Here is a 144,179-nt window from a genome sequence, read left to right as displayed (position 1 = left end):
ACAAGTTAGAAACATTGAATAACTTGAAGAAATGGAAGTTTGAACTAACCTGTGGAAATCGGGTGTTTCAGAAGAGGGCGCGGGTCACGCTCAGGTCCAGCTCGAGGTCCAGTGAATTAGGCGAGGGTGGCACTCCAATTTAGCCTACCAAGGGCATGGTCGCACTCCGTACATCACTGATGTTCAGTGATTTGGGCGCGGGTGGCACTCCAAGTTTGCCTACGAAGGGCGTGGTCGCACTCCGTACTTCACTGATGTCCAGTGATTTGGGTGCGGGTGGAGCTCCAATTTAGCCTACCAAGGGCGCGGTTGCGCTCCGTGTAATCCTGCGAGTAAAATTTCAGTTCTGAAATGGACAACCACAGTTAGAATCAAACAAGAGTGGGTGGGTTTAATGGGACTTTGGAAAAACTAATTATACTAACGAAAACAATTCTAAAGGGAACTAAGATGGCAGCGGTGCCATTTGATAAAAGTAAAATGATAGTTTTACCTACGAATAAGTAACGAGACTCTCACGCAAGTAAAACTAAAGCTATTTTCTGTGCTAATTTATCAAAGTTTTCTACTCTTGAATTCTATCGCAATAGAGTTGGAGTAGAAGATTCGTTCCACTCCTAGTTCTTTAGTATTCAATGTTTCCTAAGGTTATCAGTCTATCTAAAGTCAATGAAAGTATGATGGGAATTATACTACGATGCAAATTATGCTAACAAGATACGAATAACTCAACTACGAAGTGCTAAATTGACTATATGATAAGGAATTAGGGGGGATTGCTTCCACCTTAACTCGACTTAATTAACTAGCGAAGATTCGTCGCAATCCAAATTGCAATGTTTTCGCATAGCAATTGGGTGTTCCTAATCTCTAATTGTTCATGGTAATCTCTACCAACTAACAACTAGCATGTGAAGCAATCAAACTCATTCTCATGGTGAACTAATTACTTTCTAGATTGGAATAGAAAATGACGACTATTCTACGCTAACAACAATCAAGCTTTCATCAAGACTTCCTCAAACCCCTCTAATGGAGGTTTAGCCTAGAGTCATTAAACTATCATTTCCAATTGAATTTAAACAAGACATGATATAAAGATTCTAAATTTGCTTATTTGAATTCAAATGGAAATCTAATCATGCAAGAATTAGTTGAAACTAGTAATGACAAATAACTAAATCTATGAATTGAACTAAAATGATTAATGGAAAATGAACTAGTTTATGAAGAACTAATTAACTTTATTGATCTAATGAAACTAAATTGAATAGAAAGACTAATACTTTATTGTAAACTAAATTTGATTCTAAAATAACAATCAACTTGTTCTAACTATTCTGTTGGAATTGAAAAACTAAATTAACTGAATGAAATAAATCTAGATCTAAACAAGCTATTGAACTAATTAATGGAGTCTAAATCTAGATCTAAAACTATTCACCAATGGCTACCTAATTTTCTTCTTGCTTAAGATTTAAGTCTTGTGTGTTGAAATGGAGGAGACCAGATCCACATTTTCGTGCATGGGCTGAGGAGCCATGTTTTGGGCTGGAAAATCGAGCCCAAAGCCTAATTTCTTCAGTCCACAGAGCCCTTTTCAACTAGATTTGACTTTAGTAGACTTTTTGTCCACTTTTGCTCCTTTGATTGGGTCAAGACTTGGACCATTGGAAATCTCTTTTCGATCCGGTCGTTTTGACATAAGGTAGGCCCAATTTCGAGGTTTGAGTCCAAAGATACAGCCTTCGGAAGTTATGCTGACTTTTGTGCGCTGTTTCTGCCCGTGTTGACTTTGACTTTTCAGGTTTGACTAGGCTTTTTCTCCTTGAATCTTGGCCTTTAATCACAGAACTTCTTAGCAACCAACACTTGCTCCTTTATCTCTCAAAAGTGACACATTTCTGCACATAATCGACTCCAATGCCTGAAATACATAAAAATACGTAATCAGCATTAACTCTTATTTATTACTCGCATAATTGGTCTAAAAGTATTATTGTTAAGGGGTTAAAACTACAGTTTTGGGCTCTTATCAGTTGTCCTTTGGTCTCCACAAGGATCATCTACTGGATAATCTTTGCAATGTAACTACACTTATTCATCAAGTGCTTTAGTTGCATTGATATAGTTGCGGCAACGGTAGACCACCGTCTAATATTTTATGAGGATGGTTACACATTTAACATATCCAACTTATTGACTGAGTTTTTATCTATCCCAATTTCAAACAAGCTACTTCATGCAAACATACATGAAAACCAAATCTAAACTACGATAGGAATAGTTCAAGCACTGTTACGGTAGCAGGATAACTCCCCCTTCAACGCATCAAGCTCTGCATCTCGCGCTGCAATATCTCTGGCTAAGCGAGCATTCTCCTCCTTATGGCTCTCATAGCGTCATGTGGCTAACACCCGTAGCTGCATTCAATATAAATATTAACATATTAACTCGTTTCTTTACTAATAAATTTACAGGTTTAGGTGCATTTGTTTACCCGGTCTAAATCCCGTTGTAGCGTGTCAATCGCTTCGATAATCTCCTCAGATGGCGGCATAGGTGACTGCTTTCAGGGAGCATGATCAGGATTTGGAAATTGCCTATAGGCAGATCGGCGACCACGGGATCCAGATGACGTGGAATTTAGTAGTTCCGTTCCTATATCAGATACATTAGTTCGCTTTCTATGTGACACCGAACGACCATCAGATCCATGCGACCTATCTGCAGCAAAGGTCGGTATCATAATACTTATAGGCACTATATCTAAGGGTACTCTCGAAGGCCCACCACTCCTAACACGAAACCTAGAATCACTGGAACTAGTGGCAGCTGACCCAAAAGCCGGAACAGTATGGGGTGTTTTCTCCCAATTGCACACCCTTCCCTCGATTATTTCTGGGGGCATCTGGTTCCTCCTCGTCCTCTGAGCTACTGACAATAAGATTCCTCCTGTGCAACGGACTAGGCATTGTTCCTGACAAGCAGAATTAAAGTCAGCTTTTATTTCCGAGTGGCAAAGTAAGCTGTTCTAAAGAAATGCACTACTCGCACACCTATGAGTTACCTATGGTAAAGTTATTTCCAAGTGGAGTTCCAACATTATTTTCATAATTCAAATGGTTACTGGATGCAACCCTGGAACTCACACTTTCGGTGTGCTCCCACAAGTAAATCGGTGGCACATACGATACGTGACGGGTAGCCAGTCTCTGGCTGGGCCTTCCAAGCACCTCTAGCGTTGCCTCCCTTGCCACGTTAGGTACTCGTGTGCCACGGGGAGGGTTACTGCTAAAGGTTGCGCTTCCTAGCGCTCTCGGCACCCCACCAACAGCATGACCGGTACCCACCGGGATTGGCATTATATCACGTATCCACCACAACACCTCATCTGGGTATGACAAATCATATGCCATTGGCGGTAGGCTACACAGTACATTCAGATTACTCCATATCTCTTCAGTCAATTCCCCTTCATGAGCACGGATCTCATCTACACCTGATCAGGAACGGTAAATTCGGTTATTTGACAAACATACATGATTAATTTGAATTCATTTAGAGGATCATTTTACCTTTAAATGTACACGGGATAAATTCCTCGTACTCGAGTTGCCTCCAGTTGCTGATTATGTAACACGGTGTGTCCCACCCTTTATGGCTACGGAGAAATCCAGTAAATTCCAACCCCTCCACTTGAGATGTCACCTGCAGGCAAATACGGCCTCTGGACGACACAGGTTCCAGAACTAAGAGGTAGTAGATGGACTCCCAGTTCAGATGCAAGTTGTACGCTTGGCGAATCGCTTCCAGCCGGGAGATGATAATGTAAAACGTTACGTACATTTGACCTGGTGAAGCCTCCCACATGGATAGTAAATAGACCAATAGCTCGTTTAATGGGAAACGCAGACCGAAGAGAAGTTGATAGTAGCTAACAATAACTTCACCCGGTCTCATTGCATCCGTTAACGTTTTTCCCCTCTTATGCGGTTTACGAATCCCAATGTAGTTTGGTATGTTGAGTCTATTTCGGATGTCTTCAACTATTAATTTCGTCACCGTACGATCCATTATTATCAAGTTATCTCCTGGCACCCATCGTTGAATTGGTAGCACATGCGACCATGCGTTGTCCTGCATTCACACGGCCAGTTAAGTACACAAGCTGTTTCGATTCCAGTAATTGGGGATGGAGATAATGAATATGGAAATGCAATGAATGTTAAGATAACTATCACAGGGTATATTCATGCAGGGTTCGCAGGCATTATACTCGAAGACCAGGTACATATTTCGATTGATTCTCTTTAGCATTATTCGAGCTTTATAATAATGTATACAAGCTTAGTCACGAACTGTTAGATTGTTTAAGCTTTGCTAGATATTTTAGACAACCACCCCTTGACATATTATTGAATTGAGACCGGGTCGGATTTCTCTTACAGCTAAGCCCAATATTGATTAGCCCCTTCCAAAGCCCAGTATATTATTTCCGCAAACCCAATTACAAAAAGCCCAATATTTCAATATCCAAAATATCCAACAGCCCAAAATCCACAAGCCCATTATGCTGACCGGCACCGCTCCCCAGCCGGTTCAGGCGTTTTACCACCTGTTCAGCAGTTTTCAAGCCGGTTCGGGCATTTTTACCACCGGTTCAAGCATTTTTACCACCGGTTCAAGCGTTTTCTAGCTTTTCCAGGCATTTTTCTTACCGACTCCAGTTTTTCCCAGCTGGTTCAAGCGGTTTCCTACCGGATCTGGCGATATACAAGCCGGTTCAGGCCTCCTTAATTCTGGGCCTGACGAGTTTCCTCCATTTATAGGCCGGGTCAGCCTATTTTCTTGCCGGGTTAGTAGTTTTCAGGCCGGGTCATCATGCTTTCTTATCGGGTCAGCAGTTTTCAGGCCGGGACAACATGTTTTTTTGCCGGGTCAACACTTTACTAGCTTGGTCAGGTTTATTTCAGCTTATTTTGTTCATTTTTAGGCTGGGTTAGCCTCTTCTATGGCCATATCATTAACTTGGTCACTCATTTTACCCACTAAAGTTCCCAAGTTATGTGTTTTAAAAGAGATCCCCTAAAGATCATAAGGTAAAAGTGAAATGTTTTACCTAATTAACATCTAGTTAGCACTACACAAAAAAATTAAGTGAAAAAATGGAAGCACACTTACATGGTAAGGCTTAGTTCTTCACTTGTCATCTTTTTCTTCTTTCTCTTCTTATCTCTTTCTTTCACTCCCCACCCACACAATTGTTATCTCATTCTTTTAAACTATCCACCCACCCATTTATTACCAACATCTTTTCTTTACCCCACCAACCCTTTTTACTTTTTAATTTCCACCTTTTCACTTTAGCCCCTCTTCTAATCCACATAATTTATTGCTTCACAACCACTTCTCTCATTTTTAACACTTAGTTTTACACTTACCTCCCTACCATTTCTTTATCATTATTTACCTGTAAAAATCATTTCCATTTATACCCTTCAATTTTTTCACTTTTGTTTATTTCGATTATTTTCACACTTTTTCGCCCGTCTCCATTACATATTCCATCTTATTTCACGTTACACCTTACACATTCTCTATAATGTCATTTTGGTTTTTCCCAACACTTTAATTCTTCAATAGATCATCTTCAACTTCGTTTGCTCATCTGGGGCAATGTGAGTACCCTACATCATATTTTCAGTCCAGAACGTACTCGGACCATGGACCGAGAGTGAGACCAGCGGTGGATTAGTCCAATGGTTGTCAAATAAACACTTTTGGATCATCCGGTCCTCTAATCTGTCAAAGTTCACAATAGGTCCAGGGCCCATCCGAGTGGCCCAAGTTCATGGATCCAATCCGTCCGGATGATTCTGATCCAGTAACCTAATCTGTAGAGGCAAGAAATCCTAGTGCAATCCGATAAGATCTTGCACAAGGATAGAATGAAATATTGGGGAATGATCCTATTTTAGATAAGATCATACTAGGATTCATCAAGGAAGGCAATCTCCGAGAATTACTTTCTTGGCCGCCAAGGCAAGAGATGACTATATATACGAAGGCTTCTGTAGCCTCCAAAACTACGTTTTAAGATACTTGATCCCAGATTCCTCACTGGGTACGTAGGCAACCAGAACATTGGTGCAGTCTCTCTTCTTCAAAAACCATAATCCCTATCTCTTTCGAGCTTTCGGAAGAACCAATACATCGGGAGTGTCGGGTTAACTTTTTGCCCCGACAGCTGTTACAAAAGCTACATCTATTTTTGAGGTAAAACCCGATCCCAAATTAAAAAATTTGATCGAATCCCTGACTAAAAAAGTATATGCCATCGTAGTTTAAGTAAACGATCAACTCCCAAAATAGGTCATGAACGTTAACACCTCCCCATGTATTCTTTATCTCAGTCTTGACCATGTTGATGCTTATTGTCCCTTGTTATTTACCCCCTTCCCAACCATCAAAAGAGGCATGTGCATTCAACATTCCTAATGCACCTTGGAAACAACATCTGAATTTCCCTTGGCGCCCAAACACCCAACAGATGGCTCCTCCAGGTTTCGACAATCCACCTGTTCGACCATCCCCCAACTATATTCCATACCATCAAGGAAATAATCAGTAGTATCAACAAAGTCAAAATCAGTTTCCAAGTAATTCCAATTCTAACTATAAAAACAACCACAGCCTTGTTCTAGCCAATCCCAGTTCCGGCTATAATCCACAACTTCTCAGCAATAATCGTGAACTAGTCCTTGTTGCACAACCTATGCCACTCGCTATTGATAGGACAAGCGAGACTTTCTTAGCTTATATGAACCAGAAATCTCAAATACTGACGTCTATCCAGCAATCACTTTAATAATTAGCGCAAGAAAAGAGTCAGAAAAGCGTGTTTCCTGGACAAGCAGTTTCGAACCCTAAACCAGTAAACACTGCCTTTGAACTCACCAATGCACCTGATACAAAGGCTCTAAACTAGGGTGAGGTGAATGCAATCACTACTCTTTGATCTGGCAAAACTGTAGACAATCAAATACATATGCCAGATGATCAACCAAAGGTAACCGGAGGTTCCAATGAATCTATTTCCGGAAATGAACCTACGACAGAAGCACCAAGTCCAACAAAGTCACCAACTAAAAAATTGTGAAACGAGCAAACGGATCCCTATGCCAAATTCCACCCTAAGGCACTGTTTCCTGCCCATTTGGCAAAGAATAAACCTGACAAAATTTTTGATGAAATTCGAGAAACTTTTAAGAATTTGACAATCAACTTGCATTTTCTCGATGCCCTCAAACAATTGCCAAAACATGCAAAGTTTCTGGAAGATATGTGCACCACAAAAAGGAGAACCAATGTTCCTCAATAAGCATTCCTCACCGAACAGTTTCCATCCATCACTAAATATAATGGTATAGTCAAATACAAGGACCCTGGTAGACCAACAGTTGCATGCACATTAGATGACAAATATACGGCTACTGCGCTACTAGACCTAGAAGCTAGTGTGAACTTACTTCCATATTACTTATTCAAACAACTAGGTCTTCATGAGCTTAAACCTACCGCCATGACTTTGCAGTTAGCCGATCGTTTCATTAAGTATCCAAAAGGCATTGTGGAAAACATTCTCATAAAAGTCCAAGACTTTTACTATCTCGTTGATTTTGTCATTCTGGATACAGAAGTTGCTTGTGACTCCATTCCTATCATCTTAGGGCGTCCATTTCTAGCAATTGCTAATGCTCTCATAAACTGTAGGGATGGTTCCATGACCATGTCCTTCGGAAATCTTTCAGTCGAGGTCAATGTGTTCAAGTTGATGAAACAAATTCCAGAGGCTGACAATGATGGTGAGGTTAACATGGTTGACAACCTTGTGCAAGACTATTTAACAAACTCTTTTCCTAACGATGAAGTACACCAATTTCTTTCCTTTGGTGTTTCTGAATTTGATGTTGATGCTTACACACAGGAAGTAAACGTTATTAGAGTCAATACCACTATTTGACCTACTGCTGTGCTGTCAAGCGATTTGGACGAACATCAATATGTTTTTTCTATAGAAGACGACTTTCCTCAAGAATCTTTGATACCCACTCCTCCCACCCCTGACTTAAAGCCTATTCTTTCTAATTTAAAATACGTACATTTTGATCCAGATGGTAGTCACCCAATTATCATATCATCACAATTGACTGACGATCAGGAATCTCGTTTAATTAATGTCATTCAAAAACACCGTTCTGCTATTGGATGGTCTCTCGATGACATTAAGGGCCCTAGTGTGTGCACCCATTGCATACATCTTGACAAAAATACAAAGACGTCGCATGAACCGCAATGTCGTCTAAACCCCGCCATGAAGGATGTGGTAAGGGAGGAAGTTTTAAGGTCACTCGATATAGGTATTATTTACCCTATCTCTGATAGTGTTTGGGTAAGTCTAGTACACGGTGTTCCCAAGAAGTCTGGCATTACAGTTGTGCGAAATGATAAAGATGAATGCATCTCCACTCGTGATAAAGAAGTCTGGCATTACAGTTGTGTGAAATGAACAATATGCATTGACTATCACAAACTTAATATGGTCACTTGTAAGGATCACTTCCCATTTCCCTTCATCGACCAGATGCTTGAACGTTTAGTGGGTCATGCAAGTTACTGTTTTCTTGATCCATTCAGGATATTTTCAAATAGTCATAGATCATGCTGATCAAGAAAAAACAACGTTCACCTGTCCGTTTGGTACATTTGCATATAAACGAATGCCTTTCGGCCTTTGTAAAGCCCCTGGTACATTCTAACGCTGTATGCTTCACATTTTCAGTGATATGGTTAAACGTTTTATTGAAGTCATGGACGATTTCTCAATATATAGTAATTTTTTTGATAGATGTCTATCAAATCTTGAAAAGGTTTTTGCATGTTGTGAAGAGAAAAATCTCGTTCTTAATTGGGAAAAATGTCATTTTATGGTTACAAAAGGAATAGTTCTAAGACATATTGTTTCAAAGGAAGGAATCGAAGTCAATAAAGCTAAGATTGAAAAAATTGCTTCCCTTTGATATGCACCCAAAACTGTAATACTAAACCCCGTAGAGACATAATGTTTTGGTTAATTATGTGTTTAATAATTATGAAATAATTATATTTTCGTATTTTTGCAGATTTTTGCCGTTAATGTGAATATGATGATAAAACATGCATCGAAGTACGAGAATACTGGAATACTTGAAGTTTTCCCACTCAGCCCCATTGAAGCCCAAAAAAGCCTGACTAGAGCGGAAGTTTCCAAAGGGACAAAACCAGTGCAAAACGAGTCCACATGTAAAGAAGCAGCAAGCTTCCGTAGCTCACATCTTTCAAACCTGGATGCCGACTTCGGCTAGTGAACTGCCAGAGCAACCAAGGCGACAAACTCTACACAAAGACGAAGTTGTAAAAATGCCAAAATCGGCGCCGCCACTAGAGTCACCACATGGACCCACTCTGCGGGCCCAAAAAGCATGACGAGTCAGCATAGGCAGGTGGCAAGTGATGGTCACAATTTTGTGCCACCTTGCAAAAGGAAAGGACGGATCAATTCAATGTTTGAATTGATTTGGCTAAAGGAAAAAATTAATACCTAATAGGACAAAACTTTGTATTACAATACATTTTTTTACAAAGTTTTGAGGTTAGCAAATTGAATGAAAACAAAACATTTTAATGAGGGGGCTTCACGTGAAGGGTCTGGAGGCTATATATATGAGAAGGGGTCTTCAGCTTATTAGTTTTCAGTTTTTAGTTTTAGTTTAGACTATAGTCTTTAGCTTTCATATTCTGGCATTTAGTTCCAGTACGTTATTTTCTCTTTCCAGTAGCTTTCATACTAGCTTCAGTACTGTAAGTCTTTTTATTTAATAAAAGTAATTTCTTTTCAAGTTTAATTCATGTTCTGCATTTACTTATTTATTGTATACAACAAGTTTAATTAATAATCCAATGACCATGAGCTAAACCCCCCCCGGGGAGGGTAATGATGCTCGTGTGAGGATCCGGATTGACACTTTAATGTTCCAGAATCACTACTTAGAAATTAGGTGTAGATTATACATCCGGTTCCAAAATGATTGAGACTGTCCAAGTTTGGAGTGCTGATGCTCCAGAACAGTCTCGCGAGAGACCCAAAATGTCTCGCGCGCAACTCTATGTTGTCAGACAGCTCTTTGATTTGTCCAGCTGATGTGGAATCGAACCAGGAGCTGAAATAATATTCTAGAGATGAAATATTAGTTTAACTCCTTATGCTAGTGAGATAAGCTTAGATATGCGTGCATCTCTCTAGGGATCGATACTCGACGTCGTCTCGGGTTTGTCTATGAACTCGAGACGGATTAGAGCTGTAGTGATGTGGTAGTATAACTGTTGAAATTGATTCTTGCATGAGTATAATTAACCCTTTCCCTGTTTTTCTTTCCCTGTTTATTTACGTAGAAACCAATCATTATTATTTTACGTTACTTGCATTACTGTTAATTTACTTAAACCAACTAAATAACCTAAAATCCTACTCACTAAAAGTTATAAATCCAGTTGTAAGCCTTGCCGAGCCCTAAGGTAAGGACGATCCCTTACTCGACATATCCTACAAACCCACGTGAGTAAGGTAACTTGACTAAACGGACGACTAACAGACTTTGGACTTTGGACTGACGAAAGCGGACTTCGGACTGTACAAACTTAAGTAAACCAAACCAGAAAATTATCGTTTATCACCCTTCCTATACCAAAAACATTTCGCAATATACATGCATTTTTAGGACACGCAGGGTTCTATAGGAGATTTATTCAAGATTTCTCTAAGGTTGCTCGACCTTTAACAAATCTCCTGCTTAAAGATGCAATCTTTGACTTTAATTTCAATTGCAAACAAGCTTTTGAAACCTTAAAATCCACCATGACTACAACTCCTATATTTCAACCACCTGATTGGTCTAAATCTTTTGAATTAATATGTGACGCGAGCGACTATGCTATTAGAGTTGTTCTAGGGCAACATCGAGATGACAAGCCAATTGTCATTTGCTACGCTTGTAAAACTCTTAATGAAGCTCAACGTAACTATACTACCACTGAGAAAGAGTTTCTCGCTGTTGTCTATGCCTTGGATAAGTTTCGTCCTTACCTAGTTGGTTCTTCCATAATAGTCAACACTGACCATGTGGCGCTTCGTTACCTATTAGCGAAAATGGATGCAAAATAGAGGTTGATCCGATGGATCCTCTACTTGCAAGAGTTTACTCTAGAAATTAGAGATAAAAAAGATTGCGAGAATGTGGTTGCGAACCATTTATCACGACTTTTCAGTGATGTCAATAATGATACCGAACCCATCTGTGATTCTTTTCCCGATGAACACTTGTATTCTGTCTTTTCGTCTCCTTGGTACGTTGATATAGTAAATTATCTAGTTACCGAGGAAGTCCCTTCATCTTGGTCTCGTACTGACCGAAAAAAGTTCTTATCCACTGTGAAATTTATTTCTGGGATGATCATTACCTCTTCAAATATTGTTCAGACCAACTAATCAACGGTTGCATTCCCTACTGGGAACACAATGACGTGTTATATTTTTGCTATGAACAATCTTGTGGTGGTCATTTCAGTGGTAAGAAAACTGCGCGCGGCCAAGGTTCTACAATGTGGGTTTTATTGGCCAACACTATTTAGAGATGCACATGAGCATTACAAAGCATGCACCCGCTGCCAACAGCTAGGACGCATTACTCAGCACAATATGATGCCTTTAAATCCAATTTTAATTGTGGAAATTTTTTATATGTGGGGCATCGACTTCATGGGTCTCTTTCCAAATTCTCATGCCTTTCTCTACATACTGGTAGCTGTTGACTACGTGGCAAAATGGATTGAGGCAATGGCATGTCGTGCGAATGATCATAAGACTGTCATTTTGTTTGTAAAAGAAAATATTTTCTCTCGCTTTGGTGTTCCCAAAGCTATCATTAGTGATGGGAGAAAACATTTTTGTAATAAATTTTTTGAGTTGTTAGTAAATAAATATGAAGTCACTCACAAGGTGGCAACTCCGTATCATCCTCAGACCAGTAGCCAAGTAGAAGTCTCTAATAGAGAGATTAAGTCCATTTTAGAAAAAAAAAAATAGTTAATCCATCTAGGAAAGACTGGTCTCCCCGATTATCTGAGGCCTTGTGGGCATATAGAACGACTTTTAAGACACTTATAGGCGTGTCTCCTTACCGCCTCGTTTTTAGAAAACTTTGTCATCTGCCAGTTGAACTTGAGCATCGTGCTCTATGGGCCATCAAAAGCATAAATTATAATACCAATGCGGTAGGCGAGAAACGAAATGAGCTTGAGGAAATTCAGAGTGATGCCTATGATCTCTCAAAGTCCTATAAAGCCAACATGAAAAGAGTGCATGACAAGCACATATTGAGAAAAGATTTTAAAATTGGTCAAAAAGTTTTGTTGTACAACTCAAGATTACACATTTTTCCAAGAAAATTGAAAACACGATGGTCTGGTCCTTTCACTGTCTCTGCTGTCACCCCTTATAGGGCTATTTCTTTGAAAAATTTAAACGATAACAACGAATTTCAAGTAAATGGCCAACGCCTTAAATATTATCATGAGTTACGTTCTTCAAATGTCGAAAAGACTCTTCTCAAAGATCCAGTCTACAAAGACTAATATATTCACTAGTGTACTTCCCTCCATGCGCCTACAAAAAGGGGAAGTACACCATTTTGGTAGATAGGCCCTCTCTTCTTTTCTTCTCTTATATTGCTCAAAAGTGTGTGGTTGCAAGCACCGGAACCGTAGTCCACAAAAACTCTATTTCAGAACTAATTAAGTATAAATGATTTCTGATAATCGAGCAAACGTGCCTTCTGGTAAACAATGGGTACCAAAAATTTCCCCTCCTTTCTTCTCTTCCCTTTTCTATTCTCTTCCTCATGAACTTCAGCTCATTATTTGGTGTAAGTTTCACCCATCTCGAATAGGTAATGGTCATAGTAATTTTGCTCGTAAGCGACGTGAGCGAAGGATGGGGTGGTACGGTGTATGCATTGTCAAACACCTTTCTATGCAGGTCTTAAATTACTATCCGATATTGGCTAGTATAAGGTATACTTTGGTCTGACACCAGCTGAGTAAGATAAACTTCGTCGTCGCCCCGTTGCTCCCACAGGTTGGGATTTGTCTTGAGGATCTGACGTTAAAAGACTCACAATCGTCTTGAGGATTTGACGTTAAAATACTCACATTCGTCTTGGGGATCTGACGTTAAAAGACACATTCGTCTTGAGGATCTGACATTAAAAGACTCAACATGTATATACTCGTGTCTTTTATTTTTCCATTTGCACTAAGCATTGTGCACAAAGAGATTCGTGTTCAGCATCGGATGTCGCCTACTCGGGACGATCAAAGGATTTCACCAGGCCAGCCCCTAGCTGTTTGCTATTTGATTTCATTTCGGGGCAGTTTGAGGCTATACCATATGTACTAAGGGTAATATTATTATTCGACCATTGCACAACGATCAGGGATGGTACCGTCCTGCACCCTAGGCCCCTAAAACATAAAGGTTAAGCCACAGTCTGGCTGGATTGGGTTCGCTCCAAAGCCGACATGACAGTTGCCTGATATTGTATGTAGTGAGTCTTATGGTCATCCGATGTTGTTAACACGTTAATCTCCCCTTGTACATTTGTACATAAAATAATAATAATAATAATAATACTAATAAAGTTGAGTTCTGTTTCCACGGGACTCAACCCCCTAAAAAAAAAAAAAAGGTTGAGTTCTGTTTCCACGGGACTCAACCCCCTAAAAAGAATGGATGTTTGAATGTTCACTTTCCATATCCCATTGGATGACATTTTTAATGTCGATCATTTTGGCAACTCATTTGTTCCATTTGGAGTTGAAACGAATCGAGATTTCACGTTTGAAGTTTTCGGACCAATTCGGGACATAATGACAAATTATTTATGTTATAAGATTATTGTCTTCCTACTATAAATATATTAGTTTGTTTCTTTATGCATTGGGCCTAATCTTTAAGTCCAACGGACTGATTCAAATAGTAAGTCCATCGGACTTATCCAAAATATGCTCAATGGTCAGATATCCCACTAGGCCCAACGGCTTGATTAGGCACGCTAATCCACAAATGGTCAGATTTTCGCCTATAAAATCTGACACTCCTCATCAAACTTCACTCATCCCATTCTCTCACTCTTCACAACTTAATCTTCATAAACTCTCATCTTCTTCAACATAATGGATCCGATAGAGAAATTCAAAAAGAAGCAACGTGATGTTGCTTCCAGGTCTTCCTAATAGCAGTATTTATCGTTGTGATACTGTTAATCATGCATAACATCCTCCAAAATATCTAGATCTATATAACCTACATCTCTCTTTTCCTTTGTCGCTTTGTATATTAGTGTGGTGTGTTAAATAATTCTCAAACATTTGTGCATTTTATGTATTGAATGGAGAAGTCCCCTATTTAATATTTGTGTGTATTAGTTGTATTTTTACCTTATCATAAACATTAAAAAAATCATAAAAACCATAACAAATAAACAAAATCAATAACTCACAAAATTAAATAAATCTCGACTCATTGTGTTCATAGCAAGTCACACACACTACACAGTAGGCCTAACACATGTCGCGACGCAGCTCTATCATTCTATCCATCTTCCATTATTGAGGCTTGCTACATCAATTCAGAAATTACTTGTAGGTCTAACTATACTGTGGCTACTTCACCTCCGTACGTTATATCTCTTTGCATACCTCAGTAACAGTCTTAGGGACGTTATTTTTAATACACTATTTGACAACTCAAGATAGAAAATATGTGTTGGTCTAACTGCCATGTGAAGCCTTCCTCCGTATTTTCTAATATTGTGAACACCTCATTAATTGTTTTGGGAATCTGACATGAAAAGACCTACTATGGATACCCATAGTTGTTATTACATAAGTATGTGTAACAACAACACATGTTTCACTTGTGTTTTCCACATATTAATTCGGGATCTAACTACACTTGCCATCCTGATTCGTAAATGCTCATATATTGGCTATAAATCTCTTCTTTTCAGCCATCTTCATTTCATGCATTCTTTACTATCCTTCCCTCACATATACTTTCAAATTGATTAACCAAGAAAGATAGTGCCCAAGAAAAATTATTTGATTTTTTTTTTATGAAGGCCTATTTTCTCCATATTTTAACACAGAAATTGTACGTCGAGGATGGATGCCTCTTCTATATCATTCAGAAGCTGCGTATTCCAGAGAATTAGTTTTGATATTCTACCAATTTAGCGGACCTGACCATGGTAAATTCTATTTCCATGCCCATGGACAACGATTTGAATTAACTAGGGAAATTATCTCCGACATACTTCAAATTCCAATGAATAACCCGGAGTTCCATATTCAAGAGTCACCATTTGATATCGTCAAACAAATACTATAGGCCACTGTATCTAGTGGAGAAATCGGAAATAGACATCACGTTGTTCTTCAATGCTCTTTGATACATAATCAACGAGCTGTGCTCCACTGGTTAGGACATAATGTGCCAAGTACATCACAATCATCTAAAGTGACAAAACCTCAACTCCACCTACTTTAGATTATGCAAAATCAAAGGGATGACTTTTGCATAATCCAATATCTCTGGAACTCGATCACCAGGCCTAAAAAACGGTTAGCACCTCTACCTACTCTAGTCACAAAAATTATGTTGCTTTGGAGTTATCTAGCTGTTTATCCAGAAATACCTCTTCAAATAGCTGGCCTTACTGTAATTCACACAAAATGCGCTGCTGGTTTTTGGACTCCAGATACTCTGACAGATGAACAAGAAGACCAAAGCTCATACTCTGAACATTTCTTTAATGAAAATACAATGCATACCATTTTTAATCCTATGGAAGGCATTCATTTTCTTCACCAAGGCATGCGGGAACTGCACGCACGCCAGGAAATTATCATCAAAAGTCTTCTGAAATTCCAAGAATGTCAAGCAATGCACGACATTGAATAGGAGGAAATCTTAGAAAATCACTCTCAGTCCTTGGAAAATCACGCTCTCCTAATGGAGAATCAAACTACGCTCTCTGCCAATCAGGGGGCATTCAGCTTTAGCTCAGCCAACAAATTGATGAACTAAACAGTCTTGTGCACGATATGCGTCCCCATAACCATCATCATTGTCATTCTGGTCCATGATCTTCTTCTTAAAATAAATAAATAATAATAAAATAATAATAATAATAAATAAATTATTAATTAAGTTTTTCGTCATGTGCTCTAACAATCAAAAATTTGTTGTTATCTTTGTGTCTTCTGTAAGCAATGTTTAACGAGTATGCCTACTAGGATTGTTGATAAGAGCCCAAAACTGTAGTTTTAACCCCTTAACCATCATACTTTTAGACCAATTATGTGAGTAATAATTAAGAGTTAATACTGATTACGTGTTTTTATGCATTTCAGGCTTCAAAGTCCATTATGTGCAGAAATGTGCCACTTTAGCCAGATAAAGGAGCAAAGGTCGGTTGCTAAGGAGTTCTGTGAATAAAGGCCAAGATTCAAGGAGACAAAGCCTTTGTAAAGCCCGGTCAAAAGCTGAAAAGTCAACACGGGCAGAAACAATGCACAAGTCAGCAGAACTTCCGAAGGCCGTATCTTTGGACTCAGACCTCGGAATTGGGAGTATCTTATGTCAAAACGACCGGCTCGGAAAGAGATTTCCAATGGTCCAAGCCTTGACCCAATCAAAGAAGCAAAAGTGGACGAAATATCTGTCGAAGCCAACTGCAGCTGAAGAGCCCATTTTGGACTAAAGAAATTGGGTTTTGGGCCCGATTTTCCGGCCCAAAACATGGCTCCAAGCCCATGCACGATTTTTGGATCTGAAAGTATAAAAACAAAAGTTTGACTCTTTGTTAAAAAAGGAGGTTAGGTAGTTAAATTAGGTTAGGTAGAAAGTAGCCATTAGAGATTAGTTTTTAGATCCAGATCTAGTTTTACATTAATTGATTAGTTTATTTCTTGAGTATTGAATCATTGTTTTTTATTGTTCATTAGATTAATAAGTAGTTGTTATTCATTCAATCATATCTTGTTCTTATTGTTCTATTAGATTTATAAAGTTAATTACTTATTCCATAATGACATGTTCTTATTATTGTTCTTGTGTTGGAAATGGTAGTATAGAAATTTCACATCAAATCATTACTCTCACCATTGTTACTTTTGGGTTTGATTAGTTGAATTCAATTTAAGTCTAGACAGTTAAGAGTGGAACGAATCCTTACTCATTATATTTCATGATTATGTTTTGAGAGTAAAACTAATTGATTTAAACGTAAGAACGGTAGGATTACGTATTAGTGTTGTTAACATTAATATTTAGGATTCTAGTATTTTTACGGTTATCAAATGGCGCCGCTGCCGTCTTAATCTCGTTCAAGACAAGAATTCAATTGCTTGAATCCAAGGGGCAATCCCCCATTCTCTACCCACCCACCCTTTTAATTTTTCATTCTTATTTCTTGAATTTTCGGAACTGTTCACTGTTTTAGGCGTAGGGGCTGCGGATTCACAGAGAAAAACACTGCGGTGAAGCAAGTGAAAGTTCCTAAAAAATACACGGAGCGCACCTGCGCCCCAAAAGAGCGCGACCTGCGCCAATACGCCTGGAAGTTAAGCGCGACCCGCGCCCTAAGCAAGCGCACCTGCGCTCAAAACACTGGAAGTTGAGTGCGACCTGCGCCCATACCGAGAGCGACCCGCGCTCAAAACTTGGAACTTCGAATTTGACCCTTTGGCCTTTGGTCGTTCAAGTGAAGCGCTCGCCCTCACTGATTTTGCCGGATTTCCACAGGTTTGTTTGAGCGTCGATTTTTCAAGTTTTTCAGTGTTCTAACTTGTTATATACTGCTGAACACGCGTAAACAAGACGCTATTCATAAGCGAAAGCAAGGGCCGAATCAGGTATTCCTTTCTTCCACACCTCGCGTCTCCGGTTAGAGGTTTCTACTAGTATATCAGAATTGTTTGGAGTGTTGCATGTTTAGTTAAGTTCGACTTAGTCTTGCATGAGATTAAGGTCTGGTCGAAGAAAAACAACTAACGTAATTACATGGCAACGTCGACAAACACGTCTATCTAGTATACCATCCATTACACCTCTAGCTACTATTCCACACACACCACCTGATATAATGGATGAAGAAAGAGAGACTCCTCTCTCTGACTTCTACAAAGCCTTGAGCGATAGCCCCAAATCTTGCATCGTTCTAGCGGACCGGTGGGGATTTCGAATCCCCAAATATTTTTAATTTGTTACCCGTTTTTCATGGTTTAGACCATGAAAAACCTTATCAGCACATGCGTAGGATTGAACAAGTCCTAACAACATTCCACCATCCCACGGTTGGTGCGGAACAAATTAATTTGAGGGTATTCCCTTTCACCTTAGCCGATAAGGCGGTGTCTTGGTTAACTGCCCAAACGCCAAGCTCTGTGGACTCATGGGCTCAACTTGTTCAATTGTTCATGGAACAGTTTTACCCACCATCGAAGCGGATGAAATGCTTCACAAGATTCATTTCTTCAGCCAGAATCCTCATGAATCCTTTTCAAAGGCCTGGAATCGTTTCACTGATCTTCTCATTGAATGCCCGCATCATAATCTTGCGAAAGACACGCTTGTTCATGCTTTCTTCAAGGGGCTTTCACATTATCATAAGGAGGTTCTATGCACAAACACCACCACAACCATCACATTTCAACCAGTTAACTCAACATCAAGGACAAGGGAACTTAGGTGACCAGAATAGAGGTTTAGTACCCATAACCCAGAACTATCAACATCAAGACATGAACGCTCAACAAGCTTTAATTCCAATACAACCATCTATAGACAAAGTAGTAGTGATCTTGTTGGAGAAACAAAATCAAATTATGCAACAAAACTCCAACTTGATGAAAGATCAGCATGATCAAAACTCTAATATGATGAAACAAACGATACAAATGATGCAGTCTTTGTGCTAAAAGGTTATTGACATGTCTTCTAACCAAAATAATAACCAAACCGGGTGTTTTCAAGTCAAGCGATTGCCTAATCCTAAGTCAACAAACACCGCCTTTGAAATAAACAATATTTCTTGTAATGGTAATATAAACCAAAGGGGACCTACAGCAGTCACTACCCTTCGCTCGTTCGAGGCGAGTAGTTGATAACCAAGTGACTATGCCTAAAGATTACCCGCAAACTAAAAATGATACCATACCAAATACTATAATAGAAACTGAAGACCCTACAATTTGTAGAAGTACCCGGTTAAACCACAAGCAAAAGGGAAAACAATAATAGAAAGTGAAGACCCTACACTGTAGAGGTTCAATATGGACACCTAGATGGAAAACGACTAGAGATAAAGCAAAGACTAATAATACTTTTTATCCCTACGCTAAAAATAGCGATAAAGCACCATATCCCCAAAGACTAGTTGTGTTTAAAAGGACGAGAATTTTGATGAGATTAGGGAAGTGTTTAAAAATTTGACTATAAACCTACCTTTTCTAGAAGCTATAAAAAGTCTACGGACACGCTTAAGTTTCTAAAAGAGTTGTGCACCAAGAAGAGGAAAACCAACATACCCCATGAAGCATTCTTAACTGAACAATATCCCTCTTTATCCGAACATAACGGAATTGTTAAGTACAAGGACCACTGGTCGATCCCTCTTGCAGACAATGCACCTTAGGTGATACCTTCATAACAACTGCTTTAATAGACACGGGGCGAAAGTGTTAACTTACCCCCTTTTTATTTATATAAACAACTAGGTCTAACAAAACTTCAACCAACCAAAATGACTTTGCAGTTAGCCGATCGTTTTATTAAGTATCCCAAGGGTGTAGTTGAAAATATTCTCGTTAAAGTTCAGGATTTTTACTATCCAGCCGACTTTGTTATTCTTGACACAGAAGTTGCTCATGATTCCATTCCCATCATCTTAGGGCGTCCTTTCTTGGCAACCACCAATGCCCAAATCAATTGTCGGGATGGCTCAAGGACTCTTTCTTTTGGAAATCTTTATGAAGAAGTTAACATGTTTAGACAAAAACAGGGATAACTAGGTTTGCCTGTAGAAAGGGAAGTGAAGTCCATTGAGAGTTTTGTACCTCACATTAGTGCGGCTGACACTTTAGTCCCCACACTAGTAGATACCCCTCTTATGGAAGAAGACAAGGATCACAATTTCTACTCCCTAGACGTAGATAACATCAAGGAGGATTTCCTTCGACTCTTTTGCAACCCTTCTTTGCCGCCTCGGAGTTCTCTCTTATTGACATCCAATTCATCTTTGGACGCCATGACGGAAGAAGAATTTTTAAGCCCTCTATCCCCGGTGATTCTTCTTACCCACCTATTGAGGAATGTCTTGCATATCTCAAGGCCTCTCGATGATATAGACCTAAGAACACTAGTTGAACACCATTCACCCACCTCACATCCTCATGTCACTCATTCACCTTCCATCACGAATGTTCCTCGCCCTCTACCTTTTCAAAGAACCATTGAGTTTGTACTTGACCTTGGCGTTTCTCCTATGCTTCATAACTATCTAAAACCAACTGGTGAAGAAGTAACACCCAAGGACAAGCCACCTGACACTTTTTCATTTTTTTCCATTTTTTCCCTTCTCAACATTATCCACATCCTACGTATCTTCCACAACCATCAATTTTCTCACGTTCATTTACTTGGCATCCCCTTCGTAGGAGGACAAAAAAGAAACTGTATGCTCGATTAGGTTTTAGATCTATAAGGCTTTGCTCTCATTCCACTAAGCTACGTCATAGGAAATCTTGGTCCTTAATTCTGTTTGATGGTGCATTCCATGTTAATTATTTGTGGAAAGACCCACAACTTTTTCGATTATTGATATATGGTAAATTGCATTTTAATACATATATATTAGATAAAGTCTCGAGTATCTGACTATAAAAGACTCATTTTATTCTTCGGTGTACTCCATTCCAATCTTATGTTATGGGAGTGCACCATTAAGGCAACTGGACCCTCCTTTTGGAGTGAGTGGTTGTAAGTGTCGGATTCTTAGTCTACGTTTCATGTGACTCATGCATTTATCTTTTGCACTTTTTCTCGTGGATTGAGTAGTGCTTCTCTATGGAGTGAGTTTCATTTTTTTTCTTTATCGTAATTTTGTTTTGTTTTTCTAAAAATCGAACATATAAAAACTAAATAAAATAAAAACATAAACATATATTAGTAAGTCTAGGGAATCTGACTTTAAAAGACCCAAGTTTTCGTACAATACCAACTTTCTGGAGTATATGCCAAACAAAATTTTCAAACTTAAAAAGAGTTTTCCAATTTTTTTTGGGGGTGGCGTATTTTGGTATTCATTTCAAATCATGTTGCCACCCTAAGCCTGTCATGTTTACTCCAGTAGAGTTTGTGTTAGTTAGTACGTACCAATTTAATTGTGCTTCATATTATCATATCATCTTTACAATGTTTACATTCACAGTAACGCCAATTTTTTGCCACGTTTCTATGGTAAATTCTTTCCTTATCTCTTTACACTTTGAGGACAAAGCGTTCGATTGTTTGGGGGTGGGATAGAAACATTTGCAAAAATTAGACACTTTTAGGATGTAAATTACGCACTTTTATTTATAAAATATTAAAAATTATAAAAATTAGTTAGTTACATAATTTAATTTTGCTATTGAATTGTTTCATGAACCCCCTTCTCCCAAATTGTTTGGGGGTGGTATAGAAACACGATGTAAATGTTAAGCACATATTAGGTTGTATATTACGTATTATTTGTCTTAAAAATAATAAAAATAAAAATAAAAAGTTTATGCTATACACTTAGGAATATTGGTATTGTTTCTTTCTCTATGCTCTTAATAATCTAGAAGTCTCGCGTAGCTTTTGCATTAGAATAGTTTTTAGAAACTTAGTGATAACCCGCAAAAACAATAGAATCCTAAATATTAATGCTACAAGAACACTAATACGTAATCCTACCGTTCTTACGTTTAAATCAATATTTCTTAGTCTCAAAACATAATCATGCAATACAACGAGTAAGGATTTCGTTCCACTCTTAAACCCTCAAGACTTAAATAGAATTCAATTATTCAAACACAAGGAACAGTGAGAGTGATGTGTTTGGTGTTTAAACTAAAACTAATTGTAAATTTAAGACAACTAAATCTAAAGATTCTAACTTTATGAAATTTAACAAACAATAATTAAAATCTAACATCAATAACTACGAAATGACTAACAACCAAGAAATGAAATTAGATCTAAGCAATAGATAAATGACAAAATCGAATTTGATCAATAATAAACTACTTTATTTATCTAATGAAGCAATAACAATATTTTAATACTTTAAATTAAAACAAGGGAAATGAAAACTAATTAAAATAGAGATTTAATTCTAGATCTAAAAATTATTCTAACCCTAAACTCCATTAACATTAGCTTCCTAACCTAACTGCCATTAACAAAGAGTCAAGCTTTTGTTTTTATACTTCCAGATCCAAAAATCGTGCATGGGCTTGGAGCCATGTTTTGGGCCGGAAAATCGGGCCCAAAACCCAATTTCTTTAGTCCAAAAAGGCCTCTTCAGCTGCAGTTGGCTTCCACAGAATTTTCCTCCACTTCTGCTCCTCTGATTGGGTCAAGGTTTAGACCATTGCGAAGCTCTTTCCGAGCCGGTCGTTTTGACATAAGGTAGGCCTCAATCCGAGGTCTGAGTCCAAAGATATGGCATTCGGAAGTTCTGCTGACGTTTGCTCCTTTATCTCGCTAAAGTGGCACATTTCTGCACATAATGGACTTTGAAGCCTGAAATGCATAAAAACACGTAATCAGTATTAACTCTTACTTATTATTCACATAATTGGTCTAACAGTATGATTATTAAGGGGTTAAAACTACAGTTTTGGGCTCTTATCAAACCACCCCAAACAGCATTTTGCTTGTCCTCAAGCAAAGATGAGAAATTAGAATAAGTGACCAAAAATGGAGTTCTATCTACTCTCGTTTCGCTGAGTGCGATTGCATTGACCATATGCAACAAGGCCTTAAACCACTAGGAATTCCCTAGTGGACGAGTTATAGCCTCGTGAGAGTTTTCCAGTGAAGGTACTCACAAACTTCATCTATACTACAACGACTAAGAAAATAAAACTATTGTTTCCTTATTCATGCTCCAAATTATCTATACGTCTCACTAGCTATGAACAAGAATAACCAAGTCAAAAACCTAAGCTAATATATGCATAATAATCTATCATCTACAATAAACATATACACAATGAGTAGTACTATAAAATGTTTAGCGAGGTTTGTTTTCGAGAACTTCGAATAAGCGTCCTTAAGTAGGTTCTCACAATAATAGTCAAGAAACAACACTCTGATTTTTTTCCACTCAGTTTTCGCTACTCCGATTAATACGATGGAGCACACTTTACCTTACAATCTCAATGACACACAGGAAGCGGAGTCGATCAAACACATCGCCACTTACTATATCACACTAACCTATTCCTAATTGAGCTAGAGGTCTTTATTAGGTGTTACGGGGATTAGGAGATGGTTTAAGAAGGAAGGAAATGGATATTCTAAAGGACAAGTCCGAGATAATAGAGTCTTCATATTATGTAACTAGAGAAAACCTTGTTATTTTCTTTTTGCTTCTATACTTTGTTTCCATCATTAGCGTATATTTTTCTTTTTTTCTTTTCTTTGGCTTTTGACTCCCTTTTATTCTATTTTTGGAGTTTTTTTATTTATTTCTATTTTTTTTTTTCTTTTCTTTTCTTTGGATGGAAACTTCTTTTCTTTTTCGGAAGCAACTAACTAATTTTTGTTTTTACACGTGTTTTTCTCTTCTTCTTTCTTCACTCATTCTATTCTCATACTTATTCTAGATTGGGTAAGTTGAATTTTTTATTTTGTTTTGTTTTTTGCGGGGGTAAAGGAATTGTGGTTTATGGAAGGCTAAAGAAAGGCTCGAGGGGCTTAATTAGCGGAAAATAATTCATAGGTTTGAATTTTTGGCTATATCGATCCAAAGAGGGCCTAAATTTCGCTTAGGATATGGCATAGTGATCAAGCAAGTGGACGTGTGATTTCTCTATCCGGTTTTTACTTCTCCCTTGTGTCATTTCTCAAATATTTCGGCTCATATAAGGCTTTAGGCTATATTCTCACGGGATTTGTAGAATAAGTACTCTAGCTTAGATTTCAGAAACTTACTACTAACAATCATAGATACTCATGTAATATATTTATAGATAGATGCAAAGATTATTACCTACATATTAACCTAAGTTTCTAACAATTATTCCGATGCAAAAGCTACATGGAGACTTCTAGATTGTTAAGAGCATAGAGAAAGAAAACAACACCAATATTCCTAAGTGTATAGCATAAACTTATTTATTTATATTTTTGAAATTTTTAACTTGAAAACAAATGCATATTATACATATCTATATCCTAACAGATGCCTTAATTACACGTGTTTCTATGCCCCCCCCAAACAAGAAACATGCTTTGTCCTCAAAGTATTTAAATAGAGAGGGTAGGAAAAATACCATGGAAACGCGTGAAATTCTGGAACATCTGCAAAACAAGGTTATAACATACTAATATAGAAAAGTAAACTGACGCAACTCTATAAGAGTTCCACCCATTATGGGGTTAACAGAATTAAATTGCTTGGGACATAAGCAGACACTAACTGAAACTAAAAACTTACCTCCACTCCAGCGTTTACTCGTCATCCTCCTCTTCTATCAAGAAGTGAGGTTCTTCAAGCGATCTGCCATGCCATTATAATTTGCCAAGCTTGCCGCCATTTATCATCTACGGATCCTAACCACGTTAAAAAGCCACTTGGGTGGGATGGGGTGTAAGGTGCAACCCGATGAGGTTGTATCCTCCACCCTTGCCAAGTCATTGCGCGGAAAGATCGAATAATAGAATTGGTGGATCTCACAATGTCGACCCTAACCCGGTCCGGTCGGAAAGCGCACAAAAAAATAGGGAAGAAACATAGTATAATACGACAAACTAATATAGGCATAAGAAGATACTTATGCCTCATGCTATGGGTCGTGCTAAACTAGACATCAAAGTTTTGGGAAGGTCATGGCACATACGCCCCATGGCTAAAGCAAGGAAGACGCCGCAAGTGGCATCATTCACGTAAGAAAAATGTCATTTCCCCTAAAATGTTTAGCATGATCCAAAACATAACAGTTCCTATGTTCATGGACGGGGCTACCAAGAGGACGTTATATTCCCCTTGGTCCTCGATCACGGAAAATACCTGCCCCATACGACTCATGCAAAACTCATAAGTGTAGACATACATATTATTATCCCAATAGCACCATGGGTCTTGTATTTCAGCGGGCATGGCAAGTCCAAGAACAAATGCTAGCAAGAACCATAAGCGGTTCCCCCCTACGTGTGTGATCACCTCATGAAAACCAAGCACCATAAGTAGTGCTTTGAAACAAATCTTTGAAAGACTGTTCGGTATTATTATAGGAGATGTCATCTCGAACTACGCTCTAGAACATTTTGCGAATGAACGGGAACAACCCGCTGAAAACCGGAATTTTTCTGGTCGGTCGAAGGAAGTCGGCATGAAGGCCAACTTAACTAAGGCGAAGTCGCTACCGCGGTATTTGGAATTCCAGTGTTTGAGCGAAGTCGATCTGACCTGACCTTGCTGAACGCACGCCTCGAACAAAATTTTCGACAAAAGTGTAGGAGTGGCGGCGCTACTCTGCGAAGCTGGGCGCTCGAGGTGTTGATTCGTGAAAAATGAATTTAAACGTGGGAAACGTGGGAGTGAAAGGTGAGAAATGGAAGTTAGATGTAGTGTGGGTTGTGAGTGTAGAATGAATGAAGTTTTTATAGGTTTTGAATTGTTAAAACGAATCGGTAAGTTGCCAAAAGCTTTAAGGCAATTAGGAAACAATAAAATTTCGAACCAAAACGGAAACAACTCATATTCTTGATTCTATAACAACCCTAATATCTTTTATCTTTGGATTTAAACTAGTAACTTCTAAACTCTCTTAGATTTCATCATACCACCACATCTAATCATAGGTATGCCAATTATGACAATATTCTCAACCTTCACTCCAAAACAAACTCTAAAATGGAGGATCTTCTACAAATCATGATAGAATAAATAATACCACCCCAAACAATTCGGGAAGGTGGGATTAACAATAAAAACCATGCACAATTTGAAAAAGAACAACATTATATTAAAATTGAAATTCAAACAACATTTAACTACCAAATTCAAAGTTAACTACGAATTTAACAACGTAACATCCTATCTACTAAAAATAATAAAAAAGACAACATCAAAACAACAAACAAAGAGAAATCTAGCTACTCTTTAAAGGGGCGAGGGGGGAATAAGAATAGGAAGTTTAGTGATCAAGCATGGAAAAACCAAACACCCCACCCCCAAACAAATTTTTGAAAACAGGTTTGTAAAAATTTGTTTTAAAACGTGGGTCTTTTAAAGTAAGATTTCCTAGACTTAAAGTGATATATATGTATTTACATGCAGTTTCCCATATATCAATAATCTAAACAATTGTGGATCTTTCCATAAATAGTTAACATGGAATGCACCACCAAACAGAATCAAGCACCAAGATTTTCTATGACGTAGCTTAGTGGAATGAGAGCAAAGCCTTATAGATCTAAAACCTAATTGAGCATACAGTTTCTTCTTTGTCCTCCTACGAAGGGGATGCCAAGTAAATGAACGTGAGAAAATTGATGGTTGTGGAAGATACGTAGGATGCGGATAAATTTGAGAAGGAAACAATGGAAAAAATGAAAAAGTGTCAGGTGGCTTGTCCTTGGGTGTTACTTCTTCACCAGTTGGTTTTAGATAGTTATGAAGCATAGGAGAAACACCAAGGTCAAGTACAAACTCAATGGTTCTTTGAAAAGGTAGAGGGCGAGGAACATTCGTGATGGAAGGTGAATGAGTGACATGAGGATGTGAGGTGGGTGAATGGTGTTCAACTAGTGTTCTTAGGTCTATATCATCAGAGGCCTTGAAATATGCAAGACATTCCTCAATAGGTGGGTAAGAAGAATCACTAGGATAAAAGGGCAAAAAAATTCTTCTTCCGTCCATGCGTCAAGAGATGAATGGATGTCAATAGGGAGAGAACTTCGCGAGGCGTGCAAAGAAGGGTTGCAAAAGAGTCGAAGGAAATCCTCCTTGGTGTTATCTACGCCTAGGGAGTAGAAATTGTGATCCTTGTCTTCTTCCATAAGAGGGGTATCTACTAGTGTGGGGACTAAAGTGTCACCGCGACTAATGTGAGGTACAAAACTCTCAATGGACTTCACTTCTCCTTCTATAGGCAAACCTAGTTGTCCCTGTTTTTGTCTAAACATGTTAACTTCTACGAAAGATTTCCAAAAGAAAGAGTCATTGAGCCATCCCGACAATTGATTTGGGCATTGGCGGTTGCCAAGAAAGGGCCCTAAGATGATGGGAATGGAATCATGAGCAACTTCGTGTCAAGAATAACAAAGTCAATTTGGATAGTAAAAATCCCTGAACTTTAACGAGAATATTTTCAACTACACCCTTGGGATACTTAATAGAACGATCTAATTTAACCGCAAAGTCATTTTGGTTGGTTGAAGTTTTGTTAGACCTAATTGTTTATATAAATAAAAGGGAGTAAGTTAACACTGCCCCGTGTCTAATAAATCAGTTGTTATGAAGGTATCACCTAAGGTGCATTGTCTGACAAGGACGACCGGGGTCCTTGTACTTAACAATTCCGTTATGTTAGGATAAAAGGGATATTGTTCGGGAGTTAAGAATGCTTCGTGGGGTTTGTTGGTTTTCCTCTTCTTGGTGCACAACTCTTTTAGAAACTTAGCGTGTCCGGGTAGACTTTTTATAGCTTCTAGAAAAGGTAGGTTTATAGTCAAATTTTTAAACACTTCCCTAATCTCATCAAAATTCTCGTCATTTTAAACACAACTAGTCTTTGGGGATATGGTGCTTTATCGCTATTTTTAACGAAGGGATAAAAGTATTATTAGGCTTTGCTTTATCTCTATCCGCTTTCCATCTAGGTATCCATATTGGAACCTCTAGGTGTAGGGTCTTCACTTTCTATTATTGGATCTTGTAATGTTTTCCCTTTTGTTTGTGGTTTAACTGGTACTTCTATAGTTGTAGGGTCTTGGTTTTCTATTATAGTATGTGGTATGGTATCATTTTTAGTTTGTGGGTAATCTTTAGGCATAGTCACTTGGTTATCAACTACTCGCCCGAACGAGCGAAGGGTAGTGACTGCACCTGTAGGTCCCCCTTGGTTTATATTACCATTACTTTGAATACTTTTTATTTCGGGCGCGGTGTTTGTTGACTTAGGATTAGGCATTGCTTCACTTGGAAACACGCCGGTTTGGTTATTATTTTGGTTAGAAGACATGTCAATAACCTTTTGGCACAAAGACTGCATCATTTGCATTGTTTGTTTCATCATATTAAAGTTTTGATCATGCTGATCTTTCATTAAGTTGGAGTTTTGTTGCATAATTTGATTTTGTTTCTCCAACAAGGTCACTACTACTTTGTCTGTAGATGGTTGTATTGGAATTAAAGCTTGTTGAGCGTTCATGTCTTGATGTTGATAGTTCTGGGTTATGGGTACAAAAGCTCTATTCTGGTCACCTAAGTTCCTTTGTCCTTGATGTTGAGTTAACTGGTTGAAGTGTGATGGTTGTGGTGGTGTTTGTGCATAGACAAGAGGACAATAGAAGTCGGAATGCTCAAGACTACAACAGACATTACAATGAGTAGAGTTAATGTTCATGACTGGAGTGGGTTGTTGTTGAACAGAGATGGCATCTACCTTTTTAGTGAGGGCATCGATAAGAGTTTTAAGCTTCGGGATCATGTTTAACCTCACGAGAAGAAGGAAAGGGCCGGGAGGAATCGTTACCTCCCAATTGTTGTTCCTCTTGGATTGATCTTCTAAGAATGTATAAGCCTCTAAGTCTCCCCTTACTAAGAAAACTACCCCAGTCATGATATCTAGAACCTCCTTATGACGATGTAAAAGCCCCTTGAAGAAGGCACGAACAAAGCGTGTCTTCGCCAAAGATTATGATGTGGGCATTCATGAGAAGATCGATTGAAGCGATTCCAGCCTCCGAAAAGGATTCATGAGGATTCCGGGCGGAAGAAATGAATCTTTTGAAGCATTTCATCTGTCTTTAGTGGTGGGTAAAATTGTTCCATGAACAATTGAACAAGTTGAGCCCATGAGTCCACAGAGTTTGGCGTTTGGGCAGTTAACCAAGACGCCGCTTTGTCGGCTAGGGTGAAAGGAAACACCCTAAGTTTAACTTGATCCGGACTTACGCTAGGATGATGGAATGTAGTGAGAACTTGGTCTATCCACATGTGCTGGTAAGGCTTCTCGTGGTCTAAACCATGAAAACCGGTAACAAGTTAAATATATTAGGGGGATTCGAAAATCCCCCACTAGGTCTGCAAAGAACGATGCGACTTAGGGCCATCGTTTAGGGCTTTATAAAAATCGAGAGAGGAGTCTCTTGTTCTTTAGCCATTGATGCAAGTGTAGTGTGTGAAATTCTAGATAGGCATGTTGTATTTATTTCTACGAAAAACAAGCCTGATTATACTAGAATTAAAACTCCTCTGACAGAAGAGGCGAGGAGTGGAAGAAGGAGTACCTGAATGCCTCCTTGCTACGCGTTTGAATAGCGTCTTGTATACGTGATTTCAGTGTATTTAACAAGTTAGAAACACTGAATAACTTGAAGGAATAAAAATTGGCATTTACCTATGAAAATTGGGCTGTTTACACTGAATTTTCCCTTGAGGGCGCTAGTGGGCGCGAGTTGGGCGCGAGTGCCCTCTGTTTTGTCGAATGTCCAGTGTTTTGGGCGCGGGTCGCGCTCCAGGGTTTTCAAGTTTTAGGCCTTTTATCGTACTCCAAAAAATCTGAAATTTTTACGGTAATTTGGTAAGACGTCTATCAAGTATCCTGTAAAATTTTAGATCAATCGGAGCTGTGAAAGTCCCTCTACAGCCCTTCAAAGTTTGCGAAACGGTTTTCGGACACAATACAAACAACCGAATGGTTAACCCATCAAAAAAAATCCAAAAATTGCCAAATTTTTACTGGAGACTCCTGACAGATCCTAATTGTTCCTGTAAAAAATTTAGAGCAATTGGAGTCCTACAACCTCTCCTTATTGGCTGGTGTTCCAGATATTAAGTGTTTGCAACACTGCAGAAACACACTGGAAACACTCTACTATTTAGGAGGTCAAAACAAATAAAAAACTCATCAAATTTTTACTACAAACTCCTGGATTAGGATAGATACTCCTGTAAAAATTATAGAATTTTTAGAACTCCTTAAGTAACCTTACTTGTCTGTTTTTCAAGAACATACGGTGTGAAAACTGAAATGCAGTACTGTAAAGATCGTATTTGTTTTACAAGGTAAACCAACTCTGAAAAATCTGAAAATATTCTAGTAAATCAACAACACATTAAATATTATGTATGAATATTTTCAGAATTTTCGAAAATTTAGAAATAAATTCACCGCAGTGTTTTTCTCTGTGAATCCGCAGCCCCTATGCCTGAAACAGTGAACAGTTCCGAAAATTCAAGAAATAAGAATGAAAAATTAAAAGGGTGGGTGGGTAGAGAATGGGGGATTGCCCCTTGGATTCAAGCAATTGAATTCTTGTCTTGAACGAGATTAAGATGGCAGCGGCGCCATTTGATAACCGTAAAAATAATAGAATCCTAAATATTAATGCTACAAGAACACTAATACGTAATCCTACCGTTCTTACGTTTAAATCAATATTTCTTACTCTCAAAACATAATCATGCAATACAACGAGTAAGGATTTTGTTCCACTCTTAAACCCTCAAGACTTAAATAGAATTCAATTATTCAAGCACAAGGAACAGTGAGAGTGATGTGTTTGGTGTTTAAACTAAAACTAATTGTAAATTTAAGACAACTAAATCTAAAGATTCTAACTTTATGAAATTTAACAAACAATAATTAAAATCTAACATCAATAACTACGAAATGACTAACAACCAAGAAATGAAATTAGATCTAAGCAATAGATAAATGACAAAATCGAATTTGATCAATAATAAACTACTTTATTTATCTAATGAAGCAATAACAATATTTTAATACTTTAAATTAAAACAAGGGAAATGAAAACTAATTAAAATAGAGATTTAATTCTAGATCTAAAAATTATTCTAACCCTAAACTCCATTAACATTAGCTTCCTAACCTAACTGCCATTAACAAAGAGTCAAGCTTTTGTTTTTATACTTCCAGATCCAAAAATCGTGCATGGGCTTGGAGCCATATTTTGGGCCGGAAAATCGGGCCCAAAACCCAATTTCTTTAGTCCAAAAAGGCCTCTTCAGCTGCAGTTGACTTCCACAGACTTTTCGTCCATTTCTGCTCCTCTGATTGGGTCAAGGCTTGGACCATTGCGAAGCTCTTTCCGAGATGGTCGTTTTGACATAAGGTAGGCCTCAATCCGAGGTCTGAGTCCAAAGATATGGCATTCGGAAGTTCTGCTGACTTTTGCTCCTTTATCTCGCTAAAGTGGCACATTTCTGCACATAATGGACTTTGAAGCCTGAAATGCATAAAAACACGTAATCAGTATTAACTCTTACTTATTATTCACATAATTGGTCTAACAGTATGATTATTAAGGGGTTAAAACTACAGTTTTGGGCTCTTATCACTTAGGTTAATGTGTAGGTAATAATCTTTGCATCTATCTATAAATATATTACATGAGTATCTATGATTGTTTGGCAGTTAGTTTCTGAAATCTAGGCTAGAGTACTTATTCTACAAATCCTGTGAGAATATAGCCTAAAGCCTTATATGAGTGAAACATTTGAGAAATGACACAAGGGAGAAGTATATTCCGAATAGAAAAATCACACGTCCACTTGCTTGACCACTATACTATGTCCTAAGAGAGAATTTAGGCCCTTTTTGGATCGATATAGCTAGAAATTCTGACCTAAATATATTTTCCGCTAGTCGCCCCACTGAGCCTTTCATTAGCCCTTCCATAAACCACAATTCCTTTACCCTGTTACAAAAACAAAACAAAATAAAATCAAAATCAAAATCAAAATCAAAATCAAAATCAACCTACCCATTTTAGAATAAGTCTGAGAATAGGATGAGTGAAGAAAAGAGAAGAGAAAAACCTGTGTAAGCAGAAATTAGTTAGTTGCTTCAGAAAGGAAAAAAGAAAAGAAGTTTCCATCCAAAGAAAAGAAAAGAAAAAGAAAAATAGAAATAAAATAAAAACTCCAAAAATAGAATAAAAGGAGTCGAAAAGCCAAAAGAAAAAGGCTAAGGATGGAAACAAAGTGTAGAAGCAAAAGAACAAGGTTTTCTCTAGTTACGTAATATGAAGACCCTATTATCTCGGACTTGTCTTTTGAATATCCGTTTCCTTAATTTTAAACCATCTCCTAATCCCCTTGAACACCTAATAAAGACCTCTAGCTCAATTAGGAATAGGTTAGTGGGATAGTAAGTGGCAGATGTGTTTGATCAACTTCGGCTTCCTTGTGTGTCATTGAGATTGTAAGGTAAAGTATGCCCACCGCATTAATTGGAGTAGCAAAACTTGAGTGGAAAAATCGAGTGATTTTTGTCTTAACTTTTATGTGAGAACCTAGTTAAGGAATTATTTATTCCAAAGTTTGAAACGGACACATTCTTGCATTTCATAGCATTACTCATTGTATATATGTTTATTAAGTAGATGATTGATTATTATGCATATATTAGCTTAGGTTTCGACATGATTATTTACGTATTCATTGCTAGTGAGATGTATAGATAATTGAGACATAAATAAAGAAACAATAGTTTTATTTCTTAGTCGATTTGTAGTATAGATGAAGTTTGTGAGTACCTTCATTGGAAAACTCTCACGAGGTTATAACTCGTCCACTAGGGAATTCCTAGTGGTTTAAGGCTTTGTTGCATATGGTCAATGCAATCGCGACTCAAGTAAACGAGTAGATAGAACTTCATTTTTGGTCACTTATTCTAATTTCTCATCTTTGCTTGAGGACAAGCAAAATGCTGTTTGGGGGTGGTTTGATAAGAGCCCAAAATTGTAGTTTTAACCCCTTAACCATCATACTTTTAGACCAATTATGTGAGTAATAATTAAGAGTTAATACTGATTACGTGTTTTTATGCATTTCAGGCTTCAAAGTCCATTATGTGCATAAATGTGCCACTTTATCGAGATAAAGGAGCAAAGGTCGGTTGCTAAGGAGTTCTGTGAATAAAGGCCAAGATTCAAGGAGATAAAGCCTTTGTAAATCCCGGTCAAAAGCTGAAAAGTTAACACGGGCAGAAACAGTGCACAAGTCAGCAGAACTTCCAAAGGCCGTCTCTTTGGACTCAGACCTCGGAATTGGGAGTATCTTATGTCAAAACGACCGGCTCGGAAAGAGATTTCCAATGGTCTAAGCCTTGACCCAATCAGAGAAGAAAAAGTGGACGAAATATCTGTCGAAGCCAACTGTAGCTGAAGAGCCCATTTTGGACTAAAGAAATTGGGTTTTGGGCCCGATTTTCCGGCCCAAAACATGGCTCCAAGCCCATGCACGATTTTTGGATCTGAAAGTATAAAAACAAAAGTTTGACTCTTTGTTAAAAAAGGAGGTTAGGTAGTTAAATTAGGTTAGGTAGAAAGTAGCCATTAGAGATTAGTTTTTAGATCCAGATATAGTTTTACATTAATTGATTAGTTTATTTCTTGAGTATTGAATCATTGTTTTTTATTGTTCATTAGATTAATGAGTAGTTGTTATTCATTCAATCATATCTTGTTCTTATTGTTCTATTAGATTTATAAAGTTAATTACTTATTCCATAATGACATGTTCTTATTATTGTTCTTGTGTTGGAAATGGTAGTGTAGAAATTTCACATCAAATCATTACTCTCACCATTGTTCCTTTTGGGTTTGATTAGTTGAATTCAATTTAAGTATAGATAGTTAAGAGTGGAATGAATCCTTACTCATTATATTGCATGATTATGTTTTGAGAGTAAGAAGAATTGATTTAAACGGAAGAACGGTAGGATTACGTATTAGTGTTGTTAACATTAATATTTAGGATTCTACTATTTTTACGGTTATCAATTGTCATAATTCAAGTTGTTATTAATAGCCAATAATCAAATTTTAACCTGTTATTTTAAATTTGATTACAGAAGGGGTCTATCTTCTTCCATACTCTTTCATCCATCCAGTCAGATTTTATTGGACACTTCTCTTCATATATATCCTTATCCATCAGGCGTGGGAGACATACTTGATTTCCTTCCGGTAGGACCCTCACGTTGCTTTATGCAACGTGACTACTTCATTTTAGACATTTTATCACACTGATTGATAGTCTGCCAGGACTCTCTGCCTTACCTCTCTCTCTGCTCCTACTAAATTTTCTTCATCAAGTATAGATGCACTTAAAATCATTCCTGAGCACTTCTAGGCTATGCTGGATTCCAATGCTTATGGCCTTCATTTATGTGATTACATCACTAGCATTGGGTGGTCTTCCCTTGTTCTCCAACCTGACCAAACTTATTCTCCAAGTTTAGTTGCATACTTTTATGCCAATATGGGAGACACACTAGCATTCAACCATGCACACGACTTCTTCTTAGACAGGTTCACAATCCAAGTTGTTGGCACACAACATATCTTTTTTGAGCCAATGCTTGCCCTAATTTTGGATCTTCCCTATCACGAGCTAGCAACAACATGACCATACATCAGCCATAACTCTACCCGTTCCTTTTCATGGCCTGCTTTTCTTGCAACATACGGTGATGGTCTTGCAATTAAAGAAGAAGGAGTTGCACCTAGCAGATGGCCAGACATCACCATTCCCTTAGCAAGCATGACCATAAATGTGGGGAATGCGATGTTGTTTATCCTTCTAAACATCATGGGAGATTGACATTTTTCTACTGCCAATGATGCTGCTTGTGTAGTATTCAATGCGCTTGCTCAAGGTCATACATTCTTTGATATTTTAAACTGTGTTATCTCCAATCTGAAAAGAACTGTTCGACACCAGTATCTACTTTTACCTGTAACCGCTTGTCGAATTATGTGGACACATTTCCCACAGTTCTCGACTACTTTTCACAACTGGGTTAAAGTCAATTCTATGTGCCCGACAATGGCAATGGCGTGCACATTCATTAAGGTTTTGGCAATGGCGTGCACGTTCTTCACGGTACCTGAGGAAAGTTCATTGCTACCGGGACGACGATGATATGTTGGCACATTGGAATGAGTCAGGTGAACAACAATGGAACACCATTTGGAAAGCCATTATCTATTGGCGCAATGCAAAGGAAATGTATTTCACGTGGGATGACGCAAGAACATCAAGACCTACTGGCTGGTAAATATGATGATGGCTAATGTGTATATATATATAATTGTCTATATTGGTCTTTCTTATGTTATTGTTGTACTTTGTTATTTATGTATAATATATTATGTTATAATAACTTTCTGTTACAGCGATCCAACCCTAATTTTGCTCACAGTTCTCAGGTAATTTCTTTCTTTATCTATTGATACTTCAAGGACTAAGCATCATTCAGTTTGGGGGTGCTTTAAATATGTAGCAAAAATTAGGCAACTTGTAGGCTGTATATAGTTTCCAGTTTCTTGTTAGTGAATGTATTTAGTGACAAAGTCTTGTTTCCTTTTCGATGATGAAAATCGCCTAAAAATTTCACATTAGCATTCGAATTAGGATTTGTTTTTAAGAAACTTAAGATAATGCGTACGCAATAGTTTTTATATCTTTTAATCAGTAGTCATGCACTGGATATCATCGATTGTACATAGCAGTAAGTATTTATAACCCACGGTTAGTCTACTTAAATTATCAATTGTCACCCCCCGAATTTCAACAGAATTCAGAAAAACAATATTTGTTCCCGACACTTCGATTTTCGAGGTGTGACGCACTATCAACTTCCAAAAACCCATAAACAGTTTAAATATGCGGATAATTAAAACCAATAAAATTTTTCAATTAAACAAAAGTCATCTTCATTACAAAAATTCACAAATAAGATTAGGTTACAAATCTCTTTTCAATAACTCTTTATTTAAAATTACAAATGAAAATACAAATAACATTGTCTCAACTGAACATCTATATCACCTCAAGGGAAAACAAAACCTATCTTGAAATGCGACGCTAACGCAAACCACAAGTAGCAACCAACCTTCTTCAACATTAAACCTGTCAAGACTTATCGACTATGTTCATTTAATGAACACACCCGATAAGCAAACATGCAAATCGGGTCAGCATTATAAACAATGCTGGTGTGAGTTGCCCTAAAATACAAATTATACTTATACAAATATATACACAATCCATAAGGTAGTTCGTTCCTCCATCGAGGCGCCTTAACTTCCAACGACTAATACAACATTCTTAAGTACCATAATTAGGGCAGGTAGTTCCTCCACTGAGGCGCCTTAACTTCCCACTAACCACACAACGAACCATACGCATAATAAAAAGCATTTAGTTCCTCCCCCGAGGCGCCTTAGGTTCTAACTAATCTAATAACCAACCAAGCATATTCTATACGTACCGCATTTCATGCTCAATTATAGAGAGGGTCGTCTCTGCCCAAGTAATTAATTTGACCCACCCTTCTGCAAAGCCATATACAATCATATATTTAAAGATATATCATTAACCAACATATTACCATAATTATATTATTTAAGGCTTTCTTTGCGTGTCCCTAAAATCACATCGTATCTATGTCTTACCTAGTTTCCCTGGCTACCGCAATCGCTTCCCAACGCCGAACATGTACATCCACATGCCTCCCCTAACGTAATGAACCACTCCGTGCGTAGCTACCCTGAGCGGGATGCCGCACACCAAGTAACCCTCACACGAAAGCCATTATGTGAGTACTATCACTATTCGGCATAAAATATCGCGCGTCTTGTTCAAATTTTACGAACGGAATAATCAAGCCACTATTCGGCTACGCCAGAAGGGCCATTCAGATTCACTGAAACGCCAGAAGGGCCAATCACATTACTTACGCCGAAGGGCCATTCAGATTCACTGAAACGCCAGAAGGGCCAATCATATCACATACGCTCATTACTAGGGCCAAATCACATGAGTTGTGGTAGCTAGGTTCTAGGATTTTCGTTACGTAATTTATTCAAGTGTCATACATTTATATCTTAGAATAATTCTTATTTTATCTCATGCCAGTATACTTAATTGTACTGAAGCTCAATGTTTCTCATTATAAAACAATTCACATTATCACGTGCCAATACTATTCATTGCACGATATCCAAGTATCTCTATAACAAATCTCGAAACTTATTATTTCACGTGCCAATCATATATTGCACTACACCATATGGAATATCTCAAGCCTTCATAAATACTATCATTCATTTAAGTAGCAACTCATAATAGTAATCAATCATGTAATGTATTCGTTCAATATATTTATGTGAACTCAAATCACCATCAAAGGCAAGCATAATTATTCGAGTCCAAATCACAAGTCAGGTCAAACTGATCAACCATCAAAAAGCCCAAAACTAAAGTCCATGAATCTAAGTCCGTATGTAGTTTAATTCTCATAAAAACGTATATATCTAAGTCTTATAAGAATTCCCCTCTTGTTACGTGCCAAGATTTATATGTTTTACACACTACTCACGTCAATCTTAATTAGACAATGACAAACAAAGTTATACAATTTTCGACAATATTTTATTACTACATTTGTCCATATTCTTAAATATGTGAAAATCTTGAAAAAGTCAACATTCCACAGTCAACAGTCAATAGTCAACGGTCAATGTCAAAGTCAACCTATCATTGTCAAAGTCAAACTATCGTTTCCATATTCAACAGGTTCAGGGTTATAGCCATGGTTCATGGCTAAGGGCAAAGGTGCATGGCTCATGGGCTCATAACTAAGGTAAATGGTTCGGACCCAACTAGTCAAGCCCAAACCCAAACCTTAGAACCCGACCCCAAAAGTCAAACTATTTAAAGGCTCACCTTGACCCATTCTAATTTATATGGACCGGCCCCAAATAGCAATAGAACTGGCCCAAACAACTAATGAAACTGGCCCATAGAAACAAATGAAATGTTGGCCCAAACAAAAATATTAGAAACTTAGTTTCGGCCCAAAGAACTAAACTAACTAAGCCCAAGCCCAAGAGAAACCACAGGTCGTCTTATTCAGCTGCTGCAGCTCTACCACCGCACCTGCTCGCGCGCCGGCCACCCCCATCTCTCCTTTCCATCCCATTTCAACCCAGCGGTTGGACTCTCTGCGAAAACCCCTAAAACCTTAATACCTACAACAATCGAGTTTGTTAACTTCCGAAAACACTCCCTAACCGATCTCAACCGCCATTAATAGCCATTACCAACCCTTCAAAGCTCCGAACAACACCCAATCTATAGCACGCCATCACCCCAATACCAATCATCCATCAACCAACCCATAACACCATACAACAGTTAAATTACTATACCACCACCACAGCAGTATCCCAGTAACACACTCGCGCCCCCATTATCGCACCTTCAAGCTTCAACAGCCTCATCCAATCAACCAACAACCCACATTAAATACTTAAACCCCAACATCAATCAACAAATTCAAAACCACAGCAAAGAAAAATAGTTCAAATAGAAAACATGACGATTTGTTCCTTTGGCTTGGCGACGCCATTAACAGCTTCTCAAAGCTTCGACAGTTCAATAATTTTAATAATTTAAGAGCAACAAACCATGTATAACAGTAATCAGTTGAACAATTTGGCAAGTTTACCACTTCAGCGTGATACGAAAAATATCGAAGGAAGAGTAAGGGCAGCACAAAGAAACTGAGCAGAAAAACTCGACAGTAAATGTTTTTATTCTAAAACTCTAGTTTCGATCAAAAAGAAAAACATAACTACTCACCTTAATTAACAGCTCGACGAATCCCTCCTAGCGAGATGAATCGTCGGCCCAACCTAGCCAACGAGCTTTTATCTTTTTTTTTTTTTTTTTTTTTTTTTTTTATCTCTCAACCCTATTCTCTAGAAAAATATGAATATATACTTGGATTTGAAACCTAAGCCCAACACAGACTCGAGCCCATAAATCAGGCCCACATATCCCAAGTCCAATCCAACGAATTTTAAATAAATAATTAAATTAATTAATTAATAAATAAATATGTATTTTAAATACGGGCGTTACAGCTATACACATCTCAAAAGAATCTCGTCCCGAGATTCGAAAGTAAATCTATACGAACAAATATTTTTGGTTATTAACTTAGAACCTACACAAGAATGTACAGAGATTAAACTTAAACATGATAACGTTGATATTAATTATTTTTAAATAATTCCATATTATATGTCTTTATGCCACTACAAAATCTATTATAGTTTAACTGTCTATATTAAAACAAATTATTACTGTCACTTAAACACAAGACAAATATATTGTTTCTCATAGCATGCAGTTTCTTGACACGTGGCAAACTCTACGAAAATTAATATTCTACTTAACTAATCATTAATATTGGGTAAGTTTATCCCTGCATAAAACATTATGGAGTCTTTCATTATCATGCACCAAAGAAAAATTAGTGCCCAGATACACTTAAAATAAAAAATCGCTCATGTCATTGATACTACAATAAAACTTTATATTTACTTTAGTCATGCTATTAGAAACCCTTTTATTTTATTATTTTATTGTATCTACAAATATTATTTACTTGCATTGTTAAACAAATTATTAAGGAACTCTAACTCAACTTCATGCAACTATGATTCATCAACACGAGAGGAAGATAAACAATCAAATCTATAATACTCTCATTTCAACAAAACAAAAATGAATCATATATAGCTATAGAAATCAGAAATATTAAATTTAGAACGACTATCAAATCCTAATTCAGGAATGCAACTCGATCAAATATAACAGGTATTCAAAAAAATAATTTTTCATATTCATCTATCAAAACCATATAGACTGAAACAAAATAATTAAGAATAAATACTCAACGCTCATTGCTATTATTATTATTACTAATTATTTTAAACGGTGAAAATATTCAAAAATTAATCTCCATATACAATGACAATTTACATAAGACTTGCTACTGTATAACACGAATTTTAAATTTTTTTAAGATAATACAAACCCACTTCTAATATATGACCCACAACAAGTTATATTCTCAATATAATATTTATGAACAATAAATCAAGGCATATGTTTAAGAATACTCGAATATGTAAAACTCAATGTGAAACGAATATAACAATAATAATCCATCATGTCATAATTTATAGGCACGAAACACACTTATAAAACAAAAATAAAAATCCGTTTGTTTTTGAAATAAGATCCACATTATATTAAGACATCCTTCACATAACTTCCAATATGGTTTATGATCACTGATTACCACAACTATTTTAATTAATCATTAATAACGTGACCTTAGAAAAACAATTGTACACATGTCATGTTGGCAGAACAATATTATCATCATATACACACGGTAATAGTTCATCTATAGACAATAATATAAGAAAGCGTGTATACGCAAGTATACACATCTCAAAAGGAATACACGTATATTTTATTTATTTTTCTTTCTATTTCTAACTAATCACATCTAACAAATTAATCTCTTATACTTTAAAATATTATTCGTACATTAAAGTGTACGAGTGAGGCGAGATAGTTCCTCTAATACCGAGGCAATTAGTTCCTTACTTAGTACGTCACAAAGTCATCAGTTGATGCAACACATTCAATATAGATAAAATATCTCCTTATTTCTTGAATAATAACATAACACTCAAATACAAAGTTCATAGACATGTTATCGCACTTAACCCATAATCCATGTGAAAATGATCACCAACAACAAAACAACATTATAGCAGCACCCATCATTTTGATCAAATCCATTAATAATTAACATATTACACATATAACCACTCCTCATATGATAAGGAAAAATAAAATCATTTCATATACACTACACAAGAGTAACTAATATAAATATACACATTACACATACAAACAAATCAAGAAAAATATTGACTCTCTTTATTACTATATCTCTTTTCTTTTCTTTGTAAAAATAAAATAACTAGCGGAAATAGTTTTGAAAATAATACTTCTTAAACACTACCCATAAACCATGATCTGAGAACCACTTAGACTCACCCAAGTCTAAGCTAACCAAATGCTCTGATACCAAACTGTCACACCCCGAATTTCGACAGAATTAAAAAAAAACAATATTTGTTCCCGACTCTTCGATTTTCTAGGTGTGACATACTATCAACTTCCAAAAACCCATAAACAGTTTAAATATGCGGATAATTAAAACCAATAAAAAATTTCAATTAAACAAAAGTCATCTTCATTACAAAAATTCACAAATAAGATTAGGTTACAAATCTCTTTTCAATAACTCTTTATTTAAAATTACAAATGAAAATATAAATAACATTGTCTCAACTGAAAATCTATATCACCTCAAGGGAAAACAAAACCTATCTTGAAATGCGACGCTAACGCAAACAACAAGTAGCAACCAACCTTCTTCAACATTAAATCTGTCAAGACTTATCAACTATGTTCATTTAATGAACACACCCGATAAGCAAACATGCAAATCGGGTCAGCATTATAAACAATGCTTGTGTGAGTAGCCCTAAAATACAAATTATACTTATAAAAATATATACGCAATCCATAAGGCAGTTACTTCCTCCACCGAGGCGCCTTAACTTCCAACGACTAATACAACATTCTTAAGTACCATAATTAAGGCAGGTAGTTCCTCCACTGAGGCGCCTTAGCTTCTAATAATAAAAATAATTATATCGATATGTACATACAACATGTAAGGCAGTTAGTTCCTCCACTGAGGCGCCTTAACTTCCTACTAACCACACAACGAACCATACGCATAATAAAAGGCATTTAGTTTCTCCCCCGAGGCGCCTTAGGTTCTAACTAAAGTATATTCCCAACCAAGCATATTTTATACGTACCGCATTTCATGCTCAATTACAGAGTGGGTCATCTCTGCCCAAGTAATTAGTTTGACTCACCCTTCTGCAAAGCCATATACAATCATATATTTAAAGATATATCATTAACCAACATATTACCATAATTATATTATTTAAGGCTTTTTTTGCGTGTCCCTAAAATCACGTCGTATCTATGTCTTACCTAGTTTCCCTGGCTACCACAATCGCTTCCCAACGCTGTACATGTACATCCACATGCTTCCCCACACATAATGAACCACTCCGTGCGTAGCTACCCTGAGCGAGATGCCGCACACAAGGTAACCCTCACACGAAAGCCATTATGTGAGTACTGTCACTATTCGGCATAAAATATCGCGCTTCTCGTTCAAATTTTGAGAACGAAATAATCAAGCCACTATTTGGCTACGCCAGAAGGGCCATTCAGATTCACTGAAACGCTAGAAGGGCCAATCACATTACTTACGCCCGAAGGGCCATTCAAATTCACTGAAATGCTAGAAGGGCCAATCATATCACATACGCCCATTACTAAGGCCAAATCACATGAGTTGTGGTAGCTAGGTTCTAGGATTTTCGTTACGTAATTTATTCAAGTGTCATACATTTATATCTCAGAATAATTCTTATTCTATCTCATGCCAGTATACTTAATTATACTGAAGCTCAACGTTTCTCGTTATAAAACAATCCACATTATCACGTGCCAATACTATTCATTGCACGATATCCAAGTATCTCTATATCAAATCTCGAAACTTATTATTTCACGTGCCAATCATATATTGCACTACACCATATGGAATATCTCAAGCCTTCATAAATACTACCATTCATTTAAGTAGCAACCCATAATAGTAATCAATCATGTAATGTATTCGTTCAATATATTTATGTGAACTCAAATCACCATCAAAGGCACGCATAATTATTCGAGTCCAAATCACAAGTCAGGTCAAACTTATCAACCATCAAAAAGCCCAAAACTAAAGTCCATGAATCTAAGTCTGTATGTAGTTTAATTCTCATAAAAACGTATATATCTAAGTCATATAAGAATTCCCCTCTTGTTACGTGCCAATATTTATATGTTTTACACACTACTCACGTCAATCTTAATTAGATAATGACAAACAAAGTTATACAATTTTCGAGAATATTTTATTACTATATTTGTCCATATTCTTAAATATGTAAAAATCTGGAAAAAGTCAACATTCCACAGTCAACGGTCAATGGTCAACGGTCAATGTCAAAGTCAACCTGTCATTGTCAAAGTCAAACTGTCATTTCCATATTCAACAGGTTCAGGGTCATAGCCATGGTTCATGGCTCATGGACTCATGGGCTCATGACTAAGGTAAATGGTTCGGACCCAACTAGTCAAGCCCAAACCCAAACCTTAGAACCCGGCCCCAAAAATCAAACTATTTAAAGGCTCACCTTAACCCATTCTAATTTATATGGACCGGCCCAAAATAACAATAGAATTGGCCCAAACAACTAATGAAACTGGCCCATAGAAACAAATGAAATGTTGGCCCAAACAAAAATATTAGAAACTTAGTTTCGGCCCAAAGAACTAAACTAACTAAGCCCAAGCCCAAGAGAAACCACAGGTCGTCTTCTTCAGCTGCTGCAGCTCTACCACCACACTTGCTCGCGCGTCGGCCACCCCCATCTCTCCTCTCCATCCAATTTCAGCCCAGAGGTTGGACGCTCTGCGAAAACCCCTAAAATCGTAATACCTATAACAATCGAGTTTGTTAACTTCCGAAAACACTCCCTAACCGATCTCAACCGCCATTAACAGCCATTACCAACCCTTCAAAGCTCTGAACAACACCCAATCTCCAGCACGCCATCACCTCACTACCAATCATCCATCAACCAACCCATAACACCATACAACAGTTAAATTACTATACCACCACCACAGCAGTATCCCAGTAACACACTCGCGCCCCCATTATCGCACCTTCAAGCTTCAACAGCCTCATCCAATCAACCAACAACCCACATCAAATACTTAACCCACCCACCCGAACATCAATCAACAAATTCAAAACCATAGCAAAGAAAAAGAGTTCAAACAGAAAACATGACGATTTGTTCCTTTGGCTTATAGCGCCATTGCGACTTCTCGAAGCCCGATAGGTTCAATAATTTTAATAATTTAAGAGCAACAAACCATATATAACAGTAATCAATTTAACAATTTGGCAAGTTTACCACTTCGGCGTGATACGAAAAATATTGAAAGAGGAGTAAGGGCAGCACAAAGAAACTGAGCAGAAAAACTCGGCAGTAAATGTTTTTATTCTAAAACTCTAGTTTCGATAAAAAAGAAAAACATAACTACTCACCTTAATTAACAGCTCGACGAATCCCTCCTAGTCCGAATCGTCGCGCTCCAACGCTCTAGCCAACGAGCTTTTATCTCCGCCTCCATTTTTTTTTTTTTTTTATCTCTCAACCCTATTCTCTAGAAAAATATGAATATATACTTAGGTTTGAAACCTAAGCCCAACATAGACTCGGGCCCAAAAATCAGGCCCACATATCCCAAATCCAATCCAGCAAATTTTAAATAAATAATTAAATTAATTAATTAATAAATAAATACGTATTTTAAATACGGGCATTACATCAATCCTGTGAGAATCTAACCAAAAAGCCTCGATATGTGTGATATGTGAGTAATGACATAGATGAGTAGTTTTTCGAATAGAGAAAATCACGTGTCTACTTACTTGATCACCATCCGAACCCTAAGCGAAAATTTAGGTCGTCTTTGGATCGACATAGCCAAAAATTCATACCTGTTACAAATTTTACCACTAGTCACTCCACTGAACCTTTTATCAAACCTTTCACTTTCACCAAAAATTCCTTACCAATCTATTAACCCCAAATAAAATAAACACACCTAAATGATAAGTATGAGAAATAGGATGAAATGTAGAAAAATAAAGAGAAAGACTTGTCCCAAATCAGTTACTTGCCTCAGGAAAGAAAAAGAAATTAAAAGAAAGTTAGAATGCTATTTTCTTAAGCTTTTGAAAAAATTAATTAATTAATTAGAACTCCAAAAGCTTAAGAGCAAAGTATGGAAACTCATCTAGGAGCAGGAAAAGAAAATAAGGATTTCTCTAGTGTAAATATCTTGAAGACCTTATTCTCTCATACTTGTCATTTTTTATTTTCCATTTCCATTTTCTTTTATACCACCACCTAAGCCCCACAATACCTAATAAAGACCTCTAACTCAATTAGGAGTAGGATGGTATGATAATAAGTAGTAGATGTGATTGATCGACCTCGGCTCCTCTATTTGTCATTGAGATGTGAGAAAACGTATGCCACTACACACTGGAGTTAGCGAAACTTGAGTGGAAAAATTAAGAGCAAATTTGTGTTTCGACACATACCTATGAGAACCTATTTAGGGACGCTCTCCAAAGGATCCAGAAACGGCCTTACTTGTACATTTCAATGTAAAGTTCACTGTATCCATGTTCATACGTAGATGTTTTAATTATTGTATGCATATTAACGTGAGTTTCAAAGGAATTAATCATCGTTCCCCACTAAGGAGATGTATAGATATATGAGATTAAGTTAGGAAACAAGTTTTTGTTACTGAGTCGTTGTAGTATAGATGAAGTTTGTTAGTATATTCTTTGGAAAACTCTCAGGAGGCTATAACTCGTCCACTAGAAAATTCCTGGTGGTTTAAGGCCTTGTTGCATACGGTCAATGCAACCGCACTCTGCAAAACGATAACTAGCTTAGAACTACATATTTTTGGCCACTTATTTGTTAAATGTCTCTTCTTTGCTTGAGGACAAACAAAGTGCTGTTTAGGGGTGGTGCGATAACACCCAAAACTGTATTATAAAACCCCATAGGGACGAAATATTTTGGTTAATTATGTACTTAATAATCATGAAATAATCGTATTTTCGTGATTTTACAGGTTTGCGCAACCAACGTAAAAATGAGGATAAAGCTAGTATTTAAGCACGGAATAGTGTGTCTACGTAAAGCTTTCCGAGTTAGCTCATGCAAAGCTCAACAAAACCCGCCTAAAGCCCAGGAACTCCAATAGGACAATTCCAAGTCAGAAAGGGATTACGTGCATAAGCATCAGACTTTTGAAGCTAATATCTTTTGAACCAGGACTCCAATTTCGATGAGTGGGCTGCTCAGACGATCAGTGCAACGAACTCTACACAAAAGTTGGAAGTTGTAAAAATGCTAAAAAACTGGCCCGCCACTAGACGCAGCACGTCTATGCAGGCCCACAAGATTGGATGAGTCATCATGCAAGTCAGGATAAAATGTGCAAATAATTGGCACAAATTGACACCTTGCATGACATTAATGAAGTTGACTAGATTTAGGTGCTAATAGTGTAAAAAAATATAAGGTGTCAATTTGTTTTGATTTGGAGATAAGATATAAGTTAATGTTATTAATGGTGGGAGTTGGTTCACGTGGGTGAAAGGAGAGAAAGCTTGAAATGGGCTTATTTGTATTTCATTTTGGACTCATTCCATTCATTCCATGTTCATGTATGGGATTTTCCAAGTTAAGTGTAATAGTGTTAATGGAAGCTAAGATAGTTTTTTTTCTAAATAAAATTTCTTCCTTTCTAGCATAAAAAGTCATCTCTTGCATTCTTCATGTTCTTCTTCTTCTTAAATTCAGCATACATTCAACATATCTTTGCATATCTTTCCTAAGATCATGAGCTAAAATCCTTCCAAGGGGATGGTTAATGATGCTCATGTGAGGATCAGTGCACGTTTTAGGGTTCTAGAATCACTGCTTAGAGGCTTAGAGCAAGTCCAATGGGGGCTATATAAGCTGCTAAAGGTAAATATAGCACCCCAACTACAAAAATGTCATTCCAATGGGGTTGCTAAAAGGGTCTTAAATTTGGAAGGAGTAAAAAACCAAGCCAAAGTTAAGACCTTCGCTAGCAGCTGCTATAATAAGTTCGGGAGACAGACGGCATAGTTTCTGCCATCCGTGTGTTAAATTTCGACTGATGGCAAAAACTGTGTCGTCCGTTCAAAAATATTTCAAAAAATAATGGACGGACGGCGTGAAATGAAACCAGGAGTTGAAGAGCCATTTCAGAGATGAAATATCTCGACAACTCCTCATGCTATCAAGATATACCCAGAGATGAGTACATCTTGCTAGGGATCGATACTCGAATCAGTTTCAAGTTTGTCTATGAACCCGAGACTGATTAGAGAAGAGGTGATTTTATCCCTAAAAAGCTATATAACTAATCTTGCATGAGTAGGTTAATCCTCTCCTTATCTTTCTCTCTCTATTTATTTAAGAAACAACTTGCAAATTTTAGATAACTTGTGTAGGAAGTAATCGTTAGAAAAAAAATCTTAAAAATACCTAATTAAAAATCCTTCTCACTTAGTTTTCTAAGGTGTTAGATTTCAGTTGTGATATCATAAATTCTTGTCTTAAGGTTGGAACGAAACCCTTACTCTAAACATACCAACAAAAACACGTGAGTAAGGAAAACTTGATCGAGTTTTAGCACATAGTAGGTTGAGAAATTCTAATTTCAAAAGATACTTAAAAGTGTTAACATCACTGACAGTTACAAGTCATTTAGCTTTCCTAACGCCATGACAGATACAAGTTAGTTACAAGTTAATCGAAAAGTGATACATGTTCTTCATAATATACTCTAAAGAATAATTTGGTGTACAAATAGATGTTCTTCATAGTATACCCTAAAAAAATAGTACTAAGACTTTACATATTCCTACTAGTTCTCCTCATATATAGTTGCTAACAGTTACAATAGTACTCTGACCTTTTCTAACACAATTTTTCTGGCTCTCCACACAACTTTATATGTCACATCAGTTAGTTGTGCATGTTTCACCTACAACTACAAGTTCTTTGTAGTCAATTCTTCATTGTCCCTAAGCTTGGTCATAATAATTTTTGAAACCCACTTTGCGTCTGCTTGTGAATTTTTTGAAATAGCCTTATCTTGTGCACAAGTATGTGCATCTCTAAAAGTTATAACTACCAACATATCAGACCCAGCTGCAGGTTTTGCATACAAATAAAATGAACAGTTAGTTGCCTTACACTTCATTATTACCACCTTTTGGGAGGTAGTATTGCAACGACGTAAATCAAACATGTGTGCAATTGCATAAGATTTCATGTCTTTCACGAGATCATCTCGAGTGGCGTAGTGCTGACCTACTTTAGGGGGTACAAACTTCAACCCCTCATTATAAGGATTTACAACCTCACTTTGGTTCGTAGGGGTTTTTGTACTATGAGAACCACACAAAGGATCATATCCTTGACGTAGATCTTCGGAATTCAAATCTTTAGCACCAAAAACCATAGCATCAACCATTCCCTCCAATTCAAAATCAATCTCACCTTCCCCATCGCCATCATTCACAACTGTCATAGGTGTGTCCCCCACAAATACTCATGACTTTAGTTCAGAGTCAACCATATATCACCATCATCACGATCGTATTCTTCAACTTGATCATCATTTTCATCATCTTCATTATCAACTACCACAACTTCATCCGTAACAGCATCTTCATATTCATTTTGAAATTCAACCTCCTCATTACTTCGAGAACTGCCGATTATGTTTTCTTGAGGAATGTCAACTGTATCAACTAAATCATTTAGTATTTGAACTTCATCATCATCTTCATTTTAAAATTCAACCTCCTCATTACTTTGAGGACTAGCAATTATGTATTCTTCAGGAATGTCAGTTGTATCTCCATATGGATTTTGCGAATAACTCTTCATAGTCAGGTTGATCAGCATCTTCAACACCATTGGGATCATCCTCTGCATTACAATAGCTCAACCATTAGTGCTCGGACTATCAGCAACTAAAAATATGTTATCCCTTGTAATATTTATACTGTTCACCTTCAATAACAATTGCAAGAGGTATCCTTCCGTCTTTTGATTTGCAACTACCAACTGCACTTGAGCTTCCCTTTGGGAACAAATCTAAAATGGTTACTAAATGTCAGTAATTTAACAGGCGTACAATATGTTCACCATCCCTCACCTGCCATGACCTTTTCGAACGTCTCCAAGCTGTGTGGGACCTTTTCAACGACGTTTTCATTTTCCACATCTTGCAATTGACGAGTCCCAGTTAATGGTTGTTCTAGCAAACTGTCTGGGGAACACAACGTTTATAACCGTTAGCAACCAAACCATGTACTGGAACTAAGCATAACTAAAATAAAATTAGTCATTTACCTTTTGGTTCGTCCACAAGTTTAAATTTATTGAAAGAATATTTCTGTCGAGCTAGCACTTTTTCTTTCAAAAAAGATTGTTTTCTAGGAGAATCAATTATTGAAATTTCTTCATTGAGTTTCTTCTTCATACAATGTTCTCCACCACTTGATCCAGGACATGCACTCTTTGGCAGAGAAAGTTTAAACAGCTCACTACATACTTGTTTCTTCTTCATACTAGGAACTCCATAACTTGATCCAAGACTTGCACTTCTGACCATTTCTTGTTTAACTCACTACCAACTGGTTTATTCTTCATACTAGGTTGTCCACCACTTTTTCCAGGACTAACACTATCTTCTTTAAAGAGCTCAGTACGAACTTTTTTGTTCTTCACACTAGGTTGTCCAGGACGTACTTGATCTTCTAACTTGTCCTACTCCCATACCACATGGTGTGATGACGATTGCTTCATTGATAACCCAAACTTTCATTGCTTTCGTTGGAGTCTTCTTCTGCTTCTTAATCATGTTCAAGTAGTCGGTTTCTTCATTGATTCTACAATGGGACTTGTTCATCAAATAGCTAGCAGAAAAACCCAATCTCATGCGCGATGACACAGCTTCAACAAGACACATGAATCCTTCAAAGGAATTATCCACATCAAACACTCTCAATTTCACCTCACCCCCTAGAATCACACCATGCTTGTCAGATTTCATCTCGCCATCATAATAAATAAGCATATCGAATGAACCTGCAAAAATACAAAGTTAGCACAATAAAAAGTAAGCATTTTTAATGAAACGACAATAAAGTTCTTTCATTTATTGTTCTACATTTATGACATTGTATAAATACCATAACTACGACAATAAAATCAACATAAAAATGGTAAACAACCATGGAAACCTTATAAAAAAAAACACTCACACTTCTACGTAAAACCACAAAGAAGTAAACTGAAACATAAACCTACGTAGAAACAAACCAACACTAAAGACAACAAAACAAACATCAAAACTGACCATTATCGAGGTTTGTGTTGTTTTCATCCATCAAAATCCTTAGAAAAATCGAAAAGGAGAAGACAAAGTAGAGGAACAAAAAAGAATAATCCAGAGAAAAAAGTGTAGCTTTAGAGCTTTGTAAAAACTTTTTGAGGTTGGCACAAAAAACAAGGTAAATATTGTCTCGTCTTTGAATTACAAAAACAACGAAAAAGTTACTGATAGTAGATCCATAAGTTGCTGCTTCCTGATTCCCATAATAGCGAAAGTCCATTTTCATTTTTGCTGGGTTAAAATCCAACGGTCGTTAATCTCTAGTACGTATCGCTAAGAGAATCTAACGGATAAATATTACAGTGCATGTCACATCAGAAGTACAAGAGGAGAGAGAATGTGTTGCAGAGGAGAGAGAGTGTGGCAAGAGGAAAGAGAGTGTTGTAAGGAAGGGCAAAAGGGTCAAAAACCTGTTGAAAATGTCAAAATTAAAAGGCATGGCCAATTAGAGCACAATGTGCTTTTATCATGGCCGAATCAGGCAATTACCCGATAAACCCATTAGATATTGTTTTCAGCATGGAAAATCCTTGAACCTAATGAGGTGAGTCGAGCACTAAACATAAAAAAGAGCTCAAGATGCACATTAAATTAGAAAAGATTTTTACACAATGTCACAGATTGTCATAAAGATATTATATAGACGCATTATAAATAAATTTGTACATATGATCAGCTGTTTATCAAGTGATGACTTAAATAAACCTATTCAATATAGTTTAATACTTGCATCCACAAGCGAATACAATCATGATTTTGTTCTTTTTTTTTGGGTCAGCAATAAGGTTTTTGAAGAGGTCCCTTGCTCATTTTCATTAATAACATAAAAGCTCGTTATATTCTCAAGTACATTATTTGCCATTGGAATCATCAAAGACAACTTTCCTAATGTCATCTGAGAAAGAACTAGGAATGATTTCCACATAAGTGGTACTAGACTACTAGGAACATTTGCAGCTAGAATGTCAGCCAATTTATTGGCTTCTCTATATATGTGCTTGACATCGAATTTTTCGCTAAAAGGTAATTGATTCAAAAAAATTTAGAAGGTTACAAGAAAAAAGAATATGATGTTTGAGACCTGCATAGTATGGGTTTCATCATATGTGAGCCCACCTATTACATCCAAAATTTAGCCTATGAATCGGAAATAAGTAGTGAAATGGTTTTCCAAATCCCTCACAAATGGAGGCTTATTATCCCACCATTTACTTTCTCCATTTTGTAAAGCAGCACCATGTCTCGCACAACTGTTCGCTCCTGAATTTGTTTCTCTCCATGTAGCTGATATATTGATCCATGCTACTTTCTCTCTTTTTTGCTTCCATTTTGATCTCACTCTCCAATGCACTTTATCCTTCTGGAATGCTTGAACCACTGAGGTTGAATCTGATTTCACCCATATATATCTCCAATCTCGATCTAGTGCTCTCTGAATCCCTTCTATAATAGCAGAGGTTTCTGCCATATAGTTTGTTGTTATCCCAAGTCCTCCTGCTGCGGCACCCAAAATATACCCCATATGATCCCGAAGAATCACTCCCTAACCAGCCATGCCTGGGTTTCCCCTGGAACTTCCATCAACATTTATTTTTATAGTGCCCAGCGGTGGGAGAAGCTAGCAGCATTCCAAAATTTTGGGAGCACTTCTAAGTTTGTGTTGGAGATTAAATATGCGAAGGGTTTTCAAATATGTCATCGAATTGTTCATAGAACCTGAAGATTTATGATACGCTCTGATGATGGCTTGACATCGAATGCCTCAAACTAACCAAGTGATCTTCCAATGCTCTTCATAATGTGTATGACCTGCCAAGGATACTTGCTTGTGTTTTTCATGTAAGAGATCACATTTGAGGAGTCAGTTTGTGCATGTAGCTTCTTAATATTCTTTCTAGTGGCTAGCTTGATCCCTTGTTCTAATCCATGTAGTTCAATGCAATCAATCGATATGAAGTTGGACTTGCCCTTTGCTGCTGCATTAACTTCTCCCAAATGGTTCCTAACTGTTGTTGCCCATCTACCATCTGTGCCTTCTAGTGTACCATCTGTGTTGAGTGTAAAGTAATCTTGCATACACTTCTCCCATATACACCACACCTAAACTGGATGTTGGATATGTATATCAATTTTCCACAAGTCTACTAGCCTGTCTTTCCATTTCCATTTCCACAAGTCTACAATCATGAATTTTAGTAAAATGGAATATAAGAAAGTGAGAGAGAATGCAGTTGTCCATTTTAGATTGAGTTCAAAACTTCCAAACCAAAATACAAGTTCTTCTTGTTTGATAAGAAAGACCAAGTAATTATTTTGTCCCATATACACGAGTGAAAGAAAATATAACTAAAAATTTCTACAAAGTAGGCAAGCTATCAGGCTTTCTCTTAAACTGACATGTCCGTGGATAACTTATATAGTGTTTTGAATAGCTTTTTAATTTACGCTTATTAACTTGTTTAACGGAAGACGCTATACAAGCTAGCTGTGCAATTCAAGATACTATATATATAAGTTGCTCAAGACACTATATGACATGTCCGTTTAGAGCATTTCCAATGCAAGCAACAACTTGTTACCTCCACATAGGCGTCACATAGGACTATTTCCCCTCATAGTTACCTTCTTGGTGAGAAGCTACTAGGGGTTGCCCAATGCAAAAGTGACTTTAAAATTTGGATGAAATATTTTATTCCGTCTGAATGTAAAAAATGTAAAAATATCGAAAAAAGACACGTTGGATGGATTCTGAAGAAAAAAAAACGAAAAAAGTTGAAAAAAGTCGTAGGACGGAATGAAACATTCGTCCTAAAAAAAAATCGCGAGACGGAATAAAAAATTCCGTCTAAAGATCACAAGTTGGCAACTATCCCAGTAGCAAGTGCTACCCTCATTGTCACCCTTGCATTGGGCTATTGTTTTTGGCTCATAAGGGTGACAAATTGCATTGTCCCCTCAAAGCTGCATTGGGAAGGGTCTTAAAAGGAAGTCTGGGCAAGCTATAAGAAGTGGACTCGAGCAAATTCACTGTAAGTGCATAACATCGAATGACCTGTAACACACAAAAGTTCGATTAGAAAACTCATAGCTCCTTTCCAGTTTCCACTGACCAGTATTACACATTCCACAAATTAAAGAACTGAATGAAACTGCATTTGCTATAAGCCTATAACACCTTTGCCAATCATTTCCTGAAATAGACTGCCGGACAGCATCATTTACTCGACTTTAATTTCCTTGCGTAAGCGGTCAATAAATCAATAATTATGCTATACATCTCTACACCAGGCCTAACTTTTGCCTTATCCATTGCCATGAACAGCCTAAGGGCAGCATCAACATTCATAGCTTTGCAAAGTCCGTTGATCACGACTCCATAAGTGAATTCATTGAAAGGATACATATTGTCCACTGTAGAGAAAAAAAGATGTTTTTTCTCTCTGGTGTGAAGGGCGCGACCCGCGCTTATGCCTTTGGCAACCTCTAGTACTTTTGGCACGACCAAGGTGCGACCCGCGCTCCACCGTTTTCAGCACAAAATTCACTATTTCGGAAGTTTTTTAAAATAGTATAAATATAGATTTTTTATGTAGAAACCTAACTTAACCAAAACCAAGAAAGAGAGAGATTATAAGTGAGCAATTCTTTGTGAGTTGAGTGTTCATTCTTTGTGAGTGAATTGAGAACTTGTAATCTGTTACTCCGGACATCTAGTAAAGTTTGGAACTCGCAGTGTGGACGTAGGCAAATTGCCGAAGCACGATATATCTCGTCTTGTGGTTTGTTCTTCTTTTACATTAATTGTTTTACTTTAGATACTTATTTATTTGATATTAAGAAGTTGGGATTATTTTGGAGGGTGTTGAAGTCTTGTCTAGTAAGAAGGATCGATCTTTATGTAAGATTGATCTATTTGTTGTGGATAACATTGTTTCCGCATTGTCCTATTCACAACAATTGGTATCATTGCGTACATTTACAACCTAGGATTTTGAGTTTTGGTGAAGAACCATAATGCTCGAAATTTGTGTAGACAAGGTGTTCGATAAAATTCCGAAGTGAAATTATTTTTTGGGTTATTGTGTGTAACTTAAAAAATAGCTCCCAAGATGTCAAATGCTAAGTTTGAAGTAGAGAAGTTTAATGGGAAGAATAACTTTGGGATTTGGAGAGTCCAAGTCAGGGACATCCTCATCTAACAAGGTTTGCATAAGGCCTTAAAAGGGGAAACAAGCAAAGGCGGTGAGCTGAGTATGAGTGATGATGATTGGGAAGAGTTCAATCTACAAACTTGTTCATCAATCCGGTTGTGTCTTGCTAATGAGGTTATGTATAGTGTGATGGGAGAAAATACTGTTGCCGGTATTTAGCTCAAGCTAGAATCTATGTATATGACCAAGAGCATGACGAACAAGATGTACCTTAAGAAGCGACTTTATCGGTACATGATGGTAGATGGTTCAACGATGCAAGAGCACGTTAGTGAGTTCCGTCGACGCCTAGCGGATTATTTGAATGTTGGTATGCAGATGGATGATGAGGATCAAGCAGCATGTTTAATATTCTCTTTGCCTGAAAGCTATGAGCATCTAATGACCACATTTATGAACAGAGAAGATGTTGATCTTGACGAAGTTCAAAGTGTGTTACTTTCTTATGACTTGATGAAAAAGACAAGAGTTGAGAATGGCATTGATGCAGGTCAGGGGCTAGTGGCAAGAGGAAGGTCGCATTGAAAGGCTTCTACAAGCAATGAGAAGTCTAGGTCCAAGTCAAAGAAGCCTTTGACACATGTGAAGTGCTACAATTGCGATGAAAATGGACATTACGCAAGTAATTGTCCTCACTCGAAGAAAGAGAACAAGAGAGATGGTAAGAAGAAAGGTAAGGCAAAGATTGAGGCAAGTTATGCTTCAGGCTTTGAAGGGGACGAAGTTGAGTCTCTCGCGGTGTCCACACAAGACTATATGGCCGAAAGGTGGATTCTTGATTCCGGATGTTCCTACCATATGTGCCCGAATAGAAAGTGGTTTACTTCTTATGAGAGCATTGATGGTGGTTTCGTTTTGATGGGTAATGACGTTGCTTGTAAGACAGTAGGAATTGGAACTATACGGGTCAAGATACATGATGGTGTAGTGAGGACTTTAACTGATGTGAGGCATGTTCCTGAGCTAAAGAAAAACCTTATTTCTCTTGGTACCTTAGATTCTAAAGGCCACAAGTTTGTGGGCGAAGGTGGAGTCCTAAAGATTGTTAGTGGCTCTTTAGGTGTTATGAAGGGTCAAAGACATGGATCCTTGTATACTTTGACAGGTAGTATGGTGATAGGCGATGTAGCAGTGGTTGCATGTAGTGATAATTCTGAGTGCACTAAGATGTGGCATATGCGAGGGCATATGAATGAAAAGGGTTTGTCTGAGTTGTGCAAGCGAGGGTTCTTAAAGGACTTGAAGAAGCCAAATATGGGGTTCTGTGAGCATTGCGTCTATGGGAAGTAGTACAGAGTCAAGTTCAAGTCAAGCAAGCACACGACAACAGGCATCCTTGACTATGTGCATACGGATGTTTGGGGACCCACCAGAGTGGCTTCAAAGGGAGGTAACCGCTATTATGTCTCATTTATTGATGATCATACCCGCTATGTGTGGGTGTATATGATGAAAATGAAAGATGAAGTGTTTGAGACATTTAAGAAGTAGAAGGCAAGGGTTGAGAATCGCACAGATAGGAAGGTCAAGACACTAAGGTCTAACAATGGTATTGAGTATACCTATGGGCCTTTCCAAGAGTTTTGTGCACAACAGGGAATTGCCAAACACTGGACAGTCAGGGGCACGCCTCAGCAGAATGAAATGGCAGAGAGGATTAATAGAATCTTACTTGAAAGAGCGAGATATTTGTTGTCTAATGCCAATCTAGGCAAAGAGTATTGGGCAGATGCAGTGTCCATGGCGTGTTACCTGTATAATAGGTCACCAGTTCCAGCTATAGATTGCAAGACACCTTATGAGGTGTGGTCAGGTAACCCAGCTGATTATAGTATTTTGCGAGTGTTTGGATCGACTGCTTACTACCATGTGAGGGAAAGCAAGCTAGATCCTAGAGCTAAGAAAGCTATATTCTTAGGCTTCGCAAATGGGGTAAAGGGATATAGATTGTGGTGTCTAGTAGACCACAAGTTCTTGGTCAGCAGAGATGTTACTTTTGATGAGACTTCTGTGTTATCTTTCAGTAAGCCGGAAGGAGCTGGACAGAATGGTGAGTCTATAGAAGTTGATAAACGTAAAATGAATAGTTTTACTCACGAATAAACGTTGAAACTCAAACGCAAGTAAAACTAAAACTAAAACTAAACTTTACTAGATTGTTTATCAAACTTTTCTCTACTCTCGATTCTATTGAAATAGAGCTGGAGTAAAAGATTTGTTCCACTCCTAGTTCTTTAGTATTGGCGTTTTCTAAAGATTATCAATCCTACCAAAGTCAGTGAGAGTTTTACGAAAGAAATTATACTACGATGCAAATTATACTAACGAGATACGATACTTCAACTATGAAATGCTAACTTGATACTAGGAAAAGGAATTATGGAGGATTGATTCCACCTTAACTCAACTTAATCAACTAACAAAGAAATGTCGCAATCCAAATCAAAATGCTTCCGCATAACAAATTGGTAATTCTAATCCCTAATTATTCATGGCAATCTCTACCAAATAATAACTAGCATGTGAAGTAATCAAACCCATTCTCATGGTGAACTAATTATTCTCTAGAATTGAATAGATTATCACGACGATTTCTAAGTTAACTAAGATCAAGCTTCATCAAGGCTTGTTCAACCCCCTCTAATGGAGGTTTAGCCTAGAATCATTATGTTATCATTTCCAATTGAATTTAAACAATACATAATGTAAAGATTCTAACTTTACTAGTATAAAGATTCTAATCAATAATTCAAAACTAAACTAATACCAATGAAATGATTAACAACTCAGGTCGAAATTAATTCTAATGAATTTAATAATTAAACTAGATTATGATTAACTAATTATGAAATAAAGACAACTAATTTATGAATTTAACAATACTAAAACTAAATAAGACTTTAATTAATAAATTAAATCAGAATTAAAAACTAATACTTTATTATAAAACTAAATATGATTCTCAATTAATCATTTACTTGTCTAACTAATCTATTGCAAAGTAAAAACTAGATCTAAAAACAATAATTGAAAACTAATTTATGGAATGTAAAACTAGATCTAGAAAAACTACTCTCTAATGGCTACTTTCTATCTAAACTAAGGATTGCTTAAGAGTTAAGTCTTGTGTATTGAAATGGAGGAGACCAGATCCACATTTTCGTGCATGGGATAAGGAGCCATGGTTTGGGCCGGAAAATCAAGCCCAAAGCCCAATTTCTTCAATCCATAGACCTTTTTCCAGCTGGATTTGACTTTAGCACACTTTTCGTCCACTTCTGCTTCTCTGATTAGGTGAAGGCTTGGACCATTGGAAAGCTCTTTCTGAGCCAGTCGCTTTGACATAAGGTAGACCCAATTCTGAGGTCTGAGTCCAAAGATATGGCCTTCAGAAGTGCTACTGACTTTTGTGTGTTGTTTCTGCCCGCGTTGACTTTGACTTTTTAGCTTTGACCAGGCTTTATAAAGGTTTTTTCTCCTTGAATCTTGGCCTTTAATCACAGAACTTCTTAGCAACCAACCCTTGTTCCTTTATCTCGCCAAAGTGACACCTTTCTGCACATAATTGACTTCAATGCCTGAAATACATAAAAGCACCTAATCAGCATTAACTCTTATTTATTACTTGCATAATTGGTCTAAAAGCATTATTATTAAGGGGTTAAAACTGCAATTTTGGGCTCTTATCAAACCACCCCCAAACAGCATTTTGCTTGTCCTCAAGCAAATATGAGAAATTAGAATAAGTGACCAAAAATGGAGTTCTAACTACTCTCGTTTCGCCGAGTGCGATTGCATTGACCATATGTAACAAGGCCTTAAACCATTAGGAATTCCCTAGTGGACAAGTTATAGCCTCGTGAGAGTTTTCCAGTGAAGGTACTCACAAACTTCATCTATACTACAACGACTAAGAAATAAAACTATTGTTTTCTTATTTATGCTCCCAATTATCTATATATCTCACTAACAATGAATAAAGAATAATCAAGTCGAACCCTAAGCTAATATATGCATAATAATCAATCATCTACAAATAAACATATATACAATGACTAATACTATGAAATGCACTAGCAGGTCCGTTTCTGAAAACTCAAAATAGCTTCCTTAAGTAGGTCCTCACATAAATGTCAAGACAAAAACCACTCTGATTTTTTCGCTCAAGTTTCGTTACTCCAGTGTGCAGTGGGCACACTTTACCTTAAAATCTCAATAACACACGAGAAAGCCGAAGTCGATCAAACAAATCTGCCACTTACTATCACACTAACATATTCCTAATTGAGCTAGAGGTCTTTATTAGGTGTTGCGGGGATTAGGAGATAGTTTAAGAAGAAAGGAAATGGATATTCAAAAAGGACAAGTTTGAGATAATAGAGTCTTCATATTATGTAACTAGAGAAAACCTTATTCTTTACTTTTGCTTCTACACTTTGTTTCCATCATTAGCCATATTTTTCTTTTTCTTTGGCTTTTGACTCCTTTGATTCTATTTTTGGAGTTCTAACTCTTTCTTTTCTTTTCTTTTATTTTTTATTTGGATAGAAACTTTCTTTTCTTATTTGAAGCGACTAACAAATTCTTGATTTCAAAGGTCTTTCTCTTTTCTATTCTTCATCTCTATTCTCAGACTCATTCAAAAAATGGGTAGGCTGATTTTTATTTTTATTTTGTTTTGTAAAAGAGTAAAGGAATTGTGGTTTATGAAAGGCTAAAGAAAGGCTCAGAGGGGCGACTAGCGGAAAATAATTTCATAAGGGTTGAATTTCTGGCTATATCGATCCAAAGAGGGCCTAAATTCTCGCTTAGGATATGGTATAGTGATCAAGCAAGTGGACGTGTGATTTCTCTATCCGTATTTTACTCCTCCCTTGTGTCATTTCTCGAATGTTTCACTCATATAAGGTTTTAGGCTATATTCTCACAAGATTTGTAGAATAAGTACTCTAGCCTAGATTTCAGAAACTTACTGCCAACAATCATAGATACTCATGTAATATATTTATAGATAGATGCAAGAATTATTACCTACATATTAACCTAAGTTTCTAAAAACTATTCTAATGCAAAAGTTACGTGAGATTTCTAGATTATCAATAGCCTAGAGAAGGAAAACAATATCAATATTCCTAAGTGTACAGCATAAACCTTTATTTATATTTTTATTTTTTTTTTTTTTTTGAATTTTTAGCTAGAAAACAAGTGCATATTATACATATCAATATCCTAATAGATGCCTTAATTACACGTGTTTCTATGCCCCCCCACACAAGAAGCATGTTTTGTCCTCAAAGTATTTAAATAAAAAGGGTAGAGAAATACCATGGAGACGCGTGAAATTCTGGAACATCTGCAAAACAAGGTTAAAACATACTAATATAGAAAAAGAAAAACAGACGCAACTCTATATGAGTTCCACCCGTTATAGGTTTAACAAGAATCAAATTGCTTGGGACATAAGCAGACACTAACTGAAAAAATAAACTTGCCTTAACTCCCATGTTTAATCGTCATCCTCCTCATCATCCTCTTTAAAGAGATGAGGTTCCTTCGCGTCCTGCCATGCCATGATAACTTGTCATGCCCGTCGCCGTGTGTCATCAACACGTGCTAACCTGTCGAGTGTTACTATGTCGGATGGGGTGTAAGGAGCAACCAAATGAGGTTGCACCTGCCATCCCGGCCAAGTCATTACTCGAAATGAGTGAACCACCCAATTGGTGGGTCTCATGACTTTAACCCTTTTTCCAATCTGTGAACTGGGTACAGAATTCAGGTAGACAACTGCATATGATGCGGCAAACCAAAACAGGCATAAGAAGATACTTATGCCGCATGCTTTGGGCTCTCTTAAAACTAGCCACTAATACTCAGGGAATATCATATCGGTGACGTCCCTCAGCTAAAGCAAGGAAAACGTCACCAACGATACTATTTGCTGAAGTAAACTGCCAATCCCCTAAAATATTCATCAGGATGAATAACATGGTGGTGCCTACATTGAGGGACAGGCTACCAAGGGCTATGTTATAACGCCCTTGGTCCATTATACGGAACACCCCTCCCCCATAATACTCATGGAAATATGTATATTCATAAAGATATGCATTATCGGTCATATATCCCCACGTGTGAATAGGATCAGGTATTGGTATTTGGGTATGATATGAGTCCTTCTTGGGATATGGTGTTTGAGTGACTCTGGTTGATTTCGTACTATGATGGGTTAGGTTGAGGATGAATGGCTGGTTGATTGTTATTGGTGGAACTCCATGAATAGTTTGGATGACTAGAAAACTCTTGATTGTATGGATTACTATAAAAATCTGAAAATTGAGGCTCATAATTATTATTATATCCTATAGTAGGTTCAAACTGTTGATATGATGGGCAATGAGAAGCCCAATGGTCAGGACTACCACAGCATGAACATGGTGAAGGATTTTCATAATAATCACATGATTGCTCGTCTACATATTGATATGTCATAATTGTATATATATATATATATTCTAGGACAATTAATATGCAAACAAAACTCTAATTATAAATTTCTAAATAGGCGTGTGGTATACTAGATAGGCATGTGTGTTGACGTTGACACTTGATTACGTTAGGCGTTTTTCTTTGGCCTGACCTTAATCTCATGCAAGGCTAAGACCAATCTTAACTAAACACGACAACACTCAAAACAATCCTGATATGCTAGTATAAACCTCTAACAGGAGATGTGAAGAGTGGAAGAAAGAAGTACCTGAATGCCTCCTTGCTTCGCTTATGAATAGCGTCTTCTATACGCGTGCTTAGTGTGTAAAACGAGTTAGAAACACTGAATAATTTGAAGTAATGAAAGTTTGAACTAACCTGTGGAAATCAGGCGTTTTATAGTAGAGGGCGCGGGGTGCGCTCAAAATCAACCTAGGTGGGGCGTGGGTCGCGCTCAGGTCCAACTCGAGCTCCAAACGCTTCAGCGCGGGGGGTGCTCGAACTTTGCCTTGGCAAGGCGTGGGTCGCGCTCAGGTAAAACTCAAGTTCTAGGCGCTTCAGTGCGGGGCACTCGAGTTTTGCCTTGGCAAGGCATGGGCCGCGCTCAAGTAAAACTCAAGTTCCAGGTGCTTAGGCGCGGGGGGCGCTCGAGTTTTGCGAGGAAAAATTTAGTTCTAAAACAAACAACCACAGTTAGAATCAAACAAAGGTGGGTGGGTTATGAGACTTTTGAAGACTAACAATACTAAAGAAAACAATACTAACGAGAACTAAGATGGTAACGGCGCCATTTGATAAACGTAAAATGAATAGTTTTACTCACAAATAAACGATGAAACTTAATCGCAAGTAAAACTAAAACTAAACTTTACTAGATTGTTTATTAAAGTTTTCTCTACTCTCGATTCTATCGAAATAGAGCTGGAGTAAAAGATTCGTTCCACTCCTAGTTCTTTAGTATTGGCGTTTTCTAAAGATTATCAATCCTACCAAAGTCAATGAGAGTTTTACGAAAGAAATTATACTACGATACAAATTATACTAACGAGATACGATACTTCAACTATGAAATGCTAACTTGATACTAGGAAAAGGAATTAGGGGGGATTAATTCCACCTTAACTCAACTTAATCAACTAACAAAGAAATGTCGCAATCCAAATCGAAATGTTTCCGCATAACAAATTGGTAATTCTAATCCCTAATTATTCATGGCAATCTCTACCAAATAATAATTAGCATGTGAAGCAATCAAATCCATTCTCATGGTGAACTAATTACTCTCTAGAATTAAATAAATTATCACGACGATTTCTAAGTTAACTAAGATCAAGCTTCATCAAGGCTTGTTCAACCCCCTCTAATGGAGGTTTAGCCTAGAATCATTATGCTATCATTTCCAAATAAATTTAAACAAGATCGACATAATGTAAAGATTCCAACTTTACTAATATAAAGATTCTAATCAATAATTCAAAACTAAACTAATACCTATGAAATGATTAACAACTAAGATCGAAATTAACTCTAATGAATTTAATAATTAAACTAGATTATGATTAACTAATTATGAAATAAAGACAACTAATTTATGAATTTAACAATACTAAAACTAAATAAGACTTTAATCAATAAACTAAATCGGAATTAAAAACTAATACTTTATTATAAAACTAAATATGATTCTCAATTAATCATTTACTTGTCTAACTAATCTATTGCAAAGTAATAACTAGATCTAAAAACAATAATTGAAAACTAATTTATGGAATATAAAACTAGATCTAGAAAAACTACTCTCTAATGGCTACTTTCTACCTAAACTAAGGATTGCTTAAGAGTTAAGTCTTGTGTGTTGAAATGGAGGAGACCAGATCCACATTTTCGTGCATGGGCTGAGGAGCTATGTTTTGGGCCGGAAAATCGAGCCCAAAGCCCAATTTTTTCAGTCCACAAACCCCTTTCCAGCCAGATTTGACTTCAGCAGACTTTTCGTCAACTTTTGCTCCTCTGATTGGGTCAAGGCTTAGACCATTGAAAAGCTCTTTCCTAGCCGGTTGTTTTGACATAATGTAAACCCAATTCCAAGGTCTGAGTCCAAAGATATGGCCTTCGGAAGTTCTGCTGACTTTTGTGCACTATTTCTGCCCGCGTTGACTTTGACTTTTCAACTTTGACCGGGCTTTATAAAGGCTTTTTCTCCTTGAATCTTGGCCTTTAATCACAAAACTTCTTAGCAACCAACTCTTTCTCCTTTATCTCGCCAAAGTGACACCTTTCTGCACATAATTGACTTCAATGCTTGAAATACATAAAAGCACGTAATGAGCATTAACTCTTATTTATTACTCGCATAATTGGTCTAAAAGTATTACTGTTAAGGGGTTAAAACTGTAGTTTTGGGCTCTTATCAGAAGTTCAAGCCACTGAGCTTGAGTTCTCTGATGCAGCAGATGACTGGTTGGTTCATGATGAGGTACCAAATCATGGAACTACACAGCAACAAGAAGAAGAGCAAGAGCATCCGCAACTTGTATTGGCTGACCCTAGGCCAAAGAGACAAGTTAAAGAAGTGCACAAGTATGGGCACGAGAAGCCGGTGAAACACTATGGTCAGGTGGATTTAGTGGCATATGCACTGAATATCGAAGATGATTAGCCAGATAGTTTCAAGGAAGCTGTTAGAGATGCTCATTACAGAGATTGGTTGGTTCCTATGCAAGAAGAGATGGAGTCTCTTGATAAAAATCACACATGGGACCTAGTTTTATTGCCAAAGGGCAAAAGAACTATCGACAGTAAATGGGTGTTCAGAAAGAAAGAGGTCCTTCCTGAGTCCGACAGTACTGGGTACAAGGCAAGAGTAGTAGCAAAGGGTTTCTCACAGAAGAAAGAAGTCGACTATAATGAGGTATTTTCCCCGGTGGTCAAACATACTTCCATTCGTGTGTTATTGAGTTTAGTTGCTCACTTCAACTTGGAGTTAGAGCAACTTGATGTTAAAACTATTTTCTTGCATGGGGACTTGGAGGAAGAGATCTATATGAGACAACCTGAAGGGTTTGTTGTTGTTGAGAAAGAAGATCATGTATGCAAATTGAATCGGTCACTGTATGGGTTAAAGCAATCGCCCAGGCAATGGTACAAGCGCTTTGACACATTCATAATGCAACATGAGTACACCCGAAGTAAGTATGACTGTTGTGTCTACTTTCGTAGGCTTCGTGGTAATGACTTCATCTATCTCCTGCTTTATGTGGATGACATGCTTATCGCTTCCAAAAGCATGGTGGAGATAAACAAGTTGAAATCTCAACTTAGCTCTGAGTTTGAGATGAAAGACTTAGGTGGAGCCAAGAAGATACTGGGCATGGAGATTGACAGAGATAGGAAGAAGCGACGGATAGTTGTATCTCAGAAGAAATACCTTTAGAAAGTAATTTCTTGTTTTGGTATGGAGAATGCAAAGTCAGTTTCTACACCTTTAGCTGGGCATTTTAGGCTTTCAACTAAGTTCTCTCCTAGTTCGGTAGAGGAACAAAAGCATATGGCAAATGTTCCTTATGCACATGTCGTGGGTAGTTTGATGTATGCTATGGTGTGCACATGCCCAGACATTTCACAGACAGTTAGTGTTGTAAGCAAGTATATGGCTAATCTTGGGAAGTAGCATTGGGAAGCAGTGAAATGGGTATTGAAGTACTTGAAGGGTACTTTGGATGTGGGATTAGTTTATGGTGGAGGCACTTGTTATGTCAGTGGGTATGTGGACTCAGATTATACAGATGATCTAGATAGACGACGATCGACTACTGGTTATGTGTTTATGATGCATGGTGCACCGGTTAGTTGGAGGTCTATGCTACAGGTTACAGTGGCTCTATCTACTACTGAGGCAGAGTATGGCAGTGACAGAGACAGTGAAAGAGGCACTATGACTTCGAGGTCTTCTAGATGATATGGGTATTGAGCAGAACAGTGTTGCTTTGTTTTGTGATAGTCAGAGTGCTATTCATTTGGCGAAGAATCAAGTTCATCATGCTCGGACCAAGCATATTGATGTCCGTTATCACTTTATACCGGATGTCATTGAGGATGGTGATGTAGCACTTGAGAAAGTGGACACCCATGACAATCCTAGTGATATGTTGACAAAGGTTGTCACCGGAGTTAAGTTCCAACACTGTTTGGACTTGCTCCAAATCCTACATGCTTGAATGAGCCCTTTGTAGGCACGACCCTTCGAGGCGGTTGACTGCGAGTTTTGGATGGATGTGTTCTTGCTGAATGTGTTCGGCTCGGTTTTATGTGTTAAAACCTCACCGAGGTGGAGAATGTAGAGAAAAAAAGACGTTTTTTCTCTCTGGTGTGAAGGGCGCGACCCGCACTCTATTTATGCCTGGACAAGGCACGACCCACGCTCATGCCTTTGGCAACCTCCAGTACTTTTGGCACTACCAAGGCGCGACCCGCGCTTGACCGTTTTCAGCACGAAATTCACTGTTTCAGAAGTTTTTTGAAACAGTATAAATATAGGTTTTTTCTGTAGAAACCTAACTTAACCAAAACCAAGAAAGAGAGAGATTATAAGTGAGCAATTCTTTGTGAGTTGAGTGTTCATTCTTTGTGAGTGAATTGAGAGACCTGTAATCTGTTACTCCGGACATCTAGTAAAGCTTGGAACTCGCAGTGTGGACGTAGGCAAATTGTCGAACCATGATATATCTCGTCTTGTGGTTTGTTCTTCTTTTACATTAATTGTTTTACTTTAGATACTTATTTATTTGATATTGAGAAGTGTTGGGATTACTTTGGAGGGTGTTGAAGTCTTGTCTAGTAAGAATGATCGATCTTTGTGTAGAATTGATCTATTTGTTGTGGGTAACGTTGTTTCCGCATTGTCCTATTCACAACATCCACAATCTTCTCAAGTAACTCGACAACTACTACTAGTTTGCCCTACAGAGAGAGTCCCTTAAGAAGAGTAGTGAAAGTAACAATAAACATCTGGTTCCAACCCAAGTTTCAAAATGTTACCGAAAGCTGCGAAACAAAGCTCCGGTCGACCTAAGTGGCAGTAGCAATTAAATGATTAATCAATACGTTAAGCGTAACAACACTTGATTGGACTATCACAACTCCATTTGTGAATTCACTGAAAGGATACCCATTGTCCACAATTTTCTCAAGTAACTCGACAGCTTCTACTAGTTTGCCCTGCAAAGAAATTGAGTCCCTTAAGAAGAGTGGTCAAAATAATAGCATTTGGTTCCACCCTCGTTTCAAAATGTTACCAAAAACAGCAAAACCGAAATCTATTCGGCCCAAGTAGCAGTAACAGTTAACAAAGATGCCAAGAGTAACAACACTTGATTGAACCCCTTCAGAAGTCATTATTTTGGACATCTCTACACTATATGATAGCCGGGTTTTGAGGAACCCACTCTCCACTGTCGAGTAGGCAAATTGAAATCTCCCTATTTGCTCAATTTATAAATACATCCCTCACAAAAATTAGAACTGCCCCCCTCCCCCCTTTTTATTAATAATTTAGAAGAACCCCCCTAATATGTAACTTAAATTATATAATTATATTCTCTATTTTTCTCCCTGAATTTAGAACAAGTCCTCTTTTATTAATAATTTAGAAAAAAAAACTTCCTAATATCACTTAAATAACATAATTATCCCTTATGTTAAATTCGATGTGCCTCCCCTGTGTAATTACAATTAGAATCTGAAAAAACAATGTTAATTATCGATCTCGAATTACGGTTTCAAGACTCCGGAAAAAAAACAAAAAAAACCTCAGATCACGGTTTGCATACTTGTTTCTAATACAGTAGAATGTTGTTTCATCTTAACAAGGGATCCTAGCAGTAGAGTGAATGCAAAAATGGAAGGCAAACAGGGTCTTGTCTGAATCATACGATTGAACAGACCCAATGCCCCGTCATAGCCTAGATCACCAGATTTAAACCTTTCTCTCCCCATTTTTTCTAAGCGACTTATCGGGTCAGTGGGTCACAGCGATGTTGGGCAGTACTAGTAGTCCAAAGTCCAGATGAAGGTGAATGAATCGACCATGAGCAGCAGTCGGTATGAGTTTAACTGCATAGATAGAATTTACATTGATGCTTACATCTTATAATGGTTCTCTGGAGGATTTGTTTCTAGAGTTGACACTGTTGTGAGCTTCAGGTTTGTTTTCGTTGTGGGAGAGACGGAAAAGTTAGCAGTTAACCTATTGGGATATTAATGTTACACTGATGATATTTGGATCTTGACGTCTTGTGCGCCACTCAAAGCATAAACGAACGAACATAATAAATGAAGGAGTCTCTGTAAGACTGTATTTGTCACACCCAGAAGTCTTTCAAATAGTAATAAGCATATATATATATATATATATATATATAGAGAGAGAGAGAGAGAATTAATGCAATATGGATGACTCACTGACTTTTCAGCTGAGGGAAAAAATAACAAAGCCGAAAGAAAGGCCCATAAATCCAAGGTGGCTCTCGGTCCATAATTCATAATTTAAGACGCTGCAAAACTTGCAACAACCACTCCGTTTTTCTCAGTTCTCTTAAATGATCAGAAAGGGGGTGATTTTGGACACACCCATGGAAACACTCCCATTCCCACAATCACCCCACAAGGGTGGTTCCTCATTTCTTTCTCTTCAACTCCAGGTTCATTTTCTTACCCTCCACATTACAACCTTTTATTTTCTTACATTAAAAATGTGTTGGAAAGTAGAAATAATTTTTTTCTTCTTTGTTTCAATTTTTTTTTTATGGCTACGCTGTTTTCACAAAGTAGAAAATGGCTCATGAAATGGTAAGTCTCGGGACCTACTGTCATGTTGACAAAGGTCCAATCTTTAGTTCCACCGGAACATGAAATAAGAAATGTAAACAAAAAGAGAAGGAGACGTTGGAATATACCAGTATTTGTCATTTTCCTCCTCTTGCTAGTGATCAAGCTGTATTGGAAGGAGACATTGCTTAATGTGAGTTTTTATTTGTCTTCAAAATGATCTGCTTATATTTGTTTACCTAAGATTTCTGGATCATGGAAAATATCAGGCCTTGATCCATTATAAGTCTTGTTGGAGTATATATTTATTTGTCTATTTAAGCTTCATGTTTATTTCCACGGAAAAAAATTTATATATATATATATATATATATATATATATATATACACACACACACACACACACACACACACACACACACACACACACACACACACACAGGCTTCTTCTCTTGGTGTTTTTTCTCACATTTAAACTAGGGTAAATATTGTAGATAGAGTAGTATTAAAACCTTGGGAATCTATTGATTATGTGGACGAGATATTTCCTTCTTCTTGGCCTTGTGTATTTCTTATTGAGTAAGGGAGTTTTGATGTTAGTGGTAGTTTAGAAGTCGGGTTGGGAGAAACTGAGTGATAGGAGTGTTCTATATACCTAACAATATATCCATTTTTGTTTTTGCTTAGAAGTGTTGTGTTAATTTAAACAAGTTACAAGGTACTTGATCAATTCCTCTAGTAATTTGATTCTACTTGTTTACCTAATAGGATGAACATGCTTGCCTGAAGCTGGTGGAACACATTGCATCTGTTATCCCGTGGTCGAATCTCTGTCTCGTGACCTTTGCCATGTCAGCTGAGCTCACATCAACACGTCTGTGGTCCCGTGGTTGATTCTAGTTCTGTATCGTGACCTTTGCCATATGTTGGGTGCGCTCGCATGGCAAGTCAACTTGTCTCGTGTTCGAATCTCTGTATGTAGATCTTTGCTATATATGAGATTTGTTTGTTAAAGAGTAAGTTTGGTTTTGTGATTCGACTTGCATTTCATTAAAATGTGAGCTTTTAGTCGTCTACCTACTGATTTGCGTTTGTTCACTGTTAGAGGTTGATCTCATATTCTTGATATATTCATATTCACTATTATTTTTTCGGGTGTTTGGGATATTATTGAATTATGATGAGTTAAAGCGTTTGGGGTTTGGGTTTTACAGACAAACATGGACTATCTATAAGAATTTTGGAAAAGATCAAAATGTGTGACTTGCATTTCGGTACATAACGGGACTTGTTATTTTTAACCGTTTGCTGGTGATGAATCTTTATTGGAATGAGACCTTGTGAGTTTTTTCTATCTTCATGATGATTTTCATCTATCTGTTTACCTAAACCTTTTTTATCATAGCAAATATGAGAACTTGATTCGTTATAAGTCTCAAAGTGTGCGTATATATACATTTAATATTATGTTTACTTCCCAGGCATAAAATATACTTAAGCTTCAATTTGTGTCTTTTCTCACATATAAGCTAGGGTAATAATGTAGATATAGTAATATTGTAACCTTCGGACTCTATTATGTTTGCCTATTTTTAGGCACGAAATAGACTCTGTTATTACCACGAAAAGGTTGTGAAATGGTAAGTTTTGTATCTCGCGGAACCTTCTGTCATGTTGACAAAGGTCCAATCCCTAGTTCTCCTATGACCTTTATCGACTGTGCATAAACTTTTCCACTGGAACATAATGAAGAGGAATAGGGATGGTTTGAACCTGATATAGGGAAGGTAAACCAATAATGAATGGGTTGAGAGGTGGGATGGATTAGATCTGTGTTGCTGTTCTAAGGGCAGGTAATATATAACATCAACATCTTATTTTTGTTATGTGTTTGCAATCGACATACTAGTAGTATTACTACAATTTGACTGTGGTTCACTAGTTCATGATAATGTCACCTAATCTTTTTGCTTATTTTAGGTAGTTGTTCTATATATAACTAACAATGTATCCATTTCTATTTTTGTGTAGAAGTATTGTATCAATCTAAACAAGTTACAAGGTACTTGTTCACTTCATCTAGTAATTTGATTCTATTTGTTTACCTAATAGGATCAACATGTTCGCATGAAGCTGGTGGAAGTGTGGAACACATTGTGCCTGCGGTCCTGTGGTCGAATCTCTGTCTTGTGACCTTTTCCATGTCAACTGAGCTCGCATAAACACGCCTGTGGTCCCGTGGTTGATTCTCCATATCGTGAACTTTGCCATGATGGGTGCCCTCGCATGGCAGGTCAACCTGTCTCTTGTTCGAATCTCTGTATCGTGATCTTTGCCATGTTGGGTGCGCTCACATGGCAGGTCAATCCATATCGTGTTTGAATCTCCATTTTGTGACCTTTGCTATGTCGGGTGCGCTTACATGGCAGTTCAATCCGTATTTTGATTTTTTTTTTCGTAATTTTGCAGATCTTGATTCAAAGTTAAGGATTTTTCATCATGCGCATCTTTGATAATGTAAAGTTGGGATTGTTTCCTTGAGTGTGGAGACATGGCAGGTTGTACTTTTGGAATGTAAAGCAGAATTGAAGTATGTAGATCATTGCTATACATGGGATGTGTTTGTTAAAGGGTAAGTTTGGTGTGATTAACGTTTTTGGTTTTCGGTATTTGAAATTATGATAGATTTTGATGATTTTATGTGTTTTGGGTTTGTGTTATACATGCTAACAGGGAATGCACATATCAATACTAAGAAAAATATTGAATGTACAACTTGCATTTCACTAAATAAAATGTAAGTTTTTAGTTGTCTACTTACTGATTTGTTTTTGTTCACTGTTAGAGGTTGATCTCATATTCATGATATATTCATATTCACTATTATTTTTTCGGTTGTTTGGGACATTATTGAATTATGATGAGTTAAAGTATTTAGGGTTTGGGTTTTTCAGGCAAACATGGACTGTGTATAAGAAAATTTGGAAAAGATCAAAATGTGCGACTTGCATTTCGATATATAATGGGACGTCATTTTTCGCCGCTTGCTGGTGATGATTAATATTTATTGGAATGAGACCTTGTGAGTTTTTATTTGTCTTCTTGTTCCATGTATAACTAACAATGTATCCATTTCTATTTTTGCTTAGAAGTAGTATGTTAATCTAAACAAGTTACAAGGCACTTGTTCACTTCATCTAGTAATTTCATTCTATTTGTTTACCTAATAAGGATCAACATGTTTGCTTGAAGGTGGTGGAAGATGTTGTTGTGCTTGTGGTCGAATCTTTGTCTTGTGACCTTTGCTGTCGGTGACCGAGCATCAACGCGATCAACACGCCTCGCGGGCCATGGTTGATTCTCCATATCGTGACCTTTACCATGTTGGGTGTGCTCGCATGGCAGGTCAACCCGTCTCTTGTTCAAATCTCTATATCGTGATCTTTGCCATGTTGGGTGCGCTCACATGGCAGGTCAATCCGTCTCGTGTTTGAATCTCCATTTTGCGACCTTTGCCATGTCAGGTGTGCTCACATGGCAGGTCAATCCGTCTCGTGTTTGAATCTCCATTTCGTGACCCTTGTCATGTCAGGTGCGCTTGCATGGCAGGTCAATCCGTGTTTCGATTTTTTTTTTGTGATTTGGCAGATCTTGATTCATAGTTAAGATTTTTCATTGTGGGCCTCTTTGATGATGGAAAGTTAGGACTATTTCCTTGAGTGCGGAGCATGGCAGATTGTACTTTCGGAAAGTAAAGCAGAATCGAAGTATGTAAATATTTGCTATATATGGGATGTGTTTGTTAAAGGGAAAGTTTGGTGTGATTTAACGTTTTGGGTTTTCGGTATTTGAAATTATGATAGATTTTGATGATTTTATGTGTTTTGGGTTTGTGTTATACATGCTAACAGGGAATACGCATAACAATACTAAGAAAAATATCGAATGTCCGACTTGCATTTCACTAAATAAAATGTAAGCTTTTAGTTGTCTACCTACTGATTTGTTTTTGTTCACTATTAGAGGCTGATCTCATATTCATGATATATTCATATTCACTATTACTTTTTCGGTTGTATGGGATATTATTGAATTATGATGAGTTAAAGTATTTAGGGTTTGGGTTTTTCAGGCAAACATGGAATGTGTATAAGAAAATTTGGAAAAGATCAAAATGTGCGACTTGCATTTTGATTTCGATATATAATGGGACGACATTTTTCGCCGCTTGCTAGTGATGATTAATATTTATTGGAATAAGACCTTGTGAGTTTTTATTAGTCTTCTTGTTCTATGTATAACTAACAATGTATCCGTTTCTATTTTTGTTTAGAAATAGTGTGTTAATCTAAACAAGTTACAAGGCACTTGTTCACTTCATCTAGTAATTTCATTCTATTTGTTTACCTAATAAGGATCAACATGTTTGCCTGAAGGTGGTGGAAGACGTTGTTGTGCCCGTGGTCGAATCTTTGTCTTGTGACCTTTTCCAGTCAGCTGAGCTCGCATCAACACGTCTGTGGCCCCGTGGTTGATTCTCCATATCGTGACCTTTGCCGTGTTGGGTGCGCTCGCATGGCAGGTCAACCCGTCTCTTGTTCGAATCTCTGTATCGTGATTTTTTTCCATGTTAGGTGCGCTCACATGGCAGGTCAATCCGTCTCGTGTTTGAATCTCCATTTTGCGACCTTTGCCATGTCGGGTGCGCTCACATGACAGGTCAATCCGTCTCGTGTTTGAATCTCCATTTCGTGACTTTTGCCATGTCAGGTGCGCTTGCATGGCAGGTCAATCCGTATTTCAATTTTTTTTTTGTAATTTTGCAGATCTTGATTCAGAGTTAATATTTTTCATCGTGGGCATCTTTGATGATGGAAAGTTGGGACTATTTCCTTGAGTGCGGAGCATGGCAAATTGTACTTTTGGAATGTAAAGCAGAACCGAAGTTTGTAAATCTTTACTATATATGGGATTTGTTTGTTAAATGGTAAGTTTGGTGTGATTACCGTTTTTGGTTTTCGGTATTTAAAATTATGATAGATTTTGATGATTTTGTGTTTTAAGTTTGTGTTATACATGCTAACAGGGAATGCGCATAACAATGCTAAGAAAAATATCGAATGTCTGACTTGCATTTCACTAAATAAAATGTAAGTTTTTAGTTGTCTACCTACTGATTTGTTTTTGTTCACTGTTAGAGGTTGATCTCATATTCATGATATATTCATATTCACTATTATTTTTTCGGTTGTTTGGGATATTATTGAATTATGATGAGTTAAAGTATTTAGGGTTTGGGTTTTTCAGGCAAATATGGACTGTGTATAAGAAAATTTGGAAAATATCAAAATGTGCGACTTGCATTTCGATATATAATGGGACGTCAATTTTTGCCGCTTGCTGGTGATGATTAATATTTATTGGAATGAGACCTTGTGAGTTTTTATTAGTCTTCTTGTTCTATGTATAATTAACAATGTATCCGTTTCTATTTTTGCTTAGAAGTAGTGTGTTAATCTAAACAAGTTACAAGGCACTTGTTCACTTCATCTAGTAATTTCATTCTATTTGTTTACCTAAGGCTGAGTCCAATGGTGTGCTACTCTTCATCTCTATCCCTCAAAAGCACAGTGATATACGGATAGAGAGTGGAGTTGGCGAAGCAATGGTTTGAACCTATGAAGCACGGATACTCCTATAAAGGTGAAGTATCGGTATCCGACCCATTATCCGATCACGGATACGTCGGATCTGGCGTCCGATCACGATGTCGGATCTGCGATTTAGAGTATCTGATTTTTAATTAATTTTTAATTTCGATACGGGGGGATCACGCCCGAAATATTAATCTCACACAATTTTTTTTTGGAAAAAAAAAAAAAAAAATGCAAAAGAAGAAAAATGAAATAATTAAGTGGTACCTGACTAACTAATTCTAATCTGCAAAAAAATAGAACTTTCTTTTAAAACCTCCATTGATAAATCTTGAAAACCTTCTTTTTAAAACCCTATGAAATCAATGGGAGAGAGTGAGAGACTGATATCAATGGGAAATGAGAGAGAGAGACAGTAGAAATTGGAGAGGAGTCGGATATCAATGGGAGAGACGGGGCTGATTTCAGACCAAGTAAAAAAGGGAAAAATATTTAATTATATAATATATATATATATATATATATATATATATATATTATTCAAACGTATCTATGACATATCCGTATCCTATATTTTTGAAAAATACCGTGTCCGCGTATCCATGTCGTGTCGTATCCGTGTCGCGTATCGGTATCCGTGCTTCCTAGGTTTGAACCATCCTACGCCAGTTGAATTGGCGTGGTTTGAAAGCCACTTTTTTCCACGCCACTTCGACCAGCGCAGAATGAAAACCAAAAAAAAAAAAAAAAAAAACCATTCGACGCCACTTCGACCAACGCAAAATGAAAACCCAAATTTTGAAAAGACGAAACTGCCCCTGCGCCCTCTTTTAAACAGAACCACTTTCTTCCTCAACCATTTCGCCCCAAAATCTTTTAGCGCCACTTCCCCATCACTTCCAATTCAACAACCAACAATTCTTCGGTGTTTTTGCTAGATTTCGCTTTGTATTGCTTTGATTGGAGCCCAACACTCAAACAACTATAAAAACACAGCAACGTCCACAGCAGCCACACTTAAACCTTGTCATATTTGTAAGTTGGTCTTCTTCTTTTCTTTTGTTCATTTTCTTATAAACGAATTCCATATTGTGTTTTTGTTTAGAATTTATATGTTTATAGGGTGTTGTGATCATTGTTGTGACTTGGGGATCGACTTGTGGGTTGCAATACAAGAGATAGTAGGCTTAGATACAGAAGCTGAATTACTCTATTATAACCAAGAATAAGGGAGATGGAAATGATGCTTTTGAATAGGAGTAGGAGATGCTTTTGAGGCGTAGAGTAACAGTTATTTATGATTTGGATTGAGCAACTTTTCCACACGTATAAATCTCAAATATTTTCATTATACTTTTGATACACCATGTTTTGTTGTTTGTACTTGCTTTACATCGTTCAAGTGTGTCTTGAGCATCATGCCTCAGCCCCTCGTGATAATCTTGTCTGTGGTGCACTTGATGTGACTTTGAAGAAGTATGAAGAACTGCTTCCTTGGATGTCTTAAGAGTTTGATGTAGTTTTGTTTAAAGTTAAGGCTATACTTCTCAGCCACCTTTCTCACTCTTGCACAGGAATTCATTGGCATCTGTCACGTAGTTACAACTCCAGACCCATTACTGTACATGCCCTACCGAGTTGTTACCCAGTAAACTTATCATATTTAAAATGAAAATTACTACGAATGTTAAAAGGTTTAACACTTGAAAGCAAACTTAACATGTTTTTATTTTCTTGAAAATTTTTAGTGTTGGACACAAGAGTGTTAAAAGGCATGGAATTAGATTGTGTTTTTTTTTGCGACTCTTATGTGTCCAACAGAGCTGGGTTCTAGAAACCCTCATTTGTTTTTTCTTATAGATATCTTGCATGGAACCTATTAGTATTTGTATTTTTTATCATCCCCTTGTTTTTGTTCATTATTTTCTCGACAACAGGCATATAAATTTCTTCTGAGTACTTAGAATCTAGATTGTCCCTGTTGATTTTGATATGCTTATGGTTATAATTGCATTTTTTTTTAACTATTTATTTATTATTTCCCATTTTACCAAAGGAGTGCGTGAATAAGATTTATTTGCTTATGTGTGCTTGTATTCTGCTAGCTTTTTGGTTTTCCTTATTCACATACACGGAAGCTGTAAATCAAGGAGTCCACTGTTTTCACATTCATTTGTTACCAATTTATCAAGATTAATTCGAGTTGATCTCCAGTAAAATGTCCGGATTTGGGCGTGTACTTTGGAGTTCAAGGAGTAGAAAAAAGGCCGTGAAACAAATATCTTCTCGTTCAGAGGATACAAATCCTACTATTACATCGGATGATCCCACGACGTATGAACGTGTTGTTCCAAATGAAGAGACACATGTATCTTACAGTCTTCGAAATGGTGGGACAGTTCCAAAAATTGGTCTCAAAGGGACTTGGACTCCTGTGTTGAAGTGGATCAAATTAATAGACACCGTCGAATTTAGGCAATTCATTAATGACATTGGGTTCGACATTTTTGCACGAATAGATGATGAGCAGGCCGACCATGCTTTAACAGAAGCCATTGTGGAGAGATGGTGGGATTCTACCCATACGTTTCACTTACCATGTGGGGAGCTAGGAATCACGCCACTTGATTTCACTATGTTGACTGGTTTGCGTATTGGAGTTGGGAAGCCGCTGGCTTATGATAAGAGGTTTGAGTCATTTGAGTTGGCTGAAGAATATCTCCCATTGTTGAATGAAAATGACATTCAGTATGGTAGCATCAAGTTGGTTCATTTGGAGCAATATACGTGCTATGCCTATTCCGATGAAAAGGTGGACAGGGATATGTGTTTACGAGCTTTTATGATATATGCTATTGGTCATATTTTGTGTCCAAAAAGCAATAGCACGGTGCGTTTGCGGTATTTGGCGAGTCTTACTTCTATAGACGATATTTGTGGTTATGATTGGGGAGGAGCTGCGTATGCGTACCTAATTCGATCTCTGGACAAAGTATGTCGCTATGGCACTGAACCTGGGACTAAAACTATGTCGGCGATATGGCAAGTGCTTGAGGTAATGAAAATTAATTACATGTTATTTATTAAATTAAGTACTTAGTTATTTTAATTTGTGAGTTAATCTAAATTAATTGTGTTCAGTACTGGTATTACTCTTATTGCCAAAATGGCATGCACGTTCACAAAGTACCTGAGCCTAACCAGTTTCCAGCTATAAATAATTGGGGTCCAAGTTTTCGTCTGCGTGCCTCGGGTGAAGGTCGTCATATTTTAGACCTAGCTCGACAACAGTTAGAGTTTCGCAGTCGTGCTTCTATTATATGGCAGCCATGGAAGGGTTACATAGAACATCATTACGTTCAGAGGGCTAAAGAGTTGACTGACCTACGATGCATTGTGTTTGGAGCTCATGTACATACATGGTATTTGGGAGAGCGTTGTCTGCGCCAAGTGACGGGTGAAACTTTAATTCCTTGTGCTCCACCTTCCCCTGCGGATCTTAGTCTGGCCTCTCCTGCGACACTACAGTGGTGGTCAGAAAATGTTGGTGTTCCTGCTGCTAGTTTGGTCCGACCTGTTAGTGAGGACCAGTACAAAGCTTATTGGGGTCACGTGTCAGTAGGTATGCTTCTTCCCGCCTTGCGTAGAGCTGTAAACGTGGACTACATTGGTCCATCTGGTCTCCAGGATGATGTGCATATCTCACAACCGGTGGATGCGACCTTGTCTTACACACCTTACCCGCAGAGAGAGCGTGAGGTCGATGCACCCGACACTGCAAGCAACTGGACTATCCCTATCACTTTACAAAATGGGCAGATCATTCATCACCATATTGAACCAGTGGGTCGAGAATCAGTGCCCCAACTTCCTATTTCTAATCATATGTCTCGTGTAAGTAACTTAATTTGTTTGATTGTTTTATTTGTATTTATCACCGTACTTGTTAGTGTTGGTTATGATAAGTAATTGTTATCTTTGAATATATGCAGGTGAAGATGAAGGCAATGTTAGAGGATGTTCTACATGCAAATGCTTCAAAGGATCGTGTTATATCTCATATCTCAAATGGGATGTATAGTACTTCAGGTGATGTCATTCGAGCTTTTAACGACACTGTTGGTCATAGTAGTCCAGAGGATCAACATACTCATTCCCAAGTATTTGAGACTCATATGACCCCACCGGGAGGTGTATACTATCCTCAGTTTGAGCCTCCACAAACATCTAGGCGCCACTCTAGCTTCCATGGTGACTCCGGCTTTGATGGCGTTAGAAGTACTTTTCAGGGAGATAGTAGTAGCAATGGAGGGTGGTTTTAGCAAGGTACTTTAATAGCTCCCTTGGTGGCTTGATGGTATAACATCCTCAAATTTTTAACCTTAGATTATTTTAGCTATTTTTATAAAAATATATTTTTGTGATGCTTGTACCATTTATTTTATTTCTTTTATTTAGATGATTAATTAGTGTTAGTGTTTTGACATTTGGGCTTAGACTAACTTCGGCCCATGTTAAGTAATGGGCTTATGTATGGTGGCCCAGTAGCTTAATATAAATTTTCATTTTACAGATGACTTCTCTTCAGTATAGAAAGCTAGATTTCGAAGAGTTCTGTGCTACTTCTATAAGTGTGCATCAGATGGAGGCAATGGAGAGTTGGGAGCAGCATGCACATGGTGCATATGAGCTCTTTGAGAATGAAGGAAACAGGCCAATTTTTATCGAGGAACTTGCATTAGTAAGTTTTGTTTGTTGGAACCGGCTAGTGTCTATTCTATTGCTTGAGTACATCAGTTTATTTATGGTCAGTATATATTGTTCATTTAAGAAATTAAGAGCATTAGTAGATCGCAAACATAATGCATTACATTGTCAAATGGTAGGTCTTATACATAATTTCATACATGACATCAACCTATAACTTGCATTAATTTCAGTTTTTCTGATTTACTTAATTATTTCCTGTAAGACACAACTAAAGGCATCTCTTGTATGTTTTATACGTGTATGTGTTTGCGTAGCCCGAAGTTGTTAATACCAGCCCATTAGTCTTTACATTAATACTAAAGACTAAATTTAGTGCTTGTTTCGCGTGGTAGGGTTGTTCTTTTATTTAACTAGTGTATCCTGATTCGAGAACCCTTCGTGATGACTGTGGGATTTACATTCAATGCCCATCTTTTTTCTCCAGGAACTTGGGCTCTCAGTTCCTCTACTGGAAGTTCACAACGATTGGATAAGACAGTCGGATGGAAAGCTCAGTTTTCTAGGATTCGTTGGACTTCTGCATGGAGCATCTTCACTAGGTAGGTATCATACTAGTAGGTTACAGATGGCGCGTATCAGACTAGGTAGTTTTAAAAATATATTTCCTTTCAAGTTGTAATAAGTGGAGGACTTATTTATTTTGTTTGTAAGAAATATTTAATTTCCTCGAATGGTGTATATATTTGATATCATGTTGATTATGGAAAAGTATTGAAAATACAAGGAGATTGTTGGGTGTGACAGGATGTAATAATGTAGTTTATGATACATTGCAGGTATGACATGATTAATATTATGAAAAAGTATTGAAAATACAAAGGAGGCTCTGTCTTTTTTTTTTTTTTTTTTTTTTACACTTTAAATTAATTCAAAAGATAGTTTATAATATGTAACTTCGAACACATAATATTTGAAATACAAAACTTAAAAGTTACATACAACACAACATACAACATTGAAACAATTTTTTCTGGAACTTGGAAATAATAAGACAACAAACAACTTTATTTATTGGTTTTAATTTAGAAATAATAAGACACCAAACAATTTTATTTATTGGTTTGCACGCCATTCCCACAAGTGATTAATTAAGCGTTGTTCTAATTCTCTATGCTCAGTTCGATTGTGCATATGAGCTAAACATTGCAGGACTCTTATAAATTCAACAATACTAGTGTTTCGTTCAAGAACAATATGTGGGACAGCAGCCCCTTCATAATTATAGTCCCTAGTAGGTGGTAAATCTCCAAACTCTTCTGCATGCACATATATATGTCTTTCTTCTTCCACAATCATGTTATGCATAATTATGCATGCTGACATAATATCATGCAATACATTTTTCTCCCATAGGCGAGCTCGACCCCTAACAATGGCAAATCTTTTTTGAAGAACTCCAAATGCTCGTTCAACATCTTTCCTGTAACACTCTTGCATCTGTGTAAAAAATTGTTCTCTTTCACCTCTAGGTTTTTTAATCGCTTTCACTAGTGTAGACCATTTAGGATATATACCATCCGTCAGATAGTAACCAATGGCGTAGTTTCTACCCATGAGAGTGTAGTTTGCAGGAGGGGTAAGACCAAACATGAGATTATTAAAAAGAGTAGAGCGCCACAAAACATTAACGTCATTATTAGTACCTGGTAGGCCGAAGTAAGCGTGTCATATCCACATGTCTATATAAACAGATGGCACAAGCAAAACAGATGTATGTCGAAAGGTCAATGGGTCACAAGAATTTCACCATGGATCACGCATGGGAACTATTGAAAGACAACCAGAAATGGGCTCCACATGAAGTCCCACCGACACCTGGCATCTCCATTAACAATATGAATTTCACATCACCCGAGTCAGTAAACATTGGTGTCGAGACTGGGGCAACACCTGATTCTGGTATGCCAAGAAATTCTTCGTCGACAAGGGTACGTGGGCGAGACAAAGCAAAACAAGTAAAAAGAGCTGAATCACAAAATGCACCCAGTCTGAAGAATATTGAAGAATACTCTCGACGAGCGATGGAGGCTATTGAAGACTCGCGTGACCGCGAGGAAAAAAGCCTATGAAGTTTACGAATCCAGTGAAAAAAATTCTTCAGGTGGTCAAAATAAAGAGAAGGAGCCAACCCTCGCGAGATTGGAGTGGGAGTATAAAATCATGACCACAAATACTTCAGATATGACACCAGAGGGGAAAATGTATTATAAGGGGATGAAACGTCAAATTAACCTGGACATGCAAGCACGTATGTCTGGTGTATCAAGGAACCTAGACTTCACCGAATGCGACGAAGATTCCGATTGAAATTGAATATCTTTTGGAAGTGTTGTGTTTATTTCATGTCATTTTAATTTGTGTGTGTTGTAATAATGGAATGTTTTTATTTTGTTACGCAATTTGTTTTATTTTATGATTGTCAATTAATTTGAAAAATTTTGTTTTAATTACGCAAAGACACACCAAAATTAAATTAAATTGAGTAATAGGATACATCCGTAATAAAATAGAAATAGTGGGGGTAACCTAGTAATTCGCTGTTCTCATAATTAAGTGGGGACACTTTGCAAACCACTCCAGTTCAAATGGCGCGGTTTGAAATTGCATTTTGCATTCCACGCCACTTCAAGTGCCGCGGTTTGCACTCTCTATCCCTCCATATTACTCTCTATATATAGAGAGAGTAATTTCGAGATGAGGGGCAAAAACCACCGCCACACCCTCCACTTTTGAAGGGATGGGGGGCCATTGCACCCAGCCTAATAAGGATCAACATGTTTGCCTGAAGGTGGTGGAAGACGTTGTTGTGCCCGTGGTCGAATCTTTGTCTTGTGACCTTTGCCTGTCAGCTGAGCTCGCATCAACACGTCTGTGGCCCCGTGGTTGATTCTCCATATCGTGACCTTTGTCGTGTTGGGTGCGCTCGCATGGCAGGTCAACCCGTCTCTTGTTCGAATCTCTGTATCGTGATCTTTGCCATGTTGGGTGCGCTTACATGGCAAGTGAATCCGTCTTGTGTTTGAATCTCCATTTCGCGACCTTTGCCATGTCGGGTGCGCTCACATGGCATGTCAATCCATCTCGTGTTTGAATCTCCATTTCATGACCTTTGTCATGTCAGGTGCGCTTGCATAGCAGGTCAATCCATATTTCGAATTTTTTTTTGTGATTTTGCAGATCTTGATTCAGAGTTAATATTTTTCATCGTGGGCATTTTTGATGATGGAAAGTTGGGACTATTTCATTGAGTGCGGAGCATGGCAAATTGTACTTTCGGAATGTAAAGCAGAACCGAAGTATGTAAATCTTTGCTACATATGGGATGTGTTTGTTAAAGGGTAAGTTTGGTGTGATTAACGTTTTTAGTTTTCGGTATTTGAAATTATGATAGATTTTGATGATTTTATGTGTTTTGGGTTTGTGTTATACATGCTAACAGGGAATGTGCATAACAATACTAAGAAAAATATCGAATGTCCGACTTGCATTTCACTAAATAAAATGTAAGTTTTTAGTTGTCTACCTACTGATTTGTTTTTGTTCACTGTTAGAGGTTGATCTCATATTCATGATATATTCATATTCACTATTATTTTTTCGGTTGTTTGGGATATTATTGAATTATAATGAGTTAAAGTGTTTAGGGTTTGGGTTTTACAGACAAACATGGATTGTGTATAAGAAAATTAGGAAAATATCAAAATGTGCGACTTGCATTTAGGTATATAATGGGACGTCATTTTTCGCCATTTGTTGGTGATGAATCTTTATTGGAATGAGACCTAGTGAGTTTTTATTTGTTTTTTTGTTCTATATATAACTAACTGTGTATACGTTTGCATTTTTGCTTAGAAGTATTGTGTCAATCTAAACAAGTTACAAGACACTTGTTCACTTCATCTAGTAATTTTATTTTATTTGTTTTTCTAATAGGATCAATATTTTTGCCTGAATCTAGAGTTAGGCTGACCCCACCTGTATTAGATTCTTAAATAAGTTGCATTTACATCTTCCTCATTGATTCTATCAAGATCAATATATAAAGGAGGAATCAAACAAACATGTGCGATAGAAATTTTTTAAGGAAATCGGCTGCCCTATTACTTTCTCTGTAAACATGCATGAAAGAGATCTCAACCAACCTTGCTACATGCCTTCTTGTGGCAGCAACCACATTCCAGCAGCTCTATGGAGTAGGCTCAGTACCGTTCAGAATTTGTATTGCAGATGATACCATAATTTGTCGTTATGTCTATAAGTAGCCATATTATCGTTTTCTATGTAAGTGGAATATTGAATATTTAATAGCAGCATAAGGATTCTTGTTGGGCAATCTAACATATGGAGATAAAAGTACATAAACCATCTAAATGTTTTGTTTAGAATTTAGAAATATTTATAAGATGTTTATACTTTTGAAGTACGTCCAACTTGAAAATAATGCACAAGGCACTGAACAAGCACTAGTATTATACAAATGAAATGCATTAATTTTGGTAACTGGTCATGTGGGTCTTCGTTATTTTTATTTTTCCTTTTTCTTCTTTTCATGAGCTGAAATTTTTATATTGCAAAGCGGATTAGTGCAACAAAATTAGTTGTTGTGAGGGAGGGATTCACTAAATTGGAGGCAATAAGAATCGTAGAATTACAATGAAGGGAGTCAACCAGAAAAACACATTGGCCTACTCCTAAATAAGCTCCTCAAATCGATGGCCTTTCTTAATCGATGGCCTTTCTTATCTGTGTTACTGGATAACTAGTATTATAACTTTCGTATAATAGATTACACTATCGATTCTACAGTCTCTACCTCACTTTTGAATATGACTGCATAGTTTTTCATACTGTTGAACTTGTTGCCACAGTGTGCTTCTAGCTTGCCTAGTGTTGCTACTGTTAGAGCGGTTGGGTAGGAAGATTAGATCTGTAGCTCTGCCCTGGTTAAAAGAATTGGGCCGAACTGAATAAAGATTGAGTCATGTAGTTTCATATATCATATTACAGTATATATATCCCCGTCTCTTGCAAAGAGCCACTAAGTTCTCAGCCATGTTGCACGAGTACGAGAAGAAGCGAAATCAAGGTACTTTTGTAGCTATAGGGCCATTTATAATTAACATCATTGGTGTGCGTTGCTTAACAAGAAGGCTGCATTTCACTACCTTTAGGCCAGGTCAGTTGATCCCACACCTGAATAGAATAGTGGAGTCGAGGTATCGCTTACATTGAGCTGCCACCGCCTAATTGGAACCTGTTGGAGTTGGGACAGGACCACTTGGGGCTGGTTGCTACAATGTGCAGCTCACAGTAAATGGATTAGATTACTCTAGAGCTCTTTACAACAAGTCCCACTCTTAACTAGTATTCCACATGCAAGTTAGAAGTCCCTCTGATGGTGCCTGCATGACACAGTAATGATTAATACACCTTGTCAAAACATGCACTCACAGGCTGCAGTAAACCAATATGACATATACTGTAAATCATTGACTTAGAGGGACATAACTAACAAATTTATGGTACGACCTTTCGTTAGATTTAGTGTACAAAAATAAAACACACTTTTTATGCAAGATAGTTTTATTTCTCTTCTTGAATCTGATGCAGGAGGATCCGAGTCAGATGATGCTGAGTTGACATATTACACATTGATAGCACTAAAGTATCATGAGTTGGTGGATCAGCACAAAGATGGCAAGTAATCGTGATCTTTTTTTAATTGGGGTAAGTCGGGATGTGTTTTGGTATTTTGGTCATAACTTTGGCTACGGTTTTTGAGGTCAAAATCCACTGTTTTCTCTTCCAAATTCATCATTATAGATTTTCTTTCCTTTTTACCAATTTGGAAGTAAATCTGAGTCCAATTTGGGTTAGAATTTTGGTAGATTACTTATGTTATTATCTAGTTAATTTTAGTAGGATTAATATTCGGATTTAGAATGTTTTACAGCTATAAAGTCCAGTTTGTGGGCTAATATTGGATTATTCTTGATTTGATTAAACTTTACAGACATTAGAGACGTTTTTCTCTGTGTTTAGGACAAATCTCTTGTGTTTTTCTCTGTTTATTATCTGTTATTACTAGTCTACAGGATAATCGCTATTATGTTTGGCATCAGAAGCCTAGTCCTATAATTGAAAGAACATGTGCCATTAAAGTATTTTCCTCTTACGGTTCGTATTCTTTTCAGGTAAGTTCAAGCCTGTGATCAAGAAGGCAATGGTGCAGCTCCAAGGCAAGAACTGTTTAACATAATCTTTCCTTTTTTTATGTGTTTCAAAAGAAAGGAGTTTAGCATAGCTGACTCAGTACTGAATGTTACCATACTTTTACGCTGTCTTTCATTTTTCTCGCTCTTACCAGAAAATTAACCAAGTTTACGTATATTAATGAAATTTCAGGTGCTCCATTCAAAAAATTTGCATGCGGGGAGAGTGGGCCATCAAGAACCGATACATCAGCTCAGGTTCGTGTGCATGTTTCCGTAGAATAATCTTATTGCATCTTTACCAGTATTCAAGTACTTGTTGTTGAAGTTGCCAGTTACTAAAACTTAATTGGTTCACTGTCAAAAGTTTTCATTATGTTGGTCTAAAGGCGACACAGCTGGTTATAAGATGAAGTTGTTTATTAATGATGAAGTAGGATCTTTATTCCACACTTTTTTTATACATATCTAACGTCCTAAACCTAGAAGATGAATTAGAACCTACTTTTTGTTGATAGGATCTGTCAACCATGGAGATCATCACCACAAAAATTCAGCATATTTGAATATATTTAACATTTTTGAAAAGATGGTTGCAAACTTAAAACATATGGATGGTTTAAACCATTTCAGAGTTCACTTCAACTTCTGACAAGATTAGGGGTTTTCAAATGAGCTGAATGTTTGTGGAAAATGGTCTAAGCTTAGTAGATCACATCCACAAAACATCAGCTGTTGGGATGTTGTATAAATGTATATTGACACCCTATTATTCCTTTAATTAACCTAACTCGATCAGTCTCATAATTCAATGTTTGTAATTTGTTTTGGAGTTTTTGTGTCGAGATTGCTGATCATAGTTGTTCATGTGACAGGTCCCATTCAGTTTAATGGATCGACATCGAGTGACATCAACCACACGCTTTTACTGGAGCTTGGAGTACAAGCTTAAAAACATGGAGCAGAAACAAATCGGCTGAAGAAAATTGCAGAGAAGTTTTGAATAATTCTGAGCTTCTTGATTGTCTGCAAATTGACTAAGAATAAATGGGTCAGTAAGTCTATAGTATAAGAACAAAAAGTAGGTACTTGGTAGGTTCGTTTGATGGTTTGAGCTAAGAGTTGTGTTTTGTTTAGATGGTGTTGTTGTTGTTTGTTATTTTTTTTCTTCGATAAGGGTGTGTGTTTTGCCTTAATTATTATGTCAAAGATATTGATTTTTTTTTTTTTTCTCTCTTTATCTTTGAGTTGACTTTACATTTAGAATTGCAGTTTGAACAAGAAACGCCCTTTAAATGATCTAACTGAATGTGCATGACATTTCTAGGAGCTTTCACTTCCAACTTTAGGTTGAAAACAATCTAAAGTTCTAAACTAGTGCAGTATTGCTTGGTGATGTAGATTCCTTGGAATGATAAGGATGACTTGCTTATTGCTTGGAGCTTGGTAGCATAATTTCTTCTAGTGACACTCAAATGCAGTTATGTAATAGCATTTTTCATCAGGCAATTATAAATCGGTAACCCAGTCTATGTTTGATTTGATAGCTTATAAAGTGGGTGGATGCATCACCTTGCACGACGTTCTGTCGCATGCTTCCTTACTCGTGGCAGTCTTGGTAATATGACCTTTATACTCGACATCTCTTTCCCTTCCCTTCATTTGTTACAGTCTTGTCTTGCTTGTGGTATTTAATCCCCTTAATTCTTTGATTGAACTTCCTGTGTACAGTTTATTCACTGGGAAAAGGGACGTGATACTTTTGATTGATTGCCGATTGATTCAGATTGGGCAAATAATAATGGGAACTGGCTATGGCTCTCTTGTTCATCATTTTTCTACCAGGTTTGATCATTCTTCTAGCTATATTGTGAACAAATCCTTGAATTTAATTTCTTTTTGTAGAGAAAATTTCTGTTTCTCACGATCGAGGCCAGGCCAGAGAGTAAAGCGACTTCGCTCATGACTCGATGATTTAGCGACCCGCTCATGGCTTTTAACACATGGCGCACCAGGCCAGAGGAGGAGGGAGCGCCAGCCTTCGAAGCTTTTTCTCCGTGGGCTTCATTACTGATAAGAATCGAAATTTTGGTTTTTGGTATAAAAACAAAATCAGTCTTTTGGAAAACCTAACTTTTCCAAGTCTGGAGACTATACATCCAAGTCTGCATACATGGCTATGAGAAAGATTAGGGAGGAGGTTAAATGGTACAAGATTGTTTGGGGGAAGTTGGTGGTTCCTAAACACTCTTTTACTATGTGGCAATTATTTGTGGGTTCACTACCAACTCAGGATAGATTAATAAGGAAGAAGGTGTTGAGCCATTCGAGTTGTTGCCTGTGTGACTGCTCAGCTGAATATTCGAAACACCTCTATTTTGATTGCCCGTTTTCTAAGGAGGTGTGGAGTAAGGTTAAGAAAGTAATAGGAATGGGTGGATGTGTTAAGGACTCGACCACTGAATGGTATGGTATCTTTAGAATCACGGGATCGAACACCACAAAGAGCCGAAGTGTGGAGAACCTTTGTGGCGCCTACAATACATGAGATCCGGGCGAAAGAGGAAGGCGGAGAATGAAGCGGATGAAGTATACAACTCGGGAACTTTGTAACAAGATTGTTAATGATATGCAGTTTGTATCTTGAGAGGAGGTTAGTAGAGGCTAAAGACTCTATTGAATTGAGAGTGCTAATGTCAAGGTTGAACATTGAAGTGAGATTCGAAGTCTAAGCATGCTACATGGATCAAATGGCTCAATCCAGTGAAGACGTGATTATGTTGAACACGATGGAGCAAGTAGGTGAGTACAATGGCTTTGGGGGGGTGTTCAGGGATTGGCAAGGTAATGTAGAAATGGCGTTTACTGGTTCATCCCAGAGTAAATCAGTGATTGGCCAAGAACTGCGAGCTATAGTGGAAGGTTTGAAGGCAGCCATTGATAAAGGGTACAAGAAAATTACTGTGTGTTCTGACTCACTCAGAGCAGTCAACATTTTGAATGGGAGGGAGAGAGCACCATGGTACTGTGACAATATTGTTGCGTCCTTTGCAGTGTTTAGAAACCGATTTGAGGAGCTAGATGTAAACCATATTTGCAGGGAAGGTAATCAGGTGGCGGACTACCTTTCTAAATTGTGTAAGACTTGGGATGAAAGTATCTCTTTCTTTCTGCCACCATTAGATAGCAGAGCTACAGCTCTGGCAGAGATGGATAGGGTGGGAACCATGTACTTGATAAGGTAATCAATACAGGTTGAGGTCTGCCAAAACCTCTAACTTCTTCAAAAAAAAAAAAAAAAAAAAAAAACTTTTCCAAAACCAAGAAAGAGAGTGATTACAAGAGAACAATTCTTTGTGAGTTGAGTGTTCAATCTTTGTGAGTGAATTGAGAGAGACTTGTAATCAGTTACTCCGGACATCTAGTAAAGCTTGGAACTCGCAGTGTGGACGTAGGCAAATTGCCGAACCACGATATATCTCGTCTTGTGGTTTGTTCTTCTTTTACATTGATTGTTTTATTCCATATGCTTGTTATTTGATATTGAGAAGTGTTGGGATATTGCTTGGAGTGGTGTTGAAGTCTTGTCTATTGAGAAAGATCAATCTTTGTGTAGGATTGATCCGTTTGGCAATGGGTAACTTTGTTTCCATGATTAATTATTCACAACAATTGGTATCGAGCATAGGTATAACGACTAGGATTTTGAGTTTAGTACTAAAAAATTTGTGTAGACAAGGTGTTCGATTAAATTCGAGGTGAAACTGTTTCTTTTGGGTTATTGTGTGTAACTTGAAAGATGGCTCCCAAGATGTCAAACGCAAAGGTTTGAAGTAGAAGTTTAATGGGAAGAATAACTTTGGGATTTTGCAAGTCCAAGTAAAGGACATCCTCATCCAACAAGGTTTGCACAAGGCTTTGAAGGGGATTAAATCTAAGGCGGCGAGTATGAGTAATGATGATTGGGAAGAGTTCGATCTTCAGGCTTGTTCATCAATCCGGTTATGTCTTGCTAATGAGGTCATGTATAGTGTGATGGGAGAAAATACATTTGCCGGTATTTGGCTCAAACTAGAGTCTATGTATATGACCAAGAGCATGACGAACAAGATGTACCTTAAGAAGCGTCTTTATCGGTACATGATGGTCGATGGTTCAACGATGCAAGAGCACGTTAGTGAGTTCCGTCGACGTCTAGCGGATTATTTGAATGTTGGTATGAAGATGGATGATGAGGATCAAAGCGGCATGTTTAATATTCTCCTTGCCGAAAAGCTATGAGCATCTAATGACTACATTCATGAACAGAGAAGTCGCCGATCTTGACGAAGAAGTTGAGTGCACTTCTTTCTTATGAGTTGATGAAGAAGACACGTGTAGAGAATAGCATTGATGCAAGTCGGGGGCTAGTGGCAAGAGGAAATTAGATCCGAACGAGAATTATTCAAGTAATGATAATTCTAGGTCCAAGTCAAAGAAGCCTTTAAAACATGTACAATGCTACAATTGCAAATGAAAAGGACATTACATGAAGTAATTGTCCTCACCAAGAAAGAAAAGAACAAAGAGATGGTCGGAAGAAAGGTAAGGCAAAATTTGAGGCAAATTATGCTTGTGCTCTGAAGAGGATGAGTTAGGTCTACTGTGGTGTCCACACAAGACTATATGACCGAGAGGTGGATTCTTGATTCGGATGTTCCTATCATATGTGCCCGAATAGAAAGTGGTTTACTTCTTTATGAGAGCATTGATGGTGGTTCTGTTTTAATGGGTAATGACGTTGCTTGTAAGACGGTAGGAATTGGAACTATACGGGTCAAGATGTATGATGGAGTAGTAAGGACTCTAACCGATGTGAGACATGTTCCTGAGCTAAAGAAAAGTCTTATTTCTCTTGGTACCTTGGATTCCAAAGGCCACAAGTTTGTGGGCGAAGGTGGAGTCCTAAATATTGTTAATGGCTCTTTAGTTGTTATGAAGGGTCAAAAATATGGAACCTTGTATACTCTGATTGGTAGTACGGTGATAGGCGATGTAGCAGTGGGTGCATGTAGTAATGATTCTGAGTGCACTAAGATGTGGCATATGCGTTTAAGGCATATGAGTGAAAAGGGTTTGTCTGAGTTGTGCAAGCGAGGGTTTTTGAAGAACTTGAAGAAGCCAAGTATGGGGTTTTGTGAGCATTCGTCTATGGGAAGCGGTCGCGAGTCAAGTTCAAGTCAAGCAAGCACACACGACAAGCGAGGCATCCTTGATTATGTGCATACGGATGTTTGGGGACCCTCGTGGTGGCTTCCAAGGGAGGTAACCGCTATTATGTCTCATTCATTGATGATCATACTCGCTATGTGTGGGTGTATATGATGAAATCGAAAGATGAAGTGTTTGAGACATTTAAGAAGTGGAAGGCAAGGGTTGAGAATCGCACAGATAGGAAGGTAAAGACATTACGATCTGACAATGGTACTGAGTATACCTATGGACCTTTCCAAGAGTTTCCATCTTGTAATGTGGAATTGCCGCATTAATCGGGCGGTCGGGCACGCCTACGTGAGAATGGAATGGCAGAGAGGATGAATAGAACTTTGCTTGAAAGAGCAAGATGTTTATTGTCTAATGCCAGTCTAGGCAAAGAGTATTGGGCAGATGCAGTGTCCATGGCGTGTTACCTGTACAATAGGTCACCGCAGTACCAGCTATAGATTGCAGGACACCTTATGAGGTGTGGTCGTAACCGGTGATTATAGTATCTTTGCGAAAGTGTTTGGATTGGATGACTTACTACCATGTGAGGGACAAAGACAAGCTAGATCCTAGAGAGCTAAGAAGGCCATATTCTTAGTTTCGCAAATGGGGTAAAGGGATGATTGTGGTGTCTAGAAGACCACAAGTTCCCGGTCGCCAGAGATGTTACCTTTGATGAGACTTCCGTGTTATCTTCGAGAAGTGGAAGAAGTAGTGGGCGAATGGTGAGTCTATGGGAAGTTCACCGCTCTTGAGCTTGAGTTATCCGATGCGCCAGATGGTGGTTAGATCATGATGAGGTACCAAATCATGGAACCACAAACAACAAGAAGAAGAGCATGAGCATCCGCGAACTTGTAGTGGGTGACCACTGCCCACGAGACAAGTTAAAGAAGTGCACAAGTATGGGCATGAAGAAGGTGAAACACTATGGTCGTGGATTTAGTGGCATATGCACCGAATATCGAAGATGATGAGCGGATAGCTTCAAAGGAAGCCGTTAGAGATGCTCATTACAGAGATTGGTTGGTAGCTATGCAAGCATAGATGGAATCTCTTGATAAAAATCACACATGGGACCTAGTTTTATTGCCAAAGGGCAAAAGGACTATCGGCTGACAAATGGGTGTTGAGAAAGAAAGAGGTCCTTCACGGGTCCGACAAGATCTTGGGTACAAGGCAAGAGTGGTAGCAAAGGTTTTTCACAGGAAGGAAGGCGCCGACTACAATGAGGTATTTTCCCGGTGGTCAAACATACGTCCATTAAATTGTGTTGTTGAGTTTAGTTGCTCACTTCAACTTGGAGTTAGAGCAACTTGATGTGAAAACTTTCTTGCATGGGGACTTGGAAGAAGAGATCTATATGAGACAACCCGAAGGGTTTGTCGTTCTTGAAAGAAGATCATGTATGCAAATTGAATCGGTCCTTTGTATGGGTTAAAGCAATCGCCTGCAATGGGTAATGCGCTTTGACACATTCATGATGCAACATGAGTACACCGGTAAAAAGTATGACTGCCGTGTGTCTACTTTAGAAGGCTTCGTGGTAATGACTTCATCTATCTCCGCTTTATGTGGATGACATGCTTATTGCTTCCAAAAGCATGGTGGAGATAGACAAGTTGAAATCTCAACTTAGCTCGAAGTTTGAGATGAAAGACTTAGGTGGAGCCAAGAAGATCTTGGGCATGGAGATTGACAGAGATAAGAAGAAGCGGACGGATAGTTGTATCTCGAAGAAATACCTTGAGAAAGTAATTTCCACGATTTGGTATGGAGAATGCAAAGTCGGTTTCTACACTTTTAGTGGGCATTTTAGGCTTTCGGCTAAGTTCTCTCCTAGTTCGATTGGAGGAACAAAAGCATATGGCTAATGTTCCTTATGCAAGTGTCGTGGGTAGTTTGATGTATGCTATGGTGTGCACGCCCGGACATTTCCACAGCGATTAGTGTTGTAAGCGGTATATGGCAAAACACGGGAAAAGCATTGGGGAGGCGATGAAATGGGTACTAAGGTACTTGAAGGGTACCTTGGATGTGGGATTAGCTTATGGTGGAGGCACTTGTTATGTCGGTGGGTTTGTGGATTCGATTATGCGCGGTGATCTAGATAGATGACGATCGACTCACCGGTTATGTGTTTATGATGCATGGTGCACCGGTTAGTTGGAGGTCTATGCTACAGTGCTTCTGATTGCTCTATCTACCTCGAGGCGAGTATATGGCAAAGGGCGAGGAGGCAAATGAAAGAGGCACTATGGCTTCGGAGGTCTTCTAGGTGATTTGGGTATTGAAAGCGAAACGGTGTTGCTGTGTATTGTGATAGTCAGAGTGCTATTCATTTGGCGAAGAACCAAGTTCATCATGGTCGGACCAAGCATATTGATGTCCGTTATCACTTTATACGGGATGTCGTTGAGGATGGTGATGTTGCACTTGAGAAAGTAGACACCCATGACAATCCTGCTGATATGCTGATGAAAGTTGTCACCGGAGTTAAGTTCCAACACTGTTTGGACTTGCTCCAAATCCTACATGTTTGAAAAAGCCCTGTGTGGGCATAGCCATTCAGGCGGTTGGTTGCGAAGTCTTCTTTCTTTGGAGGTGTTCTTCTTGGATGTGATCTTCTTTGGATGTGTTCGGCTTGGTTTTATGTGTTAAAACCTCACCGAGGTGGAGAATGTAGAAAATTTCGTTTCTCCACGATCGAGCGCCAGCCAGAGAGTGAAGCGACTTCGGCGCTCATGACTCGATGATTTAAGCGACCGACCCGCTCATGGCTTTAAACACATGGCGCCGCCGCTTTTTCTCCGCGGGCTTGGGCTACACAAGAAGAATCGAAATTTTGGTTTTGGTATAAAACAAAATCGATCTTTTGGAAAACCTAACTTTTCCAAAACCAAGAAAAGAGTGATTACAAGAGAACAATTCTTTGTGAGTTGAGTGTTCATTCTTTGTGAGTGAATTGAGAGAGACTTGTAATCAGTTACTCCAGACATCTAGTAAAGCTTGGAACTCGCAGTGTGGACGTAGGCAAATTGCCGAACCACGATATATCTCGTCTTGTGGTTTGTTCTTCTTTTACATTGATTGTTTTATTTCATATGCTTGTTATTTGATATTGAGAAGTGTTGGGATATTGCTTGGAGGGTGTTGAAGTCTTGTCTATTGAGAAAAATCAATCTTTGTGTAGGATTGATCTGTTTGGTGTGGGTAACTTTGTTTCCGCAGTTAATTATTCACAACACTTTTTATACACGTGCTTCAGAATTTCCAGACAGTTACTTCACACAAAGAAAGGATGGTAAACCTTGTCCCAGACACACATATTGTAATCTTTTTTTCACTCTTCTCATCAGTATAATCGTGTCTACTCCCCAATCTCATTTGGAAAGAAATATAATCCTAATGGGGATTATATTCGGCATTTTCTCCCTGTTCTGAAAGGGTATCCTGCCCTTTTTTATGTAAATCCATCTTTATTTCTAACCCTGGCTAATCTTTCAGCATTTTTTTAAATTAAGTGTATAATAACTAGTACCTTTGATCAGATATGCCCCAAGCAGTATATATATATGAGCCATGGACTGCGCCAATAAGCATCTAAACCAAAGCTAATTGCATAATTGGAAGAGATTATCCAAAACCAGGTCAGAGGTCTTATACTAGATACTTGTAGGTTTAAACACAAATGCACTTGGATCCCACCTTTCTTGAACCACGGTGTTCTGTATCTTGCTAATCTGCTCAATGTGTAGCCAACTGGCTGACCAAATGTTTTTGGCAATTGAGGCTGCGTTGGAGGCTTCAAGCCCTGTGTCCATGTTGATGTCTGAATACTAACAATCACTACTCTTTCTTTGTTGTTTCAGTGGTTGACCATGATGTTGCGTTGAAAGATTGTAAGAGGAAAATGGGGGAAGCCTATGAGTTGAATCGCAGAATGGATGGTTTGGTGAGAGAAGAAGATTTGAAAGTTTGAGGAAGATCAACATCAATCTCTGACGGTGAGAACCCAGAAGATACAATTGACTTGTAGATGGAGCAATACGTGTTGTGATTGTTGTCCTACAAATCATGAAAATATAATAGGATCAGCAACTAGGTTCTTTTTCGGATATTAATGTTACACTGATGATATTTAAATTTTAAATTTTAGCAAAATCATTCTTCATCTTGATATCTTGAGAGCCACACAAAGAAGCATAAACGAACGTATGTTAAGTCTATTTAATTGTCGTGGCCATGTGTATACAGAGATTCCTCAGATACCTTTCAAGTAGTAATTGGTATAAAATCGAGCGGATAAAAATGGGTACTGTGTGTACGTACATTATATTTCCAGTAAAAAGGGTACTCGAACTATGGACCGGATATGGGACCAGCGCAGACCAGTGCAGTGGCTGTCCAAATAAACACTTTTGGATCATTCGGTCTTCTAGTCCGTCAAAGTTTAGAACAGGTCCAGGCCCATCCGGGTGGCCCAAATCCATGGATCCAATCCATTATCCAATAATCCGATCCGCGGAAACAAAAAAATCCTAGTGCAATCCGATAAAATCTTGCTACCAACAAAAATTAGACTTAATTTTCTCTTTCTGGTAGCTTGAACATTGGCCTTACTGCCACTGTGACAATCTAAAGCTTGTTGGTCAAGCTGCTTGTCTCCAGACTCCAGCTGCCAACACGTTGAAATCTGAAAAGTTACAAGAGTTTCTTGTCACAAAATTAAAGGAAAAGTTTTCACAAAATATTATACACACAAGGTACTTGAAAATAGTCATGACTCCAGAGATGATAAAATGAACCAATAACTTTTTAACAATGTTTACATGAAAATCAAATTGAATTGTTTGAGATCTTCATTAAGAGCACTTATGTATGTGTGACTGCTTAGTCACCCTCAGGTGAATAAGATTAACTTTGGAAGCATTAGATACAAAGAAATTGTTTGAAGGAACTCTTCATGGAAAGACACCATAGTGGCAGCAACCCAACATGCAGCATGATGTGTCTGAGTGGTTGTTTTTTTTTTTTTGCTTGGTAAGAAAAATATATTAATTTTTTAAAAAAGGAAGAAAGAAAAAGAAAAAAAAAATACAAGTTTATCAGACTGTGTAAGCTCATACACATCTAACCAAAATCAGAAAAATCTTAAGTGGGCACCTCCAAATTAAAAAGCCAAGGAGGTCGACCATCATAGATTACAGAAACATCTCTCTCTAGCATTGTCCCTCTTTTTGCTGCTGTATCTGCAGCAAAGTTCGATTCTCTCCAAGTATGTGAAACTAGGAGATATGTAAACTTCCTCTTACAGCTGGTCCACCTTGCACTAACATTCCACGAGACTTGATCCTTTACAAAAGCCATGACTGCAGCTCTAGCATCTGATTCCACCCATACTTCCAACCACCCTTTACTGATTGCTAACTCTAATGCACAAACAATAGCTTCACACTCAGCAATGTAATTGGTTGTCAGTTGCCACCCCCAAGCCTTTACTCATAACCAACTTAATTAATAGCACAATTTTTGTCTCTGAAAACTACTCCTAAGCCAGCTCTTCCGGGGTTTCCAAACAAAGCACCATCAGTATTCACCTTTATGATATTACCCTGTGGAGGAAACCATTCACATTCTTTGACACAAGGTGCACGACCAAAGTGCGTAGTCACCCCCCACATAATTGCTTTATCCAGTGTACAGTCCCACATATGAGCTTTGGTTTTCGCTGCATGCATCACTTGCTTCTGAATATATCTTTGGCAACTATTCATGGAAGTAACTCTATCCGGCCTCAAAAAATATTTTGTTTCTATGTTGCAATAGTGTTACCATACCACTCAAAACAGCTGCACTCCACATGTTTTTCACCTTAGTACTGCCTTGCTTTACCTTGTAAATTGCTTCATGGAAGCTCTGAAAGTTTGACTTCGTTTTGAACTTTGAAGCCACCCAAAGCCATAGCTGCTTCGTAAAAGGACAGCTCCACAACAAATGATTTAGGTCCTCGGTCACATTTTGACAAACAACACACCTAGAAGCAAGATGTATACCTTTTGTCCTCACCATTTCCTGTGTTGCGGCACAATTTTGCACTAGCTTCCAGCCATTGTTCGCCACTCTTGGATGCACTGCTTTGTTCAAAACTAACCTGCTCCACCCAATCTTGTTCCTTGTTTTTTTTCTGATCTCATTAAAAGCAGATTTGATAGTAAACTTTCCTCTAGGGTCAGGATTCCATATTCGTGCGTCTTCAACTTCTGAGTTAGGGCTAGGCAAGAGCAGCACATTCACTCCTTTTGCTGCTAACATGTCTTTAAATCTACTAGTCATATTCCATTGCCCATCTTGAATAATTAGAGACAACTTAGTTGTGTAGTTCTCCAGTTGAAACTCAGATAGACCAAAAATTTGTTGTATAGATCTTCCATTGAGCCATTCGTCTCTCCACAAATCTATCGTTTCCCCATTACCAATGATCCAACTAGAATTTGGATTTATCTCCTTCAAGGCGTTCTCAATCCCTTTCCAAATTGAAGACGGCTTGTGAAATCTGATTTTAATACCCTTTTTGGAGAAGAATTTTCTCTTCATAAACAATGCAAACTCATCTCCACCATTTAGTACATTCCATCCCAGTTTCATGAGAAGGGCTAGATTAACCTCCTTGAGTCTTCGCAGCCCTAAACTTCCTTGTATTAGGCTTGCAACACTTTTCCCAACTGACAGTAACCCCTTTTTTAGTGAGGCCTCTATCTCTGAGAAAGTTAATTCCTCTGCTTAATACATCTTCAGCTAAAGCAAAAGGCAGTGGAGATATGGGATCCCCCTGCTTAAGTCCCCTACCCACACTAAAAAAAAGATAACATAGAGGTCTCCAAGAGCACAAAGATCCAGTTAATCCATTTTTCTGCAAAACCAAATTGCTTGAGCACCTATTTTAGAAAAACCCAACTCAGAGTATCATACGCTTGTGTTCTGTCTATCTTCAAAATCAAGTTACCACCATGTCTCTTCTTTTTCAGCTCATTTGTCATCTCAGATGCAAGACCAATGTTAGATTGGATACATCTCCCTTGTATGAACCGTGCTTGCTCTTTAGACACCAAAGAAACAATCATGGGATTTAATCTGAGTTGCATGATTTTCGGAATGATCTTTACTATAAAATTACTCAAACAAATAGGCCTGTAATGAGTAACCTTAGACGGGTGTTTTTCTTTAGGTATTAATGTAATGAAGCTTGCGTTAATACCCCCCAGAATGTAAGAGTCCCTAAAAAAGGACCTCATGCCTCTACATATATCCTCTTTAATGATCGACCAACAAGTTTGGTAGAACACTCCCTGAAAACCATCGGGACCTGGAGATGAGCTCGATGCATCCATAGAGAACACAGAAAACTCAATCTCGTTATTGCCCGGTAAAGCAGTTAATACTTCATTGTCTTTCGTGCTGATTTTGGCAGGAATTTGCTCAACCAATTCATTGTCCTCTACTATCTCCTGATGCTTGAACTTCGAGTTATAGTAGTCGACAATATGCTTCTTTATATCTTCTTGTTCTGTGAGCATTGTGTTGTCTTCCCTCTCCATTTCTACAATTAGAGCTTTACCCTGTCTGATCTTGTATAAGGCATGGAAGTAAGCTGTATCTTGTTCTCCTAATCTTCCCAGTTGGCCCTACTTTTTTCTCTCCACATGGTTGCTTTGTTGGCCAAGGCATTACTCAATGTACTTTCCTTCGCCACTAATTCTGCATCCAGTTCTTCCGAGGAATCATTCTGTGCTCTTATTTGTAACTGTAACAAATCTGATTGTGCCTTGTTATTATTAACTTGCACATGCCCAAACACATCTTGGTTCCACTTTTTAAGATCTTGTTTGAGCCTTTGAAGTTTCTTTGCAATCAACAACAAAGGTCCACTGATAATTTCCTTTTCCCAGCTTTGTTTTACCAATCCTAAGAAAGTATCATGATTAGTCCACATTTCGTTAAACCTAAAGGGAGCATTTTTCGACTTAGGAATATGTACATTGAATCCAATAAGAGGAGCATGATCAGATCCCACCCGACTTTCTGCCTTGTATCTCCATCCAGTATACTTGGTACTCCATGCTTGACTCATAAACGCTCTGTCTAGTCTTGAATATACTCTTCTCTGTCCACTTTGGCTATTGCACCAGGTGAGAGTTGTTGGAATTTCTTAAGTATTTCTAAATACTAGTGTGTGTGCAAAGTGGAGGAGATGAACAAAGTGTGTTCTCTCCACTTTAGTGCATAGAAGATAGTCCCACATTGGTTATCCACCACTAGCAAGTGAAGTATAAGAGACATTCCTCTACCATAAGGGCGTGCCTTTAGGGTACAAATGCTTTTGTGTTAGGAGGGAGGACTCACCCAAAGCCCCACATGCGCACGTCCGCCCGCACCGCGCCGAGTCGTGTCGGCTCGGGCTTACTGTTGTGGGTAGTGGATTAACCAAAAGCCTAAACTTAGAAGTTTCGGTTTCAGTGTCCTAGTGTGAGTTGGATTGCTATGACCGACCAAGCCTCTATAAATAGGATTTCTGCACCACTGGAATGGGTGAAATCTTTCCTTAAGGACAGCTTAATCCGCGCCTTGGTTGTTACCTGTTACTTCTGTCCTTATCTCTTTATTGTTTTCTTTATTCAATACAACAATCTTAAGGAAAGACTCAAGATGTCTTCACCAACATACACGCCGAACAAAGAAACCAATTCTGGAGTCATGGAAGTTACTTCGACTATGAGAGATGTTGCACCTCTACTGAATACTCGCAACTTACCCAATGTGTCAAAGATTAAATCCTTCAACGGTTCACACTTCAAGCGATGGAGAGAAAGGGTGTTCACAGCCCTAGATGTACTCAACCATAGTACAAAATATCGGGATATGACAAAATATCGACCTCTTATTTATGGATATGTATCGGGGATATATCCTCCTGTGTGGGGATATATTACATTAGGGCATCTGCAAATATCGTGGATATATCGAGATATATCAACAAATATCGACAAATATCTACAAATATCTACAAATATCCACAAACTATGTGTGGGTATTTCTGACTGCAAATATCGTGGATATATCGCGACATATCGACAAATATCGACAATATCGATAAATATCCACAAATCAACTATCCCGGTTGAATGTGGATATATCGATAAATATCCACAAATCACGTCCTCCACACTACTTATACATCAAAACCCATCTTCCAAAACAAAAGAGCTCAAATATGATACAACTTCATCATAAGACAAATAAAATTGATCAAATACAATACCTTCTAGCCGCGATTAGGTCTCCCACTGCTGCTCTCCATTTGCATTCCAACACAGAACGCACCCCCATGCAAAAAACATATTACGAGGGGGTAAGCATAAAGCTAGTGTGAGTGATTTAGGGATAAGGCAGGTAGTTCCTCCCTCAGAGGCATCGTAGTTCCTTATTCCCCTTAACAAAATAATCAAAGTATCATATACGCGATTATACAAAATAACTATATTTAACTTTTCTTTTACCTTTACCCGAGTTAGTTTTTCATAGGGTAGACACGCGGCATACCGCACAAAGAGTTATTAAGGTCTACCCTCTTGCAAATCACAATTCAACTGCTTAATATAACTAAACACTTAAGACATTCATAACTTAACTATATCATCATATTTTATTTATAACATTGCGGACAAATATCCTTCGCCGCCACGACCACGATAGTCACTTCTACACACCACCGTGGATCGATACATATATCCAGAACGACAATCTTTGGTGGATCTAAACATCGCCAAAGATTCCTGTGTACTTCCTCCTTTGGTGTACCTAGGGCGCCCCATTCTCGATTCCACTTCAATAGAAGGTAGATCGTTTCTAGGTCCTCATACTATTTGCTGAGCGCATTGTATGCGTCCTGTGCTTCCTTGGCAATGGCCTTGCATTTCTTGGCATACTCAGTTACAGTAGCCAGCTCCTCCTTCAGCTTGGCGTTTGCACTGGCCAATGTCATCCTCCCAACGCCGACAACTCCGTGTCCCCTCCAGGCCGCTTCGCCGACAACTCCGCGTCCCCTCCAGGCCGCTTCGCCGACCTCACAAATTCCACTTCACTTGCAGGATGCTTTCCTGAACTAGATGCCCCCACATCACTACGTTCTTCCTCTCCTCCCTGGTCACCAGTTCGCCACCTCTCCTCACGGCTGAGACTCGCAAACTTTTCGATCTCTCGATTAAAATGTCAACCATCAAGACAGCCACTTCACTTGCAGGACGCTTTCCTAAACTAGATGCCTAAAATACTCATATAGTAAAATAAGGAAAAAAAACTACTCAAGAGAATCAAAACCCAACTCCACTACTACAAATCAAACTCCACTACTGCACCAACAATGAACAGGTTATTTGAATTATTCTTACTAATAAATTAATAAAATAAACTTTTAAATGAGTGCTAAAACAAATAACAGTATTTAGAGTTGCAAAGTTAGACACGAAGCAAATAATCATGGATGGGAGGGGACAAGAAAGTTTACCTTATTGAGCTCTGCAATTGAATTTTCAAAAGTGTTAAAATATCTAATCAAGAGATGAAACGTCATAGCACTTCTACGGAGAAACCTGAAGAGCATTCCCTACTGACAGATATCAAATCGTTTTGATCCTTTCAATCGTTAGTTGGAACTAGATAGCATAATCACTAGAAAAAATAAATATGAGACTGAACTAGAAGGACATACACAAGTGAATGGAACTCACTGGAAGGACATGGAAAACTTGGCAGGACCAATACAAGTAAATGGTTCAACCGGGATTCAAACCAAATGAAAATAATTAAGTTCTAATTATTCATGAAGTGAAACACAAGGTCTCCGGTGATCCCAAACTCCCAGTATATTTTCATAATACAGATAACCCCAAATGGAAGAGAGTAACTTTGAACCAACAAAAAAAGAGAATGAGGAGATCAAAAGGAACAGGTGCCATCAACACTGTATTTCATATAAAATGCCAACTGATAAAAAACAATACAATTAAATGTGAAAGTATTTGTGGAGGAAAAAACTCACTTGTTAAGTTTGAGAGGTGTGCGAGAGACCGAGAGCGGACAAGATACAGTCTGGGCTCTTCAAATGTTTCCTGGAAACCTCCTTTTTTGTTCAGAATTATGTTCTTCCAGTGTCAGTAAACTGTTGAATTATTGAGAAACTATTCCCTAGATACTGTTGTTCTTCGGTAAACAGAACCTTTGCATTTGACTTACATTTAACTTCTGCATTCCTACGAAAAGTATATACACATTCTACAAAAAATAATCGTAACAATTTCACTGAAAAAATAATAAGATGGCTTGCATCTTAAAACAATACCAGTCAAGTAAAGATTTTGCTAACAGCCTAACATCATGTATCTATACGACTATACTGAGGTTCACAGTATTATTCTATAGGTCTAAGAACATATCTTTATACAAAACTGAATTTGTAAATTGTAATAATGGTGAAACTCTCACCTCGTATGTCATGTTCCGAGTAGCTGGTGCCCATTCATCAGCAAATCTGGATCAGCCGTAGGACTGTAGGAGTAGCTTTTTTTTTATTTTCCTTCGTCGGTTTGCAATCACCAGCACCAATTATCTCCGACAATATCGTGTACAAAACATATCGTCGAAATATCGCGATATATCAACAAATATCGTCGATATTTGTACTAGTATATATCCAAATTAGTATCGCGATATTTTGTACTATGTACTCAACTATGCAAAGTATCTCACTGATACAACACCCATGGAGGGTTCTAATGATTTCGAAAGAAATCACGCTGCTTGGCTCAATAGGAATAAGGTATGTCGTCATGCTATTTTGAGTACCTTGTCCAATGAAATTTTTGATATTTATTGTTCAAATAAGAATGCACATGATATATGGGAGAGTTTGAAAAAAAAAATACATAATAGGGGATGCTAGTACTCATAAATATGCTAGCTATTGGGACTTTTCTAAAGTTCCAGATGAGAGAGGATAGAGATGTAACGTCTCAAATCCATGATTTTCATATGCTGATTAATGATTTGAAAACTGAAGGTATTAATTAACCCGAAACCTTTGTTGCTGGATGTTTGATTGAGAAACTCTCTGAGTCTTGGAAACACTATAAAAATAGTATGAAGCATAAGCGCAAGCAGATGACTCTTGAGGATATGATCATTCACATTCACATAGAGAAAAATAACAAGACTTGGGATGATGTATTGTCTAAGGAATTCCATTCTAAAGCCAATATCATTGAAGGTAATCCCAGCAAATCTAACAAAACCTCTAAAAAGCAGAAGTACAACAAAAATAAGAATTTCATCAAAGGCACTTCTTTTGAAAGGAGTGGTACTAGCAATAGAAATTATTATGTTTGTGGTAAACCTGGACATATGGCTTTTCAGTGCATGCACAAGAAAGACACTGATGATCCTCCCAATGCTAATATAGTTAAGGGAGATGATATAATTGTTGATGTGGTGTCACAAGTGTTCATGGCCACTGGGAAGAAGAAATGGGTACTAGATTCTGGTGCCACCCGCCACGTCTGTGGTGATGTTGAAGCCTTCTCAGACTACATACTAGTGAAAGATGAAAAAGTTTATATGGGTGACTCAAGGTCTGTTCCTATTGAGGGAACCTGCAAGATTCTTCTGAAGTTAACTTCAAGGAAAACCCTTTCACTTAGTAATGTTCTTTATATTCCTGAGATTCGTCAGAATCTGATTTATGTGTCCTTACTGGGAAAAGTTGGCGTCAAGGTGACTTTTGAAAGCGACAAGTTTGTTCTGACAAAGAATGAGGGTTTTGTTGGGAAAGGTTATTGTAATAACAGTGGTCTTTTCATGTTGAATGTACTTGACAACATTATTATTAATGTGAATAAATCTGCTTCTACTTACTTGCTTGACTCTTTTAACATATGGCATGGTAGACTATGACATGTGAATGTTCAGTATATGAAAATGATGAAAGCATGTGGTTTATTGTCTGATATTTCTGATTATTCTAATGATAAATGTGAGATATGTGCTGAGACTAAAGCCACAAAGAAATCTTGCAGAACTATTTCTAGAGATAAAACTGGATTACTAACCCTTATTCATACAGATTTTGGGTGAATTTAGAAATACCATGTCTAGAGGGGGGAAGTTTTATTATATTACATTCATAGATTACTTCTCTAGGTACACCATGGTATATTTATTTAGAAACAAGCATGAGGCAGGTGAGATGTTTCTCAAGTACAAAGCTGAAGTTAAGAACCAGCTTAACTGTAAGATTAAAAGACTTCGGTCTGATAGGGGTGGAGAATATGAGTCTAACCCCTTCTAGGACTTTTGTGACAAGAATGGCATTATTCATGAGACTACTCCACCATACTCTCCTGAGTCTAATGGAATAGCCGAACGGAAAAACAGAACACTAAAAGAGATGATGAATGATATGCTTGTAAGTTCTGGAGCTTCCCTAAACTTGTGGGGGAAAGCAATCCTATCTGCTTGCCATATACAGAATAGGATACCCAACAAGAAAACAGGGAATAAGACACCATATGAATTATGGAAAGGTCATGTACCTAACCTGAAATACTTCAAAATGTGGGGGTGTCTTGCAAAGGTTTTTGTGAACGAACCTAAAAAGAGAAAATTGGGACCTAGAACTATTGATTGTATGTTCATTGGTTATGCTCATAATAGTGCTGCATATAGATTTTTAGTAGTAAAATCTGATAATAACCTTGTCGATGCTAACACTATTATAGAGAGTAAAAATACTGATTTATTTGAGAATTTGTTTCTTTTGAAAATTGGCATTGAGAGGTTGGTTGCTCCTGGTGAACAACAATCAACAGATTCTAAAATTTCTGTACAAGAAATTCGGAAGAGTAAAAGAGATAGAAAATTTACCAATTTTGGTGATGACTTTTACACTTTTCTTGTTGATGATGATCATGTGACGTATAATGAGGCAATCAATTCTAGAGATGCACCTTTCTGGAAAGATGTTATCAACTCAGAACTAGATTCGATTATATCTAATCACGCATGGGAGATAGTTGATCTACCTCCTGGGGCGAAACTTATACGTTACAAGTGGATCTTCAAAAAGAAATTGAAGCTAGATGGTTCCATTGATAAATACAAGGCTAGACTATAAATCAAGGGATTCTCCCAGAAAAAAGGCATTGACTATTTTGATACTTATGCTCCGGTAACTAGGATTTCTTCTATAAGAGTTCTAATGGCTCTAGCTGCTATTCATAATTTATTTATTCATCAAATGGATGTATAAACTGCATTTTTGAATGGTGATCTTGATGAAGAAATATATATGATGTAGCCTGAGGGTACTATAGTACCAGGGAATGAGCAAAATGTATGCAAATTAGTTAAGTATTTATATGGGTTGAAACAAACGCCAAAACAATGGCATGAAAAGTTTGACAGTGTCATGATGTCTAATGGATATCAAATAAATGATGCTGATAAATGTATTTACTTTAAATCTTTTGATGTGAATACATATATGATTATCTGTCTATATGTGGATGACATGTTAATCATGAGTCCTAGCCTTGATGTTGTGAGAAACACCAAGATGTTCTTATCCTCCCAATTTGAAATGAAGGATTTGGGAGAAGCTGATGTGATTCTTGGAATCAAAATTATCAGAAACAGTGATGGATATACGCTTTCACAAGAGCATTATGTTGAGAAGTTTTTGAAGAAGTTTAACTTTTATGATAGTAAGCCTGTGTCGACACCTTATGAGGCAACAAGTGAACTTCAGAAAAATGATCAACATAGTGTCCTTCAGTCTAAATATGCCCAAATTATTGGTAGTCTCATGTACTTGATGAATTGCACTAGACCTGACATTGCTTATGCAGTTAGCAGGTTGAGTAGATACACTCATTGTCCTAGCAAGGAACATTGGAGTGCGTTAGAGAAACTAGCCAAGTACTTGAGAGGAACAATGGATTACGGCATACATTTTAGACAAACTCCACCTGTGATAGAGGGTTATTGTGATGCAAACTGGATATCTAATTCTCATGATATCAAGTCCACTAGTGGTTATATTTTCACCCTAGGTGGAGGTGCAGTCGCTTGGAAATCTTCTAAGCAAACCTTGATAGCTCGTTCAACCATGGAGTCCGACCTTATTGCTTTAGATAAAGCAAGTGCAGAGGCTAAGTGGCTTAGAAACCTCTTGGCAGATCTTCCTATTGGTACAAAACCGCCTCCAGCTGTACTTATGCATTGTGATTGTCAGGCTGCAATAGCAAAGGCAAAGAGCAAATTGTATAATGGGAAAAGCAAACATATCCGTCTAAGACTACAGTCTATAAAGCAGCTACTGGAATCTGGAGTTGTGGCTCTAGATTATGTGAGGTCAGAGTTAAATTTGGCCGATCCTCTGACAAAACCGCTTAACAGGAGACAAGTAGTTGAAACGTCGAGGGGGATGGGACTTTTGCCTTAGATAGAGGGCGACACTAACGGCAACCCTACCTATGTGATTGGAGATCCCATGAAGTAGGTTCAAAAGGAAAAACAAGTCACCTCGTCGCTCTAGTATGATATCGTCTTTCTTTGAGATGTCCCACCCTATGACGAGATAGTATTTTTTGTATACTTTGTATAACTTGAATTGCAATGAGAAAGGATGAGTATTTTACTCTTATTGGAATTCATAGTCCATTATTTTTTATGAGATAGTGTATTTTAACTGCAATGTACACTTGATAGATATCCACCTACGTGAATGTAGAACTGGGTAGGTTCTTATGAGTATTTGGGCAGATATTATAGAGCATTCATGGAACACAGGCAGCGCAAGGGCCAAAAAGCGCAACACCGCAGAACAGGCATATAATGAAAGAGCAGTGTGGGTGGATGTGATCTATTTTACTACAAGAGAATGTTGGTTCAAAGATTTTTTAATCCACCACTTTCACATATTATAAGACATGTTATCCTATGACTGGTCCAAGCCCGTAAAGCACCAGTATCTTATGCATTATTTTTTCGATTCCCTCTGGTATTTCGTTAACCCATTTCTTTTGTAATATCCTATTCCAAAATAGTGGGGGACTATAAGTATTTTGAAATAGTGGAGGATTGTTGCAATCTCTTAAGTATTTCTAAATACTAGTGTGTGTGTGTGCAAAGTGGAGGAGATGAACAAAGTGTGTTCTCTCCACTTTAGTGCATATAGAAAATAGTCCCACATTAGTTATCCACCACTAGCAAGTGAAGTATAAGAGACATTCCTCTACCATAAGGGTGTGCCCTTAGGGTACAAATGCTTTTGTGTTAGGAGGGTGGACTCACCCAAAGCCACACTCGTGCGCCCGCCCGCACTGTGCCGAGTCGTGTCGGGTTCGGGCTTGGGCTTGGGTCTAGTGGATTAACCAAAAGCCTAAACTTGTTTTTGCTTTTGCTGCAAGTTTTGGTTTCAGTGTCCTAGTGCGAGTTGGTCTCTCAACCGACCATGTCCTTGTGCGTCCATAGAGGTTTTACTTCATCAGAAACCCATCTCAGAGAAACAGAAACTATAACATGTCCTATTCTTCTTCCTATAGCCGCCAGAGAGAGTTATATTGCTGTTCTAGAGGGTAGTCTATTCTAGTGCAAAGTCAGACTGCTGTTAACCATTGAATCCTGTGAGGAAGACGCCACTGCTGCCTTTCTGCACCACTGGAAGGGGCGAAATATTTCCTTAAGGACAACTTAATATGCGCCTTGGTTGTTACCTGTTACTTCTGTCCTTGTCTCTTTATTGTTTTTTTTATTCACATACAACAAGAGTTAGACCTTCGGAGTGACACTCCATCATGTTGCAAGTGTTGATGATGTCCCAAAACTCATTCATAGCAGCTCTTAGCGAACTTCTGCCCTCTTTCTTCTCCTCAACTCTCAATACACAGTTAAAATCCCCTATGATCATCCACGGACTAGGGTTGTTCATAGCTATAAACTCTTGCCAAAGACTTCTTCTACACCTCGTCAAGCAATGGGCATGTGCAAAAGATATCATGGCACCATTCACAAGCACAGTAATTTGTTGGTTAGAAATATTGTGTAATGTAACTGTAACATCAATTTTATGTATGATCCATATATTTCTGGGCCTCTCATCATTGTCATTGTGAATAATAACATTACTATAGTTAAATAATCCCACTTCCATAGTAGAATTAATCATGAGCCTTATTTTAGGTTCCACTAGACACATAATATCCGAATTGTAGCATTGAACTAAATTCATTATTCTTTGGGTTGTCTGATCTTTCCTTGCACCCCTTACATTCCAGAATATTATCTTCATTTAAAAACAGTATTAGGAGTTACCGTCCCTTTGAATCTGGTATTAGGTGGTGACCCGTTCACAGTTTTAATCGGTTTTTTCTTGCTCTTCCTTTTTTGCTGTACTTGCCAACCATGAGAAGGGTCCTGGTTACTTTCTTCTTTATCAGCCCAGTTCTTTGTAAGGTTCACTTCTGCTTCAAGTTCAACATTCGAATCCGATACAAAAACCCTCATGATGTCCACCTCTATGTCCTGATCCACATCATTGTCCATGTACTGAGATACTGATTCCTCAATAACTAAAGCTGCTTCTTGTTCAAATAAATTTTCTACGGCAGTATTAATAGCTACTTCAAAGATAGTTCCATCAGTAGTCTCAACTACTCCATTTTCCCCCTCCTCCAAGATTTGAGCTACTACTTGTTCCACTGCATTTACAGTGTCTACTTCTTCGGTGAGAGCTCCATTTGTAATTTCAACAATGGCACACTTTTCCACGACTAGCAGTCCTACTTGTTCTTGTAGAATTTAACACCTAATTAAAGAGACAAAACACAATGATTTATAGTGGTTCGGTGCTAATGCGGCGACCTACGTCCATGGGAGAATAAAGGTTTTATATTGCTTGATTAATATTGGTTTTGTGTTACATAGGTGTTTATATAGCACAACATGAGTGCATATTCGTGTCTATTGTTTCTAAAAGGATTGGAGACTTTCTTTTATAGAAAACATACGAATCTGACAAATCCCTGTCAAAACTGACTAGGGCGCCCCCCGCGCCCATATTAGTCTTGCTCAAGGAGCGACCCGCGCTCTTGCCTTGATGAACCTCCAGACGATTAAGCGCGCCCCGCGCTCGCCTTTGCCTGTCCAATGCGCGACCCGCACTCTTGCCTTTCTTCTCCTACACTCCCCCTCAAGTTGGTGCGAAGATATCCAGCGAACCCAACTTGGAGAGAATATCATGGAACTTGGAAGCTGGAAGTCCCTTGGTAAAAATGTCTGCAAGCTGTTGGTCACTTCAAATAAAGGAGGTAGTGACAATGTTAAACTGTACTTTTTCACGCACAAAATGACAGTCAATTTCGATATGCTTAGTTCTCTCATGAAACACCAGATTTGCAAAAGAATGTGCATATAGCGGCTTGATTATCACAGTAAAGTGTAGTTAGCAGATGCAACCCAAAACACAAATCCTTCAGAAGAGCGCGAAGCCATATGATTTCACTGGTGGTGGAAGCCATAGCCCTGTACTTAGCTTCTGCACTAGAACGAGCCACTACATTCTGTTTCTTGCTCTTCCAACTGACTAAATTACCTCCCACAAAGGTACAATAACCTGAAGTAGACCTCCGATCAACTGGACATCCTGCCCAATCAGCATCTGTGTAAGCAGTAATAGATGTATGCCCATTTTTCAGCATCCAAATACCTCTGCATGGTGACCCTTTCAGATACTGCAGTATTCTAGAAATTGCATTCATATGTAGAATCCTTAGAGCATGCATAAAACGACTAACCAAGCTCACTGCATAAGAAATATCTAGTCGGGTAATAGTTAAATATATTAGTTTACCAACTAATCACTAATACTTACCAATGTCAGTAAGAAGATAACCAGTGTTGTCCAACTTGGCTCCACTGTCAGTTGGAGAATTAGATGGTTTTACCCCCAGCTTTCCTGCTTCACTCAAAATATCCAACACATACTTTCTTTGATTTAGAAATATACCTTTTTTTTAATAAGCAATTTCGATCCCAAGAAAGTACTTCATAATATCCAGATCCTTGATGGCAAACTTCTTGTGCAGTAACTCCTTGAGCTTAGAAATCTCGATAAGGTCATCACCTGTGATAACTATGTCATCAACATAAATAAGAACAATAACCAAGCCTGACCTGCTAGATTTAACAAATAAGGAAGGATCAGCATCACTTCGCTTAAGACCGGTCATAGCTAGAACAGAACTGAGCTTGGCATACAACGCTTGTGGAGATTGTTTAAGTCCATAGATAGCCTTTTTTAACTTGCATACTAATCCGACCTTAGTCTCCTTCGGATGTCCAGGTGGGATGCTCATATACACTTCTTCTTTAAGATCTCCATGTAAGAATGCATTTTTCACATCCATCTGAAATAACTTCCAGTCTTGATTCACAGCTAGAGATATAAGAACTCTAAACGTATTCATCTTTGCAACTGGTGCAAAAGTCTCCTTGTAGTCCTGACCATAAGTTTGGGTGAATCCCCTTGCAACAAGTCGAGCTTTAGACCTCTCTAAGGAACCATCACTGTTGAACTTGTTTCTGAACACCCACCGACAATCAACAGTTTTCTTTCCATACGGTAGCATAACAATATCCCAAGTTTTATTCTCGTCTAGAGCACGAAGTTCTTCTTGCATCGCCTTTCTCCATACTGGATGAGAGTTAGCTTCTCTAAAGTTCTTGGGTTCTTGCACTTCATCGACTGTACTTAAGAAAGCATGATGAGATGAAGTGATATTGGCATACGTTATATACTCCTGTAGAGGATATGTAACATCATGCAAAGAATAAAAATTCCTGTGAGTCACTGGAGGATTTATAGCAATCCTTGAGAGTTACTGGAGGTTGTCTCTCTCGTTTAGATTGTCTAGAAACTGGAGGAACTGGAGGAGCTAGAGAAGCACCAGAGCGCGCCCCACCCTCAGTTTGCTTATCCTGGGAGCGCGCCCGTGCCCCATCTACTGGATGTCGTGGATCACCAGAGCACGCCCCGCCCTCAATATACTCAGTCTGGGAGCACGCCCGCGCCTTTGCTTCAGTAGAGCCCAATTCTTCAGTGGCAGGAACTATACCTTCACCAACCATTGGGACAGGAACAATGCCTTCACCAACTGCTGGGAGAGGAGTCAAATCAGCCGTAATAACAACTGGGAGAGGTGCCAAATCTGCCAAATACTCCCCCTGGGACCGATTCCTAGGCACAGCTGAATCGTGAAAGAAAGCTTCAAATTCCACAAATCAGATATCACGAGAGACAATCAGTTTCCTTGTCGCAGGATTGTAACATATGTAGCCTTTCTGTGTGGTAGAATAACCATCAAACACACATCAAGTAGCCCGAGCATCAAATTTATCTCGATGAATAGTTTGTTGATACACATAACAGACACACCCAAACACTCCCAGATGAGAGAGATCCAGCGGCCTAGCTTTGAGCACTTCCAATGGGGATTTAAAACCAAGAACCTGACTGGGAAGACGATTAATCAAATAGGCAACATTTAAGACGTCATGAGACCAGTAGTGCTTAAGGAACATTCATGCCCAACATAAGAGCATAAGTGGTCTCCAAAAGGTGTTTGTTCTTTCTTTTAGCCACGCCATTTTGCTGAGGTGCGCCAACACAGCTAGTTTGATGAATTATCCCCTGGCTACGAAGATACTCAGGTAACATACCTTTACAAAACTCAGTGTCATTGTCAGAAATAAACATCTTGATATTAGCTCCAAACTGGTTAGTAATCATAATATGAAAATCCTTGAATACAGTCACAACCTCAGTTTTCGATTTCAATAAATAATACCATGTAGCACGAGATTTATCATCAATAAACAACACAAAATACTTATGGCCATCATAAGAATTAACGGGAGTAGGTCCCCATAAATCAGAATGAATTAACTCAAACAACTTATTTAACACAGAATTCGAGTTTGGAAATGATAAACGAGTTTGTTTAGAAAATTGACAAACATCACAAACATCATCAGAGTTTAAAGAAACATCCAGAAACAAATTTGACAGGACATGACTAGATGGATGCCCAAGTCTTTTATGCAAAATATGACTCTCAAGTAAATCACTAGCTTGACACGCCTTCTTATGTGACTTCAACAAATAGAGTCCATTGGAATAAATTCCTTCACCAATCGTCCTCTTCGACTTTCGATCCTGAAAGACGATAGAGTTAGGAGAAAAAATGACATCACAATTTAAAGAATTGGTAAGTTTTCCAACATATAGAAGTTGAACAGGGAATGAAGGAACAACTAGAGCCTCACTCTTGAGACTTTGATCAAAAAAATTCACTTGACCACTACCTAGAATGGGAACGGTGGAACCATTGTCTATGGAAATATTATGATTTTCAGTTTTGGACACAAAATTATGGACAGAGGCAGGGCAATTAGCCATATGATCAGTAGCCCCTGAATCAATTATCCATGAGTTACAGCTTTCTGGCATAGTAAAATAGGCATGTAAATTACTTGACACATGAGTTGAGGCAAACTGACCTTTGCTAGAAGACATGGACTTAGTGAGTTGTTGGAGAATTTGACTCAACTGATGACTAATATCTGAGTTGGACATTGATGTCTCGGCAACAGCAGCATGCTCTTTCTTGGACAGTTCCTTTTCTTTCTTAAGATGTGGATATAATTCCCAACAATGGTCCTTGGTGTGTCAGTTCTTTCGACAATGATCACAGTGAGACGGTTCCCTTTTTCGCTTACCCTTTTCAAATCCCTGTGACTTCTTTCTAAAATCGTTTTCTGCAAGTAATACAGTAGATTCAGATATTGAGGACTTTACCTCGGAGTTCATGGTTTTCTTCCTTGTTTCCTCCCTCTGAATAGTTGCACAAACAGCAGGAAGTGATGGAAGAGTGCTTTCCATTAGAATATTGCTTTCCAGATTTTCATATTCTGGTTTAAGACTACGAAATACTGTGAAGATTTTATCCTCTTCAGCCCGTTTCAATAGAGTCTTCGCATCAGTGGTGTGTGGACGATATATGTTTAACTCATCCCACAATTTCTTCAAATTCCCAAGGTGTTCTGTAAAAGTCTTCTCACCTTCTTGCAAAGCACCGATTGTGAGTTGAAGTTCAAACATATGGGTAGAATTGTTCTGGTTTCCGTATAAATCTTCAATTGAATCCCACATCTCCTTCGCAGAATCAGAGAAAGTAAAAATCCCAACAATAGTAGACTCCATAGAATTGAGTAACCAAGATCGAACAAGCTGATCATTGGAAACCCAATTCTCATATTCGGCATCATCAATGGCAGGATACACCTTTACACCATTAATGAACCCTAATTTTCTCTTTCCACCAAGCGATAACGAAACAGCCCTAGACCAAGGTATATAGTTCGTTCCATTCAAGAGAATCGATGGCAGCTTCCAACCAGGATTAGAATCAGTCTCTGTTATAACAACAGACTTTGGGTTTGGTTTTGGATCTGACATAGTGTATTGTGTTTATCTAGATTGATTTTGAGAGAGATTAAGTGCTCCACTTTGATACTATGTAGAATTTAACACCTAATTAAATAGACAAAAACACTATGATTTATAGTGGTTCAGTGCCATTCAATGGCGACCTACGTCCACGGGAGAATAAAGGTTTTATATTGCTTGATTAATATTGGTTTTGTGTTACATAGGTGTTTATATAGCACAACATGAGTGCATATTCGTGTCTATTGTTTCTAAAAGGATTAGAGACTTTCTTTTATAGAAAACATACGAATCTGACAAATCTCTGTCAAAACCGACTACGGCGCGCCGCGATCATATTAGTCTTGCTCGAGGCGCGACCCGCGCTCTTGCCTTGACGAACCTCCAGACGATTGAGTGCACCCCGCGCTCGCCTTTGCCTGTCCAAGGGGGCGACCTGCGCTCTTGTCTTTCTTCTCCCACAGTTCTAATGCTATTTCTGATGCAGAGCATTAGTTCGTCTATCAAGTGTTATACGTGTGCTCCCCTTAGCTGAGTCCAAGCCCATGGGTCATGAGCCCACTAGTTTAAGTTATTCTATTTTAGTTGTTGACACATGTCGTGTTCCTATTGGTTTATAGTTTTTAGGATTAGTATAAATAATGGGCTTGTAATTAAGGTTCAGAGGGAGTTGTGTTATTGAGAATATTTCAGAGAGAAATAAAGATTTGTTTTAGTTTTAGTTGTTTTGTTTAATTCAAGAGTATATTTGATAAACTGAAGCTTCCGCCAGTTTAATCTACATTATTTGGTATCAGAGCACAAATCGTTCCTGAGTAAAATCCAATTTTCCTTTTTTTCTTATTCGTTTTAATTTTTCGTGTTACTATTCATCGGTAATGTTCACGAAACACTGTTCATCATGAACACTATTCATGACGTACTGTTCATCGCGTTACTGTTCACCCGAAATTAAATTTCAATCTTTTGCTTCTTTTCTCATCGAAGATTCAATTTTTCTTCTTTCCAGGTAAAAAAAACGATTATCTTTACTTCTAAAGATTAAAGTTTCAATCTTTACAGAGCTATGTCGATAGATCTGACTAGCATAACAGAATCAGAGTTAAATCAGTTTGATGAAGACGACTGGGATGTAGGATGGGGTACTGGCGCTAAAATTGACTGGGATGCGCCTAATCCCAATCTAGGTGGGCCTTTGTGGGAAGCACCAAGTACTGAGGACATCGTGTTAAGAAACATACCGACTTCAAACTGTTCAAGCAAAACCGTCATTTCGAGTTCCCGAAAGCGGCATCCACAAGACCCAGTAATGTCAGCAACACACTTCTCCTTAGTTGCAACACCAGCAATGATCATTGGGGAGGGTGATAAGGAGACATGGAAACGTCATTCTATTTTCAGAACCAGATGTATCAGTAAAGGTAAGTTGTGTACTGTTGTTATTGATGGTGGTTTTACTGATAACCTAGTTTCCCAAGAGATAGTCGATAAACTAGGATTACAGACCACTAAACATCCTAAACCATTTTCTATCCAATAGTTTAAAAAGGGAGATCTAGTGGCAGTCAATCATCAATGTTTAGTCTACTGACTATAGGACCTTACGAAGATACAGTAATGTGCACTGTTGTTCCAATGGACATTTGTCATCTCCTACTAGGGCGTCCTTGGCAGTTTGATCACAGGAGTATTCATGATGGCGCCAAGAACACTCACTCATTCTTGTATAACGGTAGAAAATTAATCTTGGAACCGCTCAAACCACCAGATATGGAAACCACTATGTGTACGACATTCTTGGCTGACGCACGAGAATCTGGTATGTTTTTCTCCCTTACACCACATGATAAAATAAGTATGATAAAAAACCAGAAATCGAGACAGCAAGCCCTGTTCAAGCCACACCAAGCCCTACAGTGGACAGCCATGATGCATCCACTTTTATGCCCGTTATGGCTTATTCTAATTCTTCTTCTACTGAGGATTTAAATGTTGGTGAGGGCTGTAATATGGAGTTAAATTGTGTTGATTGGGATTCCCCTCCAATTTTTTATGTTTGTCCAGAGGAGGACCATGATAGTTTTTTAGATACTCCACCAATATTTGATGAATACGGAGCAGATGAATCTGAATTTTGTGTCACTACTCCCTCTTTGTCTTAGAATCTTTTTGTTGAGTATGCCGATCCGGTTTGGGAGGATTTTGATATTAATTATACAAGGCTCTTTAGTTCTGTGCATCTAAAATTACAATTAGAGGTATGCGTATTTGCTGTTTTGGGATGTCGTAGTATTCCCATAGAGCAGAGAAATCATGATGGTGATTTTGCAAATTAAACTTGCATACATTATGGTGCATTCTTATTCTTGTGAATAATTATCTGGGCAAAATTCGAGGTCGAATTCGTTTGAACAGCAGAAGAGTGATGGGCATCAGCTACAGCGAATTTCATCAGTCAATTGCAAATACAAACTCAAGACGAGTTCTTTTCAAACTGGGGATAATGATGTAGAACATTAGTTCGTCTGTCAAGTGTTATACGTGTGCGCCCCTTAGCTGAGTCTAAGCCCATGGGTCGTGATCCCCTTAGCTGAGTCCAAGCCCATGGGTCATGAGCCCACTAGTTTAAGTTATTCTATTTTAGTTGTTGGCATATGTCGTGTTCCTATTGGTTTATAGTTTTTAGGATTAGTATAAATAATGGACTTGTAATTAGGATTCAAAGGAGTTGTGTTATTGAGAATATTTCAGAAAGAAATAAAAATTTGTTTTAGTTTTTGTTGTTTTGTTTAATTCAAGAGTAGATTTGATATATTTCAGAAAGAAATAAAAATTTGTTTTAGTTTTAGTTGTTTTGTTTAATTCAAGAGTAGATTTGATAAAATCGAAGCTTCCGCCAGTTTAATCTACATCAGTTTCACTGCTGACTCCTTAAGAGTTCCATTTGTAACAACAATTGGGCGCTCTTCCACAACTAGCGGGACTTCTTGTTCTACTGCAGTTTCACTAGCTGACTCATTAAGAGCTCCATTTGTAACAATAATGGTTTCCACAACCAGTGGGACTGCTTGTTCTACTGCAATTTCACTGGCTGACTCATGGGGAGCTCCATCAATAATTTCCACTCCATTTGCCTCCAAGACAGTGCCTGTCTGAGTGGTTATTGTTCTACTAACCATTGATTCACTAATCACAAAGAAAGATCTGTGTCTGGAATTTTCCCAACATTCTAATATAAGCATGGTAAGCGAAGAAGGAAAATGAAGTTAGTCTAACCTTTAGGCCTGATCGACAACAAGATCGAAAACTCCAGAAGCCAAGAGGGCATATGCATAACAATCACACCCGTATAATGCACTTTCATCTTCACCGTATGAAGAAAGTATATTTTAAAATTGGCAGGCTAACTAATTTTGCTCGCATCGCTCTAATATTCGGTACCATAATTTGAGTTTATGGAATGCACTAACCTTATTCTAACATGAGTAAATGCGTTTTCAGCATCACCACTTAACATATGCAGGCTTGAAGTGTACCTGAAACAAAATCATCTATCAAGACACTCGCTAAGCTAGCATTTGCTAACCAATAATACGACTTCAAGCCTGCATATGTTAAGTGGTGATGCTGAAAACGCATTTACTCATGTTAGAATAAGGTTAGTGCATTCCATAAACTCACGGGATGGAGTTCTGCTCTTCGGGTCTTCAAAATCACAGACTGGCTCATTTAATTTTTGTTTGTTAACTCGATAAGTGGCATTGTATAATAAATGTAAGGAATGTAAAAGGAAGGAAGAGTGTACATTGTGTGTCAGCCAAAAACTTGTAGCATGACGTGATCCCTTAATGAGCGCACCCAATGCCACCCCACTCCTGCAGGTCCTATCCTGCGCTTTCCATATCCCCTCATGGTGCCCAACACAGTCAAACACCAAAGATCTTTAGTAATAGCGCTTGAGTTTCTTGCTTTAGTAACCGCCTGTGCCATGTTGCCAAAATCATTTGGGAAGTTAAACAACTCAGCTAACCAGGTCCATATATCATGAATAAGTCTTCTAACTCTTCACCGCACAAGTAGCGCCTTGAAGCTAGATGAGCCCCAGCTGTCAAATGGCACCATGTCATGGCATAGTTTCTTAGCCATTCCTGACAGCCTTGGGTGTACAGCAGGACACAATACAAATCAAGTCCACCACTCCACTTGAGACCTTTTGGTGACGTACTCATAAGCACTAGCCACTGAATATTTGACTTTCAACTAGACATCAACCAATAGATTTATAAACTTTTTTCTGGATCATCAACAAGTAAATTAGCCCATTTATTGATATATGAGAGTACGGTATCAGTAGTTTCAGTACGAGTGAAAAATGGTTGTAACTTGAAGTTGTTGACTATTTAGTAAAACAACGGATTAGGAATACCGAACAGTAAGTACACTTGAATGTATCATAATTTCAAAATGGAAACTTACAAACTATGACTCGTAAATACCCTATTATTTTCTTATTATACACATTTTGTCAAAATTTACATTTACATTTGAGTTGAATTTAAATAATACGACGGCACAATAAAAAAGCCGTGTTGACAGTGGGATTTGAACCCACGCCCTTTCGGACCAGAACCTTAATCTGGCGCCTTAGACCAACTCGGCCATATCAACTTGTTTGATTGTATTTAACGTGGACAATAATAGTTCTATAAAACGTTTTTGGGTTGAGACATTCACATCCAAAGCTGAGAAAGTGCTTTGAAACATAGTCATTCACACAGAGAGACGCTCTCTTTTCATTTATACTGTTTTTTTTTTTTTTTTTAATACTAGGCAGGTAAAGCATAGTATAATTTCATATATTACTTGATAAAAAAAAATTGTATATTTTTAATATGTAATTTATTTAATGTTCAGAAAGTACATGCTTATTGATGCTCACATATTTTTCTTTCAAAGTGTTGAGATTAATCAGTCTTGATCCCACATTGAGAGTCTAGTACATAGACAACAAATATATTAATAATTAATGGGGCATCTCTACTCATTACCAATTTGTTTTAAGTTAGATGTCCAGATTTAGCTATCTCGTTCTTTGGGTCAAATTGTGTTCTACGTCACCCATTAATGAATAAAAGTCCACATATTAGACTTAAGTCATACCAGGATAAGACAAGTTTTTCTTATGAAGAAGGGGGTGGGTCTTGGTATTAGAGATCTCAAAATCTCTAATCAAGCAGCAAATTTAAGATACATATATATATGACATTTGATGATGGACAAAGGCAATCTTTTGGTACTTTGGGCCGATTGATATCGAAGGATCAACACTAGTGGGCAACACTTGCTTGTAAAACCCTAGTTGAGTAGGGATATGACTCCCACTATATAAAAATGTCTTGTAATCTAAAAAGAGCAAGTAGAAAGTATTCTTTAATCGTAGATCTAATGTGTTGACATCAATCGGGAAAAAACACTATCTAGACAATTTTTTTTCTCCCATTATTTCTTCTTTATCATTTTAGTATTTAGTATTGTTTTATTTTATTTTTACCTCTTGTTCTATCTATTATCTACATGGTTGTTTGAACCATGTGTTGAGAGTATTGATCTCACATTAGGCGTATAACGCCTAGCAAATAAGTATATATAACCACTAGCTTGATTTAAGTTCGATGACCATATTTAATACACAAAAGGGTTATTTTTATTTATTTTTCTTCGATCCAAGGTTATTAATAAAGAATATTCTTTGCATTTAATATTTAATACAATTATTGTCTTTTGTAAAACTATGAACAAACAACAAATTTTGTGAAATGGTGGGTACATGAAGAATATTTTTCATAGTGAAAGATAATTGTGGTGTGTGTAGAATGAAATTACCAACATGAGAAATACAAAAACCTTTGCCATTTCCAATGAGCACTTGATCTTGACCAGTGTATTCCTTTGCATCAGTGATGCTACTCAAAGTAGGAGTAAGATGATTTGTGTCACCAATGTCAACAATCCAGTTTGTATCATAATCATTATATGCATCATAACTGTCCTGATATGCATTAGAAATTTAGAATTGGAGGAGAGGGATTGAAAGTAGTGTTACCCATATTAGATGTATCAGTAGTGTAGTTTGCTTGAGGTGAAGAGAATTTAGCTGCCATTGCCTAGAGTTTTGAAATAGGTACTTTTCCTTGATAGTTGTAATTCATACGGTTGTAGCAGTCGATGGCCACATGACCTTGTTTACCACAAATTTGACATGTTGGCCTGGTATTTTGATTCATGCCATTGTTAGACCAAGAAGGATTATGCTCTCTCTGCTAATCATTTGAACCAGGATTAGAACAAGATCATCTCATGGGATTATAACTTGAACCTCGTCCAAAGTTTGAGGTTCTTCCAAAGTTATAAATAATTTATGCCTCCTTTTCCTTTGTTAAATCCTCTTCCTCGATTTCCATGCATGATTATAGTGCACAACAAATGCTTGCGGTGAAGTTTCAACAAGAACTTGTTGTCTTGATAGAATGTTAATCTCCTCAGATAACAACAACCCATATAATTCATCAAAGGTAACTTCTTGAGTTCTTAGTCGAATAGATGTATTAAAATTAAGCAACGTATTCATGTGAAAGACCATTCAACACATGCTGGACTAAATCTTCATCAGTAATTAAACAACCAGCAGCCATAAGAAAATCAACAATCTCTTTAATCTTTTGTAAGAAATCTGAGATAGAATTGTTACCTTTCTTGATGAATTGAAGTTTAGAGTTGAGTTGATGAATGTCTGACCTTGAAGAAGCTGAAAAATGTCTTTCCAGAACTAGGCAGAGATCACGTCATGGGTAGTTGAAGAACCAATAACGTAAGGAAGAATGCTTTCTAATAAGATTGTTGCATTTAACCAAATTAGAAGAGTTTGATCACTTCTTTGTCATTTTTCAAAATCAGGATTGATCTGTTGAACTGCATTTGCATCAGTGATGAATTGAGGTGGACACGAGCTTGTTCCATTAAAAACTCTCATCATGTTTGTGCTTCTAAGAATAGGCATGAAAAGTGACTTCCATAGTAAAAAGTTTTCTCTCCTAAGATTTATTGGAATGAAATGTATTATGTTTACTGAGTTCATTGTTGGTAGTTGATTTGTGATTGAAGAGTTTGAAGATTGAATATTGAGATTTGAGGTTGACGCTGAAATTTGATTCATTGTGATTATTCTAGATTAGAATTTGTACTAAGAGAATGAGAGATTCAACTAAAAATATAAGAATTGATTGAAGAACTTGAGAGATTAGAAATGTGAAGTAAGAAAACTTAACTTGTTGAAGTTTTAAGCTCATTTTAATGGTGGATTTTTTGCTTAAGAACGAAGGCTCTGATACCATAAAGAGTTTATGAGAAAATGAATTTATTTGTTTGATCTCATTCTCAACATGTTCTCTATTCATAGAGTTTTACAAAGCATTAGTTAATCAATTACGGTTACAATTAACTAAGGTTTAATAACAAAAACAGTTACAAAGTAATAATTAAGAGATCTCAATAATTAATAAGTTATAATTGTTTATTGTTGACCGGATTCCTTACTGACGTGTTCTTTAGTTGACTTGGAGTATAGTTGAGCATCTCTTGTATTAGGGGTATTACAATGGATCCTACAAAAATTAGGGCAAGTGCCCAAAATCATTCTGAAAAACTAGTTTGAGATGATAACTAGGAACGTCAAACATGACCTTAATTATATCTATTAGTTATATGATGAGGTTAACCACCCTTAATAAATTATGGTAGCTAGATAAATTACACAAGCCTCATGCATAGTGGCCCTGATTTATAGATAGCATGGATTGAAGGGTAGGTCTGATACTATAATTTATATGTAACAATAATTTCGTAGAAGATTGTGTATTTGCCTTTTCAAGGTTAGGACTTAGGACATATGGCACACAAATCCGAATTTGAAAAGGTGAAAAGTTATGAATATGATGGCCCTCCTACAACAAAAGGGCCTTTTTGTAGTACGTCACACTATATTAGTGCGCTTTTGAATTTAGTTACACGAAGTTCAAAATTTTGATTTTAATCACACTTCGTTAACAAGTCTGTCTCAAGCCGTTAGTCATCGTATTTGACTAGGTTTGACCGTACATTGACCGTATATATATATATATATATTACGGGCTCGCTACGTCGACATACTAAATTGACATATGCATTCCAAAAGCAGATTTGCACATTGAACTAAGGGCTGACTTTTGGTGGAGATGACTTACACTACAACATAAATGGCATTTCCCATCACTTAAAAAGTGATGTCAAAAGTATAAGACATCACTTTTGAGAGTGTTGTGAATGGTGGCGACGTAAAAAGTTAGGGTTTTCCACATCACTTTTTAAACGATGTCCACAAGTGATGTTACTTCACATCACTTTTTAATTAGTGTTCACAAGTGATGTCATAACTTTGCATCACTTTTTAATCGATGTCCACAAGTGATGTTATAACGTTTAACATCACTTTTCATTCAGATTCCAAATTACTTGTAAAGTGATGTGAAATAACTCTATAAATCACTTTAAAAGTGATGTCCCATTTATTAAAAGAATAAAAATAATAATAAAAAAAACAAAATTGCCAATATCATCTCAATATAATACCATTTTCCTGGTCATTTATCATCAAATAAAAATAAAATGTATCTTTAAATCACATTTAAACAGTTATGAAGTAAACCATAAAATAACCGAATCCAAATAACCACAAGTAAACCTTAAAACATGAAAGTTGGAAACGTAAGTGTGTAGAGCAGTCAACAGAGTGTCAAAATCATAATAAGAACATATCACATGACAACCAAAAGTACGATGGGAAAACCCCAACTTGATAATTAACACCTTATAGCTTGTCCTCAAATTTGGAGAGGTGTCATTTGCTCCTTCATGCCCTTCCTCTGACGAATATCAGACACAAGGGTTGCTGCTTGCGACCCAGCCTCCAAAGGATCTGAGGACATCATGTCCCAGTGATCAAACACACACTGTGGGAAGGCCTGTCCGGATGTTGTAGCTCTAAGTTGACCGAAGAACCCAAATGACTGGCAAGTATGCTTTGATGTTATATAATGGAGTATGTGGCCTCTGCATCTCCTCAAAGACATGCCCACGTTTCTTATTCAAAACACCATAAATGTCACCAAGTGCCTGCTCTAGGGCCTGGATCTCGACCATGTAAATAGACGCCAACAACCTTGGCTTGGTAGTAATCTGTGAAGCATAGATGACTGTCCTTGCAGTTGGAATGACCTGACCACCACCTCTGTGAATGGCATCAGCATGGAGCACGACATCACATACCTCAAAGCAAATACCCCTCATGTTCATTTTACAGGGCAATAAATATTACTGCAGAGTCAACCAAAGCATTTTATTTTGCAAGAACTAGCAGTATTTTCAAATTAAAAAATATGTACGAAAATGAATTAGCAGAATCCAGAAACGTCAAATCATTTCCCAAGTCGTAGCATTTCAAGTACCAAATCATCCAGAACAATGTATTCACACTCTTACAAGTTGTCAAAAATTAAAAGTGCTATGAAGATACATAATAATACCTCTGTTTCATAGGCATTCTAGCATTGTAAACTGAAATCCATTGGTTAGCCGGAACCCCTAAACGGACCTTTTTTGGTTGTCCATCATCTTCTTCCTCAGCAGTCAACCTACCCCGCTTTTGACCAACTTGATATATAATCTGCCAAGTTTTCATGTAAGTTACAAATGGAAATCTAGAAAAGTTATGTACTCGTACAAAACCACATATAAGTAGAATCCAACCTTTTGAGCACCATCAGTATTTATTGGCCTTATAGCTGGGTTTGGTCCTATCAAAGTCTCAAACACTAATATCAGCTTGGAATAGTTGGACTCCTCATCAAATTTCATGTTAACCACAATCTGGAGAAATTGCTTGAAGGGTGGAGGATAGAAGCAACACAACATATCAGGGGCGGTGGCCATTTTTTTCTTGCAAACTAGGAATGATTTATTGTCACCCTGGCATAAGGAAAAATATTTGAATATTATATGTTGTACAATGAGTCGATGACATCTATCCTCAAGGCGAAGCAATACGCGCCTATGATAGGCAGAAAATAGGTATACCTGATACCCCTGCCATGGTAACCTGCCTCGATGAAGAAAGATGAGTGTATATGCAAGAGACTCTAGATCATCTCTTCTCTTGGCTGTTCTTCCGGTGGGCATGAACACTAGCATATCATACGGTTCCTCTACAGCAGGTAATATAAAAATGGTCAGATAATAATTACAGGTTCGCATCCATAAATCATCACATATTGAAATATGAGAAATGCCAAATACCTGAACACGTCAGGGCGTTGATCATATTCAACATGCTGCCTAGTAGCACCGTCTCTCCATTTTGTTGCTGCCACATCATATTCAACATGCTTCCCAGTAGCACCTAGAGCGCTTGTTGCAAGCATAGATCGGTCCCCCCATTCAGCAAAGAACACAAGGTTTTCCAGGCAGAACGGCAATGTACTGATTCAACTAAACATCCTTGGTGTTTAAACAATGCTGGTCTTGCTATACCATCACAACATTGGAACTTCATGGCTAACTAGAAAAGAAATGTTGGCATGGACCTAAGCCCAATCACATTCCTTATTCAAGGTTGGGCAACTAGTTGCACCACTCAAAACTCAGTTGAAGCATAAGCTCAGGGTTTTGACCAAGCAGGAATTGCAATGCTGTCAAATTAGTTGCAATTGAAAACAAATATTACACACACCCCAAACCGCTAAAACTAAGAATAACTAAGTACACAACTTTTACAATAGGAACAAGTCAGTAAGTAGTGATATTAGAAAACATATGAAATGCATACAAATTTAAACCACATACAAATTTCAGCATAACAATGTACAAAAAGTAAACAAAGCCCTCTCTACAAAATCTCAAACACCCACATTACAAATTCCATGCTACATTGGTACAGAACCTAAAATGAACAATAGTACAAAACCCATATTCCTAAATCTAAAAATAAAGAGCACCCATGTTATAAAAAATCTAAAATAATTAAGGTTTATTTTAAAGAGCACCCAATCACATATAAATTAACACCCACATTACAAATTCCATGCTAAAATTAAAATATACAATTCTAAAATTTATTTCAACTTGAATTCACTCTCTCGAAATGATGAGAATGATGATTGGGTGCTTGCTACAATTAAGGTTTAAGCTTCGAAATAAATGTTCTTAGCTGCCCTCTACTAGTCCTACGCGTGCTTTCGTGAGAGAACAGAAGGAGGAGAAGTGAAGACAATAACTGAAAAAGTGAGGAGAAGAACTGAAGAAGTGAGGAGAAGTGAGAGAAGAAGAAGAGGAAGCGTACCTGGAGAAGACGAACTGAAGCTGAAAAAGAGCGTACGAACTGTTTCGCGAGCCCTAACTTTTTTTTGTTAACTTTTTTGCGGGCCAAACAAAAAGGCCCGATTTCACGCTCCTAAATCACCCGGGCCCGAGCACTTATTATTTCAAATATCAGTCGATTTCTCAGCGATTTTTTGTCCCCGATCACTCGTGGGGAGTAATGGGCTGAACTGGTCGGCTAGGTACCAAGTAGGGAGTCCTCGGCGAGTAATCGGTGATTTTATAGCACAACTATGGAAACAAAATATGGAACTTGTATGAGAGGCTTCTCTGGTTTAGATATATCTCGTTTAAGGGCGACTAGTCTAGCAAACCAATCACGCGCCTGTTTCATTTCTATTTAACCTAATTTTTTTCAATGGTTTTTTCTAACTAATTAACTTAATAATTAATAGGTATATTAATGATAACACTTCTGGAAGTCACGACACAAGTGATTTCGAAAACTTGGCAAAGTCACTTTTAAAGTGATGTTGAATACATAGATATTACATTACTTTATAAGTGACACGGTGAGTGACAACACCTTTAAAGTGATGTTGAATACGTAGATATTACATCACTTTATAAGTGACACGGCAAGTGACGTAAAAAAAGTGTTACTATATCACTATTACGACATCACTTATTAAAATGATGTTGTACAACTCTACTATATCAGCCTTTCAAATAAGTGATGTTAAAAAAAAATTGTGATAATTATTACATCACATGCTGAGAAAAGTGATGTCATAGTTTTCATATGACATCACTTCGCTGAAAGTGATCTAAAATTAGTGATGTCATATGTCATATTTGTTGTAGTGTATATTACCTACTATGGATAGTATCTCTACAAAAAATCACCTCAATAGGATATGTTTAGTCTTGTCAAAAGTGTCAAAAAAGTGTTAAAATTCTGGACTGTCAGATAAATTTCTAATTTGAACTCAATTTTTGGTAGGGTTAGAAATGTTCAAAGGAGCTGATTTTTTGTGGAGATGATCTCCATGTTGAGAGATCACATCCCAAGAAAATCAGTTTTTAGTTCATTATGTAGATATGTAGGATTGCGTATGTCAATTTTGTATGTCGACGTAGCGAGCCCGATATATATATTGTAGAAATTAATTTTTTAAATTTTTTTAGAAATGAACCAAATACGTAGAAATTAATTTTTTTTTAATTTCTTATGATGGATTGGTTCATTTCTAAAAAAAAATTAATTTAAATATATATATATATAGATAGATAGAGAGAGAGAGAGAGAGAGAGAGAGAGAGAGAGAGAGAGAGAGAGAGATTAACAAAATTTTGGGAAAAAACACTTTGCGAAACAAAAAAACACGAAATCTCCAAAATTTTGATCGAGAATTTTCTCTGACCTCCTTCTCCACTATCTCTTCTCTCTTCTCCACCCAACCCCCACGACTCTCGCTCTCTCCAAAATCAGTCGGCTCCACCACTTCTCTCTCCACCACTCCAAAATCAGGCGACTCTAGTACTCCAAAATAAGGAATGGACGACTCCATATTGATTAATGAAGTTAGAGAGCAAGAAGAATATGGTTCAGGTAAGATAATGTTTCAATTTTATTTTTGATTTCTACCAACGAATTCAATACTATATTATTGTACCATATTAGTTTTTGTTTTTTTTTTGACGTTGACACATTTATTTGCAGTACCCGAGCCTTCTGTGGCATTTTCATCCTCTGTTCAACCTCCAGAGTTTGAAGTGGAAGTGGAAATTGTGAAGCCACTATGTTTGGGAATGTGTTTTGAAACTCTTGAGGCTGCAAAACAATTCTATATAGATTATGGAAAATCGTTTGGATTTAGTCCCGTAATTCGAAGCTCTGAAAATTCATTTTCTCGTTCGGATGAAGTTAGTAGTTGTCAAATAACTTGCGAGCGATTTGGGGTTTATAGAGATCGAGGAGGCAAAAATAAGAATGTGGGTAGAACTGAGAAAGAAGTGAGAAAAAGAAACACAAATACAGTTAAATGTGGGTGCCTTGCTTCAATGAGGGTGACAAAGCAAAATAGTGGAATCTGGAAAGTGGTGAAATTTAATTGCGAGCACAATCACAACCTGGTTAGTCCGGCAAAAATGATGCGTATGCCTGTTAATAGAAATATGTCTGCTGCAGCTAAGATGTTAATTGACTCATTTCGTGATGGTGGTGTACCAGTGAATAAAGTTGTTGATATACTTGATGGAGTACAAACTAGTTTTGATGATAAGGATTGTTGGAACCATTTGGGCCCCTCGAAAGAATACAAGAAACCGGTGAGAGGTGATGCGCTACCGCAGTGCTTCATTTTTTCAAGAAGAAAAGTATATAGGATCCTAATTTCTTTTATGCAATACAGATAGATCATGAAGCAATGGCCATTAATGTTTTCTGGGTAGATGGTTGGTCGCGTACACAGTTTCAATATTTTGGTGACGTAGTTTTCTTTGACACCACATATCGTAAGAATGTATATGAAATGTCATTCACCCCATTTACTAGAGTTAACCACCATATGCAATCAATCCAATTTGGTTGTGCACTGCTTTTGGATGAAACAGAAGATTCTTTTCAGTGGGTTTTTGAGACTTGGATTGGAGCTATAGGCAGACGTGCCCCATCTGCAATTATCACAAATCAAGATAGAGCTATGACTCTAGTTGTTGGTACGGTATTCCCTAATACTCAACACAAATTCTGCCTATGGCACATTATGAAGAAGTTCCCTGAAAAACTTCCAAATTATTATTACAGGAGGTCAAAATTCAAAAAAGAATTCAAACACTGTATTTGGCAAATATTTATTCTTGATGTGTTTGAAAGGAGGTGAGCAGAATTGATGTCTAGTTTTAAGTTGTAGGAGAATGAATGGCTTCAAGAGATGTACAAGATTCGACACAAATGGGCTCCAGTTTATCACTTAGATACTTTTTATGTCGGCACTTCGACTACTGGGCATTCTGAAAGCATGAATTCTGTTTACAAGAACTTTTTCACTTCTACGACAACTCTTAGAGAGTTTGTATTGAAGAATGATAAGTGTTTGATGAGGATTGTTGAAAGAGAAAAAAAAGAGGATTATATTACTGAACACTCGAATCGGATTGTAAGCAGTAACTCCTTTCTCTTGAAGAGTGTAGCAAGTGTATATACAAGGAATGCGTATGATAGGTTCAAGAAAGAATTCGAGTTAGCTGAAACTGAGTATGTCCTACATGATGATGAAAAAAGTACTAACGGCAACAGAACCTACACTTATAAGTCACGAGTTACAAGTGACAAGCGTGAATGGAAGGTGAAGTTCAACCCAGTGACAAAATAAGGTAATTGTGAATGCAAAACTTTTGAGTTTCTGGGGATACCTTGTGGACACCTCATAAAGGTATTTCAGAGTCATAATATTGAGATTCCCAAGCACTTTATTCTTAGGAGGTGGATGAAAGGGGCAAATAAGTATAGAGCTGAGTATGACTGTGGACTGGTAAGTGGCCATGAGAACTCTGAGGTACTGAGAACTACTCAACTTCAAATGGTTGCTAATCAGTTGGTTTATGAAGCTATGGAAACTGATTCGGCTTACCAATTAATGCTGCAAAGACTACAAGAACTATCAGTGGAGCTCAAGAAACAGAAGGAAGTTGACCCTGGTGTTTCTGTTGTTAATTCATACACCATTGCTGATAGTTCAGCACCGCCACTTGACGACCCATCCCAAGTTTTACTTTTGAATCCTAACATCTCTAAAACAAAATGAAAAAAAAAAAGTCGTGAAGATTTATAAGAAAACTAAGGACAATGGTAGAATAAAAGGGGGTCTTGAACAAGCATGCGCAAAAGCCAAAGCAAAGACAGAGAGGAGATGTACGTGTTGTAACAAAGTTGGTGTTAACCATGACAGATGAAATTGTCCTGAAAATCCAAATAGAAAGAAGGGCCCAAGTAAGTATAATATTGCTTCCTTAATCATAATTCGTAGTATCCTATCTTACGCAATTGCCTTTAAAATTTGATGTTTTCCATTCTTTTTGCTTCACAGTATTAGATGTAGAGTTATAGGACGAAGACGAGGATGGGGAGGAGAACGAAGACAAGGACACAAATGATGACGAATATGATTGAAGCTTGTATTTTCTGTATTAGACTGTTGATTGTTGGAGCTTGTGTTTCTCTTTTCTAGTTATTGGATATTCTTTTTTCTGTATTAGAGTGTTGACTGTTGGAGCTTCTGTTTCTCTTTTGTAGTTCATTGTTTGTTTAAGGCAATGAAATCTTGGTTTTGAGCTTGAAACTGTTAGCTGTTAGTACTCATTCTTTTTGAAAATTGTCTCTATGTGATTTTCACGTTATTGCTCAGGTCAAAAGTGTTACTGGTAGCAAGATCTTGCGAATTCCCAAGGCCCTCGGGATTACACCTAAGATTCCTAAAGATCTGTACCATTTGATTAAGAAGGTAGTTGCTATCCATAAGCATTTGGAGAAGAACACGAAGGATAATGACTGCACGTTTAGGCTGATTTTGGTTGAGAGCAGGATTCATAGGTTGTTCTATTTAGTTTTGTGAGGAAAATGGAAGTTCATTTTGTTATGTGAAGTTCATTTTAACCTGTCAGAAATTTTGTTATATGATTCAGAAATTCTGTCAGAATGTCATCTACTCCCAAGTCCAAAGCATGAATGGGAAAGCGACCTCCCAACCTCTAATATTCCAAATTAAGTTGTATCCCATTTTAATTTTCATACAAACAAGAGTACAAACATTTACTCCAAACGCTTAAGTTGTTGGCACGCCACGCACAGGTGCACAGCTACACTTCTGCCCTGCTTAATACTCTCATTTTATCTTTCCTTTCTCGACTCTTGAGTGCCTTATTAATCAAACCATTGGGTGAAACAGGAATTTAAGGTGTGGATAGGAATCATAGGAGTAAAGAATTTTAATCAGATTGTTTCTGTAAGAGAAAACAAAACCTAATTCTAAACAAGTACTTTAAATTACATCAGAACTCCAATGTACATTTACCTTATACTTAACTCAAATGTACATTTACCTTGTACAAGTATTACAATTGGTTCTAATTCTATAATAATATAGCTAGAGAAAACCAAATTGCTCATTAACTAAGAAGCCACAACCTCAAGGGCAAGACGAGATGTTTGCTTCAACAGGGATTGACGGAGAGTGACAACCCTTTTTTTGGGCCCAACACAACATCCCTTGATCAGTAGATAGTCTTCCTTCACCACACCATAATGAGGGAGCCCACCAATGGGAGTAATATCTTTCTCAGTCCTGATACAATAGAAACAAGATTCAGGGGTTAGCGAGAAAAAGAAAAGAAAGAGACTAAAAACCATCGACATGACTTTTAAGGTATTCAAGTAACACAAATGTAACAAGTCTTTCGAAATAGTCTAACTATACAAAGGACAAAAATTCTATAAAACAAGATCAAAAGGGTGAAAGATGGGCCATGCTAATTGTTATCACTCAAAAAAGGAAATATTAATAACTAGATGTTCACATTTAAGTAAAACAAGTGTATGACGCATTCCATAGGTTATCTGTTCAACATGCCTAGACCTGAAATACATAACTTCAATAGGTAAACACTGTGATTGAAAATCTCCTTGCCCAAGTTGCCCAAATGTTCCATCTCCACAAGCAAAATCTCTTCCAGTATCTAAAACACAAAAAAACACCCAAGTCCATTAAACACAAGTGTTATATAAAAAAACAATGAAACACAGTAAATAAAGCAATGAGTAAGAAAGAAAGATACTTGAAACAGACCCAGAGTGATTTCAACAAGCAAAAACATAAAACATAACAAAACTTTCCAAAGACTTAACAGGAAACGGGTATAAACAATTTTTCATATCTCCATGACCCAATTGTCCACTTGTTCCTCTACCCCAACTTAATACTTTTCCATCTTCTCTACTCAAAGTAATGACATGAGCACCTCCATAAACACAAATAGTTAGTGATGCATACAAAGCCTTGTTACATAGAAGAATCCAAGAGTCAAATTCAACAACTCCCTTGTTACATAGTAACCAGCATAATTACATTCACCACAAGTTCACAAAAAATCGCAATACAAAGAACTTGAAATCAACCACTCATCTAATTTTACAATGAAGCTCAAATTCTTTCGATAAACCATCGTCGTCAATTTCAACTATAATTTTAACTTTTTTATCTTTTTTTGAAGACGAGGAAGAGGTGACTGTGGAAGAGCTTGAACTCACTGCCAACTTAATGTTGTGCCTTAACAAAGCTAATAATGTATCCAACCATTTGAAATCTTTCCCACACTCGGTGCAATTCAAGAATTTTCTGCCTTCATTTTCATTTTTTTTTCATTGTTGTGTTAACCTTTCTAAACCCCACGCAATTCAGTTGTCTGCATCTTAGATTCTCCAAAGGTACTAATGACGATGCTCTCGCGTCTTCCAACCATTGGAAGTCTCCGCAAGCGCGATAGGTCAAAAAAAATTCCCAAGAAATTGGATTGGGCTCGACTGTTTCAGGATCCTACTTTCACGACATTTTCGAATGCAACAAGGGGTAGACAACCAACAACATTTCTCTGATGAATGAGTGTTATCACCACACCTATTGCACAGAGTTCTTTCCATCTACAGTAACAAAAATCCAAACTAAAACATTACAACACAAAATTCAACTAATACATACGCTTCAATTTCCCAATTAAAAACTCCATAACATTGAAATCCTCAAAATTCAAAATTAACACCAAATTTCCATATCATATAAAACCCCAATTAAATAAAACAAAATTAAATTTAAAAAAACTTGACAACAATTAAGATGATACTAACTTCCAAAAGTGTCATTGGCCATGCAAAGGAAATTGAGTCCATCAGATCGAAGTATATGAAAACTATACTGATCTTGTGAAAACAATACGTTAATAGAGAAGTCAATGTGGCAATGAGAAATAGAGAAATTACCTCGAACGAAAGAAGCACACAGCCGAAAGAGAGAACTCACTCGTGATAGTCACCGAATTTTGGAGAGAAGGTTTCAAAGAGAAATCAATCAATTTTTTGTTTATTTGGTGTACGGTCAATTTTATATATATATATATATATAATACGTTGGCTAACGGCTTGAGACAGACTTGTTAACGGAGTGTGACTAAAATCACAATTTTAAACTTCAATTCGTATGACTAAACTCAACGCTCTGTTTGGCTGCAAGAGATATTGTATTACTTAACTATGATTAGGTGATACAAGCCATGAGATGAAGTACTTGTGTGTCTGCCTCTTATCCTGTCACTTGTTTTACTTGGCTACTGTTTGGTTGACATTCACACCTATAAACTCATTTTTATATCAAAAAAAAAAAAAAAAAAAAAAAAAACTCTAATTAAATATTGAATACATAAGCCCCCAATTGATTTATACAAAAAACATCCCAAAAAAAAGGAAAATCCCAATTTGATGAATAATATGAAGATTTAAACACCACTTTTTGGAGGAAAAAAAAAGTTTTAATGTGAAAAAATAAAAAAGGCGGAGAGAGAGAGAGAAAATACATAAGGTTTATGGTTCCATTACTATAATTCTCATAAAAGAGAGAGAGAGAGATGGGGAGGAGGAGAAAGAGATAGGGAGAGTATTTTTTTACGTGTTTTTTTTATTATTATTATTTTCTCTCTTATAGATAGAAAACACGTTTTAGCGAATATAGGCTTTTCCGTTTTTATTATTATTATTATTTTCTCTCTCATGGATAGAAAACACATTTTAGGGAATATGAGATTTTTCTTTGAATTTGTTTATCCACACTTTTGTGTTCCCGCAATTCAAGGGGCTTACTATGGCATGCACGTTTTAGACAGACCAAACACCTATACAAGGTAAACATGACTGGCACGTCACCAATTTCTGAATATGGACTCTTTATTCACATTGCCCAAACAGAACCAAAAACGCACTATTACAATGTGACGTAATACAAAAAAAACCCTACAAAAAATTACTGTTATACGTCAATACCCTCTCCAATCCGACTTCTGAGGTTTGGCCCATTTCATTTTCGGAAAATCCATTTATTCCCTCCAGTTTGAAGTAACTAACCCGTTTAAAAATGTAGTTGGGCAGTTGGGGTCTGTTAGTTAGTTAGTTAGTTACTTGGTCATGTTATTTGTCAACTACCTTTGCAACATCATTACTTCACTGTCACGTTAAAGTAAACAAGTGTTTCTAGGGTTCTACTCAAAACCAATAAAAGAATATTCAATCTCAAAAAATTTAGCTAATCCAATTCCTACCCATTTTAGATTCCTTCATTCTCTTTAAAACCCCTCAATCAATTTCATATTATTCCTACAAATTCATCTCCATACAATGAACTGTTTTTTATTCCTTTTCGCCTTTTTTAGGCTGTTTTTTACTGTTTTCGCTAACGAGAAACTTGATCCTCACGTTTTACCAAGACCTTTGATTCTTGAGTACCCGGAAAAAGTTGAAATTGGATTGAAACAAGGTGATAAGGAGGAGTTACAATTGAAATGTAGCAGTTGGAGAGTAGCTGGCGAGGCTAATAATTTAAGTCCATGGAAAACTATTCCATCGGAATGCGGTGAGTATGTTAAGAATTATATGATGGGTAGGGCTTATATTGTTGATTTAGAAATGGTGTCAAAAGAGGCTGAGAATTACGCCAAAAGCGTGGAATTGAGTAGTGATGGGAATGATATTTGGGTCTTTGATGTGGACGAGACGCTTTTGTCCAATCTTCCTTATTATGCTGATCATGGTTATGGGTGAGATTGTTTTTCACTTTTGTTTTTCTGTCATTAGTTGATATTATATAATATAAACATTGTGGAATTCCAATATGTTTTTAAAACAATTTTGGCTGTGGAACCGTGTTCTTAGAGATCACCCAACAAGTCCATCAGATATATTCAAAATTGGTGTCCTATATATGTGTTGATTTAAGTTTGATTGTTGGTTTTAGTTATAAAAATGTTAACATATTACATTGTTGTATAATTGTTTGCTTGAAATCTGTATAAATAATTTTGAGGGATTTTATGTTGATATCATAGAAATAAAAAGGAATTTTTTATATTCAAGGGATTGGAACTCAGAATTTGGTTAGACATTGAAGCTGATAATGTTACAAATTAAATATTAAATAGGTAATTGTCTGTAAGGGGACTTGATAGAAAAGGTGATTGTCATATTTAACTGCTTAATTGAATCGTTAATGTGCAGTTTGGAGGTGTTTGACAGTACAGAGTTTGATAAATGGGTTGGGAAGGCTATGGCTCCTGCTATAGAATCGAGTTTGAAGCTCTATGATGAGCTTTTGGGAATGGGCTTTAAAGTCTTCTTGTTGACTGGAAGGAGTGAAAGACACAGGAGTATTACAATTGAAAATTTGAAGAAGGCAGGATTTCGAGATTGGGACAAGCTTATTCTTAGGTATGCATCCGAAACTGCTTTGTCTCTATGTTTTTTCGGATCTGATTGAGTTTTCTTGAAATTTTGGTTTTGAAAGGATGTTTTTACAAATAATTTAGACTCTACATGATATTCAATAGCTTTGTTCAATCTTAAAATCCAGAATGCTTTGATATTCTCTAGCATTGTTCCTTCAATCATGTATATAGGGAATCCAATAAACCAGCTGATTATTTGGCTGGTTTGGGGTTGGGCCCTATTGACTTTTTATCCTTTGTAGGTCCTCCCATAGATAGGCAACTATGTATGTTAGTAGAAGAGGATGCTAATGGAACTATGTATGCTAGGTTTTCTTGATTAATACAGGTGGGGGTCTGCCTAACCCTAGCTTATTCCTAAAAAAAATGTTCTTATTGGAGGAAATAGGACCAAAAATAAAAGATCTTCTCTAACATGTAAACTAGTAAGACATCCATGTTAAGAACAAAACTCTCGTATGAAAATCCAGTGCTTGGTAGGAGTTCTTATTTTATTCTAAAGGTTTAGTTTCTCTTTCTGTATGGAAAGCTTGGGTGGATATGTCAAAAATGTAGAGTTGATTCCAGCTCCCCACCCCCACCCCCACCTTTGTTTCCTCCCCTCATCCCTACCACATGAAGAATATGAACATATTAGTTTTGTTGCCTGTTATCCTGTCTATGCTTTGCTCCTAGTGCACCATCCTTGTCTGTGGAACCTCTTCATACTGATTGTGCTTTTTAAGAGCAGTGTGGCGACATGGAGATACGTAATTGTACGTTAACTGGTTGAGATAAAAATGGCTATTTGTTTTCGTATTAGTTTATCATGTTACTATCTTGTAGAGTTGTGGAACTTTCCTTTGTATACTTTTCTGCTAACTGGTTTAACAGATGCTTTAGACCTCATAGACCTTTTTTCTCCTTCTATGATCTGGTCTTTTGTTTGGAGCCATAATTAGAATGGCAAGGAATAAAGACTCATGTTGTGTTTAATATACTTTTGAAGGTTGTAATTTTATTCTATATTAATAGGACATTTTTACGTTTCCTGCTCTCCTTAATCTTTATATGGTGTTTTTACATATTGGTATCTATGTCAGACATTCTATATGTATTCAACACTATTTTTTTTTTTTTTTTTTTTTTTAAATATGAGTTGTTTTTTTTTTTACGTACGCAGAGCCTTGGAAGACCATGGGAAGACTGCTACTGTATACAAGTCAGAGAAAAGGACTGAGATGGCAGAAGATGGGTACAGAATTGTGGGGAACTCTGGAGATCAATGGAGTGATTTACTTGGTACTTCCATGTCCGATCGCTCTTTCAAGCTACCAAATCCTATGTACTACATTCCCTGATGGAAAAAATTAATTACAATTAACATTGGCCTAATGACTTTTAAATTACATCTCAATTGTTAACGGGTACCTGTTTAAATTATGTCAGAAGTTTACTTCATTACCTTAGTACTTGCAAGTTATATCAATAGAACAATTGTACATATTCATGACTAAGCTGCATGTATCTTGTTTCATTGTTCAATCCATGATTGGTTGTAGCTTCTGTTAAAGTATGCTTCAATACCACTCGAAAATATAATATTCCACTCTTAAGTTGTTTCCAATCTGTTGTTTCGATTGCCTGCTTCCCATTCTATCTGAGATTACTTCCTCAATTCAAGTCCGTTTCTCTGGTTTGGGTTTTCATTTGATTCTTCACGAGATCTATGGTCAGTACAGTCTCTCTCTCTCTCCCTCCCCCGGTTTCACGGTTAGCATCTTCCGGGTTAAGTGGAGGTTGCAGAAGAGGAAATAAGACATTAGCTCGTCACATAAGCACATATCATTCCTTTGAAGAAAAGAATACGGAGTTATTGTGCGTCTTCGCATCCCTCGAATTTTGGAGGACATGTTAAGGAGACTATATATGACATATCCATATCCATACAAACTTACTTGTATATCACATTGAAATTCATAGAAAATATGTACCTGGTTTCATCTAGTGTGACTGATTTGCAATTACTACTCCACCTATTCTGTTATATAACACGGAGCGTGTGAGTTGTCATAACTGACAGGTTTAAATCTGCCGTTAGTTAGGCCTCACACCTACTGCATTCCAATCATGTATATTTGAATGCTTTCGAATTAGAGTGTTTCTACTTTCTACTTTTCTAGAGCTGCGCTTTTGGACATAAACGCGCCCAGTGCGTACTAGTGCTTACATATACATTGAGGTTGTTCGCGAGAACGATGTCGCCGCATTGAAGATCATCATATAAAAACATCAGCTATTCATTCTCACAGTTTTCTTTAAACTAGAAGATGTAATTTGCTGCATTGAATCAAAATCCGAAATTGCATTTAATCACTACGACCAAAGAAGAGATATGGCAGTCTTGGAACTCTATTTTGTCGGAGCTATCCCTCACATGAGGAAGAAGGCTTAGCGCGCACGCGTTCAGATTGGTCTTGCCCGAAAGTGCGCCCGCGCTCATGTTACGGGACTTTTGGTTCAAGGAAAAAAATCAGAGAGAGCGCGCGAGCTCGATTTTGCCTTGCTGAGGGCACACCCGCACCTATGTCTATTTTCGCAGTTTCTATTTTGCTACAATAACCGTGAGATTGCAGTTTACTATATAAATATAAACAAGATTTTGGAAAACCTAACCAATACAAAAAAAACAAGAGAGAACCAAATTTTGAGAGCTATCAAATTTGAGAGATAACCTTTGCAGAGACAAAAACCTGTAAAGAGAAATGAGTGATCTAGTAAGGTGAGAGACTGAAAATAGTGATTGTAATCGTCCTTCCTACTTTATAAAATGATTAGCTCTTGTGGAAATAGGCATCATTGGCCAAACCACGTTACATCTTTGTGTTGTAGTATGTTAGTTCTTCTCTTTACATTATTATTTGTTGTTGATAGTTGTTTAGAGAGTTGGGCATGCTAGCTAGGTTGTGGTGGATATTTAGAATTTGTCTGGAGTAGTAGTGTTTCATATTACAAATTATCTGTGTAGTGGGGATCGATTGGTATCGGTATTCACCCCAACAAGTGGTATCAGAGCCAAGTTGGATTAACCAAGGTTGTTATCCAAATTTTGCTTGGAAGGTGTTTGACGAAATTCCTGATAGAAGGTTTGAGTTAAAATAACTTGTAGAGATGAACCATTTTATGAACACTCGCATAATTAGTCTAAATAGAGCAAACTACACTATTTGAAAAGCCAAGATAGAAGACTTGCTATATTGCAAGGACTTGGCACAACCCATTGAGAATGGGGGAAAAAAACCGAAAACGATTCCTTTGACTGAGTGGAGCAAGCTTAACAGAAAAACAATATGGTACATTAGACAGTGGATTAATGACAGTGTCTTTCACCATGTATCCCAAGAGACTACAGTTTTCGGCCGGAAACAAAGTACTGCTCATTAAGAAGTTTGTCAACACGAAGTACACAAAGAAAGTTCTTCAATATCTGAGCATCTTAATGAACTTCAGAATACAATCAATCAGTTGCATTTGATGAAGATTAATATGGGTGACGAAGTTGAGGTTTTGTTCCTATTAACCTCTCTACCCAACAATTGGGAGACGTTAGCAGTTTCTCTCAACGAAGTCACTAAGGATGGAGTTATTTCCATGGAGATGACCACCGGGGCATTGTTGAATGAGGAGACAAGAAGGGGTTCAAAAAGCAGCTCCTCTCACTCAGATATACTTGTCACAAAGAAGCGGGGGAGAGGTAAAAGCAGAAAACCATCTCATTATAGAGGTGATGACATAAGCAAATCTAGGGGTGAAGCTAGAACTCCTAAGGCAGAGAGGTAATGTTACTATTGTGTCACCAAGGGTCACTTTAGGTATGAGTACAGAACACTGAAGAGGGATGAGAAGAATAACTGTGTACATGAAGACATAGTACAGAGGAACGAAAACACAGGCAGAGATACTACCGCACTAGTCAACGATGGTCTAGTGGGAATTGTGTCAGAATGTGGTGTGTGTTGTCCTAGTACCTCATGCCAGGATACAGAGTGGGTGATAGATACAGGAGCATCCTATCACGTCACACCGCATAGGGAATTCTTCACTATCTACAGCTGTGGTAAATTTGGTGAGGTAATTTAAAGATGGATAACACAAGAGTCACAAATATTGTAGGTATTGGGGATGTTCATATAGAAACCAATGTCGACTACACCTTGACACTCAAGGATGTAAGACAAGTCCCTGACATTCGACTAAACCTAATTTCCGCTGGGAAGTTAGATGATGATGGCTTTCTAAACTCGTTTGGTTATGGGGTATGGAAACTGAGCAAAGATTCCATTGTAGCAGCCAAAGGGAAGAAAACTTGCTCTCTTTACAAGACACAGGCTAGTTTATGTAAAACAGAAGTAAATGCAGTAGAAGAAGAAGCTTTTTCCGAACTATGGCACAAGAGACTGTGTCATATGGGTGAAAAAGGCATGGAAGTTCTTGCCAAGCAAAAGGCCTTGCCAGACATAAAAGGTACGCATTTAAATAGATGCACTCACTGTTTGGTAGGAAAGCAACACAGGGTGTCTTTCCAAAGATTCCTGTCTCACAGAAAGGACAATGTCTTTGAGTTAGTTCACACTAACTTATGTGGTCCTATGAAAGTAAAGTCCCACGGGGGAGCTTTGTACTTCTTGACTCTCATTGATGATACGTCAAGAAAGATATGGGCATATAGTCTGAAGACCAAGGATGAAGTACTTGGCGTGTTCAAGACTTTCCATAGCATGGTGGAAAAAGATACATGGAAGCCTTTGAAGTGTATTCACTCAGATAATGGGGGTGAGTACATAGGGCCTTTGAATAGTACTGCAAGAGTCATGGGATTCGTCATGAGCAAATCATTCCCAAGACACCGCAACAGAATGGTATAGCCGAGAGAATGAACTAAACCATTGTAGAGAGAATGAGATGCATGTTGTCTCACTCTAAGTTACCTAGAAGTTACTGGGTAGAAGCAATGTGTACAACCGTGCATGTGATCAACCTATCGCCGTCAAAGCCTCTAAATAGTTATTATCTAGAGAGAGTATGGTCAGGCAGAGATGTTGATTATAGATACTTGATGGTATTTGGGTGCAGGGTATTTGTTTATATTCCCAAGGATGAGAGATCCAAGCTTGATGACAAAGCCAAACAATGCATTTTTCTAGGTTATGAGGATGAGAAGTTTGGCTACAAACTCTATGATTCGATTAACAAGAAGGTAATCCGAAGTCGAGATGTTGTGTTCTTGGAAGACCAAACCATAGTAGACTTTGAGGAAGGTGAGAAGCTACAAGCTTTCACTAATGATCATCTTGTTGATTTAGAACCAGAAGTTCCTACTGTGGAACATGTAGAAGGCATTGAGAATGCATAGAATTATGGGTTTGAAGCTCATGATGATGATCCTATTGCTCATGATCGGATAGAATCTATTGATATAGAAGATGCAGTGAAGTGCATGAACCACCACCTGAGCAAGCAGAAGTGCATTATCTTGAGCCACAAGAAGATGAGGTAAGGAGGTCTGAGAGAGAGAGAGACAAGCTTCAACTAGGTATCCACCACATACTTATGTTTTACTATCTTATAGTAGAGAACCTATGTACACTATCAAGAGGCTCTTGAAGGTATAGACAAAGAGAAGTGGTTAAAGGTCATGTATGATTAGATGAATTCTTTGCATAAGAATCACACTTATGACTTAGTTGAGAAACCGAAAGAAAGAAAAGTTCTCAAGAATAAGTGGATCTACAAAGTCAAGCATTAGGAGAATAATCTACACCCAAGGCACAAAGCTCGCCTTGTTGTGAAGGGATTCGGTCAAAGCGAAGGTATTGACTTTGATTAAATTTTCTCTCCTGTAGTGAAGATGACTTCTATCCGGGTGGTATTGGGTCTGACTGCAAGTATGAACCTGGAGGTTAAGCAACTAGATGTTAAGATAGCATTTCTTCATGGAGACCTTGAAGAAGATGTCTACATGGATCAGCCATAGGGATTTGAGGTCAAAGGCAAGGAGCACCTAGTATGCAAGCTGATAAAGAGCTTGTATGGGTTGAAGCAAACACCGAGACAGTGGTACATAAAGTTTGATTCCTTTATGGCGAAGCAAGGATACAAGAAGTCTGCTTCTGATCATTGTGTGTTTGTTCAGAAATTCTCAGATGGGGATTTCATAGTGCTCTTGTTGTATGTGGATGATATGTTGATAGTTGGCCCGAACATCAACAAGATATCCAAGCTGAAGAAAGACTTGAGTAAATCCTTTGAGATGAAAGATTTGGGTCAAGCAAAGGAGATACTTGGGATGCGGATCACTCGTGACAGAAAGAGTGGGAAGTTGTGGCTTTCTCAAGAAAGCTACATTGAGAAGGTGTTGAAGAGATTCAACATGAATAAAGCGAGGTCAATCAGTTGTCCGCTTGGTGGCCAGTTCTACATGACCAAAGAGATGTGTCCAAAAGGTGAGCATGAGCAGAGTCAGATGGAAAAGATTCCTTATGCATCCGCAGTGGGCAACTTAATATATGTAATGGTGTGTACAAGACCGGATATTGCTTTCGTCATTGATGTTGTAAGCCGATTTCTGTCAAATCCGAGTAAGGAGCATTGGGAAGGTATTAAGTAGATATTGAGATATCTCAAGGGCACTTCCAAATCGTGTTTGTGTTTTAGTGGAAGTACGTCATTACTTGAAGGATACACTGATGCAGACATGGCAGGTGATGTTGACTTGATGAAGTCCACCTCCGATTATCTAGTTACTTTTGTAGGAGGAGCAGTTTCTTAGCAATCTAATTTGTAAAATTGTGTTGCCCTCTCCACTACAGAAGTCGAGTATATTGCAGCCACTGAATGTTGCAAAGAGATGCTATGGATGAAGAGGTTATTCGATGAACTAGGGATAAAGCAGAAACAGTTTGTAGTTCTATGTGACAGTCAAAGCGCCATCCATTTAAGCAAGAATTAGAGTTTTCATTCTAGATCCAAGGACATACATGTGCATTATCATTAGATTAGAGAAGTTCTCGTAAATAAGCATTTGTATATTGAGAAGATCCATACCGACAAGAACGGGTCGGATATGATGACCAAAGTCTTACCGAAAGGTAAGTTTGATATTTGTTGTGCTACCGCCGAAATGGTAGCAGACTCCTCCTGTTGATTTGGGAATGCATGGAGGTAGCCCCCCTCACTGTTAGGGAGAGGGAGATTGTTGGAGCTATCCCTCACATGAGGAAGAAGAAGATAAATCAATAATGTTTGCGTGAAGAAGGTTGAGCGCGCACGCGCTCAGATTGGTCTTGCCCAAAAGTGCGCCCGCGCTCATGTTATTGGACTTTTGGTTCAAGGAAAAAATCAGAGGGCGCGGGCACCCACGCCCATGTCTATTTTCGCAGTTTCTATTTTGCTACAGTAATCACGAGATTGTTGTTTACTATGTAATAATCTAGTATCGAAAAACAGTAATAATAAAGCAGGTAAAACTTATCACTGAGGATTGTGCTCGGCACAATTTCCTTAAGACGAAAAACGCCGCCAGTATGGTTGCTGCCAGCCTCAAGCGCACGTCTCCCAGGATACAACAATGGACGAGCGTGTCACCAGCCAATGACCTGCTCAGTAGAAACTCTCAGGATACTCCAGACTAGGTTTTTGATTTGAAGAACTAAAACAGTAAGCTGCGTTTCGCTCTCTTGATAAACAAGAGAGTGTTTTGTTTTATAGATCTGCCACTCGCCCCTCAAGGCGAGAGTCACGTCCAGTTTTTAATGTGAGAGCAAAAAACGTGTTGACTCGAATCAGTAAGGAAAGATTTTGAAACTTTATTTTTGGAAAATAAGACCAAAAGATTCTGCAAAAACAAGCCCAGTACTCGCACCCACGCGAAGCCCAATTGGGTGGATTTGCACCTCTCATACGCGGCGTGTGTGGGCACGCAGCGCACTAAGGTTTTTCGGAGCTCCCACCTCCCGAGAGCCCCCAAACCAAGGATGCCTTTGTGTGTGCATGAAAGCACCTCCTTATATCTCTACACTATCCCTCCATAAGGACACAACCAATATAAACTTAAGAGTCTTAAGTTTAGTAACCAATAATGGGACTAAAGCCCCCACATTAGAGTGTAGTAGATACAAAAAGGTCATGGGTTCAAACCCATGAGGACACAAATTCATTCACATTTCCAACAATCCCCACATGAATGGAATTATTAAGAAACGTAAGAAAAAAGAAAAACAAAACAAGAATGTCTGGAGTATGAAGAAGTTATGAATGGGCTGAAGGTGTCATACGACTTGAACCTTCGCTTGGTGTTTGTCTGTCGGGATTACTAGTTGACCAGTGACCTTAGTCTTGAACTGTTCAACATATATGTAAGCCAAGTCAACAGGTAACACACATAACTTCAAAAAATCATCATAGAGTTCCCTCAGTTGTGCTCGTATAGCCATGAGCTTCCCAGGTTTCATGAGTGCTCTAGAGAACAAGCCTATAAGTTCTCATAGGAAGCGGCTTTTACTTCCTCACTCATATAGGTGCCTCTATCAGGAGTGTACTGTATCATTACACCCCACTGGAAAAACCAGCTATAGAAAGCATTAAGAGTATTCACTCATCCTTTAAAAGATACAGAAGGTACTACTACATCATAGGGATGGGTACAGAGTTTTCACTCTAGGTGTAGTACCCCCACAAATCAAACAGATAACTTGTTTCCCCATTGAACCTTGATCACGGGATCTCCATTCACGAAGGTTGGGTGTCGGTTATCGGTGATTTAATTAAATAGGCAATTAGTCTTTAATAGACTTTAGCCCCATCCCCTCGATGTACTAAAAACCAAACTCTCTAGCCGGGCCTTTAGTTAAAGGATCGCCTAAATTTTCTTTTGACCTCACAAAAGTCGATAGCTATGATCCCATCTCTTAACAAGCTGTCGCCGACGGTGTTATGTCTTCGAATTTAATATGTCGAGATTTCCCATTATAGGAAGTATTTTTGGCCCTCAAGATAGCAGCTTGGCTATCACAATGAATAGAGACAGTGGAGCAGGTTTAGGCCAAAGCGGGATATCCATCAAAAATTCTCGATCCACTGCTTCCTCACTAGCTTTGTCTAAAGCTATAAACTCAGATTCCATAGTGGAGCGGGCAATGCAAGTTTGCTTAGATGATTTCCAAGACATCGCACCCGCCATAGTGAACACATAGCCACTAGTGGATTTAGATTCGAGAATCAAGAAATCCAATTGGCATCACTGTACCCTCAAGAAATACCGGATGGATATCTGCCATAATGAACACCATAATTTGAAGTGTATTTCAAATATCTCAATACTCTGATAAGAGCATCCCAATGCTCATTGCTGGGATTTATGGTGTATCTACTAAGTTTGCTTACGGCGTAAGCTATGTCGGGTCTAGTGCAGTTCATAAGATACATGAGACTGCCTATAACCCTAGAAAACTCTAAAGGAGATACACCTAATCCAGTATTTTTTGTCAAATGTATACTAGGATCATATGGTGTTTCGCGGGTTATCTGATCAAATTGATTAAATCTTTTAAGCATTTTTCTACATAATGAGATTGAGACAAAGTAATTCCATCGAATTATACACAATCTTAATGCCAAGAATGACATCAAAGCAATACCCAAATCTTTCATGTCAAAATGCTTACTCAAAAAGATTTAGTCTTATTGACGGGTCTCTAAACCGGGTTCCAATGATCAACATGTCATCCACATATAAACGGATAATTACACCGGATTGTTTCTCAAATTTACAATAAATGCATTTATCTGCCTCATTAATATTAAAACCATTAGAGATTAGCACACTATCAAATTTCTCATGCCACTGTTTAGGAGCTTGTTTGAGACCGTAAAGAGATTTCTTTAGCCTACAAACTTTTCTCTCAAGGCCTTCTAAAACAAACCCTTCTGGCTTATCCATATATATCTCCTCTTGTAATTCCCCATTTAGAAATGCCGTTTTAACGTCCATTTGGTGAATTACAAGATTACGAGTAGAAGCAAAGGCTATTAACATTTCGATAGATGTAATCCCTCGTCACAGAGAGAGTAGGTATCAAAGAAATCAAACCCCTTCTCTCGTTTATAGCCTTTTGCTACTAATCTCGCTTTATATTTATCAATGGATCCATCTGCCTTAAGTTTCTTTCTAAATAACCATTTATTTCCAATAGTTTTACTACCAGGGGGCAACTCAACCAGCTCCCAAGTGTTATTGGTTATAATGGACTCATATTCACTTAGAATGGCCTCTCTCCAAAAAATCGCATCAGAAGATGACATGGCCTCTGGATAGGTCTGAGGATCCTCCTCTACTAAGAAAGTAAGGAAATCAGGTCCAAAAGAGGTGTTAGTCCT

General features: G+C 37.7%; 4 protein-coding genes, 3 long non-coding RNA genes, 1 other non-coding gene and 1 pseudogene across 15 annotated transcripts; 3 read left to right on the top strand and 6 right to left on the bottom strand.

The window, feature by feature from the left end:
* Nucleotides 1-73,855: 73,855 nt before the first annotated feature.
* LOC147494227 (uncharacterized) lies at nucleotides 73,856-75,303 on the bottom strand. The gene is made up of 2 exons (XR_015199267.1): nucleotides 74,634-75,303; nucleotides 73,856-73,999 (listed from the first exon to the last, which is right to left on the bottom strand). It is a non-coding gene; the product is annotated as an uncharacterized LOC147494227 (long non-coding RNA).
* Nucleotides 75,304-79,800: 4,497 nt separating this feature from the next.
* Nucleotides 79,801-80,337, bottom strand: LOC147494226 (uncharacterized). The gene has a single exon (XM_086568072.1). The coding sequence runs from the start codon at nucleotides 80,335-80,337 to the stop codon at nucleotides 79,801-79,803; it is 537 nt and encodes a 178-aa protein (XP_086424198.1).
* Nucleotides 80,338-84,137: 3,800 nt separating this feature from the next.
* On the top strand, nucleotides 84,138-94,383 carry LOC147494225 (uncharacterized). Of its 3 annotated transcripts, XR_015199229.1 has the most exons (8): nucleotides 84,138-84,269; nucleotides 84,358-84,474; nucleotides 84,942-84,986; nucleotides 85,153-85,217; nucleotides 85,835-86,010; nucleotides 86,361-86,577; nucleotides 86,691-86,804; nucleotides 94,076-94,383. It is a non-coding gene; the product is annotated as an uncharacterized LOC147494225 (long non-coding RNA). The 3 variants fall into 3 exon arrangements; XR_015199230.1 differs by lacking the exon at nucleotides 84,138-84,269 and having other exon boundaries at nucleotides 84,304-84,474; nucleotides 86,507-86,577; XR_015199228.1 differs by lacking the exon at nucleotides 84,138-84,269 and having other exon boundaries at nucleotides 84,304-84,474.
* LOC147494224 (uncharacterized) lies at nucleotides 93,802-101,882 on the bottom strand. 5 transcript variants are annotated; one of them, XR_015199225.1, is made up of 4 exons: nucleotides 100,768-101,737; nucleotides 99,523-99,550; nucleotides 94,536-94,899; nucleotides 93,802-94,271 (listed from the first exon to the last, which is right to left on the bottom strand). It is a non-coding gene; the product is annotated as an uncharacterized LOC147494224 (long non-coding RNA). The 5 variants fall into 5 exon arrangements; XR_015199227.1 differs by lacking the exon at nucleotides 93,802-94,271 and adding an exon at nucleotides 101,745-101,882 and having other exon boundaries at nucleotides 94,473-94,899; nucleotides 100,768-101,512; XR_015199224.1 differs by lacking the exon at nucleotides 93,802-94,271 and adding an exon at nucleotides 101,745-101,876 and having other exon boundaries at nucleotides 94,473-94,899; nucleotides 100,768-101,534.
* Nucleotides 101,883-107,600: 5,718 nt separating this feature from the next.
* On the bottom strand, nucleotides 107,601-112,734 carry LOC147494223 (uncharacterized). Its single transcript, XM_086568071.1, is given in 8 exon segments — nucleotides 107,601-108,103; nucleotides 108,907-109,116; nucleotides 109,186-109,301; nucleotides 109,359-109,487; nucleotides 109,731-110,113; nucleotides 110,196-110,578; nucleotides 111,033-111,087; nucleotides 111,331-112,734. Coding segments are annotated over 8 exon segments (3,024 nt in total). The 5' UTR covers nucleotides 112,576-112,734.
* A 4,674-nt stretch (nucleotides 112,735-117,408) lies between these two features.
* On the bottom strand, nucleotides 117,409-117,489 carry TRNAL-AAG (transfer RNA leucine (anticodon AAG)). The gene has a single exon. It is a non-coding gene; the product is annotated as a tRNA-Leu (tRNA).
* A 4,072-nt stretch (nucleotides 117,490-121,561) lies between these two features.
* LOC147494221 (elongation factor 2 pseudogene) lies at nucleotides 121,562-123,081 on the bottom strand (annotated as a pseudogene). The gene is made up of 4 exons (XR_015198590.1): nucleotides 122,989-123,081; nucleotides 122,662-122,880; nucleotides 122,439-122,578; nucleotides 121,562-122,229 (listed from the first exon to the last, which is right to left on the bottom strand). The product of XR_015198590.1 is annotated as an elongation factor 2 pseudogene (transcript).
* A 2,702-nt stretch (nucleotides 123,082-125,783) lies between these two features.
* LOC147494220 (protein FAR1-RELATED SEQUENCE 5-like) lies at nucleotides 125,784-128,842 on the top strand. Its single transcript, XM_086568070.1, has 6 exons — nucleotides 125,784-125,838; nucleotides 125,950-126,557; nucleotides 126,641-126,952; nucleotides 127,142-127,576; nucleotides 127,664-127,996; nucleotides 128,636-128,842. The coding sequence occupies exons 1-6, from the start codon at nucleotides 125,784-125,786 to the stop codon at nucleotides 128,840-128,842; spliced, it is 1,950 nt and encodes a 649-aa protein (XP_086424196.1).
* A 3,393-nt stretch (nucleotides 128,843-132,235) lies between these two features.
* LOC147494219 (HAD superfamily, subfamily IIIB acid phosphatase) lies at nucleotides 132,236-135,318 on the top strand. The gene is made up of 3 exons (XM_086568839.1): nucleotides 132,236-133,082; nucleotides 133,540-133,749; nucleotides 134,929-135,318. Exons 1-3 carry the CDS (start codon nucleotides 132,664-132,666, stop codon nucleotides 135,104-135,106), a joined length of 807 nt encoding a protein of 268 aa, XP_086424965.1. The 5' UTR covers nucleotides 132,236-132,663; the 3' UTR covers nucleotides 135,107-135,318.
* Nucleotides 135,319-144,179: the final 8,861 nt, after the last annotated feature.

This window comes from Coptis chinensis, chromosome 6, assembly GCF_015680905.1.
Source record: "Coptis chinensis isolate HL-2020 chromosome 6, ASM1568090v1, whole genome shotgun sequence".
Taxonomy (NCBI): domain Eukaryota; kingdom Viridiplantae; phylum Streptophyta; class Magnoliopsida; order Ranunculales; family Ranunculaceae; genus Coptis; species Coptis chinensis.
The sequence above is the reverse complement of the archived record's forward strand: the minus strand, read 5'-3'. Positions and strand labels throughout refer to the sequence as shown.

Coding starts and splice junctions, on each gene's coding strand:
- LOC147494226 (XM_086568072.1), bottom strand. CDS start 80,337: ATGTTTGGTCTTACCCCTCCTGCAAACTACACTCTCATGGGTAGAAAC.
- LOC147494220 (XM_086568070.1), top strand. CDS start 125,784: ATGGACGACTCCATATTGATTAATGAAGTTAGAGAGCAAGAAGAATAT. Junction 125,839..125,949: donor GCAAGAAGAATATGGTTCAG/GTAAGATAATGT, acceptor ATTTATTTGCAG/TACCCGAGCCTTCTGTGGCA. Junction 127,577..127,663: donor GTGACAAGCGTGAATGGAAG/GTGAAGTTCAAC, acceptor CACCTCATAAAG/GTATTTCAGAGTCATAATAT.
- LOC147494219 (XM_086568839.1), top strand. CDS start 132,664: ATGAACTGTTTTTTATTCCTTTTCGCCTTTTTTAGGCTGTTTTTTACT. Junction 133,083..133,539: donor TATGCTGATCATGGTTATGG/GTGAGATTGTTT, acceptor GTTAATGTGCAG/TTTGGAGGTGTTTGACAGTA. Junction 133,750..134,928: donor TGGGACAAGCTTATTCTTAG/GTATGCATCCGA, acceptor TTACGTACGCAG/AGCCTTGGAAGACCATGGGA.